At 43.7% G+C, this 144,179-nt stretch overlaps 1 protein-coding gene across 1 annotated transcript; it reads right to left on the bottom strand.

The window, feature by feature from the left end:
* Window positions 1-35,561: 35,561 nt before the first annotated feature.
* Window positions 35,562-136,800, bottom strand: LPCAT2 (lysophosphatidylcholine acyltransferase 2). Its single transcript, XM_075836916.1, has 15 exons — window positions 136,724-136,800; window positions 125,422-125,538; window positions 123,413-123,552; window positions 121,851-122,068; window positions 119,262-119,374; window positions 101,014-101,074; window positions 97,195-97,253; window positions 89,533-89,567; window positions 80,444-80,498; window positions 76,736-76,818; window positions 72,878-73,003; window positions 69,727-69,880; window positions 64,404-64,502; window positions 37,602-37,743; window positions 35,562-35,929 (listed from the first exon to the last, which is right to left on the bottom strand). The coding sequence occupies exons 2-15, from the start codon at window positions 125,530-125,532 to the stop codon at window positions 35,727-35,729; spliced, it is 1,599 nt and encodes a 532-aa protein (XP_075693031.1). The 5' UTR covers window positions 125,533-125,538; window positions 136,724-136,800; the 3' UTR covers window positions 35,562-35,726.
* Between the last annotated feature and the right edge of the window lie 7,379 nt (window positions 136,801-144,179).

Genomic DNA, 144,179 nt, shown 5'->3' with positions numbered 1-144,179 from the left:
ATCTCGTGTGATTTCGCAATGTATTGCAGGCGGTGATTGCAGCTCTTTCACACATGTGTGATATACGTAGTATACACACATGAACATCTGAGACCAAGAGGAATTTGCCCTTCCGGTTTTTCTAAATGACAATTTGGAACGATTTTTATTATAGTATACAACTGGGTGAGTCATTACATTATTAACACTTTTTTGATACTAGGACTGTCTTTTTCTGTTCCAGTCCCCTAATCACCATTATGTATGTTTACATTATCATTGGTATCAATGTCTGTACCTTCACATTGCATTTTTTCTTTGTGCAGCTTGTTTTATATTGTATTTTGTCTTAATCACTGTTTTATCTTGATTGGGCTTTGTGAGCCTTTATATACTTATATGACCTGATGTGTGTTTTTATCCTTGAAAAAAGTCCTGTTGGACTGAAAAGTCGCACGGGTGAATAAACTGCTGATGTTTTTGCAAGTGCTGCCTCTGTCCATTTTCTAGTATTCATATATGGACAGTGACATCCGGGGCTTCTCTTGAAGCGGAATCCCTGGCCAGAGTGTTGCCAACGCTCTGTCCACGGATTCTGCTCCTGGAGGAGCCCCTGACGTCGCTGTCCATATATGGATAGTGATCCATATATGGACAGTGACTCATATATGGACAGTGTTCCATATATGGATAGTGATTCATGTATGGACAGTGATGCAAGGGGCTCCTCTTGAAGTGAAAGCCCCGGTCAGAGCATTGCCGACGCTCTGGCCTGGGATTCTGCTCCTAGAGGAGCCACCGGCGTCACTATCCATATATGAACAGTGGTGTCAGGAGCTCTTCCTGGAGCAGAATCCCTGGCCAGAGCATTCCGATGCTCTGGCTGGGGATTCCGCTCCAGGAGAAGCTCCTGACATCACTATCCATATATGGACAGTGACATCAGGGGCTCCTCCCGGAGAGGAATCCCCGGCAAGAGCATTGGCATGCTCTGGCAGGGGATTCCACTCCTAGAGAGAGAGCCCCAATGGCGCTATGTACAGGGAGGGGTGTGTAGTGCTACGTACAGGGAGGGGATTTAGCGCAATCTGCAAGGGGGTGGTGTGTGGCACTACCGACAAGGGGGTGGTATGTGGCACTACAAGGGGGTCCTCTGTGGCACTACCTACAAGGGGGCTGTGTGGCACTACCTACAAAGAGGCTGTCTGGCACTAGCTACAACGGGGCTGGGTGGCACTACCTACAAGGGGGCTGTATGGCATTACCTACAAGGGGGCAGTGTGGCACTACCTCCAGGGGGATGTGGGGCACAACCTACAGGGGGCACCGTGGCACTATCTACAGGAGGCATCAACATCTGCGATTGCTGTCTGAATTGCCAAAAAATCAGCCAAAGCTGCAGTACACGGTTCAATAGTTGTGAGGACATGGTTGCACTGAAAGCAAGAAAAAATGGTGACTGGTAGATCATATGACCTTACTGTGGGTGATTTTAGTAGGTTGGGACCAAAACAATTGACAAAACGGACAGTAAAAAACTTACATTTTTATCAGCCGACACCCAGACCCACAAATTTATTAGGAAAAAAAAAACTTTACATACTCACCTTGATCCTGTTCCAGCACCGTCCTGTGTCAATGCAGGCCTGCTCTCTCTAGAGCAGGTCTGCTGGGGCTGAACGACACAAGTTGCACGATGACGAGCCGCTTGCGTCGTTGAAAGGCGCTCATTGGCAGGACAGAATGAGTTGCCTCGCCAATCAGCGACTTTCAACAACGGAAGCGTCATTGCGCCGCTATCGACGTTGAAAGGAGCTGATTGGCGGGGTAAGTCATTTTGATGACGCTTCTGCTGTTGAAAGACGCTGATTGATGGGGCAAGTTACTCTGCCCTGCCAATCAGCGCCTTTCAACAACGCAAGCAGCTCGATTACATCATCGCACAGTTTGTGTCGTTCAGCCCCAGCAGACCTGCTCTAAAGAGAGCAGGCCTGCATTGACACAGGACGGCACCAGAACGGGAGCAAGGTGAGTATGTAAAGTTTGGGTTTTTTCTAATAAATCTGTGAGTGTCGTTATTTACAGCAGGGGTCTATATGTGGGGATGTGAAGCACTATCTACAGGGAGAGCTATATATAGGGCACAATCTACAGGGGTGGGCTATATGTGGGACACTATATACAGGTGGAGCTATATGTGAGGCACTATCTACAGGGGTGGGCTATATGTAGTGCACTATCTTAAGGGGGAGCTATATGTAGGGCACTGTCTACAGGGGTAGGCTATATGTGGGACACTATATACAGGGGGAGCTACACGTGAGGCACTATCTGCAGATGTGGGCTATATGTGGAGCACTATCTACAGGGGCTTCTATGTAGGATACTGTCAACAGAGGCTCAATGGGGCACTATCTACAGGGAGCACTGTGTGTGTGTGTGTGTGTGTGTGTGTGTGTGTGTGTGTGTGTGTGTGTGTGTGTGTGGGGGACACAGTGAATGGTACTATTATAATCAGGGACACAGTGTAAGGCGCTATTATAATTAGACGTGCAGTGTATGGCACTATTATAACTAGAGGTGCAGTGTATGGCGCCATTATATTTAGGGGCGTTGCAAATTTTATCTTCGTTTATAGGTGCAGAAATGTTTGAAAAGTGAGAAACTGAAAACATCTGAGTGGCAAACTGCAGAAATCGGCTGTGGCCGGGAGAAGCCATCATGAGATCTGGACCAGATGGAGAAGAAAATAGAAAATTAACTAGAATCTGAGACATCACCGGTGAGTCACTTAATGTAAATGTTTATTATGCCTCTAATCAGTAATGTAGTCACTGTATGATATGCAGCTAGATGATGGGTGGTTTGATTATGATATGATTTTTTTTGTGAAACAGCATCTCTAAGCAGATCCTTACCATTGTTCGGGCCATGTTGGGAGCTGTAGTTTTACGTCGTACAAACCTATACAGCAGGGGTTTCCACTAAATTGAGCTGTATTTGTGCTTGTGCTGTATATATGTACTGAGTTTGGTTCTGTTGCTGTGTATATGTATTGAGTTTTCTACTGGTGCTGTATATATGTACTGAGCTTTGTTCTGGTGCTGTATATATATACTGAGCTTGGTTCTGGTGCTGTTTAGATGTCCACTTATTTTGGCCATATGGTGTATATTTGGTATCGCCATAATTGTAACAACACATAGAATAAAGTTCACATGTCATTTACACCACAGAGTGAGCACCGTAAAAACAAATCCTAAAAAACATTGGTAGAATTGCTGTTTTTTTCCATTCCCTACAAAACCATGAAGGGTCTACAAATGCATAAACTGAGATGAATTAATACTGGTACACCATGCAACAGTCACAGGTGTTGAAAAGTGGTACAAAGACTTAAAAAATATGTTTTTTCAATCCAAACACCATATTTTCCATTTACAATTTTGCCAGAAAAGACAAGTAAATGCGTTAATTCATCTGTTTTCTTACTCTAGCCAGGCATGATTTTAACCTCTTCCCGATATCCGCCATATGTATAAGGCAGATGCTAGGTGGGGGAATATGGAGCAGGCTCATGGGCTGAGCCAGCTCCATAGAACGAGCATGTCAGCTGTATGTAACAGCTGACACTTCAGTGTAACGTGCGGAATCCCGCTAGTTTAAACCCTTAGATATCGCAGTTGCTCCTAAGCCAATAGAAATGAGGCGGCCCCCTGTGGCGTTGCATCGCTCCCCACAACGTGATCGCGGGTGCTGGTGGTTGGCATGCCTTAATAGGAGACTGTCAGTATCATGATATACTGCAATACATTAGTATTGCAGCATATCATGCAAGTGATCCAACGATCACTGGTTCAAGTTTCCTAAGGGGACTATTAAAAAAAGTTAAACTCAGTTAAAGAGGCTCTGTCACCAGATTTTGCAACCCCTATCTCCTATTGCAGCAGATCGGCGCTGCAATGTAGATTACAGTAACGTTTTTATTTTTAAAAAACGAGCATTTTTGGCCAAGTTATGGCCATTTTTGTATTTATGCAAATGAGGCTTGCAAAAGTACAACTGGGCGTGTTGAAAAGTAAAAGTACAACTGGGCGTGTATTATGTGCGTACATCGGGGCGTGTTTACTACTTTTACTAGCTGGGTTTTCTGACGAGAAGTATCATCCACTTCTCTTCAGAACGCCCAGCTTCTGGCAGTGCAGACACAGCGTGTTCTCGAGAGATCACGCTGTGACGTCACTCACAGGTCCTGCATCGTGTCAGACGAGCGAGGACACATCGGCACCAGAGGCTACAGATGATTCTGCAGCAGCATCGGCGTTTGCAGGTAAATCGATGTAGCTACTTACCTGCAAACGCTGATGCTGCTGCAGAATCAACTGTAGCCTCTGGTGCCGACACGATGCAGGACCTGTGAGTGACGTCACAGATCTGCACTGCCAGAAGCTGGGCGTTCTGAAGAGAAGTGGATGATACTTCTCATCAGAACGGCCAGCTAGTAAAAGTAGTAAACACGCCCTGATGTACGCACATAATACACGCCCAGTTGTACTTTTACTTTTCAACACGCCCAGTTGTACTTTTGCAAGCCTCATTTGCATAAATACAAAAATGGCCATAACTTGGCCAAAAATGCTCGTTTTTTAAAAATAAAAACGTTACTGTAATCTACATTGCAGCGCCGATCTGCTGCAATAGCAGATAGGGGTTGCAAAATCTGGTGACAGAGCCTCTTTAAATAAAGGGTTTTTTAACATATATAAAAAATAAAAGTATTAAAAATAAAAAAAATAACTTTTCCCCATTTTCCCCCAAAAGCAATGTAAATAATTTTGACATAACTGAGTCAGAATTATTACAATATAACATTATATAACCCGTATGGGGAACACCACTAACAAAAAATTATTGAGGCCAGAATCACATTTTTTTTGGTCACTTCATCTCTTCCAAACTATAAAATAAAAAGTGATCCAAAAGTCTCATGTACCCCAAAATGGTTCCAATAGTTACTATAGCTATACAAACAATCCAACAATACCAGCCATACCAACAATAACAATCTTACCGCTCTATAAATAGTTTGTAAGGCTACATCTTGAATATGGGACTACAAAGGCGGATGACTACATTATTAAATGGGATGGGAGGTCTCTCCTACAATGAAAGGCTAAAATCATTGGGCTTGTTTAGCTTTGAAATAAGATGCCTTAGAGGTAATCTTATTAACATGTATAAGTATATATGGGGTCAATACAAAGAACCAGCACATGATTTATTCTTTCCCAGGATTTTACAAGCACCATTTGTCAGCATAAAAAAAGAACTACATGCTTATTTAACCCCTTACCGCTCTTGGACGTACTATTAGGTCATGGTAGCTGTATCGTTCGCGCTCCATGACCTAATAGTACATCTCGGGAGTAACGGCCGTTTCGGCCGTCCTCCCGACACATACAGGAGCTGTGACAGCTGCTGTCTCGTACAGCAGCTGTCACAGCTCCTACAGCGGGGACCGATCGCTGTGTCCCCGCTGATTAACCCCTTAAAAGCCGCGTTCTATAGAGATCGCAGCTTTTTAGGTGTTAAGCTGCCATCGCCTGCCTGCTACACGATAGCGGCCGGCGATGGTGACTATGGCAACCGGACACCAAACAATGGCGTCCGGCTATGCCATAGACGGAAGCCTAGTGGGTCCTGACAACGTCAGGACCCACTATGCTTGCTGTCAGTGAGTAGCTGACAGTTCTAATACACGGCACTACGCATGTAGTGCAGTGTATTAGAATAGCGATCAGGGCCTTCTGCCCTCAAGTCCCCTAGTGGGACAAAGTAATAAAGTTAAAAAAAAGTAAAAAAAAGATGTGTAAAAATAAGAAAATAAAAGTTTTAAAAGTATTAAAAGTAAAAATCCCCCTTTTTACCTTATCAGTCATTTATTATTAATAAAAATATATAAACAAACAAATAAACTATACATAATTGGTATCGCCGCGTCCGTAACGGCCTGAACTACAAAATTATTTTGTTATTTATCCCGGACGGTGAACGTCGTAAAAGAAAATAATAATAAACCCTACCAGAATCACAATTGTTTGGTCACTTCACCTCCCAAAAAATTGAATAAAAAGAGATCAAAAAGTGGCATGTACCGAAAAATGGTACTGATCGAAACTACAGTTCGTTACGCAAAAAATAACTTTCCTGGAATTTCAAAAGGTGATTATCAAGAACCTAATCTTTAGGGACCAAGAAGGGGGGGCACCCAGTACTTCTGGAAGCGAGGCCACACGCATCGCACCAGGGCAACACTTTCCAGGAGAAGTTCCCCAAACTGGCAAGAAGGGAAAAAGTCAAAAGAGGTGCAAAGTCTGCTATAAGAGGGCGATAAGGGATGACACAATATATCAATGTGACACGTGTCCCGAATAACCAGAGCTCTGTATGAAAGAGTGTTTTAAAATTTATCATACATCCCTTGGTTTATAATTTACCCCAATTTTACTTATAAATTCACTGAAGTGATAATGAGTAAAATGTATAACTTTTATTTCATAGCTATCTAAAAACAGGGGTACAATCACCACTATGAAAAGCCCAACCGTGTATTTTAAAAACGTATTAAACAAATACTCCAAGTCCTAATTCGTTTGCGAACCCTCTATGACTGGGTATGTAACAGAGATATCAAAAATGGAATCAGCGTTTAAACATTGGTGTAACAGTGGTTTAGACCCTAAAACACACCGGAGTCTGCAGTTTGCCACACCTAAATCTCCTGATGTTAAGGATACACAACAATGCCACTGCCCCCTACGCAAAATTCCCTCACTTAACCCGACCCTACGCGTTTCTATACTTATCATCAGGGGTCTGTAGCTTGGTCAGTCTGGCCAGGATGCCAGCGATATTTCTTCAGCAGCAGCAGATATTCTACTGCACAACACGGAAGCATGCACGCATAGATGTCAGCGGCTTACTTACCCTGATGCACTCCGCACAGCTTATCCCCCCTCGTCTTTCCCCTCTGGGCCCTGCTGTGTGCCCAGGCAGCTGATAACAGCCACATGTAGGGTACTGCCATACCCGGGAGAACCCACATTACAGTTTATGGGGTGTAGGGCTCCGGTCAAAATGCTCACTACACCTCTAGATGAATGCCTTAAGGGTGTAGTTTTTAAAACGGGGTCACTTCTTGCGGGTTTCAACTGTACTGGTACCTCAGGGGCTTCTGCATACATGACTTCGCACTAGAAAATCCCCAGTAGGCCAAATGGTGGTCCTTTCCTTCTGAGCCCTCCCATGGGCCCAAACGGCAGTTTTTCTCCACAAATGGGGTATTGCGGCACTCAGAAAAAATTGCGCAACAGAATGGGGTATTTTGTTTCTTGTGGAAATAAGAAATTTTCAGCCAAAACTACATGATATTTGAAAAAAATAATTTTGTTTTAATTCACAGCCCAATTCAAATAAGTTCTGTGAAGAAACTATGGGGTCTAAATGGTCACATTACCCATAAATGAATTCCATGTGGGGTGTAGTTTCCAAAATGGGGTCACTTCTGGTAGGTTTCCATTGCTTTGATACCTCTGGGGCTCTGCAAATGCGACACGGCACCCGAAAACCAAACCAGCAAAATCTGCACTCCAGAGAACACACAGCGCTCCTTCCCTTCTGAGGCCTCCCATGGGCCCAAACGGCAATTTATCGCCACAAATGGGGTATTGCTGCACTCAGGAGAAATTGGGCAACAAAATGGGGTATTTTTTTCCCTGTAAAAATAAGACATTTTGATAAAAAATGACATCTTATTGGAAAAAATGAAATTTTTTTCATTTCACACTTCAAATAGGTGCTGTGAAAAAACTGTGTAGTCAAAATTGTAAAAACAATGATATTTGAATTCCTTGAGGGGTGTAGTTTCCAAAATCGGGTCACTTCTGGTGGGTTTCCATTGCTTTGATACCTCTGAGGCTCTGCAAATGCAACATGGCACCCGAAAACCAATCCAGCAAAATCTGGACTCCAACAAACACATAGCGCTCCTTTTGTTCTGAGCCCTCCCATGGGCCCAAACGGCAGTTTATCACCACAAATGGGGTATTGCCACTCTAAGGACAAATTGGGCAACAAAATGTGGTATTTTGTTCCCTGTGAAAATAAGAAATTTTGATCACAAATGACATTTTATTGGAAAAAATGAAATTTTTTTCATTTCACAGCCCAATTCAAATACGTGCTGTGAAAAAACTGTGTGGTAAAAATGGTAACAACAACCATAAATTAATTCCTTGAGGGGTTTAGTGTCCAAAATGGGGTCACTATTGGGGGATTCCTACTGTTTTGGCACCTCAACACCTCTTCAAACCTGGCATGCTGCCTAAAATATATTCTAATAAAAAAGAGGACTCAAAATGCACTAGTTGCTTCTTTGCTTCTAGGGCTTGTGTTTTATTCCACGAGCGCAGTAGAGCCACATGTGGGACATTTCTAAAAACTGCAGAATCTGGACAACACATATTTAGTAGTGTTTCTCTGGTAAAACCTTCTGTGTCACAGAAGAAAAATTGAATAAAATTGAAATTCAGCAAGAAAAATGAAATTTGCAAATTTCACCTCCACTTTGCTTTAATTCCTGTGAAATGCCTGAAGGGTTTAAAAACTTTCTAAATGCTGTTTTGAATACTTTGAGGGGTCTAGTTTTTAAAATCGGGTGTTTTATCAGGGTTTCTAATACATAGGCCCCTCAAAGCCACTTCAGAACTCAAGAGGTACCTTAAAAAAAAGGCTTTTGAAATTTTCTTAAAAATATGAGAAATTGCTGTTTATGTTCTAAGCCTTGTAACGTCCAAGAAAAATAAAAGAATGTTCAAAAAACTATGCCAATCTAAAGTAGACATATGGGAAATGTGAACTAGTAACTACTTTGGGTGGTATAACCATCTGTTTTACAAGCAGATGCATTTAAATTCTGAAAAATGCTATTTTTTCAACATTTTCTCAAAATTTTGCAATTTTTCACAAATAAACACTGAATATATCGACCAAATTTTACCACGAACATGAAGTCCAATGTGTCACGAGAAAATAATCTCAGAATCGCTTGGGTAGGTTTAAGCATTCCGACGTTATTACCACATAAAGTGAAATATGTCCGATTTGAAAAATGGGCTCTGAGCCTTAAGGCCAAAACAAGGCTGCGTCCTTAAGGGTTTAATGACAAATGGCATTGAGGGTCATACCTAATTTAGCAATGAAATGACATATAATTGATCGAGAAAGGTTAAACTTGACAGACCTGTGCCTTTTTTCAAGCCATGTAACTATGTATCTTGATAACGGGGCAGACATTATACATTTTTTATTGTTAGAAATATAGTGTGATGCTATTTGAGAAACTCATTAGAATGCTGGACACTCAAAAACCATATTTCTGACATTGCTTCCATATTGTGCCAAAAATTTCAGTGTCGTTTATTTGTTGCAGATTGGATATTATTTTCCAAGCGCAGATTTAAAAATCGTAGAAATTGCCCTTTTTTTGTCTGCATTAGCTTTTAGGCATGAGGCCTAAAGTGTCACTATATTACTCACACGTTACAGTTGGTTAAAAAAGACACTTGTCTATAAAGTTTGTATACTAAGGCTACATTCACATGGCCATTTTCAGAACAATAAAGTTCTATGGCAATACCCACATGGATGGGGTTTTTTAACGGCCAGGGAACACTGGTCTTCAAAAAATAGAAAATGTTCTATTTTTGGCAGTTTTCACAGCCCAACGGCCCATAAAACTCAATGGATCAGTTTTTAACTGACATTTTTGATAAATCAATTCATGTGACAGCCATTAAAAACTGATCAGTCACAAGGGAATTCAATTATATCTGCGTCGTCAGGACGCGGATACAATTGACAGCGCTGGCGAGGCAAGGGTACCAGAAGAGACAAGGCCTGCATATCTGGAGAAGGGGATGGCACGGGAACGGGGACAGGTGAGTGGCACTATCTACAGGGTGTGTGTCGCTATCCACAGTTGGGTAACTGGCGCTATTTACAGTGTGGGAGTGGCGCTATCTACAGGAGGGGGTGTGCACTGGGATAAAACAACCCTGGCGAGTGAAATTCATCCTTTTTTTTTACCGCCTATGGTAAATGGATGGCAAATTGATGCCGAACAATTTGGAGACGCACTGATGCCATGAAAAACTGACAGTTGATACGTTTTTAATGGTCGTTTTTTTTATACTGTCATGTGAATATAGCCTAAGATGTCTCAGTGATCACAAAACTGGTAATTCATGTAGTAGAAATTAGTGAATATATTTGTTTATTTTTAAAATTATGTGTTTTATTACAATGTAACAAAAGGGTTAGACAGCCTTAGGTCCATGGGTAAAGAATACAGAATAAATGAGAACAAGTATGTGTTAGGGCCTGTTCACATCAGCGTTGGCTTTCCGTTGAGGGGTTCCGTCGGAGGTTTCCGTGAGGTGAACCCCTCAACGGAAAATCAAACTGAAAACTTAGCTTCCGTTTGCATCACCATTGATGTTAATAGTGACAGAAACATTGATAATGGTTTCCGTTTGTCACCGCTCTGGTCGGTTTCCATTTTTTCGACGGAATCAATAGCACAGTCGATTCCCATTAGCAATGTTTCCGCTAAGGTTTCCGTTTGATTTTCCGTTGAGGGGTTCACCGACGGAAACCTCAGACGGAACCCCTCAACGGAAAGCCAAAGCTGATGTGAACAGACCCTTACTGTTAAAGAAATGAACTTACTTCACTATTTTGTCTGATTCTTCTATACTCCATTTTGTATTCAATATCAAATTGATGTTTAGAGAAATATGCTTTACTGTGTTTAAGAAAATTCTGCTGAATAACACATAATGACTCGTAAACAAGGGGCCTCAAGACTTACTACGCCCTCCATACTATTCTGTAACAAGAGGATAAGGAGATGGCTACGTGCAGTGGCGGATTAAGTAGACCATAGGCCCTGGGCTATTTCACAAACTTGGGCCCCCCTTCCCCAGAACCGCTCTGCCGTGTCTATATTGAACACCACCTTTCTGTGCGAGCATTGACAAATGGGTATTACTATTCCTCTTGTCAAAGGGCTGTGTCCCTACATACTGACAGTCTCCAACCATCGCTGACAGTATCACACTGTGTAGGGACACATCCTCCTGACAATGGGAATGGTACCACGCATTTGTTTATTAGTCCTGGGTGCACAAGGGTTTCCTAAAACAGACATGTCAGGAGAGGGGAGAGATCCTCTATAGATCCAGTGACTCACAAATGACGTCTTCTCTGATGGGAGTCGTTCTCTTTTCTTCTCCATCTGACACAGGCCGTTATGGCGACTTCTCCTGATGAGACATCTTTGCCCATCACTTCTGCAGCCATTTCCAGCCCCTATACAAACACACAAATTTAGACACCAAGGCCCTGGATCATACATTAAAGGGGTTGTCCGGGCACTGATGACCTAGTGATGTGCCTGGACAACCCCATTTACTCAGACTAATAAATTTGGACCCCAGACCAGACTCTAGAATACATACAGACCTCAGACCAGACCCCTAAATACAGAGCCCAGACCTGACCCCCTACACTAATGATGACTCCAGACCTGACTCCCTTAATACAGACTGCGCCCCTAAACTAATACAGACCCCTAAATAAAGACCCCTAAATTAATACAGACACTAGACCAGGCCCCTAAATGCAGACCCCATAAACTAATACAGACCCCCCAGACCCTGACCCCTAAATACAAACCCCATACCAGACCCCCTAAATACAGACCCCAGATCTCAAACTAATACAAACCCCCTAAATACAGATCCCAGACCTGACCCCCTACACTAATAATGACCAAAGACCTGACTCCCTTAATACACCTCAGACCAGACCCCCTAATCTAATGCAGACCCCAGACCAAACCCCCTAATCTAATGCAGACCCCAGACCAGACCCCCTAATCTAATACAGACCCCTAAATACAGACCCCTAAACTAATAGACCCTAGGAGAGGCCCCCTAAATAGACCCCATAAACTAATACGGACCCCAGACCAGACACCTAAACTTATACAGATCCCAGACCAGACCCCCTAAACTAACACAGACCCTGAACCCCTTAAGCGGATACAGACCCCAGACCAGACAACCTAAATACAGACCCCAGACCCCTTAAACTAATACAGACCCCAAACCTCCTAAATACAGACCACAGACCAGACCCCCTAAATAGACCCCACACCAGACCCCAGGGGCGTAACTAGGAAAGACTGGGCCCCATTACAAACTTTTGACTGGGGCCCCCCCTCCCCTGGGTGTCACACAACCCCCCCCCCTTGTAGATAGTGCCTTTTTTACAGCCCCCCCTGTAGATAACGCCATACAGCCCCCCCTGTAGATAACGCCATACAGCCCCCTCTATAGATAACGCCATACAGTCCCCCCTGTAGATAACGCCATACAGCCCCCCCTGTAGATAATGCCATACAGCCCCCTGTAGATAACTCCATACAACCCCCCTGTAGATAACGCCATACAGCCCCCTGTAGATAACGCCATACAGCCCCCTGTAGATAACGCCATACAGCCCCCTTTGTAAATATCTACAGAGGGGGCTCTATGGTGTTATCTACAAGGGAGTCTGTATGGCGTTATCTACAGAGGGGGCTGTATGGCGTTATCTACAGGGGGGCTGTATGGCGTTATCTACAGTGGGGACTGTATGGCGTTATCTACAGGGGGGTCTGTATGGCGTTATCTACAGGGGGGGCTGTATGGCGTTATCTACAGGGGGATGTATGGCGTTATCTACAGAGGGGGCTGTATGGCGTTATCTACAGAGGAGGCTGTATGGCATTATCTACAGGGGGACTGTATGTCGTTATCTACAGGGGGGTCTGTATGGCGTTCCCTACAGGGGGGCTGTATGGCGTTCCCTACAGGGGGGCTGTATGGCGTTCCCTACAGGGGGGCTGTATGGCGTTCCCTACAGGGGGGAACGCTGTATGGAATTCCTTACAGGGGGGGCTGTATGGCGTTCCCTACAGGGGGGGCGGTATGGCGTTCTCTACAGGGGGGCTGTATGGCGTTCTCTACAGGGGGGGCTGTATGGCGTTCCCTACAGGGGGGCAGTATGGCGTTCCCTACAGGGGGGGCTGTATGGCGTTCCCTACAGGGGGGCAGTATGGCGTTCCCTACAGGGGGGCAGTATGGCGTTCCCTACAGGGGGGCAGTATGGCATACAGCCCCCCCTGTAGGTAACGCCATACAGCCCCCCCTGTAGGGAACGCCATACAGAGCCCCCCCTGTAGGGAGCGCCATACAGCACCCCCCCCTGTAGGGAACGCCATACAGCGCCCCCCCCTGTAGGGAACGGCATACAGCGCCCCCCCCCCTGTAGGGAACGCCATACAGCGCCCCCCCCCCTGTAGGGAACGCCATACAGCGTGCTTCCCCCCCCCTGTAGGGAACGCCATACAGCGTCCCCCCCTGTAGGGAATGCCATACAGCGTCCCCCCTCCCAAAAAAATGCGACCTACAGCGTGTCCGACAAAAGACATGTATCTCCTATCCACAGGATAAGGGATACATGTGTGATCGCTGGCAGCGATAGGGAGAACGGGGGACCGAAGGTCCCCTGAAGTTCTCCATGACTAACCTCTGACTTCCGGCGTCTGCGCAGCTCACTAAAAATGAAAGGAGCGCTGGTCACGCATGCGCACAAGCGTGACCGGCGCTCCATTCATTTCTACGGAGCTGCCGACACAGACCCCGGAAGTCCGAGGTTTGTGATGGAGAACATTGGGGGACTTTCAGTCCCCCGTTCTCCCTATCGCTGCCAGCGATCACACATGTATCCCCTATCCTGTGGAGAGGGGATACATGTCTTTTGTTTAATGGCAGAGCGGGGAGATACCTCCCTGCTCTGCCGTAGTGTTCAGTGGCGTCCCGCTGTAGCAGCCATAGCGGCTGCTAGCGGAGCCTCCGGCCAAGGTGGTGGCCCGTGCCGGCGGGCGACACGGGCCCCCCCATGCCGCGGGCCACTGGTTGTTACGCCACTGCCAGACCCCCTAAATACAGACCCCTTAAACAAATCCATCCCCTTATTCTTACATGGCAGCTCACCTCAGTCTTCTGTGCGGAATTTTGCTGCTGTTCAAGGACTTGCGGTCATATGACCAGCAGGTCTCTAAACAGTAGTAAGAACTTCAGAGATAAAGTCATGTGACCTTATGTCTAAAGGTCCTTTTGCAGGAGATACACAATGCAGTTTTGTCACATTTTTTCCCGCGATTCACTGGAAAAAACGCGACAAAACTACATTGTACTTTGGGCGGCCATGGGCCCCCCTGGGCCCCCCTGGAGTTTCGGGCCCCGGGTGGCCGCTCAAAATGCCCTATGATAATCCGCCATTGGCTACGTGAAATGAATGTCATTTTTGGTTTTGCAAATTTAAGAGAAAATATTGTTATGATGCCCGCGGTCGCTGACCGCCGGCATTCTCCTCTTACTTGCAGCCACGTCCGCAGGACTGTGAATCCCCACCGTTGTCTCCCTTCCCAGGGACGCTGGCATGACCTGCTCTGTCTCATCCTCCAGACTGTGCCCATAGGGTGCGCGCACGCTCTAGTTCTTAAAGGGCCATCGCACACCAGTAAAAGTGTCCCCAGCCTATCCCTGGACACCATGGACTATTTAAGGAACCCTGCCCACTAGACCAGTGCCTGAACAATGTTGTTGCTAACCCAGTGTTAGTCTGCGAAGGTTGCATAGCCTGTTCCTTAAACCTGTGTCTGTTGCAGTCTACTATCTGCATCCAGTATCTGTGTCAAGTCTAGTGTTCATGACGACTTAAGTATCCGTGTCCAGTGTCCGTGACGAGTCCGTTATCTGTGACTAGTATCCGAGACTAGTCCATGTCCAAGACCAGTTCTGCTTCCAAAGAATCCACAAACAGAACCGATAAAAACACAGGGACATATACAAAAACACCGAAAAAGGCCATACTTACAAATGGACACTGCCAGGCCAGAAATGCTGATGAAAGGGCGAGCAGGTGCTTTAAATAATAATAGCCACTCCCACTAGTCTTGAGGGGAGTGGTGTGTGGTGCATGGGATGTGTAGTAAGAAATAATAAATGAATAGTGTGTGTGCAAGTGTAATACTATAAGTGAAATATAGGGGGCAGTAATAAATGAAGTGCCTCAATAGAAATAAATGGATAATGGGGTGCAAGTGAGTGAAACATGGAGGGATAGTGTGTACGTCATGAGGCACAACGTGTATAGCCAGGTAGAAGCCTATTTGTGACGCCTTGATAATTCATAGAGCGGGCTACCCTGCTTGCTATGCCAAACAACAACACACCAAGCTCTCCCAGCATCAAAGACCCGGCTGTGTCCAAGAGAAGCGAATATACATAATAATGAAAAATACCTGGGGTATTGGTAATCATTTTGGCCAAAAGGACGCAAGCTCGCAATCCACGACAAGGATCCCCAGACTTGCGAGTCCCTAAATCCTAAACTGGAACAAAACGTTCCTGATGCACAAACAGAACCGATAAAAACACAGGGACATATACAAAAACACCGAAAAAGGCCATACTTACAAATGGACACAGCCAGGCCAGAAATGCTGATGAAAGGGCGAGCAGGTGCTTTAAATAATAATAGCCACTCCCACTAGTCTTGAGGGGAGTGGTGTGTGGTGCATGGGATGTGTAGTAAGAAATAATAAATGAATAGTGTGTGTGCAAGTGTAATACTATAAGTGAAATATAGGGGGCAGTAATAGATGAAGTGCCTCAATAGAAATAAATGGATAATGGGGTGCAAGTGAGTGAAACATGGAGGGATAGTGTGTACGTCATGAGGCACAACGTGTATAGCCAGGTAGAAGCCTATTTGTGACGCCTTGATAATTCATAGAGCGGGCTACCCTGCTTGCTATGCCAAACAACAACACACCAAGCTCTCCCAGCATCAAAGACCCGGCTGTGTCCAAGAGAAGCGAATATACATAATAATGAAAAATACCTGGGGTATTGGTAATCATTTTGGCCAAAAGGACGCAAGCTCGCAATCCACGACAAGGATCCCCAGACTTGCGAGTCCCTAAATCCTAAACTGGAACAAAACGTTCCTGATGCACAAACAGAACCGATAAAAACACAGGGACATATACAAAAACACCGAAAAAGGCCATACTTACAAATGGACACAGCCAGGCCAGAAATGCTGATGAAAGGGCGAGCAGGTGCTTTAAATAATAATAGCCACTCCCACTAGTCTTGAGGGGAGTGGTGTGTGGTGCATGGGATGTGTAGTAAGAAATAATAAATGAATAGTGTGTGTGCAAGTGTAATACTATAAGTGAAATATAGGGGGCAGTAATAAATGAAGTGCCTCAATAGAAATAAATGGATAATGGGGTGCAAGTGAGTGAAACATGGAGGGATAGTGTGTACGTCATGAGGCACAACGTTTATAGCCAGGTAGAAGCCTATTTGTGACGCCTTGATAATTCATAGAGCGGGCTACCCTGCTTGCTATGCCAAACAACAACACACCAAGCTCTCCCAGCATCAAAGACCCGGCTGTGTCCAAGAGAAGCGATGTTTGGCATAGCAAGCAGGGTAGCCCGCTCTATGAATTATCAAGGCGTCACAAATAGGCTTCTACCTGGCTATACACGTTGTGCCTCATGACGTACACACTATCCCTCCATGTTTCACTCACTTGCACCCCATTATCCATTTATTTCTATTGAGGCACTTCATTTATTACTGCACCCTATATTTCACTTATAGTATTACACTTGCACACACACTATTCATTTATTATTTCTTACTACACATCCCATGCACCACACACCACTCCCCTCAAGACTAGTGGGAGTGGCTATTATTATTTAAAGCACCTGCTCGCCCTTTCATCAGCATTTCTGGCCTGGCTGTGTCCATTTGTAAGTATGGCCTTTTTCGGTGTTTTTCCAAAGAATCCAGCACAAGCCAGCTTCCAGCTATACGGCACCAGCCTGCCATCCAGGTACCATCAACCAGTGACTGTCCTATACTTGTCTGGCCAGCAGCTATTCTATTATGGCAGAGTAGTCCAGTGGGTTCCCCTCCCCAGTGTCATTAGAATTGTGTGTTGTAACTGTTATGTAACTGTTCAGTCTAATGCTATAGAAACCCCTCCTATTCTGTGGAGAGAAGTATGCCATTTTACATGCAAGGTGACACATAACTCACCTTCCTGTAACCCGCTGCTTAAGCAATAATTATACATGAATTTCGAGCAATTGTTTCATCTTGATTTATCCACAATATTACTAAGCATTGTAATCTCGTCTGTGATGATAATGAGATGACTGCTGAGAATTGAGCTTTAGGCCAAATTCACACGAGCGTTTTCAGTCCATGATATTCGGTCCGTATGTCGGACCGAAGACACTGCAGGGAGCCGGGCTCCTAGCATCATAGTTATCTATGACGCTAGGTGTCACTGCCTCCCCGCGGAACTGCTGCGCTGTACTGTAATCATGTTTTCAGTACGTCACAGTAGTTCTGCGGAGAAGCAGAGACACCTAACGTCATAGAGAACTATGATGCTAGGAGCCCGGCACCCTGCAGTGTGTTCGGTCCGGGAAATGCGGCCAACATACGGACCGTATATAACATGGACCGAACACGCCCGTGTGAATCCAGTCTTACAGAACAGGTGGCAATTTATGTGGTACTTTAAAATGATTTTACTTATCCAAGCGATTCTGAGATTGTTTTGTCCTTACACATTGTACTTTATGTTAGTGGTAAAATTAGTTTCATACATTCAGTGTTTATTCGTTAAAAACACCAAAATTTTAACTTCCTTCACACACATTGTTCTGGCAATTTAAACTGCATCAAAAAATGCTTCTAAAAGCGCTAGCATTTTTAAAATGTAACATGCGTTTTTTTAAGGTATTTTTGGTGTCAATTTCTTTTGGTGTAATTTTGTACATATTTTTTTCTGGAGTCCTATATGGAAGTCTATGGTGAAGGTGAGATTTGAACAATTTTTATGCAGATAATCAATTTTAATACTTTTTTCTGTAACACAGCAAGTGCTAAGAGAGAAACGCAACTCAATATTTATTATTCTGATTCTGCAGTTTTTGAAATATCCCATTCGTGGCCTTAGTGTGCTCCTTGACTGAATGACAGGCCTCAGAAATGAAGGAGCACCTTGTGGATTTTGGAGCCTCCTTCTTATTAATATGTTTTCTAGGCACCACTATAGGTTTGCAAAGGCCTTGAGGTGCCAAAACATAAGAAACACCTCCCAAAAAAAATATTTGAAACTACACCCTCCAAGGAATTCATCTAGGGGTGCAGTGAGCATTTTAATCAATTTTATTAGAATAGGACCGTGAAAATAAAAAAAATCTATTTTTTTCCAATGACAAGTAGTTTTAGCTCATAATGTTTAATTTCCACAAGGAATAAAGGAGAAAAATTCTTCCAAGATTTGTAAAGAAATTTTTCTTGAGTACGGTTGTACCCCATTTGTGGTCATAAACTTCTGTTTGGACACACAGCGAGGCTCATAAGAAAGGAGTGCAATTTGGCTGTTGGAGCACAGATTTTGAGGGATTGGTTTCTAGGCGCCATGTCGCACGTGCAGAGCCCCTGAGGTACCAGGACGGTGAAAACCCCTGAGACGTGACTACATTTGGGAAACCCCGCAGGTTTGTTGCTTGATAGTATTTTTGTTTTTTGAGTTTTAAAGGTATTTCAGTTTATAATGTGGGGGCATACATATGTGAGCTGTGCAGAGAGCATCAGGACATAACAAGGTGGTATATTAATGTGTAAATAATAAAATTAATAATCCATAGATGTGTGGTAGGCTTTGAAGCAATCCTTAATGCACCGGCCAGTGTCGCACTGATAAATGCTATCCATTCTTATCACCCTTTTGGAACACACTCTGCTCCTTTTTTTGGACCTTTCCTCCTTTTGTAATTTGGGAAACTTTGCTGGGAAAGTATTGCCCTGGTAGAATATGGGCGCCCTCTCTTCCAGCAGATGTGCTTGGGTCCTCCCCTTCCTGGTTCCCAGATATTAGGGCCTTGATAAACACTTCTTTAAACTGAAGGATTTTTCCCCTTTTTGGCCTGCACATCAGGATGTTTTTACATCCCCACCTTACTAGAGCTATAACATTTTTTAATTTTCCATCGATGGAGCTGTGTGAGAGCTTGTTTTTTGCAGGCCAATCTGTCGTTTTTATTTGTACAATTTTGGGACACGTGACTTTTTGATTACTTTTTATTTATTTTTTTGAATGAAGAGGTGACCAAAAAACAGCAACTCTGGAATTGTTTTTAATTATTTTTTTCTGAGTTTACCAAGCACCATAAATTACGGATCGATACAATTACAGCGATATCAAATGTATATTTTTTTATGCTTTACAGTTTTTTGACAATAAAATTATTTGAAAAAAAATAATTTGTTTTCTGTGTTGCCATATTCCAAGAGTCATAATTTTTTAATTTTTGCATCAACAAAGCTGTGTGATGGCTTGTTTTTTGCGGGACGAGCTGCAGTTTTTAATAGTATTAATTCGTGGTTAATGCAATTCTGGCATTGTTATTCATATTAGTTTTAACAGCGTTCACAGTGCGAGATAAATAATATGAATATTTTTCGGGTCATGATGGACGTGGCAATTCAAATTATGGATAGTTTTTTTGTGTTTTTTTTCAATGAAAGACTTATGGTAAAACAGGCAAATTTTTTTTAACTTGAAACTTTTTTTTATTTTTGAAAATATTTTTTATATATATAAATATATCATTATTTTTTTGTAGTTTTTAACTTTTTTCTCTTTTTTTTTTTTTGTCCCATGTAACAGAGTACAAACCAGTGAGATGGTGCAGTCGCTATTGGCTGTTGCATCTAAAGGGTTAAATAGCCGGGATATATGGACATCCACCGCAACAAAACTGCACTGGGCTTTGCGGGGAACCCCTTGCCGACATTGCCATGTGTATATATATATATATATATATATATATATATATATATATATATTGTGAGGGTTTAGCATCAGGAAAGGCTGGTACAGCGGTTTCTTTGTAGCCAGAGACAGGGACACCGTGCATTAAAAGTCATAGCAGGGCTTTGCCTGTGTTTTTATTCTTGTCAAAGAAACAGCTTCTTGTACAACAAGGCAAAATACAAAATAAATCCTGCTCGTCTGAGCACTAACTAAACAAGATATTATCTAACTATACCGAGTGCCTTCCTACCAGGCACTGGACACAAAGTAACACAGGTCTTTACTCACATAGAATACAGGCTACTCCAGCCTTAGTAGTCTCCAGTCTGAGTCAGGGGTGAGACTCACACACACTGTGTCTGCACCTTTTTATATACAGGCTACAGGTGCAGCTAATTGAGCAGCAGCCTTGTCCTACAAACAGAGATGGACTAGGGATTGAGGAACCCGCCCTGCTCTTCTCCAATCCAACTCCAGGCCCTTTTTTCGGTTTTTCCTTAAGCCGAGATTGGAAAGCTAGAGCTTTTTATTGCAAGAACTACTCATTCCCTGGAGCCTAGGATACATATGACAGGATTCTAGGGGAAATGTACCTTCCCTCAATGACTTTACCTGTCACTGTCTCACATACCCTCTTCCTCTGTTCGAGCCTGTGGGATCGGACACATTTAGCTACAAGGCAGTGTGTCCTAGACAAAGCGTCAGCATTGCCCTGCAGTTTTCCTGCTCTGTGTTCCACAGTATATTTGAAGTTCTGCAAAGTAAGAAACCACCGTGTAACTCTTGCATTTCTCTCTTTAGCTTGACACATCCACGTAAGAGGAGAGTGGTCTGTAACCAACCTAAACCGACGACCCAATAAATAATATCTCAGGGACTCAAGTGCCCACTTAATTGCCAAGCACTCCCGTTCAACTATGCTATAGTTTTTCTCAGCCGGGGTAAGTTTTCTTCTCAAATAGGTCACAGGATGTTCCTCACCACCCACCTCTTGTGACAGAACTGCTCCGAGCCCCACATTAGAAGCATCAGTTTGGACAACAAACTCCTTTTTGAAGTCAGGAGTGACTAAGACTGGTTGGTTACACAGGGCCAGTTTCAACTCTTGAAAGGCGCTTTCAGCCTTTGTGTCCCACTTGACCATGACAGACTTACTTCCCTTGGTAAGATCTGTCAGGGGCGCTGATGTGCTGGCAAAGTTTGGAATGAACCTGCGGTAATAACCTACAATTCCTAGAAAAGCTCTGACCTGCTTTTTGGTTGAGGGCTGGGGCCAGTTTTGGATAGCCTCAACTTTGTTGACCTGTGGCTTTATCACCCCTCTCCCAATTATGTACCCCAGATACCGTGCTTCCTCCAAGCCTAAGGAACATTTCTTTGGGTTTGCTGTTAACCCCGCGGCTCTGAGGGAGTTTAGTACTGCTTGTACTTTTGGTAAGTGGATTTCCCAGTCATCACTAAAGATTATAATGTCGTCCAGATATGCCGAAGTGTAACGTCTATGGCCACGGCCCGTCGATCGGTCGTTAACCCCGACGGCCGTGGACATGGACAGCTTACCTGCCTGCAGCGTTGTCCCCCAGTCAGGCGCCGGCACTCTCTTCCGGATTCCGAGTGTCTCCGGCGGGTGCGCGCGCCCGCGCGTGCACGGCCTTAAAGGGCCAGTGCGCGCGTTTTTGCAAAAACTGCAATCTGGCCCAGGATGCCCTGGGCTATAAAAAGGGCTCTGCCCTCTTGCCCTTTGCCAGAGCGTTGTTAGTTTTCCCATTGTTCGTCTTGCTTATGGTCTCCCAGTGTCTTCCAGCCTCCCAGTGTACCCTGCTCCTGTATTCCGTATCCCGTATCCCGTTTCCGTGCTACCTAGTGCTATTGCCTTTCTGTGCTACCTACCGTGCTGTCCTACAGTCTACGCTGCCCTGCTACGCCTTACCGAACGACTTCCCACCGCCTGGTTCTGGACGTGTCCGCCTCGCTACTGCCTACGATTGCCTCAGGTACTCTCGCTGAACCATTGAACAGTGTACTTTCCGGTTTGGCCAGCTGCCATCCCCGCTACGTGGTACGGCCCAGTGGGTCCACACCCCGCATCGTGACAGTACGCTCTGGCCATGGACCCCGCTGGCCAATTCAAGGGCTTGTCACCCTCCCAAGCCATGCAGGCGGATCTGCTGGATCTCCGAGCTAGGCAGGACCAGCTCCTCGTGGCCGTGGACTCTATGGCGCAGCAGCTAGGGACGCTAGTTGCCTCCATTCCTGCTTCTATGCAAGTTCCTCAAGCCGACCCTCCTGTTGCTCCTCCTGGCAGTTCCTGTACGGACCCTCGGTTCTCGCTGCCATTGCCCTCTCGGTTCGATGGAGACGCCAGTGCTTGTCGGGGGTTCCTGAACCAATGCCACATTCATGTTACCCTGCACTCTCGGGCATTTCCGTCAGATGGAGCCAAGATCGCATATATCATCTCCCTCCTGACCGGCAAGGCCCTGGCATGGGCTAACCCTATCTGGGAACGTCAGGGACCCGAGACCCGAGACTTCCAGGAGTTCGCACGAATATTCCGAACCGTTTTTGAGGAGCCAGGGCGAGTCTCATCAGCCGCCACCGCCATCTTCAACCTTCGCCAAGAGGACAACTCCGTGGGCTAGTATACTATTCAGTTCCGGACTCTGGCAGGAGAGCTATCCTGGAACAATGAGGCATTTGTGGCATCCTATTGGCATGGCCTGTCGCCCGAGATCAAGGACGAACTGGCTGCTCGAGACCTGCCTCCCGCTTTGGACGACTTGATTCTGCTTGCCACTCGGGTTGACATAAGGCTGAGGGAGAGATCCCATGAGGTTCGTCAGGAGCGCCGGCGTCCTAGACTGGCGCCCAACTTTCAGCAACCCCTCTTGCCTGCTTCTATCGCTTTGCCCGAGGTTCCGATGCAAGTTGACCGATTAATATTATCGGTCCAGGAGAAACAGCGCAGGCGCACCTCTGGACTGTGCTTATATTGCGGCCTCGCTGGCCACGTCGTGCGTCTGTGTCCTCACAAGCCAAAAAACCCCAGCGCCTAGGCTTGGTTGGAGAGACAACCCTGGGCGTCAACACATTGAAGCAAGAACTCTCCTCCAAGCTATTTATCCCTGTAACCATCATTGCTGGCGAGAGGTCTCATCAGGTCTCCGCATATCTGGACTCCGGCTCTGCAGCCAACTTCATCTGCCAGGATCTTGTGGATCTCCTACAGTTGCCTACTACCCCGCTTGAAAGGCTGCTGATCGTTGCCTCGGTGGATGGACTGCCATTACCAGATCCAGTTGTGTCCATAACCAAGCCGTTGAAACTCCAAGTGGGAGCCCTTCATGCTGAGATCATCTCTCTGTTCGTCCTGTCCAAGGCCGTCAACCCCGTGCTGCTGGGGTTGCCTTGGCTTCGTCTGCACGCCCCCGTCCTGGATTGGAACTCTGGAGAGGTTCTCCAGTGGGGCCCGAAGTGTCTTGACCGCTGTCTGAGTCACATCCAGTCGCCACAGCCCGCTCCTCTTCAGTCGTTGGCAGGTTTGCCCCTCTGTTTCTCCATGTTCGGCGATGTCTTCAATAAAAAGGAGGCCGAGACCTTGCCGCCACACCGGGCATATGACTGCCCAATCGACCTGGTTCCGGAATCGTCTCCTCCTCGTGGTAGAGTGTACCCTCTCTCCTTGCCAGAGACCCAGTCCATGTCGGCTTACATCAAGGAGAACCTGGAGAGGGGTTTCATTCGTAAATCTTCATCCCCAGCCGGAGCAGGGTTCTTCTTTGTTAAAAAGAAAGATGGATCATTACGACCTTGCATCGACTACCGAGGCCTAAACCAGATCACGGTGAAGAACAGGTATCCTCTGCCTTTAATTTCTGAACTGTTTGATCGCATACGGGGGGCAAAATTTTTTTCTAAACTGGACCTGCGGGGGGCCTATAATCTGATCCGGATTCGTTGAGGTGACGAGTGGAAGACTGCCTTTAATACTCGTGATGGGCATTACGAATACTTAGTCATGCCCTTCGGCCTGTGTAACGCTCCCGCAGTATTCCAAGAATTTGTCAATGACATTTTTCGTGATCTCCTGTATGTTTGTGTTGTGGTGTATCTCGATGACATTCTGATTTTTTCCCCAGACCCAGTAACTCATCAAAGTCATGTCCACCAGGTGTTGCTCCGTCTAAGAGAGAATCGACTTTACGCCAAGTTGGAGAAGTGTGTGTTCGAGAAGAGGTCTCTATCCTTCCTGGGCTATATTATCTCAGATCAGGGTCTCAAAATGGATCCCCAGAAGGTAAAGACCGTCCTGGAGTGGCCACGCCCCCAAGGCTTAAGGGCCATCCAACGCTTTCTAGGATTCGCCAACTTCTACCGACTCTTCATCCCCAACTTCTCATCTTTGACAGCACCTATCTCCACCCTCACTAAGAAAGGTATGAAGGCCAAGATGTGGACCCCGGAGGCTAAAGTCGCATTTGAATCCTTAAAGAAAGCCTTCACATCTGCCTCCATTCTGCACCATCTGGACGTATCCTTACAGTTCTCGTTAGAGGTGGACGCCTCCTCGGTGGGTGCTGGTGCACTGTTGTTCCAGACAAGACCGAAATGCAAGGCCGTGGTATGCGGCTACTATTCCAAGCTGTTTTCTCCCGCAGAGCGTAACTACTCGATTGGGGACCGGGAGTTACTGGCCATCAAACTGGCTCTGCAGGAGTGGAGACACCTACTGGAAGGCGCGGTTCACCCTATCCTGATCTTCACGGACCACAAGAATTTGACCTACCTACAGACGGCCCAGCGGTTGAATCCTCGTCAAGCCAGGTGGTCGTTGTTCTTTGCTCGGTTCCGGTTCGAACTCCACTACCGTCCCGCCGACAAGTTTGTGAGGGCCGATGCCTTGTCTAGATCTTTCGAAACCGAGGACGCCATGGAATCTCCACAGAATATCATTGACCCATCCTGTATCTTCTCTGTGAATCCCCTGCAAGTCAGAGACATTCCTCCGGGTAGGACTTTTGTGCGTCTGGTTGACCGAGGAAGAATTCTTCGCTGGGGTCACAGCTCTAAGCTGGCAGGTCACGCGGGTGCCCGTAAGACCCAAGAGTTAATCACCCGTCAGTTCTGGTGGCCTATCATCCCCAGTCCAACGGGCAAGTCGAGAGAGTTAACCAGATTATGGAGAACTACCTACGTCACTTTGTGTCCAGGCGCCATGATGATTGGGCGCAGTTGCTCCCTTGGGCAGAGTTCTCCTATAACAACCACACCAGTGAGTCGACCACATCCAGTCCATTTTTCATCGTCTACGGCCAACATCCTCGTATACCTCTTCCTGTTTCTACAATGTCCCAGGTGCCTGCAGCCGACTCCACCTTCAGGGACTTTCTACAGATATGGCAACAGACCCGATCTTCTATCCTCTTGGCGGTGGACCGCATGAAGAGAAAGGCAGATACAAGAAGACGGGTTCCTCCGCAGTTCCTTCCAGGGACTAAAGTCTGGCTGTCTTCTAGGAATATCCGGCTGAAGTCCCTTTGAAGTCCTGCTACAAATTAACCCGGTATCCTACAAGCTGCGGCTCCCCCCCACTCTCAGGATTCCTAACTCCTTTCACGTCTCCCTGCTAAAACCGGTGGTCCTGAACCGCTACTCCAGGACTCCTAGTCCCACAGTGGTTCCTGGCGGCCCATCTGGGACTTTCGAGGTAAAGGAGATTCTGGCTACCAAGAAGGTGGGAGGAAGGACATTTTATTTGGTGGACTGGAGGGGGTTCGGCCCAGAAGAGAGGTCTTGGGAGCCAGAGGAGAACATCGATGCCCCTGCCCTTGTGAGGAAGTTTCTCTCTCGCTCTGGTCCCAAGAAGAGGGGGCATAAGAGGGGGGATACTGTAACGTCTATGGCCACGGCCGTCGGGGTTAACGACCGATCGACGGGCCGTGGCCATGGACAGCTTACCTGCCTGCAGCGTCGTCCCTTAGTCAGGCGCCGGCACTCTCTTCCGGATTCCGAGTGTCTCCGGCGGGTGCGCGCGCCCGCGCATGCACGGCCTTAAAGGGCCAGTGCGCGCATTTTTGCAAAAACTGCAATCTGGCCCAGGATGCCCTGGGCTATAAAAAGGGCTCTGCCCTCTTGCCCTTTGCCAGAGCATTGTTAGTTTTCCCGTTGTTCGTCTTGCTTATGGTCTCCCAGTGTCTTCCAGCCTCCCAGTGTACCCTGCTCCTGTATTCCGTATCCCGTATCCCGTTTCCGTGCTACCTAGTGCTATTGCCGTGCTGTGCTACCTACCGTGCTGTCCTACAGTCTACGCTGCCCTGCTACGCCTCACCGAATGACTTCCCACCGCCTGGTTCTGGACGTGTCCGCCTCGCTACTGCCTACGATTGCCTCAGGTACTCTCGCTGAACCATTGAACAGTGTACTTTCCGGTTTGGCCAGCTGCCATCCCCGCTACGCGGTACGGCCCAGTGGGTCCACACCCCGCATCGTGACACGAAGCATACCGACGATGGGGTTTGAGGACTATGTCCATTAACCTTTGAAAGGTCGCTGGAGCCCCATGTAGCCCAAATGGTAAACAAATATATTGAAACAGACCATCCGGGGTGATGAACGCAGTTTTCTCTTTGGCGCCCTCCGTGAGGGGTACTTGCCAATAGCCTTTGGTTAAATCAAGTGTTGAAAAATACCTTGAATGGCCCAGTCTCTCTATTAACTCGTCAACTCTTGGCATTAGGTATGCGTCAAACTTTGACATCTCATTTAACTTGCGGAAGTCGTTACAGAAACGCAATGACCCATCTGGTTTCGGAATCAATACAATGGGACTTGACCATTCACTTTTTGACTCTTCAATAATCCCAAGGTCTAGCATTTTCTTGACCTCCTCAGATATGGCTTGTCTACAAGCTTCAGGGACTCTGTAGGGTTTCAAGTGGACCCGAACCTGAGGCTCGGTCACAATGTCATGTTTTATTATACTGGTCTGTCCTGGCAGTTCTGAAAACACGTCTGTGTTTCTCTGCACAAACTCTTTTGTCTCCTGTTTCTGTGGCTTTGCGAGGGATTCTGACACATACACATCTGGGTTAGGACTATAGGGGGTCCTTACTGCCACGAGGGTCTCTCTTTCTTTCCATGGCTTAATTAAGTTTATATGGTATAACTGCACTGTCTTCCTTTTACCTGGTTGGTAAACTTTATAATTTACATCCCCCACCTTTTCAATTATCTCACACGGCCCTTGCCATCTAGCAAGAAATTAGCTTTCTACGGTTGGCACTAAGACCAACACTCGATCACCAGAGTTAAAATTTCTAACTTTAGCAGTTCGGTTATACACCCTGCTCTAAGCATCCTGAGCTTGCTCCAAGTGTTCCTTAACTATCGGCATGACCGCAGCGATTCGGTCTTGCATCAACGTGACATGCTCAATTACACTCCTATAAGGTGTGGACTCTTGCTCCCAGGTTTCCTTGGCTATGTCCAGGAGACCATGGGGTTGTCTGCCGTATACAAGTTCGAAAGGAGAAAACCCTGTGGATGATTGAGGAACTTCACGTACAGCGAACATCAAATAGGGCAGAAGACAGTCCCAATCCTTCCCATCCTTACTAACCACCCTCCTCAACATGCCTTTTAATGTCTTATTGAATCTTTCGACAAGACCATCAGTTTGAGGGTGATATATAGAGGTACGCAGGTGTTTAATTTTCAGCAGTTTACATAATTCCTTGGTGATTTTGGACATAAAGGGAGTTCCCTGATCGGTAAGGATTTCCTTAGGTAAACCAGTATGGGAAAACATGTAAAATAACTCTCTTGCAATGGCTTTTGAAGAGGAATTTCGCAAAGGGACTGCCTCAGGGTAGAGTGTGGCATAGTCCAACACCACTAGGATATATTGATGTCCTCTAGAGGATTTGACTAAAGGGGCGACCAGATCCATGGCAATTCTTTTCAAAAGGGATCCCAATGATAGGCAAAGGCACCAGCGGACTCCTAAAATGTGGCATAGGAGCCGTTATCTGACACTCCGGGCAGGACTCGCAATACCTCTGAACTTCCGTATATACCCCCGGCCAGAAGAATCGTTGTAAGATACGCTCTCTGGTCTTTTCGCAACCTAGATGTTCACCCAGCACGTTTATGAGCCAGGTCCAACACCGTTCTACGATACGGTTGGGGTATCACCAGCTGTTCAACAACCTCCCCACGTACGTTATTTATCCGATACAGCAAATCCTGGTTAACCGCCATGTGTGGAAACACCTTATCAGCCCCTGGATTTTGAGGCACTCCATTTAATACCTTAGTATTTTCCCTGGCTTTTACCAATGTGGGATCGCTAAGTTGAGCGGTCCCAAAATTGTTACGTGATACATTTAACCCTGGTATCTCAGAAATTTCCTCCTGCTCATCTGTTTCACCAGCAAAAACAGCCAGAGGAAATTTATCAGGCTCAGTGGTCACCCCTACTGCTGGCACCTCAGCATCTTCGTTAAAGGGTTCTGGGCTAATCACAGCGCACACATTAATACCACCATTAACATTTACAGTGGAGGTTACATCTTTCTTCCTCCACAAGTCCCAGAACACTGGGAAGTCTCTCCCCAGGATCACACTGTGCATCATGGACTTGACCACACCCACTTCATGGCAAGCGGTTCCACAGGAAGTCTCTAGAGTGACCAAAGCGGTGGGGTATTCTTTAGTGTCCCCATGTATGCACAGGACCCCTATACTATGTCCGCTGAATGTTCCAGGGTCTATCAGGCTGGCATGCACCAGGGTAACCAGACTCCCAGAATCCAGCAAGCCACTCACAGTACACCCTTCCACTTTTACGACACACATTTGTTGCTCAGTCTCGTAAACAGTCTCAGCAGAACAAACAGGACGTGCAAACAAGGATATTCGCCTTGCTGCATCACACTCCATTTGCTCAGTAGTCAGGGGACAATTGGCAGCAATATGCCCAGGTCCATAACACCGCCAGCACTGTATGCGGCCCCGGTCCCCAACTTGAGACCCAGGTCTGGCCTTCAGTGTCTCTCTGGGATTTCTTCCCTCCGTCTGCTCCCCTTCTGAGCCACCTCCCTTAAAGACATTTCTCACCCCTCTAGTAAATGGAACAGTCTTACCGGGTGCTCCGCACGATTTGCTGTTCCTGGGGTTAGAACATCCAGGCGGTACTTCTTGGAGTAGATCCTGAGTAGCACTGTACCTTTCAATCAGGTTCACCAGCTGTTCCGCATCTGTAGGATCTCCTTGACCGACCCAACGCTGAACCTTCAGTGGTAAGGAGCGGATGTATTTGTCAAGCACCACTCTCTCCACGATCTGCGCAGGGGTTGATTCCTCTGGCTGTAGCCATTTCCTTGCAAGATGGACAAGATCATACATTTGTGATCGCGCAGGTAGGTGTTCCACGAAAGTCCAGTTGTGCACCCGTCGAGCACGCACATTCATATTAACACCCAGACGGGCAAGGATCTCACCCTTCAGCTTGGAGTAATCCTTGGCATCCTGCTCATTGAGATCAAAGTACGCCTTTTGCGGCTCTCCGGTTAGGAAAGGTGCCACCACTGCTGCCCACTGATCTGAAGGTAACTTCTCTCGTTCTGCCACTCGCTCAAATACCATGAGATAGGCCTCAACGTTGTCGGTGGATGTCATCTTCTGCAGAGATGTCTGTACCGCTGCAAGAGTGGTTTGGCGCAAACCATGAGGCCCCGCTGACCTCTCCACTGAGGCCTGAATTTGGTCTTGCAAATAGCGATTAATTTGCTGCTGTTCTTTTAAGGCCAGTCTGTGGGCTTCACCCAGCAGAATATTGGTTTCAGCCTGTGCACGCATGGCTTCCTCATGCACCATTCGCTGAGTCACGCTGGCTTCTTGCAGAGCTGTGCTTATCTTCCCCTGGTTGATATTAGCCTGAATCAGCTGTTTAAGTATTTCATCCATTTTAACAGTCTCTTTTAGCCCTGTTGCCGCCTTCACCCAAGACATACACTTCCAAGCACTCTCGGGGAGAAAAAATTGTGTTGTTGCCCCTAGCAACGATTTTCCACTTGGAGCAGCAAAAAGTCCTTTTAAATAGGTGTATGTCTCTTTAAGACCGTGCCCGCATCGGCCACCATATGTGAGGGTTTAGCATCAGGAGAGGTTGGTACAGCGGTTTCTTTGTAGCCAGAGATAGGGACACCGTGCATTAAAAGTCATAACAGGGCTTTGCCTGTGTTTTTATTCTTGTCAAAGAAACAGCCTCTTGTACAACAAGGCAAAATACAAAATAAATCCTGCTCGTCTGAGCACTAACTAAACAAGATATTATCTAACTATACCGAGTGCCTTCCTACCAGGCACTGGACACAAAGTAACACAGGTCTTTACTCACATAGAATACAGGCTACTCCAGCCTTAGTGGTCTCCAGTCTGAGTCAGGGGTGAGACTCACACACACTGTGTCTGCACCTTTTTATACACAGGCTACAGGTGCAGCTAATTGAGCAGCAGCCTTGTCCTACAAACAGAGATGGACTAGGGATTGGGGAACCCGCCCTGCTCTTCTCCAATCCAACTCCAGGCCCTTTTTCCGGCTTTTCCTTAAGCCGAGATTGGAAAGCTAGAGCTTTCTATTGCAAGAACTACTCATTCCCAGGAGCCTAGGATACATATGACAGGATTCTAGGGGAAATGTAACTTCCCTCAATGACTTTACCTGTCACTGTCTCACAATATATATATAAAATGTGTGTGTGTGTGTGTGTGTGTGTGTATGTGTGTGTGTGTGTGTGTGTGTGTGTGTGTGTGTGTACAGTGGATGTCAGGAAGGGGTTAGTATAGATAGTGGCATTGAAAGTTACAAAAACAAAATCACCAAAATACTTAAAAAAATGTTTAACATGAAAACTTGATTAAAAAAATAGGTAATTTTCTGATGACACTCTCCCTTTAAAGGCTATGGACAACTTTGCACTGAATTTTGTGCTATTGTTCATTTGCTTCTTAAATGCAAAGTTACACTACTTTCTAAATAGTCTTCATTAAAAATGTTCTGCTATTTTGCTGCTATAGAGTCTGTGCAGTTCCTGTAGATGACTCGCTGTTCTACTGCTTCTAAATAAAATCCGTAGGTCCACTTCTCCTGGCGGAATCTTCTCTCCCTTCTCTCATGGTTAGAGATAGCAGCAGGGAGGGGGAGGAGGTTATACACACAGATTAGAGTGTGGAGAGGGGGTAAAGCTTCCAAGTGTTCAGGGAGGGAACATCACACAGGCAGTCTGTATCAGAGTGTGGATAGGGAAGAGTGTAGGTAGGATATCACACAGGCTAGTGTAGAGAGAAAGCTGTGCAATAGTGTTGACAGCAGCATTGCGGATACACAGACCTCACATGCAGCATATATTAGCAGGAGGAACATGTCTACATGAGAAAAGTCTGAAACTACGAGCAGCTTGCAAGTTGAAATTAAGGTTGCAGCATTAAACTTAGTACAACTTTTTTAACTCCAGGAAACCACTAGCATACACTATATGGACAAAAGTTTTGGGACACCTACACATTATACACCTACAGGAGCTTTTATGACAATCCATTCTAAATCCATAGGCATTAATATGGAGGATGGTCACCCCCTCCTCCCCCTTTGCAGCTAAAAAAAAGTTTCCACTCTTCTTAGAAGGCTTTCTACAAGATTTTTGAGTGTGTCTGGGAATTTTTGCTATTTCATCCAGAAAATCATTTGTGAGGTCAGACACTAATGTTTGACTCGCAATCTCTGTTCTAGTTTATTCCAACGGTGTTCAATATGGTTGAGGTCAGTGCTCCGTGCGGGCCATTCAAGTTATTACACTCCAAACTCACTCAACCATGTTTTATGGACCTTGCTTTGTGCACAGGAGCACAGTAATGCTGAAACAGAAAAAGGCATTCTCAAACTGTTCCCACAAAGTTGGATGCTTACAATTTTCCAAAATTTCTTGGTTTGCTGAAGCATTAAGATTTCCCTTCACTAAATCTAAGAGGCCTAGTCTAGCCCCTGAAAAAAAGCACCACATAGCATTATCCCTCCTCTACCAAGCTCTACAGATGGCACAATGCATTCCGGCAGGTAATGTTCTCCTGGCATTTGCAAACCCAGACTTGTCCATCAGACTTCTAGATAGAAAAGCATAATTTTCACTCCACAGAATACATTTTTACTCAGGGCCGCCATCAGGAATTTCAGGGCCCCCTACAGCTAAATTTTCTGGGCCCCCCTACCGTGGCACCGCCTGTTAACGGTTGGTATCATGTTAACGGTACTCCGTCCAGCACTATATCATGGTACCCAGGGCCGCCATCAGGGGGGGTATTAGGGGTACTGATGTGAGAGGCCCGGCCAAACCTAATTGAAAGGGGGGCCCGGCAAACTGCCGCGACTTGCCTTTGGTAGAAAAAAAACAGGTCCCTGCAATGGGGCCCGTTTTTTTCACCAAAAGAATGTCATGAGCTGCGGGCCCCCCTTTCAATTAGGTTTGGCCGGGCCTCTCACATCAGTACCCCTGATACCCCCCCCTGATGGCGGCCCTGGGTAGCATGGGGGTCGTCATGGGGGCCGGCAAACACCGCCGCCCGTGCGATTGATCGCGCGCACCCGCAAACTCCCGCGTATGCGCACCGGCGACCGCCTGGAACCGCGCACCGAATTTTGAGGCAGATTTTGACCTGCCCACACTATCTTGCCGCGTTTTTTGCCCGCGGCGATTGAGGACAGCAGACAAAAAACGCAGCGAAAAATGCATTTTCTGCCTCCCATTGATTTAGATGGGAGGTCAGAGGCAGACCAGCGGCAAGAAAGGACGTGCTGCTTTTTATTTTTTCCGCGACTGGCTCCCATTGATTTCAGATTAAATCAATGGGAGGCGGTTTTGGAAGTGTTTTTGTGCTGATTCTGACGCAGTGTCCGAGTCAATATCAAGGCCCAAAAACTCTGTGAACTGGGCCTTATTGTTAGGGCTTATTCAGACGAACGTGTAATACATCCGTGCAACGTGCGTGATTTTCACGCGCCTCGCACGGACCTATGTTACTCTATGGGGCCGTGCAGACTGTCAGTGATTTTCACGCAGCGTGAGTCCGCTGCGTAAAACTCACGACATGTCCGATATTTGTGCATTGTTCGCGCATCACGCACCCATTGAAGTCAATGGGTGTGTGAAAATCCCGCCCAGCACTTCCGCAGCAGTATAAACTATGAATGAAAACAGAAAAGCACCACGTGCTACAAACATACAAACAGAGTGTCATAATGATGGCGGCTGCGCGAAACTCACGCAGCCGCGCATCATACGCTGCTGGCACACGGAGCTGTTATGGACCTTTTGCATGCGCAAAATGCCACGTTTTTGCACATGCAAAAAGCACACGCTCGTGTAAATCCGGCCTTAGGGTAGGAACACACTAGGCATGAACACTGCGGATTTTATGCAACACATTTTATTGTGGAAAATCCGCAGCGTATTACAGTCGCAGCCGAGTGTTTTCATTCATAGTTTATACTGCTGCGGAAGTGCTGGGCGGGATTTTCACGCACCCATTGACTTCAATGGGTGCGCTATGCGCGAACAATGCACAAATATCGGACATGTCGTGAGTTTTACGCAGCGGACACACGCTGCATGAAAATCACTGACAGTCTGCACGGCCCCATAGAGTAACATAAGTCCGTGCGAGGCGCATGAAAATCACGCGCGTTGCACGGACGTATTACACGTTTGTCTGAAGAAGCCCTAACAATAAGGCCCAGTTCACAGAGTTTTTGGGCCTTGATATTGACTCGGACACTGCGTCAGAATCAGCACCAAACAACTTCCAAAACCGCCTCCCATTGATTTAATCTGAAATCAATGGGAGCCAGTCGCGGAAAAAAGAAAAAGCAGCACGTCCTTTCTTGCCGCGGTTCCGCCTCTGACCTCCCATCGAAATCAATGGGAGGCAGAAAATGCATTTTTCGCTGCATTTTTTGTCTGCTGTCCTCAATCGCCGCGGGCAAAAAACGCAGCAAAAAAACGCGGCAAGATAGTGTGGGCAGGTCAAAATCTGCCTCAAAATTCTGTAAGGAATTTTGAGGCAGATTTTTTTCTGCCTTCAAAATACTCTGTGTGAACAGGGCCATACAGAAACAGCACTTTCAGACACTTTACTCACTGTGTCAGAAGAGCTGCTGGCTCCCACTCCAGTCCTCTTCAGGCGATGTCTTCGGTCCAGACGTCCAGCCAGGCTCCAGGTAAGTTGTGTCCATGTGTGTGTCCGCGGCTGCGCGCGCTTCGTTCGCGGGTGCGCGCGCTGGCGATCGCGGGAGCGCGCTTCCGTGCTTTCGCGGGTGCACGCTCGGTCTCGAGTGCGGGCTTTCGTGGGTGCGTGCTCGCGGACGCTCGCAAGTGCGCACGCGCGGGAGTTTCCTTGTGCGCACGCGCGGGAGTTTCCTTGTGCGCGCGCGGGAGTTTCCTTGTGCGCGCGCGCGGGCGGTTCGACGGCCCCCATGACGAGAGGGGGGCCCGCAGCTCACAACATTCTGTGGTGAAAAAAACGGGCCCCATTGCAGGGGCCCGTTTTTTTCTACCAATGGCAAGTCGCGGCAGTTGCCGGGCCCCCCTTTCAATTAGGTTTGGCCGGGCCCCTTACACCAGTACCCCTAATACACCCCTGATGGCGGCCCTGTTTTTACTGCTCCAGAGTCCAGTGGCGGCATGCTTTTCACCACTGCATCAGACTCTTGGCATTGTGCGTGGTGATGTAAGGCTTGCATGCTACTGCTCGACCATGGAAAGTCAAGCAATGAAGCTACCGGGGCACAGTTTTGTGGGGCGATTAATACCAGAGGAGGTTTGGAACTCTGCAATTGTGTATCATTGAGTCAGAAGAGCGTTGACAACTTTACGCACTATGCGCCTCAGCACTCGATGACCCTGCTATGTAACATTACGTGGTCTGCCACTTTTTGGCTGAGTTGCTGTGGTTCCTAAACACTTCCACTTTGCAATAATATCACTCACAGTTGATGATGGAATATCTAGGAGGGGAGAAATTTGACAAACTGACTTGTTACAACGGTGGCGACCTATTACAGAACCACGATGGAATTCAGTGAGCTCTTTAGAACAACCCATTGTTTCACAAATGTTTGTATAGGCAGACTTCATGGCTAGGTGCCTGATTTTATACACCAGTGACTATGGCACTGAATGAAACACCTGTATTCAATGAATATGGGGTGTGTCCCAATACTTGAGTCCATATAGTATACATATAAATTATTTTCCATGTCAACGTTTTACATAGCCTGTAAGTTACTTCACACAAAACTCAATTATAATATTTTCACATGCATGTTTTGTTGCATTTTGATGCAGTTTTGCTAAAAACTACAGAAAACCACATTTTTCTTTTTGCTATAGATAAGGAAGAGTTATCATTTAAGTCTGGTGTTACAATAAAATGCGTGGTTTACATCGCAATTATATATTTCAAAAGCCCCACCATGTCGAACAAAATACATGTGTAAAGAGTCATTTACCACAACAGAAAAACATGGGGGGAATTTTCCATTGTGCTTGCACCCCAACATAAAAAAATTAAAAAAAGCAAAAAACTTTTCAATTTTCAATCATTCAGTCTTCTTTTTTGTCTGATGAACTAAGAGTTTCCTCTGAGCTGCTGCTGATGTCTTGGATTCTTTCTATAAAACATTCTAAATTCTTGTCTTCCTCCTCCTCTTGCTGCAGTACATGCAAGTAATATTTCTGGTGGTCAAGGTAAGTTGTAAACAATTTTGCATATTCTGGATGATTGAGAAAAAAGTTTCTGAACTCCTCTAAAAGAGACAAAAAAAATTTAAAAATATTTTAAAACACAAGGTTTTTGGTCTTCATTTATATAAAAGTAATTGCAGTATGCTATATAATGACACAGCAAATAAACATGGTGTATTCGAAAGAAGACTAAGGGCCTGTTCACATCAACATTCGGGTTCTGTACATCAGTTCCGTTCAAAGAAACTGATGAACGGAAAGCCGAACGGAAACTATTACTTCCGTTTGCATTACCATTAATTTCAATGGTAATGCTTCCATTTCAGTTAGTTTCAGTTTCTTTCCGTTTCGTAAAGTGTCGACAGCACTATTGTTTCCGTGAAACCAACTGAAACGGAAGTATTACCATTGAAATCAATGGTAATGCAAACTAAAGCGATAGTTTTCGTTTGGCTTTCCGTTTATCGATTCTCCTGACGGAAATGTTGAACAGAACCGATAAACGGAACCCAAATGCTGATGCGAACAGGCACTTAAATAGACACTAACCTTTCAATAAACTCTGCATAAATCAAGAGTACAGGCAAATATAAGAAATTGTAATATATTTTATTAGAGAAAAATGTCTCTCTTTCTCCACTGATTGTCCTTTTCCCCCTCCTCCACCTCCTGCCTTCTTCACAAATCATGCACTCTTAATTCACTACTAAAATCCATCTTTAGGGACTAGACGGATTATCAGTTTACTGAGGGAACAGGTTACATGCTGTCCATAGAAGTCTATGGAGAGCGGAGAGGGAGGAGGGAACACAAGAAGATTAATATTGATAGGCAGAGAGACACACAGAGACACTTCTGCAGCTTCTAATAGGTGTTATATCTCACCCAAGTGCTAGTTTCACAGCTACACTGTTCAGTACTGCTGTTTAATGCCCCCCCCCCCCCCCCATGTTGCTGTTTCTCTGGTGTGCTACTAAGGGATTGAAAAGCAAGGCGTTCTCTTTATGTGTGCTGTGTATGGGAGACATGATAGAAGTTAAGCTCCACCCACTATTTCAAGGAAAACTGAGAATTAGGGATAGAGCTTGCAGAGGGGAAAACTGCTATAATGGAGGATACAAGTCATATAATGTTCAGAAATCTTGTTATTCCTCATATACACACATATGACAGCTCATTCTGAAAAGTCACCTAAATGTTAGATACACTTTAAGACTTCTTCACACAGGTTTTCTTTTGTTGCGTTTTAAAACTCATGTAAAAAACACCTGCTTGAAGCTTCTTATTTTATGTTGTTTTTTTACAGCTGGTTTTAGTGGGTTGTTTTTTTATTTGTTTTGTTTTTCCAGGCATTTATGAAATTCAATTGAAAAGCCTTTGGAGAAAACTGCCTGATAAAATGCCATACCTAGAGCAGGTTGCGTTTTGATAAAAAACCATTGACTTCAAGGACGCTACAAACCAAAACACTGTATACAATATGTAACCTTTTTCATATTTTACTAGACTAGACTTTAAACCAACATCGAGCCACTGTGTTTTAGACAACCCCCCACAATTTTTTTTTTTTTTTTTTAAAAAGTGTGAAAAAGGCAGCTGAATGCCAAGTGTGAAATCGGCCTAGGGGGACTTCACATGAAATGGTAGTGGTGCATCTCAATTAAATTATATAAACAGTGCCATTAATGCCTTCTATACAACGATTGTACTGTATGTGTTTCCGGGCCTGCTTACCATAGGAGATCTTTTCTGATTCATCAGCATCCATATCCTGGAAGAGTTTGGAAACATCAAGATCTGGGACTCCCAGTGAAGATCTTAACAGGGAACTAAATTCATCCTTTGTGATACTGCCATCTCCATCAATATCAAATAACTGGGTACAAAACATATGACCTTACGTCAGTACATTCATGGCAAAATCAAATATATATAGTTTTTCTGTTTTACTACTTTTACAAAATTCTTCTGTTTAGGTTCCGCTCCTGGTTTTTGCTTAAACACATGCAAAATCTGCAGCAAATTTGCACTGTGAGAACCCAACCTTACTTGTACCTGTGTACAGTTCTACTTATGCATTTTACACTATTCTGTCTGCTTCAGCAGACGTGTCAGCTTGTTTATTCTGCTGCTGCTACATCATCTAGTTCAGCCTCTGCCCTTAGGGTTTTGCTGCATGTCTCGAAAAACCTGCAGCAAAAACTGCACTTTGGCAACCCAGCCTAATAGAGAGGTGAAACCTAGTGTTACCACAAAACATATCACTTTTAGCTGAGCAGAGCAGACAATATTAACAACTGCCCAAGCTATCCCCTGTTATTCCCTTGTTATTCTGTGTAAGGTCTATACACATTATATACATTATTACACCCCTGTTATTCCCTTGTTTTTCCACGGCAGGTCTATATACATTATTACACCCCTGTTATTCCCTTGTTTTTCCACGGCAGGTCTATATACATTATTACACCCCTGTTAATCCCTTGTCTTTCCATGGCAGGTCTATATAAATTATTGCACCCCTGTTAATCCCTTGTTGTTCCATGGCAGGTCTATATACATTATTGCACCCCTGTTAATCCCTTGTTGTTCCACGGCAGGTCTATATACATTATTGCACCCCTGTTATTCCCTTGTTGTTCCACGGCAGGTCTATATACATTATTGCACCCCTGTTAATCCCTTGTTGTTCCACGGCAGGTCTATATACATTATTGCACCCCTGTTATTCCCTTGTCTTTCCATGGCAGGTCTATATACATTATTGCACCCCTGTTATTCCCTTGTCTTTCCATGGCAGGTCTATATACATTATTACACCCCTGTTATTCCCTTGTTTTTCCACGGCAGGTCTATATACATTATTGCACCCCTGTTAATCCCTTGTTGTTCCATGGCAGGTCTATGTACATTATTGCACCCCTGTTGCATTATTGCACCCCTTGTTGTTCCATGGCAGGTCTATATACATTATTGCACCCCTGTTAATCCCTTGTTGTTCCACGGCAGGTCTATATACATTATTGCACCCCTGTTAATCCCTTGTTGTTCCACGGCAGGTCTATATACATTATTGCACCCCTGTTAATCCCTTGTTGTTCCATGGCAGGTCTATATACATTATTGCACCCCTGTTAATTCCCTTGTTGTTCCATGGCAGGTCTATATACATTATTGCACCCCTGTTAATCCCTTGTCTTTCCATGGCAGGTCTATATACATTATTGCACCCCTGTTAATCCCTTGTTGTTCCATGGCAGGTCTATATACATTATTGCACCCCTGTTAATCCCTTGTTGTTCCATGGCAGGTCTATATACATTATTGCACCCCTGTTATTCCCTTGTTGTTCCACGGCAGGTCTATATACATTATTGCACCCCTGTTAATCCCTTGTTGTTCCACGGCAGGTCTATATACATTATTGCACCCCTGTTAATCCCTTGTTGTTCCACGGCAGGTCTATATACATTATTGCACCCCTGTTAATCCCTTGTTGCTCCATGGCAGGTCTATGTACATTATTGCACCCCTGTTAATTCCCTTGTTGTTCCATGGCAGGTCTATATACATTATTGCACCCCTGTTAATCCCTTGTTGTTCCATGGCAGGTCTATATACATTATTGCACCCCTGTTATTCCCTTGTCTTTCCATGGCAGGTCCATATACATTATTGCACCCCTGTTATTCCCTTGTCTTTCCATGGAAGGTCTATATACATTATTACACCCCTGTTATTCCCTTGTTTTTCCACGGCAGGTCTATATACATTATTGCACCCCTGTTAATCCCTTGTTGTTCCATGGCAGGTCTATGTACATTATTGCACCCCTGTTAATTCCCTTGTTGTTCCATGGCAGGTCTATATACATTATTGCACCCCTGTTAATCCCTTGTTGTTTCATGGCAGATCTATATACATTATTGCACCCCTGTTAATCCTTTGTTGTTCCATGGCAGGTCTATGTACATTATTGCACCCCTGTTAATCCCTTGTTGTTCCGTGGTAGATCTATATACATTATTACACTGATGTTAGCTGTTGGAGAAATAGATGCAATGCTAAACAGCAGCAAAGATTCTGAAGGGTCTTCAACATAAGTGACGAACCCAACTTTTATGTGAAGGGAGTAGAAAACTCTGTATGTTTGGGCTGTTCGCTAAAATCACTATCCTAAAGTAAATCTTCATTCAGAAGTAAAAATGAATACATTGTCAGGATCTGAATAGTTATTTCAGTCTTGACATTTCATTTAGACAATAACCAGGTTAGCAGCTAATAGTTCTTAGAAAGATTACATTTGTTACTAAGGGAACAAATGATGACATAACAAGTTTACCGCTTCCCCTCACTGCACAAAGGAGTAATCGGTAGCCAGAAACCTTCCCCCTAGACTTATCTGGCTCTTCATTTAAAATGTCAGTAGAGTCTATGGCAAAGAAGCGAAAGGAGCAGAACGGAAGTCTCCAGAGACTCCATACTGGTGACTGCAGGGAGAGGACACACCAGGTGAGGAAGACCCAATAAATTGACCATGAAGAAGTAAAGTTTTTCGTTTTTTTTCAGTCCAGCAGCACACACATTTCTCTTGCAGAGACTGCTGCAAAATAAATGTTATATAACATTGTACGCATAACTGAATTGACAGACAACCATGAGTATAAGGATGTAGCCATCTTTAACTTGACTCTGATAAAAGTCAAGATAAAGACGGCTACATCTGTATGACCATGTAATACATGGTTGCGCTATGTCATACAGAGATCGAGGCTCTCTTTGCAGTAACATGCTACCCTGGCTAATAGAGCGGGGTCATGAGGGGGGGGGGGACCCTCTTCTATGATGTACTATGTTCTGATAGGGCAAATGTTCACAAGTTGTCCCATTAGGGTTTTGTAAAAAATGTTGTACTTGCAAAATGCTTGTATTTTTGATGGATGCCATTGTGGCTTGAATCATCCTGTGCTGCCTTTGCGGTGGTGTCCATTAATCCTGCTTTACTTTTAAAGGGGTCGTCCAGGCAGGGGCAGTTTTTCATAATGATGACCTATCCACAGGATAGGTCATCAGTATATGATCAGTAAGGGTCCACATGATCGGTAAGGGTCAGACCCCCACCAATCATTTATTGATGACCTATCCTGTGGATAGGTCATCAGTATGAAAAAACACCCTTTGCCTGGACAACCCGTTTAAACCTTACAGCAGAGGTCAGCAACCAATGGCATGTGTGCCACAGCTGGCATGCAGAGCATTTTTGCCTTGCAAACTGAGTCATAAGCTCAGCAAGTGCTCTCCAGCCTAAACCTAGCCCAACACCGCCCCCTTGGCTTGATCTAGTATACGCCTGATGAGACTGGTTTCATCAGGGCCAGGGGACACACGGAGCTTGCACGAGATTTCCCTAAAGAAACCAGTGACTTCTGCGCACGCTAGAGCCGTAAATCAAGCCAAGGGGGTGGAATTTAGTTGGGATTTAGGAACCAGTCTCATGTATGCAGTACAATTCTATGAGCGCCGGCTGTTACCCCTAATACATCATGTTCCCTCATCCGTCATAAGCCTTGCAAGGAACAATAGGTGAGCTTGTCTCTGGGCGACTGTAACTTTTTACATATTTGTCTGAGCAGATCTTCTCACATTCCATCAGCCCCTTACGAAGCACGCTTGCTACTGACCACTGTAAGGCCTGTGTTCTGCTGAAAGTCACCTCATATGCACCACAGATGGATCATCTATGCGAAGGAAATCAGGGACATGGGTCACGCTGAAATGTAAGTTTGATTAACTGATTGGTTTATGCAGGGGCGTAGCTAAAGGCTCATGGGCCCCGATGCAAGAATTCTTACTGGGCCCCCCCCCCCCGCAAACTTCTCATGGCCGATGGTCCGCAGCTTTCAGCTGCATCGCTGGGTCTCCTAAGTGACCCAACAATGCAGCACTAGCAGCCGGGGGCGTCACTATGGCTGGGTTCACACACCCTATTTACGGACGTAATTCGGGCGTTTTAGCATTGAATTACGTCCGAAAATGCGGCTCAAAAGCGTTGGTAAACATCTGCCCATTTATTTGAATGGGTCTTACGATGTTCTGTGCCGACGGTCATTTTTTTTTACGTAAAAAAGACGCCCGCGTCAAAGAAGTGCCTGTCACTTCTTCAGACGTAAATGGAGCCGTTTTCCATGGACTCCATAGAAAAACAGCTCCAATTACGTCCGTAATGGACGCAGCGAAAGACGCCTGCACATGCCATTACGGCTGAAATTACGGTGCTGTTTTCTCCTGAAAACAGCACCGTAATTTCAGCCGTAACAGACGCTGCCGTGTGAACATACCCTCAGGGCTTAAAATGTCAGGGAAATAGCCCCAATACATATGTGTCCGCACAAAAAAAAGTGTGTATATAAGCATAGCATATCTATAGCACTACGACCCTATAACCTATGGATAGGATTAGATACAGTGGCTCAGCAGACAGTATCACACAGGATAGGATTAGATACAGTGGCTCAGAAGGCAGTATCACACATGATAGGATTAGATACAGTGGCTCAGCAGACAGTATCACACATGATAGGATTATATATAGGGCCCAGCAGACAGTATCACACATGATAGGATTAGATACAGTGGCTCAGAAGGCAGTATCACACATGATAGGATTAGGATTAGATACAGTGGCCCAGCAGACAGTATCACACATGATAGGATTAGATACAGTGGCTGAGCAGACAGTATCACACATGATAGGATTAGATACACAGCTCAGCAGACAGTATCACGCATGATAGGATTAGATACAGTGGCTCAGCAAACAGTACCACACATGATAGGATTAGATACAGTGGCTCAGCAGACAGTATCACACATGATAGGATAAGATACACAGCTCAGCAGACAGTATCACACAAGATACAATTAGATACAGGGCCCAGCAGACAGTATCACACATGATTGGATTAGATACACAGCTCAGCAGACAGTATCACACATGATTGGATTAGATACACAGCTCAGCAGACAGTATCACACATGATTGGATTAGATACAGGGCCCAGCTCGCTGACATTGCGGCTCCAGCGCTGGACCCAGGACAGGTAAGAATAATAATTTTGCTTCTTTATGTGTTACTGATTATTTTTGTGTGTTTGTGTTTTTTTACAGGTTTGGTTGTTGGACTTCGGATACAAGGACTTCTATGACGGCGTTTTTTTTATTCTCAATAAAATGATTAATGAGGGTTGCTTTTTTATTTCAATAAAATATTTTTTCTATGTGCTTGTATCTTTTTAAACTTTATTATCACCGCCTTAGTAATGGCCGCTGGCTGATTGACAACCTCCATTACTAAGGCGAGGCTTAATGTTAGCCGGTGCAGAGGCTACACTAACCCCCATTATTACCCCGGTACCCACCGCCACCAGGAGTACTGGGAAGAGCCGGGTACGAACCAGTACACGACCATCTGTAGTGACGGGCAGGCACCGGGGTGGCCGCAGGCTGGTAGTATTAGGCTGGGGAAGGCCAAAAACAGTGGCCCTTCCCACCCTTGTAATGCTGCCTGCTGCTGCTGTGTTGCATCTGGCTGGTTATGAAAATTGGGGGGGACCCCACATCGTTCTTTCCAATTATTATTATTATTTTTTTAATGACGTGGGGTCCCCCCCATTTTTCATAACCAGCCAGATACAATAAAGCAGCAGCAGCCTAGCATCACCAGGGTAGGAAGGGCCACTGTTTTTGGCCTTTCCCCTCCTGATAATACCAGCCTGCGGCCACCCCAGTGGCCGACCATCACTACAGATGGTCAGGTACTGGATCGTACCCGGCTCTTCCCAACACCCCTGGTGGCGGTGGGTACCGGGGTAATAAAGGGGGTTAGTGTTAGCCTCTGCACCGGCTAACACTAAGCCCCGCCTTAGCAATGGATACTGTCAATCAGCCGGCGGCCATTACTAAGGCGGTAGTAATATAGTTTAAAAAAAAACACAAAGACATAGAAAAAATATTTTATTGAAATAAAAAAAAAAACACACAGCCCTCATTAACCATTTTATTGATAATAAAAAAAAGCTGGCATCGAAGTAGTCCTGGAATCCGACGTAGTTCAACGACCGAACCTGTAAGAAAACACACAAAAAATGATTAGTAACACGTGTGTTAGGCTTAGATACAGGTCCCATGTGTGATACTGTCTGTGGGACCCTGTATCTAAGCCTACCACAACGTAGGCTTAGATACAGGGTCCAGCAGACAGTAATCTTATACAGTATAAGATTACTGTGTGCTGGGGCCCTGTCTCTAAACCTACAGTGTGGTAGGCTTAGATACAGGGCCCAGCAGACAGGATCACGCATGGGCCATGTATCTAAGCCTACAGTGTGGTAGGCTTATATACAGGGCCCACCAGACAGGATCATACATGGGCCATGTATCTAAGCCTACCATGTGATTGGCTTAGATACAGGGCCCAGCAGACAGGATCACACATGGGCCATGTATCTAAGCCTACCATGTGATTGGCTTAGATGCAGGGCCCAGCAGACAGGATCACACATGGGCCATGTATCTAAGCCTACCATGTGATTGGCTTAGATACAGGGCCCAGCAGACAGGATCACACAATCTGTGATCCTGTCTCATGGGCCCCATAAGCCTGCTACATCGTAGGCTTAGGGGTTGTGCAGTCCCTAAACATTGATGGCCTATCCACAGGATAGGCCATCAATAGCTGATGTGTCGCCCGGGACCCGCAAATCAGCTGTTTTGAAGGGGCCGCAGCACTCGTACGAGAGCTGCTTCCCCTTCATTTCACTACTCGCTCACACTGTGAATCGCCGACACGGATTCACAGTGTGACCGGAATGAAGGGGAGCAGCTCTCGTACGAGTGCTGCGGCCCCTTCAAAACAGCTGATTGGCGGGTCCCGGGAGTCGGTCCCCGCCAGTCAGGGCTAACCTTACCTTCCTCTTCGGTCGCGGCGGGAGTTCTGTCGTCTCGATGCTGTGCGCGGCGCATAGCGCTGTGACGTCATGCGCTGCGCACAGCGCCTGACGTCAGGACCTCCGCTGCCATCCGGAACCAGGAAGGTAAGTAAAGTATGTTACTATAGTAACAGGGGCCCGCGGCCCGAGTTACTATAGTAACTTTTTATTGATGTGGTGCGGGGGGCCGTGGGCCCCCCTGGCTTCGGGGCCCGGTCGCAATTGCGACCGCTGCGACCCCTATAGCTACGCCAGTGGGTTTATGTCATATACATGGTAAGGGTTTGGGTTTTATATGACTTTCTTCTTGCATGGCACACTGAGTAATTCATTTTATTTAATTTTCTTTTTTTAAATCGGCACGCTACACAAAAAAGGTTGCCAACCCCTGCTCTACAGTGTCCTCTGATGACTCTGCAAAAAAAATAAATAATAATAATGACTACAAAGCTGAAAAGGACAATAGCTAGGGAAAGGCTCCAGTGATGGGGAAGCTTTTCAGGGCGATTACAGGACTTCCCCAACAGGTAAAGTGTATAAGACAAATACAGAAACCCTAGAAACAAGTTACATACAGATACTGGTAACCTTTAGTGCACATTCAGACGTGGCAGAGTTTTTCCGCTGCAAATGTTGGTGCTGATTTGGGGCAATTACACAACGAATGTGCACCAACATTTGAATAGTTGACAGGTAATTCAGACGTTGCAGAAAACACAGCGGACTTGCCATCGATTTCAGTTTTTGCATTGCAAAGGCTGAAATACGCAGTGAAATTCCGCTTCTTCTCCACAACAGACAGTGCATGCTGCGGACTGAAAATTCCGCACTGCAGCCTATGGCCCGTAGCAGAGTTTTCCGCAACGTCTGAACTAACTTTCCTAAAAATCTATAGAAACAAATATAAAAACGGCCGCTGGAGAATTCCACTGGCGGACTGTCCGCAGCGGAATTCCACAGCAATTCCGCCACGTCTGAACCTGCCCTTAACCTTTATCAGCCCTAACTTGGGCACCACCCTTCATTTTTTTATTTTTTTATTTATCAATTACTAATACTAACTAAAAAAATATATTTGAAGATTTCCACCTTAAGGGCCTTTTACACCGGCCGACAATAGGCCGGTGCAGCGAGTGCTGATCAACGAGACATCGTTGATCGGCGCTCGTTTGTTCCTGTCACATAGAGCTATGGATAGAGACGAGCGGTTGTTACTCGGATCACTCGTCTCCATACATTATTATCATGTCGGCAGCGCATGTCCCTGTTTACACAGTGGGATGTACTGCCGACAAAGATAATATTTAACTTTTTTAAAACTATACGATCAGCAGATAATCAAGCGTTTGCTCGTTCATCTGCTGATCGCTATTATCAATTATCGGCAACGAGCGTTATATGATCGCTTGTCTGCCTGATAATCGTCCAGTGTAAAACCCACTTTACAGTCAGTGATCGGTGAAACGCGGCAGCCTTGTTTTTGCACTGTGGAATTTATGCCTGTTTGATACTTACAGACAGCATCTCCTTATGGGTATGTGCACACGAGAAGTAGCTTTTACGTCTGAAAAGACAGACTGTTTTCAGGAGAAAACAGCTGCCTCGTTTCAGACGTAAAAGCTCCTCCTCGCATTATGCGAGGCGTCTTTGACGCTCGTAAATCTTGAGCGGCTCTTCATTGACTTCAATGAAGAATGGCTCAAATTACGTTGCAAAGAAGTGTCCTGCACTTCTTTGTTGAGGCAGTCAATTTACGCGTCGTCGTTTGACAGCTGTCAAACGACGACGCGTAAATGACAGGTCGTCTGCACAGTACGTCGGCAAACCCATTCAAATGAATGGGCAGATGTTTGCCGACGTATTGGAGCCCTATTTTCAGACGTAAAACGAGGCATAATACGCCTCATTTACGTCTGAAAATAGGTCGTGTGAACCCAGCCTATGTATCTACTGCCCTTACTCCACACATGCAGCTTTAATGCAGTCTTTAATACAGTTTTTGATGGCATTTTTTTTAGCCAAGAACAGGTTATCGATCCAAAAAGAAGGGAAAGTATAACGGAAAAACTGTACTAAAAACGGCATCAAAACTATATGTGTGACTCCAGCCTCAAGAAATTGAAAAACACATTACCTTAGAAAGCAAAAAAAAAAAGAATCTCCATGCATTACCCATCACACACTACAAACTAAGGTAATGTGTAGGCAGTGTCCGAATTACCTACCTGCCTGAAGGCCTGAAGCAATGTATAAAGGTTGCCCAGACAACAGATGGAAAGCCCAGATTAAAGAAACCGGTATTAACACATTAGCGCATTAGAAAGAAAGGTCACCAAAACCTTCAGGTTATCATTAGGGATATAATATGGAAAATGCAGCTGGATTCTCCGTTAATAAAAAGCTACATTGCTCTTAATAAAAAATAAACAAATAAATAAAAAAAAGTCCGATGGATGCAAGTTGACTGGGTTAAAGACTTTGCAATAGAAATAAACCCTAACAATGTGACAAATACTACACTGAATATATATAGAAACGGTGCTGCTGGATAACAGACACTTTGCAAAGGTAGATAGACTTGGATTTATTTGCTAACAGATAAAAGGATCAATGCGTTTCAGGACCGGACCGGTCCCTTTATCAGGAAGAATAAAATATTTATGTTTCATAAAAGATGTGCAGTGTTCAAAGGAAAAAAAAGAGAAAAAATAAATGCGGTGAAGGGGCTTGGGGAAGGTTAGTGAGAGAAAGTAATGAGCGAGACTTAAGAACTTTGTCTACAGATTTTCTGTTTATATAAAAGTTACAACCAGCTTATTGAAATAATAAATTAATAGACATTACTCAAACATAAGCAGTGTTAACGCATGGTGTCCTATAAGTGGCATAATTCGTCATGAAAAAAAACTCCCGATAAAAAAGCCTAATTTAAAAAAAAAAAAATAATAATGTATTTTAAAGGAAACGATTTTAACTACAATAAATATGACAATAGCTATAGTAATAATACAATTCACAATGAATAAATAAAGTGAAACTCATAAATAAAGTTGATTTCAAGTAAGGGTATGTGCACACACACTAATTACGTCCGTAATTGACGGACGTATTTCGGCCGCAAGTCCCGGACCGAACACAGTGCAGGGAGCCGGGCTCCTAGCATCATAGTTATGTACGACGCTAGGAGTCCCTGCCTCTCTGCAGGACAACTGTCCCGTACTGTAATCATGTTTTCAGTACGGGACAGTAGTTCCACAGAGAGGCAGGGACTCCTAGCATCGTACATAAGTATGATGCTAGGAGCCCGGCTCCCTGCACTGTGTTCGGTCCACTACTTGCGGCCGAAATACGTCCGTCAATTACGGACGTAATTAGTGTGTGTGCACATACCCTAACAATAAAAATAATAGAATTGATTTCAATCAGCAAAAAGAAAAACCCTATGTCCTAAATATATACTGTATAAATTCAGGTTCCTGGGGGAAAAGGTAGTCAGTTGTAGGGGGAGGGTGTAGGATGTTTTTATTATTACCTGACCCTTTTCGACCAAAGGGATTGTGTTATCTCCCTTCCCTGCAAAAGGGTCAGGTAACAATAACAACCTGTAATTAATACTATGTCCCTATGCTGCTATTTCTTGTGTTTTTTCTTATCACTAAGAACCGTCATTTTCAGAGACCTTTCCATATATTTATGGATGTGTGTCCGGGCCGTTGAAATGATCCGGAAAATATAAAACATGTCCTATTCTTGTCCGCAATTGAAGCACGGACTTGCCTATAGCTGTCGAGTACATATTTGCGGACAGTAAAAAGCCTTAGGCTGGGTTCACACACCCTATTTACGGACGTAATTCGGGCGTTTTAACCTCGAATTACGTCCGAAAATACGGCTCCAATGCGCCGGCAAACATCTGCCCATTCATTTGAATGGGCTTTACGATGTTCTGTGCCGACGGTGATTTTTTTACGCGCCGCTGTCAAAAGACGGCGCGTAAAAAAGACGCCCACGTCAAAGAAGTGCCTGTCACTTATTGGGACGTAATTGGAGCCGTTTTCCATTGACTCCATAGAAAAACAGCTCCAATTACGTCCATAATGGACGCTGCGAAAAACGCCTGCACTTGCCTTTACGTCTGAAATTCCGGAGCTGTTTTCTCCTGGAAACAGCTCCGTAATTTCAGGCGTATCGGACGTGTGAACATACCCTTAGGCTGGGTTCACACAACCTATTTTTAGGTGTAAACGGGGCGTTTTACGCCTCGAATTATGCCTAAAAACACGGCTCAAATACGTCGGCAAACATCTGCCCATTCATTTCAATGGGTTTGCCGACGTACTGTGCCGACGACCTGTAAATTGACTGCCTCGGCAAAGAAGTGCAGGACACTTCTTTGCAACGTAATTTGAGCCGTTCTTCATTGCATTCAATGAAGAGCAGCTCAAGATTACGAGCGTCAAAGACGCCTCGCATAATACGAGGAGGAGCTTTTACGTCTGAAACGACGCAGCTGTTTTCTCCTGAAAACAGCCTGTCTTTTCAGATGTAAAAGACAGTTCTCGTGTGCACATACCCTTAGGGTCGTGTGCATGAGGCCTTAGGGTATGTTCACACGCAGAGTCAAAAACGGCTGAAAATTACAGAGCTGTTTTCAGAGAAAACAGCCTATGATTTTCAGGCGTTTTTGAAGCTGAAAATGAAGCTTCTTTTAATTTGGAGCTTCTTTTGAGGCGTTTTTCATAGTGTTCAATGTAAATTCAGCTCCAAAAAACGCTTCAAGAAGTGACATGCACTTCTTTTTACGGAGCGTCTTTTTACGCTCTGTTTTTGTAAAACAGCTGCATAAAAAGACACCCCATATGAACTAAATGCTGTTTTTCCCATTGATTTCAATGGGCAGATGTTTGTAGGCATTCAACTTTCGTTTTTTCCGACGTTTCTTGAGGCGTGAAATACACCCTGAAATATGCCTAAAAACACTGCGTGTGAACATACCCTAAGGCCGGATTCACACGAGCAAAAGGCACTTAACAGCTCCGTGTGTCATGATCATATGGTGCACGGCTGCGTGCTTTTCGCGCAGCCGCCATCATTATGACACTCTGTTTGGATGTTTGTAAACAGAAAAGCACGTGGTGCTTTTCTGTTTGCATTCATACTTTTCACTGCTGTTGCGCGAATCACGCGCGTCCCACGGAAGTGCTTCCGTGTGGTGTGCGTGATTTTCACGCACCCATTGACTTCAATGGGTGCGTGATGCACGAAAAACGCACAAAGAACGGACATGTCGTGAGTTTTACGCAGCGGACCCACACTGCGCAAAAATCACTGACTGTCTGCACGGCCCTATAGACTAACATAGGTCCCTGCCTTGCTGCCGGACAACTGTCCCGTACTGTAATCATGTTTTCAGTACGGGACAGTTGTCCGGCAGCGAGGCAGGGACTCCTAGCATCGTACATAACTATGATGCTAGGAGCCCGACTCCCTGCACTGTGTTCGGTTCAGGACTTGTGGCCGAAATACGTCCGTCAATTACAGACGTAATGACCTCGTCTGAATCCAGCCTTAGGGCTCTTTGGATCATTGTAATCAATCTCAGACACCTGTGATAATTAGTTTTCCAGGTGTGCCCAATCAAAGGAAAACTACTTAAGACGGATGGCAATATGGGAAAGAAAAAGGATCTCTCTGCTGCTGAAAACAGTGAAATAGTGCAATACCTTGGACAAGGTATGAAAACATTGGATATTTCAAGAAAACTTAGGCGTGATCATCGTACTGTGAAAAGATTTGTGGCTGATTGAGAGCACAGACGGGTTAGTTCAGATAAAGGCATAATGAGGAAGGTTTCTGCCAAACAAATTAATAGGATTAGGAGAGCAGCTGCTAAAATGCCATTGCAAAGCAGCAAACAGGTATTTGAAGCCGCTGGTGCCTCTGGAGTCCCGCGAACCTCAAGGTGTAGGATCCTCCAGAGGTTTGCAAGTGTGCATAAAGCTATTATTCGGCCACTCCTAAACAATGCTCACAAGCAGAAACGGTTGCAGTGGGCTCAGAAATACATGAAGACTAATTTTCAAACCGTGTTGTTTACTGATGAGTGCCGTGCAACCCTAGATGGTCCAGATGGATGGAGTAGTGGATGGTTGCTGAATGGCCACCATGTTCCAACAAGGCTGCGACGTCAGCAAGGAGGTGGTGGAGTCATGTTTTGGGCTGGAATCATGGGGAGAGAGCTGGTAGGCCCCTTTAGGGTCTCTGACGGTGTGAAAATGACCTCTGCAAAGTAAGTAAAGTTTATGACTGACCACTTTCTTCCGTGGTACAAAAAGAAGAACCGTGCCTTCCGTAGCAAAATTATCTTCATGCATGACAATGCACCATCTCATGCTGCAAAGAATACCTCTGTGTCATTGGCTGGTATGGGCATAAAAGGAGAGAAACTCATGGTGTGGCCCCCATGTTCCCCTGACCTCAACCCTATTGAGGACCTTGGGAGCATCCTCAAGAAAAATATCTATGAGGGTGGGAGGCAGTTCACATCAAAACAGAAGCTCTGGGAGGCTATTCTGACATCCTGCAAAGATATTCAAGCAGAAACTGTCCAAATACTCACAAATTCAATGGATGCAAGAATTGTGAAGGTGATTTCAAAGAAGGGGTCCTATGTTAGGCCCCATGCAAACGACCGTAAAAAACCTCCGTTTTTGCGGACCGCAATTGCGGTCCGCAAAAACGGAGCCATTCACTTTCATTGAACACTGACACCTTTCCGTAGCACTACGGAAGGGTGTCAGTGCCGTGGAAATGTTCCGGGAATTATGGAACATGTCCGTTCTTTCGCATTTTGCGGGCCGTGCTCCCATACTTTGTATGGGAGCACGGCCCGAAAATGCGGCTGTCAGTCAGCGGCCGCCCGTGCCCGCAATCGCGGGCCGTGATTGCGGGCACGGTCGTGTGCATGGGGCCTTAACATGTAACTTGGCCTGCTAAGTTTTTTTTGATTGAAAGAGATTTTGATTTCTGAAGCTGCAAATTCAACAAATTACCCTTTTAGTTCTCTTTACGACCTTTAAAATGTTTTGATCTCTGTTGTGCATAATAATTTGAAACAGTGCATTTTGAATTTTTTACTTCTAAAAAAAAATAAGTTATCATTTATAGATTTGTTCAATAAAATGTACATTATACTCCAACGGTTGATGGCTTGAAGATTATACTGACTGTCATTTGCATCGACAATTTAGGAAAATCAGCGAAAAATAACATTTGCATAATAATTTGGAACGCGGTGTATAGTAACTGGGGCCTATGTAATAAAATACACGAGCCCCTGTTACTATAGTAACGACACATACTTACCTATCTTCCTACTCTTCTCGCGTCATGACGCAGTGCGCCGCGGATGACGTCACAATGCTAGATGGTGTTGGGACATCTGCTGCACCCGGAGCCGAAGAGGAGGGTAAGTGTAACGTTACAGTCTGCTGGGGTCCTGTATCTAAGCCTGCCTTGTGTTTGGCTTAGATACAGGGTCTATAGAAACTAAAAAGAAAAGAAATGAAAAAATATTCCAGAAATATGACTAGGCACTCTTGGGTTAATAGAAATTTATGAAAAATATTTTATTTTGAACTCCGAATATTTTTGGGAATATAAATATATACACACAAGTTTAAAAATCTCCTGGCCAGGAAACGGTAACATACAATTGAAATCGATCTTCTATACATGAATTGAGTCCCTTAGAGGATAAATAACATTTATTATATATATATATATATATATATATATATATATATATATATATATATATATATATATATATATATATATATATTTCCTAAGTATGATCTCAGAGAAATGATTCTGAAAAACCGCTGGGTTGTGTTCACACTTGCGGTTTTTGACAATATATATTTTTTACCCTAAGAGTGGCCAGAGTTCCTATTCCAGATAGTTGGCAATGATTTTTCTTGGAAAGAAACTTTCTGTATAGTGTAGTTCCCGTCATAGGAAAATAGCCATTGTATATAAAGGAGACATATTTTACAGCATGTTTGTTTAACTCTCCCCTTTCAATGATTAAATCCTTGTTTTTATAGGGATCAATGGTGATTGGCAGTTTATTCATAGACCCTTAGGTCAATCTGTAGCCCTCCCGATCTCAACTCTTGGAGAGGGCCGTTTTTTAAGATTTTTATATGATAAGCCCAACCTCCATTAGTCATACAGGTTTTACCTCTGATCTTCCAGTGAGCATCGGGGAGCCGTGTGGAGGAACAGTCAGCTCGACGGGCGGCACGGAAGGCCTTCACCAGGTAAGTTCCAATATGTATGGTCATATGTTTCTTAAGGTCTCCAAACCTCCACCGTCACATCAAGTGATTCTTTCTTTTCCAGTGCATTGGATCACTCCACGTCATGCACCAAGGAGCACAAGATCCGAAAAGGTGAGGGCACACGCCGGCAAAAGAGTAAGTTCCAAAACCGTATGGTATCCTTTTCCATGTGATGTCTCCAGCATAGTCAGGGATTTGCAAGGCAGGGTTTAGACGTCACTACCCGACCAGTTTGATTAAATCAGCTGACGCGTTTCATCCCTGAATGGGATTTCCTCAGAGCCGTTTGGCAGATACAGCCAGGTACGCTGTATTTACAGTGTCCCGACAATCATTTATTGGTTCCATAGTTTCGAACATAGTATTCCATAGAAAGAACCTAAACTGTTGCAAAGTATGTATACCTATCTTCACAAAATATGTTCATTATAATTTCTCTTTCAACAACAGATAATATACTTTATAAGAAACCAACAGTTAGATCATTTTATAATTAATCCATATTTCCAAGGCATTGTATTAAATATCTATATAAATAATAGATCATCAGTGATGTGTCTTCATTTGAATTTATTTAATTCTTTGAAAAGTGGTAATAACAACATTTTACTATATGGTTTAGATGATTGATTTGTATTCTTAATTATATATAGATGGGATTAGCAGAGTATTAACATTTAAATGTAACAGAATGTCTTTTAGTGGAAAGACAGACTGGTTCCCTCATAAATATAGTCTCACCACATAGTTACGTTTTCACTTTTTGTACAAGATTATATATAAATGAAATTCATGAGATGTTCCAGGGGAGGCAGGGAAAGAGGTCCCATGCCTGATAAGGCAATGGAACCCGGGTCCCCACCGACCATGGAAGTTATCCCCAGAATTTCATCAATTAATCAAATGTGATGATAACAATATGGGGAGAAAACAATTCTTCCGACAATGCAAGCTTACTATATACTATAAATTATCCATTTTTATTCATAATTATATGTAGCTTAAATTAGCCACACATTACACTTTGAATATAATAAGTGTCTTTTAGTGGGGAGAAATACCAATTTCCCCATGAATATAATTTTACCATATAGTTTAACTATCACTTTTTTGTACAAGGTTTATGTATGGGTAGAATTCATGAGGTATTCCAGGGGAGGCAGGGAGAGAAGTCCCATGCCTAAAAAGGCAATAGAACCCGGGTCCCCACCAACCCTGGGAGTTATCATGACAAATTCTCCCAACACAGAGGACTTTCGAGAATAAACATAAAGCTGCTTGTTCACCTAATGGATTGGGTATTCCATATGGTAAAATTATATTCATGGGGAAATTGGTATTTCTCCCCACTAAAAGACACTTATTATATTCAAAGTGTAATGTGTGGCTAATTAAAGCTACATATAATTATGAATAAAAATGGATAATTTATAGTATATAGTAAGCTTGCATTGTCGGAAGAATTGTTTTCTCCCCATATTGTTATCATCACATTTGATTAATTGATGAAATTCTGGGGATAACTTCCATGGTCGGTGGGGACCCGGGTTCCATTGCCTTATCAGGCATGGGACCTCTTTCCCTGCCTCCCCTGGAACATCTCATGAATTTCATTTATATATAATCTTGTACAAAAAGTGAAAACGTAACTATACAGAAAGTTTCTTTCCAAGAAAAATCATTACCAACTATCTGGAATAGGAACTCTGGCCACTCTTAGGATAAAAAATATATATTGTCAAAAACCGCAAGTGTGAACACAACCCAGCGGTTTTTCAGAATCATTTCGGATATTCGGAGTTCAAAATAAAATATTTTTCATAAATTTCTATTAACACAAGAGTGCCTAGTCATATTTCTGGAATATTTTTTCTTTTCTTTTCTTTTTAGTTTTCTTTTCTTTTCTTTTTAGTTTCTATATATCCTTTATCAGAAATGGCACCGTGCTATATTTATATTGCATTTTTGGGTATTTCTATCAGGTGTGGTTTAGTCATAACCACATCTTGTTCTATATTAGATACAGGGTCTAACAGACAGTATCACACATGGACCCTGTATCTAAGCCTACCACATCTTAGGCTTAGATACAGGGCCCCAGTTGACAGTAATCTTATACTTGTGTCCTGTATCTAAGCCTACCTTGTGCTAGGCTTGGATACAGGGTCTAACAGACCGTGTCACACATGGACCCTGTATCTAAGCTTACTACGTGGTATTCTTAGATACATGGCCCATGTCTGATCCTGTCTGATGGGCCCTGTATCTAAGCTTACCACAGTAGGCTTAGATACAGGGCCCCAGCAGACCGTAATCTTATACAGTATAAGATTACTGTCTGCTGGGGCCCTGTAGCTAAACCTACCTTGTGGTAGGCTTAGATACATTGTAACAGAAAGTATCACACACGGGCCCTCTATCTAAGCCTACCACGTGTTACGCATGTTTTTTTTTTGTTTTTGTTTTTTTACAGGTTCGGTCATTGCTCTACGTCGGATTCGAGGACTACTTCGATGATGGATTTTTTTATTTTCAATAAAATGTTTAATGAGGGTTGTGTGGGGGTTTTTTATTTCAATATAATATTTTATCTATGTATTTGTATTTTCTTTTAAACTTTATTACTACTGCTTCAGTAATGGCTTCTGGCTGATTGACAGCATCCATTACTAAGGCGGGGCTTAGTGTTAGCCAGTGCAGAGGCTAACACTAACCCCCATTATTACCCACTGCCACCAGGGGTACTGGGAAGAGCTAGGTACGAACCAGTATCTGACCATCTGCAGCGATGGCCGAGCACTGGGGCGGCCGCAGGCTGCTTCTATCAGGCTTGGAAAGGCCAAAAACAGTGGCTGCTGTGTTGTTTCTGGCTGGTTATGAAAAATGGGGGGGAACCGACGTAATTTTTACAATTATTTATTTAAAACCACAAAAAATTACGTGGGGTCCCCCGCATTATCTATAACCAGCCAGATGCAACACTGTTTTTGGCCTTTCCCAGCCTACTCATACCGGCCTGCAGCCGCCCCAGTACCCGACCATCAGTACAGATGGTCGGGTACTGGATCGTACCCGGCTCTTTCCGGTACCCCTGGTGGCGCTGGGTACCGGAGTAATAATGTGGGTTAGTGTTAGCCTCTGCATCGGCTAACAATAAGCCCCGCCTTAGTAACGGACGCTGTCAACCAGCCAGCAGCTATTAATAAGGCAGTAGTAATAAAGTTTAAAAAACATACAAGGACATAAAAAAAATATTTTATTGAAATGAAAAAAAAAATACAGAACCCTCATTAACCATTTTATTGAGAATAAAAAAAGCCATCATTGAAGTAGTCTTCCAATCCGACGTAGTCCAACAACCGAACCTTTAAAATACCACAAACATACACAAAAAATTAGTAACATAAAAAAGCAAAGCAATTCTTATACTTACCTTCCCTGGGTCCAGCGCTGGAGCCGCAATCTCAGCAAGCTGGGCCCTATATCTAAGCCTATCATGTGTGATACTGTCTGTTGAGCCAATGTATCTAATCCTATCCATAGCTATAGGGACATAGTGCTACAGATATGCTGTCTCATATATATATATATATATATATATATATATATATATATATATATATATATATATAGAAAGAAGCATAGAACACAGTAACGGCACCAGGACTTCAGAGTAGATGAAAGCAAATGTGGATTTAATCACCTCAATACAGCAACGTTTCAGTTCAACAGGAACCTTTCTCAAGCCATAATCTATTGGATTTTGGGGAATTGATTCACCCCCAGGTAACGAGCACATGGCCTGATTTTCTGGAACCATTGGAGTGCTGTGTTCATCTATCTCTGGACTGTACAGGGTGGGCCATTTATATGGATACACCTAAATAAAATGGGAATGGTTGGTGATATTAACTTTCTGTTTGTGGCACATTAGTATATGGGAGTTGGGAAACTTTTCAAGCTGGGTGTTGACCATGGCGGCCATTTTGAAGTCGGCCATTTTGTATCCAACTTTAGTTTTTTCAATGGGAAGAGGGTCATGTGACACATCAAACTTATCGAGAATTTCACAAGAAAAACAATGGTGTGCTTGGTTTTAACGTTACTTTATTCTTTCATGAGTTATTTACAAGTTTCTGCCACTTATAAAATGTGTTCAAAGTGCTGCCCATTGTGCTGGATTGTCAATGCAACCCTCTTCTCCCACTCTTCACACACTGATAGCAACACCGCAGAAGAAATGCTAGCACAGGCTTCCAGTATCTGTAGTTTCAGTTGCTCAACATCTCGTTTCTTCACAGCATAGACAATTGCCTTCAGATGACCCCAAAGATAAAAGTCTAAGGGGGTCAGATCGGGAGGCATTTCTTCTGCGGTGTTGCTATCAGTGTGTGAAGAGTGGGAGAAGAGGGTTGCATTGACAATCCAACACAATGGGCAGCACTTTGAACACATTTTATAAGTGGTCAGAAACTTTTAAATAACTCAAGAAAGAATAAAGTAACGTTAAAACCAAGCACACCATTGTTTTTCTTGTGAAATTCTCGATAAGTTTGATGTGTCACATGACCCTCTTCCCATTGAAAAAACTAAAGTTGGATACAAAATGGCCGACTTCAAAATGGCCGCCATAGTCAACACCCTGCTTGAAAAGTTTCCCCCCTCCCATATACTAATGTGCCACAAACAGGAAGTTAGTATCACCAACCATTCCCATTTTATTTAGGTGTATCCATATAAATGGCCCACCCTGTATATATATATATATATATATATATATATATATATATATATATATATATACATACACACACATGTCTTGGGGCTTGTGCCCCTGATCTTTTAACACCCTAGCAATGCCCCTGGCCTGCACGCTGTTTGCTGTGTTTTTCGCTGCGTTTTTCGGCCGCGGCCATTTAGTGTTGCGCGCAATAAATGCAGCGAAAACCGCTTTCTCTGCCTCCCATTGATGTCAATGGGAGGTCAGAAACAGAAATGCCCGAAGAAATCATAAATCAATGGGAGGCGTTTGACGTTTTTTGGCACGGTTTCTGCGTTAAAAAACATGCCCAAAAACTCTGTGTGAACTCCCCCTTAGACATCGTCATAACTACCGCCCATGACTTTCTCCCACCCCACCAAACAACCCGCACCCTCTGCGGGTTGTTGTTTTTTGTGGGGTTTTTTTCCCTGCACGCGTCTTTTTATTTCTCCTGATGAAATGCGTCGAACACTGTATCTGTTACCAAATAAATCCAAGTACGTATTTGCAAAGTGTTTGTTATTCAGGAGCAGCGCTGTCTCCTGAGACCACTGCTGTGTTGTCGATACACTTTCCTAATGGCCCCGCACAGGGGAATGCCGGCGGGGTTACAAGGCTGATGCTGCTGCATAATCACTACATGCTACTAGAGGTGTAGTGCCCTGTGTACAACCAAACCAGGTGAGTGGAAACCCTTAGGGGACATGTCCGGACAAAGGCTGCTCTCCTGTTCTTACATTTGTATCCAAACTTCACCCGTACATCTGCCCTTTAAACGTTGTCTTCATTTTTCCTTTTCTAAAGGCTTAGAATTACTTTTCTGAATATGTCCTATTGAACATAGAAACATAAATTAGAGATGCCAGAAAAGGCCACAAATCATTGTTTTATCTCTTTTCTATAGCTTAAGTGTTTTGGGTTCTTTCTCATGGCTGTCCCAGGTGAGCTTGTATTCATTCACTGTCATTTATGTTAACACTTTTTCTCGGCAGGAAGATTGTTCCAAGGTGCTCTTGTTTAAGATTGTGCCCCCTCATTCTTGAGTTTTCCCTCTTTTAAAAAGTGTCAAACTGAGTATCAGTCTTTCTCTACTTTCCTCAAGGCCTTACATATTTAGTTCCTAAAATCTGAGAAGACTGATGTTTCAAAGGGCAAATTCCAGTAATTAATTTTTCTTATTTTTTTTCTTAATTATTCACAGCCCAAAACTATTATAAATATTTTAAGAAACAGGTTTTGGCTCATAGAGAGTATCTCGAGCAGGGATCCTTCCTCTTTGACATTTGTATGCCCTAATAGAGCAGATAGACTAGTTTTGTCTTAGTGAGACAACTAGAGATGAGCAAATTTCTGAAAATTCACCGTAAATTGAATGTGCCCCGATTGTACTGAAAACTCGTGTCTTGCTCTCTGATTTCTTCTAGGACTGTATCCAAACCCTTTTAAGCTCTTAACGACAATTCAGTATAAGGGTATGTTCACACGCAAACCTAAAATATGTCTGAAATTACGGAGCTGTTTTCAGGCGAAAACAGCTCCTAAATTTCAGACGTTTTTGCAAGTGCACGCGTTTTTCACGGCGTCCATTACGGACGTAATTGGAGCTGGTTTTCAATGGAGTCAATGAAAAACGGCTCCAATTACGTCCCAAGAAGTGGCATGCACTTCTTTGAGGCGGCCGTCTTTTTACGCGCCGTCTTTTGACAGCGGCACGTAAAAAAAAAAGCCTGTCTGCATATATATATATATATATATTATTTTTGCAATACTAAAAGCTTTATTAAACTTTCTTTTACACATTTTATTAGTCCGCCTAAGGGTCTTTAACTAGTTGTAAAAAGTATTCGGCACACTGAGTCGTAAGTGATGAATTCTTGAAATTTTTATTATTTTTGATGCCAAGGGTTAGGTGCAACGTTTTGGTCAAAGGACCTTCGTCGGGCACTCGTTACCCTGGTTTCTGGTGTATCCAGAAGATCGGCGCTGTAAATAAGAATGGCGGATTTCCGCTCCTTTTTGGTGCCAAAAAGGAGCGGAAATCCGCCATTCTTATTTACAGCGCCGATCTTCTGAATACACCAGAAACCAGGGTAACGAGTGCCCGACGAAGGTCCTTTGATCGAAACGTTGCACCTAACCCTTGGCATCAAAAATAATAAAAATTTCAAGAATTCATCACTTACGACTCAGTGTGCCGAATACTTTTTACAATACGATTGGGTTGGGACCCTATTCGTGCACCTACCCGGATCTAGTGCATTCCGAACCAATTTCTACAAGGTCTTTAACTAGTGTTTGTTGGATTGCTGTATTCCACGATCAACGATCAACTGTGAGTGGTATTATTGCAAAGTGGGAGCATTTAGGAACCACAGCAACTCAGCCGCGAAGTGCAGATCACATAAAGTTACAGAACAGGGTCAACAAGTGCTGAGGTGCATAGTGTATAAATGTCGCCAATGCTCTACTGACTCAATAAGTGCAGAGTTACAAACCTCCTCTGGCATTAACATCTGCACAAGAACTACGCCGGGAGCTTCATGGCATAAGTTTCCATGGTCGAGCAGCTTCATGCAAGTCTTACATCACCAAGCTCAATGCCAAGCGTCGGATAGAATGGTAAAAGGACGCCGCCACTGGACTCTGGAGCAGTGAATGTGTTCTGTGGAGTGATGAATCTGGCATCTGGTATCTGGCAGTCTGATGGACTAGTCTGGGTTTGGTGAATGCCAGAAGAAGGTTACCTACCTGACTGCATTGTGCCAACTGTGAAGTTTGGTGGAGGGGGGATAATACTATGGGGTTGTCTTATGCCCCTTAGTTCAAGTGAAGGGAGATCTTAATACTTCAGCATACCAAGACATTTTGGACAATTGTTTTCTTCCAAATTTGTGAGAAAAGTTTGGGGAAGGCTCTTTTCTGTTCCAGCATGTCTGTGACCCGGTGCTCAAGGTCCATAAAGACATGGTTGGGTGAGTTTGCTGTGGGAGAACTTGACTGGCCCGCAGAGCCCTGACCTTAACCCCATCGAACACCTTTAGGATGAATTCGATTGGAGATTGTGAGCCAGGCCATCTCCAACATCAGTGTCTGACCTAACAAATGCTCTTCTGGATGAATGGGCAAAAATCCCCACAGACACACTTCAAAATCGTGTAGAAAGCCTTCCCAGAAGAGTGGAGGCTGTTTTAGACGCAAAGGGGGGCAAAATTCATATTAATGCCTATGAATTTCAATTGGGATGTTATAAAATTCCAAACACCATCTTTTTCAGCCTACTTGTGCCAGGAAAGTGGTATAAATACATTGATATATCTTTCTTAGTGAGCTTTAAATGCCCTTCTTCCCTTTACACTGTAAATTATAAAACAGTCACTGAATGAAGCCGCTACTAGGGGAGGTTCAGTGCACATGGAATTATATAGCTACTTTTGAACTCAATGAGAGTTAAAAAAAAATCTCTATGAAGTGATCTCCCCCTAGTGGTGGATGCATGTAAATTCTGACCCTGTGTCGGGAAGCAGAAAAAGCAGTGCAGTGTCGGGCCCCCATCTACCACGGGCCCTATAACAAGTCACGTAGCCTGCCTCTATGGAATGTACGCCTTTGTTTTTTAGTAATTCTAACGGATTCAGTGTAAGGAAAATCTCAGCAAGAATTCTTTATCAAACAATGGGAAATACATAATACATTGTAGCGTTAAAAGTTAGAAAGTGTATTTAGTCGAGTTAATTTTCCTTGTGTAAAGCGTATAAATATACAGTATTAAAGGTTTTTTCCAGGAAGATATAACATGATTAGGATAAACCATGAATGAGTGGTCAGTGGGGATACCGAGCCACAGGATGGGTCAGTTCAGACGTTGTGTAAATACTGCGGTTTTTCTGCAACAGAATTAGTTGCGGAAAATCCGCAGCAAATACGTTAGCAGCAAAGTGGAAAACGCTCTGAATTTTTCATTCCGCAGCATGTCAATTGTATTTGCGTAAACGCTGCTTTTTTGTTGCGTGTTTTCCCCATTGAATTCAATGGTGAGCTAAAACCTGCAACAAACAGCAGTTGTTGAGTATTTTGCGGTGGGTTTGCAGTGATTCCGCCGCAAAAAGCGCAACTCAGATTAAAAAAACAAACCTCATACTTACCCAGAAGTCTTTGTTCCTCCCTCCGGCGCAGCCTCCTCAGATGACGTTTCATCCCATGTGACAGCTGCAGCCAATCACAGGCTGTAGCGGCGGTTACATTGGATGAAACATAATCCCAGGAGGCCGGCCTGGATGATGTCAGAGGGTCGGCCTTCTGGGATGACACTTCATCCCATGTGACCGCTGCTGCAGCCAATCGCAGGCTGTAGCGGTCTCCTGGGAAGAAACATCATCCCAGGAGACCGTCCTGCTAGCAGGCCGGCTAAATACTGCAGTTTTCAGAACCGAACATTCCAGGTGGAAAACTGCACCACAGTTTGATGCGGTTTTTCACCCGGACTTCCCTGCAGGGCATAAGGCGGATATGCTGCGTGCTTTTACACAGCATATCTGCCCCGTGTGAACACAGCCTAAGAGGCAAAGATGCACATACGGACAAGCCACAGTGCAACATAAACAATAAGGGTATGTTCACACGCAGAGTCATAAACTTCTCAAAATACGGAGCTGTTTTCAAGGGAAAACAGCTCCTGATTTTCAGACGTTATTTGTGCCACTCGCGATTATCACTGCATTTTTTATGGCCGTTTTTGGAGCTTTTTTCGATAGTCTATGAAAAACAGCTCCAAAAAGTTCCCAAGAAGTGTCCTGCACTTTTTTTTCGCGGCCGTTTTTCTTTTACGCGGCCGTTTTTCAAAACGGCCGCGTAAAAATACGGCCCATCGGTACAGAATGCAGTTTTTCCCATTGAAATCAATGGGCAGATGTTTGGAGGCGTTTTGCTTCCGATTTTCGGACGTTTACGGCCTGAAAAATGGCCGAAAATAGGCTGTGTGAACATACCCTAAGGGGGAACCGAAGCACCCTCATTCTGCTAATCGTGGGGGCCAGAGCCTCACCGATGACACATTGATGGACTATACTAAGACATACCATCAATGTATATTCCTAGAAAACAGATTAAAGAAAGGCAGAATGATTTATGGTCACAATGGGGCAGATTTACTAATACGTCTTAAATTAGGCCTATTTCACATAGCATTTTAGCCCTACTTTTAGCGTGTACATCAGGAAAGCTCCCAACATACATGCTAAGCATTCAGGTAGCGCTCTGCCCAGGGGATTTGGGCAACGTATCCCACTGTATGCCTATACACTGGAATACATTGCATCCTTCCGTCTGAGGTATACGTTGGAGTCCTCCCGACACATACCTCCAACGGAAAGAAAAAAACAAGATGTGAACTAGGCCTTAGACTAGATGTGCCAGATTGACCACAGTGGCTCATAGTGGATGATAAATTTGAGGCATCTTTAGACACTTTTGTCTAACTTTACTCCATCTCTTGGTTGGCTTTGGTGCATCGAAAGCCACATCCTTTCTCTACTAAGCCACACCTGCTTGTTGGGTGAGTCACAAAAAGTGTAAAAAAAAAGGCTGGGTTCACACGACCTATTTTCAGGCGTAAACGAGGCGTATTATGCTTCGATCTACGCCTGAAAATACGGCTCCAATACGTCGGCAAACATCTGCCCATTCATTTGAATGGGTTTGCCGACATACTGTGCCGACGACCTATAATGTACGCGTCGTCGTTTGACAGCTGTCAAACGACGACGCGTAAAATGAGTGCCTCGTCAAAGAAGTGCAAGACACTTCTTTGGACGTTTTTGGAGCCGTTTTCTCATAGACTCCAATGAAAACAGCTCCAAAAACGGACGTAAAAAACTTCTGAAAATCAGGGGCTGTTTTCCCTTGAAAACAGCTCCGTATTTTCAGACGTTTTTGGTCACTACGTGTGCACATACCCAAAGGGTATGTTCACATGCTTAACAAAAAACGTCTGAAAATGCGGAGTTGTTTTCAAGGGAAAACAGCTCCTAATTTTCAGCCGTTTTTTAAGCATCTAGCGTTTTTCACAGCCGTTTTTGGAGGTGTTTTTCTATTGAGTCAATTATAAGCCGCTCCAAAAATTTCCCAAGAAGTGACATGTACTTCTATTTACGTGGTGTCTTTTTACACGCTGTTTTTTGAAAATAAGGACAAGAACGCCGTATTTCCCATTGAAATCAATGGCCAGATGTTTGTAGGCGTTCTGCTTCTGATTTTTCAAGACGTTTACGGCCCAAAAAACTTCTGAAAATAGCCTGTGTGAACATACCCTTAATTAGTAAATCTGCTCCAATATTACTGAATTGTCACAAATTTTTTAACTTTAGATACCCTTACTGTATGTTCACCATGAAATGTAATTATGTCATAACAATGTTCCATGTTTGTACAAAATAAAAATCCTCACCTTAAATGCCATTTGAATAGTTTCTTCAGAATTGGCAGGATTGCAAAGTATTGCTATGCCAATTACGTACTCTCTGAAATCTATGCTGCCGTCTTTGTCCTAAAACAAGAAAATAATATAAAATAAACACAATTGCATTAAAAGGCTTGTCAAAGAGTTGTCCTGCCAATCCAGTGTGAAAGCTGTGGTTGGCCCCTGCCTTTCATGTCAGCACGTGACCGCTACAGCCAATCACTGACCTCAGCGGTCAACGTGCGGTCAAATCTGTATTGTCAGGCAGAGATGAAGACGAATTATGAGCTCAATGAGGGATCTGGTTACAGTTGCTCCCCAAAGATGGGCTGCATCTGCCATGAGGCGACATGAGCATCAGGCGGCGGAATACAGGGTGTCTGAGTGGGCATCGGCGCGGACGAGCTCACCTAACAGCTGCTGCTGCCGTTGGTCCCCTCTACGCTCCAATTGTATCTGCATCTATATCACGTAAATACAATTAAATAGTGAATCCAGCACTGGTGAGAGGAAAGGAACCATCAGCTTGCTGCCGTGCTATTCAGTGTTTTTCTGTGATGCAGCCACCTGCGTCGTTCCTCAGGAGAAAGCCTAGCCAGGAGAGGCCAGGCCTGTGTCACTGGACAGTGTGGGAACGTGAGCACTGTGTGTAACACTATCTACAGGGGGCACTGTGTGTCACTATCTACTAGGAGCACTGTGTGTGGCACTATAACAGGGGGAACTGTCTGTTGTACTATCAACAGGGGAACTGTCTGGAGCACTATCTACAGAGGGCACTGTGTGTGGCACTATCTAGAGGAAACACTGTTAGGCACTATCAACAGGAGGCAATGTGTGTGGCACTATTTATAGGGGCACTGTTTGTGACACTATCTACAGGGGGCACTATCTACATGGGGCAATGTATGTGACACTCTATAGGGGGCATTGTGTGTAGCACTATCTACAGAGGGCACTGTGTGTGGCACTATCTGCTGGGAGCACTGTGTGTGGCACTATCTACAGGGGGAAGTGTATGTTGCATTATCTACAGGGGGCACAGTGTGTGGCACTAACCACAGGGGAAACTGTGTGGCACTATCTACTTGAGTCATTATATTTGGCACTGAAAGGGGCATTGTTTGTGGCACGATCTACAGGGTGAACTTTGTGGAACTATGTACAGGGGTACTGTGTGTGACAATATCTAGAGGGGCACTGTGTGTGGTACTATCTGCAGGGGGCACTGTGTGTGGTGCTTTATTTTCATGGGGCACAGAGTGTGACAATATTTGTAATAGGCACCATATTTGTGGTGCTTCATTTTAAGGGGTCACAGTGTAATACTATGGTATTCCGGGTGCAGAATGCATGTCAAAATTATATTCAGGGGCACAATGTGTGTCGGTAAATTCAGGGCACATAAAGAAATGTAGTTTTTGACATTTTCGCGTTCACATGACTCAAAATAAAAGGTATCGCCTGGACAAGAACGCTTAAAAAATATTTTTCTTTTTATTAACTCTTTAAAATGGGCTACTCAAGCCAATAATTTCTATAGATATCAGGCTAACCAGGTAGGTAAGACTAGATAAGGGTGCCAATATATTAGTTTAAATTGTAATGAAACTACTCCAAATATCTAGTAAAAACATATAAATTCTGTCCCTACCTGGACTAAATAGCAAAGTGTGTATTCACACCGAGTAAAGATCTGATACCTAGCAGCAAAGTGTGTGTGAACACTCAGTAATAAAAACGCAGCACCTGCGACACAGTGTGCATTCACACTGAAATGAGCCACAGCACCTAAATTCCCTGTGCATTAACACCATAACAAACAGTGCAGCACCTCAAGCAGTATTGTGCATTCACACTAGCAAGGGACTGTATATCTAAACAAACGTGTGCATTCACACTAGATAAATATAATATACCAAGTGTGCATTCACACCAACTAAATAGGGTATATTAAGTGTGCATTCACACTAGTCAGCAATATCTATAACACAGAGTACTATATCGCTGAAATGAGCATCAGCACATGCAGGTATTGCGCATTCACACTCCTCAATTCAGCGTAAGGGTATGTGCACACACACTAATTACGTCCGTAATTTACAGACGTATTTCGGCCGCAAGTTCCGGACCAAACTCAGTGCAGGGAGCCGGGCTCCTAGCATCATAGTTATGTACGATGCTAGGAGTCCCTGCCTCGCTGCCGGACAACTGTCCCGTACTGTAATCATGTTTTCAGTACAGGACAGTAGTTCCACGGAGAGGCAGGGACTCCTAGCATCGTACACAAGTATGATGCTTGGAGCCCGGCTCCCTGCACTGTGTTCGGTCCGGTACTTGCGGCCGAAATACGTCCGTCAATTACGGACGTAATTAGTGTGTGTGCACATACCCTCACACCTATATTGATAGTGTGCATTCACACCAGATAAATATTGTCCACCTGATAACAAGAGTGTGCATTCACACTGAACAAAGATTGAACGCCTAACGCGTTTCCACGTCCTTGCTGCGTTTTTACTACTGAGTGTTCACACACACTTTGCTGCTAGGTATCAGATCTTTACTCGGTGTGAATACACACTTTGCTATTTAGTCCAGGTAGGGACAGAATTTATATGTTTTTACTAGATATTTGAAGTAGTTTCATTTACAATTTAAACTAATATATTGGCACCCTTATCTAGTCTTACCTAGCTGGTTAGCCTGATATCTATAGTAATTATTGGCTTGAGTAGCCCATTTTAAAGAGTTAATAAAAATAAAAATATTTTTTAAGCGTTCCTGTCCAGGCGATACCTTTTAAATTCAGGGCACAGTGTATGGTGCTATTCTATTCAGAGGCGTAGTGTGTGGCACCATGACGATTTTGTGTTTGTTTATAGGTACGGATATGTTGGAAAAGACAGGAGCCGAAGACGTCTAAGCAGTAAACTCTGCAGAGACAAGTCGTGGCTGGAAAAAGTTATCATGTTGGTCTGTAGTCACTGTATGATCAGAAGCGAGATGATGGGTGATATCATTATTTTTTGGTGAAATAGCAACTTTCAGCATATCCTTACCATTGTTCAAGCCATACTGGGTGTTGTAATTTCACGCTGTGCAAATTTATTTTGGGCTAACCTAATTTTGCAAATGATCTCCCTAGTGAACTTGTGCCTGGTGCTGTCTATAGAGTTCTGTATCTGACTGCTATAAAGACAATTTAAGAAACTGAGAAGCTGAAAATTTTAGACCTAAATGGCATGTGATAAAAGGTGAAGGTTCACTTTAAAAGTCTGCCTATATTTGCTGTTGCTGTTTGGTGTCTTTAAATATATATTTTTCTGTTTATGTTTTGATAATATTAAAAATATTAATATAAAAAGAGAATGTGTAAAAAATGTATAAAATATAGGACTACGTGAATTTCTTACTGGGCCAGTAACTTGAATATCAGTACTCTCTGTGACAAAGGATTTTGCATTGTCAGGAATAATCCTTTTTTGAAATTCTTAAACCTGTAACTATCTCCAACTTGACAAATAGGAGCAAAAAAAATATTTTTCTACTACAGCGTCTGCCTTCCCCAAAAAGGGGGTGAATAAACACCAAGGAGTGTTGAGTAAAAAAACTAAATTGTGGGTGAAAATGTTGCTCTTTCTAAGGCCTCATTTACACGAGCGTAATATACGCGCGTGCGACGCGCGTGCTTTTCACGCGTGTCGTACGCACCTATATTACTCTATGGGGCAGTGCAGACGATGCGTGAATTTTGCGCAGCGCGAGTGCGTTGCATAAAACTCACGACATGTTCTAAAATTCTGAGTTTTTCGCGCATCACGCACCCATTGAAGTCAATGGGTGCGTGAAAACCACGCAGGTCGCACGGAAGCACTTCCGTGCGAACTGCGTGATTCGCGCAAGAGCTGTCAAACTGAATGTAAACAGAAAAGCACCACGTGCTTTTCTGTTTACAAACATCCGAACGGAGTGTCTTAGAGATGAGCGAACCGAACTTTACCGGGTTCGCCCGAACTCGTTTTGACTGAACGCGGCAGGAGACAGTCACTGTGCAGGGTGCTGAAAGAGTTAAACTGGTTCAGCACCCTGGACAGTGACTTCCGATCCCAATATACGTGAACGTGTAAAAAAAAAAAAAGTTTTGACTTACCGATAACTCCCGGCTTCTTCCTCCAGTCTGACCTCCCGGGATGACAATTCAGTCCAAGTGACAGCTGCAGCCAATCACAAGCCAAGCACAGGCTGCAGCGGTCACATGGACTGCCGCGTCATCCAGGGAGGTGGGCACAGATGTCAAGAGAGGCGCGTCACCAAGGGCGCGTCACCAAGGACACGTCACCAAGGCAACGGCCGGCAAGTTCTCGGTAAGTACGAACCTCTTTTTTTTTAAACAGGTTACTCGATATGGTGATCGGAATTCACTGTCGAGGGTGCTGAAAGAGTTACTGCTGATCAGTTAACTCTTTCAGCACCATGGACAGTGACTGACGTCGACTAGCCTCATCTCTATGATGGCGGCTGCGCGAAAATCACGCAGCCGCGCATCATACATAGATGACACACGGAGCTGTCAAGTGCCTTTTGCGCACGCAAAACGCTGCGTTTTTTGCGCGCGCAAAACGCACACGCTCGTGTAAATGAGGCCTAAAAGTCAGTATCACTTGTCTTAATAAAGGCAAAAAAATCAATAGAAGACTGTCTTAAGACAAAAATGTGCCAGTCCTATAGCAAACCGATCAGATCACTTGACAAGCCTGTTTTAGCAAATACTTTTATTCTCCATGAAATAACAATTCTGCAGCATCTGTGCTTAGAACTCTGGGTTGTGTGGCTCCTCTACTAGTCCTCCTCGAAATGTATGGTGTCACCATTGGATGTACCTTGTACCTACACACTTAAAACCCCTTAAAGGGGTATTCCCATCTTAGGCATTTATGGCATATCAAACGGATATGCCATAAATGTCTGATAGGTGCAGGTCCCAGCTGTGGGATCTGCACCTATATCGACTGTTTTCGTAGATCCCATAGAACAGAATGGAGAGAGTCGCACGCATGCCTCACCTCCTCTCCACTAGTCCCCACCTGAAATATGCAGCCAGCAGCCACCTCACCAGGCGAAACGGGGTCGGTGACCCTCGTTCTCGAAATAGGCGCGGGTCCCAGAGCTGAGACCCTCATTTTTTAGACATTTATGGCATGTACTGTGGATATGCCATAAATGTCTACGTTGTGAATAACCCTTTAAGTTCTAAAAATGACCACTCTTTACAAGCTGATATTTTTATTTGTATTCTGTTAGTACCTACCCTGTCAAACAGTGCAAACAGCTCTTTTAGTACATCAGATACTGGTAGCTTAAGATGACTGGCAAACTCTTCAATTCCAATTCTTCCTCCTTTTGACAAGTCAGCAATAGATGCATATATTTCTAGCTGCTTCTGAAAATTGTTCCATTTTAGACTGAAATCAAAACATGTACACAATAAGGAATAAATGTAATCCATCTTGCAAATTATTGGTCAAAATAATTAAGTGCCACATTTATAAAAACTAACAATTTCTTGACTTCGATATGTAGCGGGTCAGCATTTGCGCATGTTTCTTTTAGTCCTACAGCTCTTTAGTAATGCTAAGGCTCTGTTCAGATCATGTAAACGTCGGAGGTATACGTCGGGAGGACTCCTAACGTATACCTCTGACAGAAGACTGCAACGTATCCCACTGTATAGAAATACAAGTGGGATATGTTGCCCTTAGAACTGTAGCAACTATATATACACTACTGTAGTCTACTACTAAAGTCTCCATATGGCTGACTTCCACAGGACAGGAGAGCGCAGCAAAGAGAGAGGAGCCTGTGAACATAGCCTAAAAAACTTTGCAATAGAAAATAAAGAAGGTGAATGCAATGGATGACTTGTGAAATCCGATTTACTGGGCTGTGAGTATTTCTAAGGGTATGTTCACACGTAGTCAACAAAAACGTCTGAAAATCCAGAGCTGTTTTCAAGGGAAAACAGACCCTGCTTTTCAGACGTTTTTATTACCAACTCGCATTTTTCACGGCGTTTTCACGCCGTTTTCGCTGCGTTTTTTACGACCGTTTTTGGAGCTGTTTTCATTGGAGTCTATGAGAAAACAGCTCCAAAAACGTCCAAAGAAGTGTCCTGCACTTCTTTTGACGAGGCTGTATTTTTACGCGTCGTCGTTTGACAGCTGTCAAACGACGATGCGTAAATAACAGGTCGTCTGCACAGTACGTCGGCAAACCCATTCAAATGAATGGGCAGATGTTTGCCGACGTATTGGAGCCGTATTTTCAGACGTAAAACGAGGCATAATACGCCTCGTATACGTCTGAAATTTGGCCGTGTGAACATACCCTAACAATGACGTTTGGGAAATTGCACTTAGCAGTCTCCAGATCTGAGGAATGAAATAGCGTAATCTACTATTCCATACCATGCAGACCGAGGCAAAGATAACACTCTTTTGGCTTCTGTCCTTAAATGGAGCCCTATGGACCCATTTAGCGTGTGCACCAGGAGCTTTCCTAACAAACACACTGATCGTGGGGCCTAAACATGGTGTGAACAGACCAGTATCCATCTGTTATGTCCATTGAATTACTGACCAAAATATGATTCCATAAGTAAGTACATAAGTACTAAGCAGTCATCGATATAATTACGCGATTTGGGCAGCAATCACTAACCCCTGCAATTATTCAACTCTGCCAGTAGTGGCCCTGAATTCATTTATGGTTTGGTAGGCACTGTAGCCTACTTTTATCTATGATTGAGATAGATGGGGCAGCTGCTCACTGAGTTTCTTTTTCATTTTCTTTCCGCAGAAAGTTCTCATTCATAAATCCACAATGCCGTTGCTTCTAGAAGTGAATATCTCCATACAGTCTGACACAGCCTGTACGCCTCCAGGTTCCATACAGGGTTTGTTAATGTTGCAACATGGGTTGGAGGTTGCAATGTGGCTTTAGTTGACTCCATTCTAGTCTGAGTAGTGAGTTCAGGATCTCAGGTTCCCTAGCAATCACTTGACTTCTCTGGGTGGCTCCTATTTCAGTACACAGAACGACATGTACTGAAGTAGTTAAAGTAAGGCCTCGTTCACATCTGTGTTGTGCATTTCCAGTCTTCTGCTCCGTCAGAGGAACAGAAAAACGGAAATAAATCCACACTACTCATTGATTTCAATAGGTTTTCCTGTAGCATCAATTGTCCTCAGTTATGCTCCGTTCCGTCCGGTTTCCCTTTATTTGACTGAAGCAATAGCATAGTCTGTTGTGCTATTTTATAATCCACAATTACAGAAACTTAACGGAAAGGACCTTTCCATTTTTATTTTTTTAACATTGAAGTGAATGGATGATGGATACAAACAGATATGCCTTCTATTTGTATATGCTATTCATTACATTTAACGGATCCGTAGGTGTTTTTAAGCACATGTGCAGAATAAAAATGACACAAGAAAAAGAAAAAACACTGAAAAATCGATCCATTAAAAACAGACCCTAAGGGCGGATTTACACAAACGTGTAATACGTCCGTGCAACGCGCGTGGCTTTCACGCGCGTCGCACAGACCTATGCTAGTCTATAGGGGCAGTGCAGACTGTCAGTGATTTTTGCACAGCGTGAGTCCGCTGCGTAAAACTCATGACAGGTCCTCTATTTCTGAGTTTTTCGCGCATCACGCACCCATTGAAGTCAATGGGTGCGTGAAAATCACGCATGCCACACGGAGGCACCTCCGTGGGACATGTGTGATTCGCGCAACAGCAGGCAAACTATGATTTCAAACAGAAAAGCACCACGTGCTTTTCTGTTTACAAACATACAAACAGAACGTCATAATGATGGCAGCTGCGCGAAAAGCACGCAGCCGCGCACCATATGATCACGACACACGGAGCTGTTAAGTGCCTTTTGCGCACGCAAAACGCAGCGTTTTTTCCGCACACGCTCGTGTAAATCCGCCCTAACTGTTGACAAACTTAAAGAAATGAAAGGCAAAGTGTCTGGTATTTGACGGATCCTGCATATGGATTAGTCAAAAAAAGGAAGGTTTTACCTTCCGTTGTTTTCCCTCAGGCATCCGTTAATGGGTTAATTTTTTTCAATTTGGACGGATCCAATAAAACGTAAAGTACAACGCAGATGTGAGCAAGGTCTAAGTGCTATCTACTGCACAAGAATATTCTTCTCCATGCTACCCAGCACGTTTTAGGACACTACCACCCGAAAAAAAAAAAAAAGAAGCATAAGGCAATTGCACATGAAATAATGTTGCTTTAGGGTTAAAAACATGCAAGACAAGTAAAAAGCTGTTATTTATGCTTTAAATCATTTCCATGTTTTCCCCTCTACAAACCCCTAATTCAACTTTGAAAATAAAAAAGAAGTAATAAAAGAGTAGTAATAAAAGTAAATCTCACTTTAATTTCCTGCTGATTTTTGTGAACTCCACAAGGCCGGCCTCCATGGGTAAAGTCAGATCTCGAGCAGTTAACATTAGCCTGCAGTCTTCATAGGTATGATCAGTGACTGGCGTTCCAAGAGACCTGTAATACATGGATTGAACATAAATTTCCAAAATATTGTGTAATATTGTCTAAAATTGGGTGGATAAAAGAGAAAACAATACAAAATTTTCGTAAATAATAAAAATTATAAGAACAGCATTCAAATAGAGGTATAGCTATAGGGGTGCACAAGTAGCAGCTGTGCCCAGGCTCTTGTATCTGAAGGGGCCCAATTCTACCTAAGACATGAGTATTATAAATTGCACATGGTAGGTGGGGGCCCTGTTACAGATTTTGCATTGGGACCCAGGAGTTTCAAATTACGTCTCTGTGTCCAAGAAGCTGTTGGAGATTGACTGTAATATTATTCTACCGCCACAGAAGATATAGCTGCCTCAGCTTTCTCTCTTTTCCTTCTTGCTGTGTAAAAATAATCTTCTCTAAGGACTATGGAAATTTTACTATGGAAAAACGCTTGTGAATAGAAATACTGGTGGAGATCTGGAGACTGCTAAGTGCAATTTCCCAAACTTCATTGTAAGGGTATGTTCACACTGCAACGCCAATTACGTCTGAAATTACGGAGCTGTGTTCAGGCGAAAACAGCTCCTGAATTTCAGACGTTTTGACAAGTGCACGCGTTTTTCGCTGCGTTTTTTACGGACGTAATTGGAGCTAGTTTTCATTGGAGTCAATGAAAAATGGCTCCAACTACGTCCCAAGAAGTGACATGCACTTCTTTGAGGCGGGTGTCCTTTTACGCGCCGTCTTTTGATAGCGGCGCGTAAAAAAAAAAAAGCCTGTCTGCACAGAACACCGTAAGACCCATTGAATTCAATGGGCAGATGTTTGCAGACAGTTTGGAGCCGTTTTTTCAGCCGTAATTCGAGGCGTAAAACGCCTGAATTACGTCCGGAAATAGGGCGTGTGAACATACCCTTAGAAATACTCACAGCCCAGTAAATAGGATTTCACAAGTCATCCATTGCATTTGCCTTCTTTATTTTCTATTGCAACGTTTTTTAGGCTATGTTCACAGTGCGTTTTGCCTGTACGTTTGATTTATGCATTGGGAAAGTTCCTGGCGCATACGATGAAACGTATCCATAGGGCTTCCATTATACCAACAGAGGTCAAAAGAGTGCTCTTTTGACCTCCTTTGGGCAGTACACATCAGGGATACAGGTTTCCTGCTGTAAGAATAGCGTAGTTGACAACGTTATTTTATTTAGAGGCATCTAGAAAAAAAATTATATGTATTTTAGCTTATATGTTAGCATTTAATTTATATATTTTTTAATGCCTTTCACCTTAAATTACATAATAACTCTACTGTACGGTGTGTTACTGTTATGGAGATACCAAATAGCTACGGCTGTAGCCATCTTTATCTTGATATCACACAAGAAAAGCCATTGAAAAGTCACGTTAAAGTTGCTTGACACTATTTAATGCATTAAAAGTCAAGATAAAGATGGCTACATCTGAACATGTATTTGACTGTTTAGCAACTATTATATACAAAAGTCCCATTAGGGGACTTTTACTCAGAATTTTTTTGTTTATTAATTATAATGTAATGTCATATTTCTGCATTGTCTGTGCCCATAAGAATGCTCGGCATACCTAAAGTATTATTACTGAACAGACCTCGCCGCTGGAGAAATGTCAAAATGAGGCCTACGATTATAGTGCGGCCACAGCCGCTGTGCCCCACATGATCACAATGATGTACATGTGTACAAAGTGTAAACTTTGTCCAAATCTCAAGGGGTTGGGGGGTGCCAAAATATAATTCCGCACAGGGAGCCATATAACCTAGCGTCGGCCCTGAGTGTTAAAGAACCGAGAAGTGCTTTATTTTAATCTCCCTGTTTTTCACTTTGGGGCTATCGAGTACGTAATTGCATCCACTAGTATTACTCTATTAGGCTGGGTTCACACGACCATGTTACGTCCGTAATGGACGGAACGTATTTTGGCCGGAAGTCCCCGACCGAACACAGTGCAGGGAGCCGGGCTCCTAGCATCATAGTTATGTACGATGCTAGGAGTCCCTGCCTCGCTGCAGGACAACTGTCCCGTACTGTAATCATGTTTTCAGTACGGGACAGTAGATCCACGGAGAGGCAGGGACTCCTAGCATCGTACATAACTATGATGCTGGGATCCCGGCTCCCTGCACTGTGTTCGGTTGGGGACTGCGGCCGAAATACGTTCAGTCCATTACGGACGTAACATGGTTGTGTGAACCCAGCCTTAGGGTGTCATTCTGATGTCCTTTTTATTTAATAGTCCTGACGTAGTTACTGGTTCCCATCTAACATTCGTTTCTGAGAAGCTAATTTAATAGTGACAACGAATATGGCTGCGCTTGGTGTTGTCACATTTGCACAAAAAAAAATTAAATATCTCTGTAAATAAAAAAAATATATAGTTACAACATTTTGGCTATCCCTCTAGCGATAGATAGATAGATAGATAGATAGATAGATAGATAGATAGATAGATAGATAGATAGATAGATAGATAGATAGATAGATAGATAGATAGATAGATAGATAGATAGATAGATAGATAGATAGATAGATACTTGCAGATCCAAGATACCCTCCCTCGAGGAATAAAGTACTGGATTAATAATCTTTATTGCTGACAAAACAATGTATACAAATGAATAAAGCCTGTATTAATATTAAATAAAATGTTAATGCAAGCTATGTGGTGAGTAAAATAGACTGAGTGTAATAACATGCTATTATATTCATACACTTTCCATAATCATTAGTATATATTTTTTATGCTCTAATGGTATTTTTGCTTTCAAACACTGGTATGGAGAATAGTAACACAGGTCAATGGAAAGCAAATCGTATTTCTTTATTTATTGTTATCAGCAAAAGGGAATGCATGTACTATAATGCAATGTCATTTGGCAATACAACATTGCGCTGTCAACGGAAATGACAGGTGTCGACTGGTAAAGTGGTTCTATCCCAATTGTGATTGTTGGCATAGTACTAGGATACACCATTAATATGTGATCGTGGTGGTCCCAATCGTCAGACCTGCACCGATCATTAAAAGGGGCAGGAGCTCCGCCGGCATTTTCACTTTAACCAGAAATAGTGCCACTTCATCTGTACACGGTGTCTGTTATTGCAGCTCAGCAGGAATCTCATAATATATATTTTTAGGCTCCTTATCGCTTGTATAGCCATGAAGTTAGAGAGGTATTTCGGCTACTGACATTTATGGCATATCTGTATGATATGCCATAAATGCTTGATTGCTGAACGTCCCACCTCCGAGAATCCCGTCTATTAGGAGAACAAGGGTCCCTTAACCATTTTTTTGCCACAGAACATGACCGGTAACAGCCATAATAGCCTATGGGACTTATGGAAACAGCCGATCCAGCAATTGTCAGAATACATCCTTAAATAATACCATTTTTACAATCTGCAGTCACTACTAGGATAAACTTGGGAGCTTACTGCACAATTATGTATTATTGAGTTCAATGGGAAATTTATGAATCCGTATACAGCAAGCACCCCTAGTGGTGGCTGCAAGCAGTCAAAATTTTATCATTTTACTTAGTGGCTATACAGGGGATATGGAGCACTATTGCTTATAATGTTATGTCATAAAATTAAACAGCACAGAATTTTGAACCTCCAAACGAAATGATATTCAAAGCTGGAGTTACAGTTTAATGCATCCATACTTTTAATTTATTCAGTGGGAAATATAAATTTAGATACATACTGTGCCATGAAAGTCCGTACATTGTTTGCGTAAAGAAAATAATCCTTCTTCTCAGCTTCAGAAGGAACGTAAACAGGAAGAAACTAAGGGAAAAGTTACAGTCAAGTTAGTAAACAAGGACAATCTACATTCTACTAAACATACAGCACACTGCATAAATGAGTACACCTAATAAACCTGAAACCTAAGAATTTTTTGATGTAATTATTTGATGTAATGTTCCAGCAAATCTGGTTAATCAATTACCAATGAAGCATCCAAACAAAACAAGAAAATAAGATTTTCTTCTCAAAATTATAAAAGGACATGTTGCAAAGATTAGTACACAAAAGTTACAAAATACTACTTAAAAAATGTTTTATAGGGCTAGTTAAAGCGGTTGTCCAGGCATAAGAAATTGATGACCTATTCTCAGGATAGGACATCAATATCTTATTGGTGGAGGTCCGACTCTCGGCACCCCCGCGGATCAGTTGTTTTGAAGGGGCCGGGGTGCTTGTAAGAGAGCTGCTTCCCCTTCATTCCTTACTGTGAATCGCCGACACACTAGAAGCTGCAGTTCACAGTATTACAGCCTTCTCGCCTTTACCTCAATGGGAGAAGGCTGTAATACTGTGAACCACCACTACAAGTGGCTCGCACCGTGGCCCCTTCAAAACAGCTGATAGGTGGGGTGGTGAGAGTCGGACCCCCACTAATCAGATATTGATGGCCTATCTTGAGGATAGGCCATCCATTTTTTTATATCTAGACAACCCCCTTTAAGGCTAAATAATCAGCAGATGAGCCTGTTACGCCACCACACTCAAACCAATGTAACGCTGGGGCTAGATAAATCACTGTCCATAGGAATGCATTAAGCTATGGCAACACACAAAGTATTTATCTCACTATAAAAAAATCTATTGACTTGAGCGATCTTTAACCCTTTCATGACCAAGAGTCATTGATACCCCTGTGTCCAGGTAAAATTTTCCATTTTTGATATGCACTTCTTTAAACGATAATATCTTTGCAATCACTTTGAATATCACAACTATTTTTACTTTGGCTTTTTTCACAAGACTTATGGGGCTTTCATTTTCTAGATTAGTTTAATTAATTCCATGTTTTTAATTTTTATTATGAGAAGACAAATCATTAAAAACTTGAAAAATACACTTTTCTGTAATTTTTTATATCTATCTATCTATATATATATATATATATATATATATATATATATATATATATATATATATATATATATATATATATATATATATATGTTGCAGATCTGTAACAAATAGTCTTCTTCTCTCTCTATCGGCCTGGATTGTTGTGAGGGGACAGTAAAGAGGGCTGTAAGGCTTTATTCACACGATGTAAATAAATGGGATGTTAACCCCTTAATGACCAGCCTGTTTTGGACCTTAATGACCAAGCTATTTTTTACGTTTTTCAATCGTCGCATTCCAAGAGCTATAACCTTCTTATTTTTGCGTCGACATAGCTGTATAAGGTCTTGTTTTTTGCGGGACAAGTTGTATTTTTTAATAGCACCATTTTTAGGTACATATTATTTATTGATTAACTTTTATTAACTTTTTTTTGGGGGGGAATAGAAAAAAATCTGAAATTTCGCCACTCTTTTTTGCGTCCTAAATCTACGCCGTTTACTGTGTGGTATAAATAACACAATAACTTTATTCAGCGGGTTGTTACGATTGCAACGATACCAAATTTGTATAGTTTTTGTATGTTTTACTACTTTTACACAGTAAAAACTCTTTTTTTTCTAAATTATTTGTTTCTGTGTCTCCATATTTGAAGAGCCGTAACGTTTTTATTTTTTCGCCGATGCGGTTGTATGAGGGCTGTTTTTTTGCGGGACGACTTGTAGTTTTTAATGGTACCATTTTGGAGTAGATGCGACTTTTTGATCACTTTTTATTACATTTTTTTAAAGTCAGTATTCACAGAAAACAGCAATTTTTCCATAGTTTTTTATTATTTTTTTTACGGCGTTCACCGTGCGGGTTAAATAATGTAATAGATTTATAGTCGGGGTCGTTACGGATGCAGCGATACCAAATATGTGTAACTTTTTAACTTTATTTTGTTTTTTTAATAGTAAAGCATTTTGTAAGGGGAAAAGCTGGGTTTTTCATTTTTTTTCAATTTTTTTTTTAAATTAACTTTATTAAACTTTTTCTCACTTTTTTACTAGTCCCATTAGGGGACTATAATATGCGATTCTGCGATCGCATTTATAATACACTGCAATACTTTTGTATTGCAGTGTATTACTGCCTGTCCGTTTAACACGGACAGGCATCTGCTAGGTCATGCCTGCGGCATGATCTAGCAGGCATTCACTCCAGGCAGCCTGGGGGCCTTTATTAGACCCCCGGCTGCCATTAGAGACACAGACACTCGGCGATTGTATCGCCGGGTGTCGGTGGGAGAGAGAGGGAGCTCCCTCCCTCTCTCCAAAACCACTCAGATGCGGTGCTCGCTATTGAGCACCGCATCTGAGGGGTTAAATGTGTGAGATCGATACTAATATCGATCTCACACGGCAGAGCAGGGACGCTCCCAGCCCTCAGCTGCCTCTAACAGCTGAGAGCAGGGAGATTTGACAGCTCCCTGCTCTGTAAACTTATTCCGATGCCGCGACGTAAAAAGTCTATGGCATCGGAATAAGGCCCGTTAGTGACCGACGTAGAAACACGATGGGTCGGTCACTAACGGGTTAACAACGGATCAACTGTCAGTTTTTCATGGCTGTTTTTCTTCAGTGCGTCTCAAAATTTGAATCCATTACCCGGCCGTCTGACCGTTTTTTGCCATCCGTTTTCCCATGGACTTTAAAAAAATTGATGAATTTTATTCGTTAGGGTTTTTTGTCCCAGCCACCTGAAAATGCAACAGTGCCCATGTAGATCGTGATGAAATACTACTGTAGGTAGTGCCACATTGCCCACTGTAGATAGTGCCGGTGCCCACATAGATAGTGCCCACTTTAGATAGTGCCACAGTTCCCACTGTAGATAGCGCCCGCATAGTGCCATAGTTCCCACTGCAGATAGTGCCCACATAGTGCCACACACTGTTTCCATGTAGATAGCGCCACAGTGTCCCCTGAAGATAGTGCCCATATAGTGCCACACCCCCTGTAGATAGCACCATCCCCCTGTAGTTAGCACCATCCCCCCTGTAGATAGCACCAGACCCCCCTATAGATAGCATCAGACTCCCCCTGTAGATAGCATCAGACTCCCCCCTGTAGATAGCACCAGATCACCCTGTAGATAGCACCAGACCACCCTGTAGATAGCGCCACCTAAGCTCCCTCAAGGAGCGGTATACCCTGTCAGAGCGCTATGGCCAGGGATTCGACTCCATTAGGGAGCCCCTGATGTCTCTGTCCATATATGGACAGTGATGTCAGGGGCGCCCTCTAGGAGCGGAGTCTCCAGCCAGAGTGCTGGTAGTCATTTGGTAGGCTTAATTCTGATGACAGATTTCCTTTAATGACATACCTTTCTATGCTGTTATTAGGTATACATTAAAACCATGTAATTCGTCCATGACAGGGATCATTTTGAATTATAACTTTATGTTCAAATGGGATGTATTTATTTATGTAGTGTACTGTATCTATAATAACTTTTTGGGAACATTTGTTCATAGATACTCTGCACTACTTTTGATGGCATTACTTACCTCTACTTCTACATTGGTACAAACTTGACATACCGTCATGAGTAGAAGTTTTACTCTGAAAAGTAGAAGAAACAATGAAAAATAAATTGGATGGTGGAATGTAAATTTCATTAGCTCAAAACTTTTATCAAGAAAAATATAACACATGGTGATAGGCAACAAGTGTTAAATAAAAAAAGAAAGTGTGAAATTTTGTCAAATGAGCTACTAAAATATAAAATATTCTCAAGTCAGTAAATATTAGCTTAATAATTATACAACTGCAAACAAGAACAAATTTGCCGATCATACAGAAAAGTGTCTTATGAAGATTTAGAGGGTTTTAACCGGATCACCATCTTTTGTGGTAGATAAACAACCAGTAGTTTGCATGCAAGGAATTTGATGAGGAACAGTTGTTCAAGTCAAAGTGGCCTCTGTCTGCTTTACCAACACAAGCATAGTGTCAAGTAAACTGATTAATATTAATTTATTTAATTTCCTATTGCTTATTTTGCGCCAACATATTCTACAATCTCAGTTCCCTATCTGACACACACTAGAGCCAATTTTATAGGTAATTAACCTAGCAGTATGTATTTGGAGCGTGGAAGGAAACTGTAAACCCCAGAGAAACTCCAGGCAAGCACGGGGAGAACATACAAACTCCATGCAGAAGTTGTCCTTTCTTGGATTCAAACCTAGGATCTCAGTACTCCAGGCAACAATTCGTACTGCTGAGTCACCATACTGTCCACAGGGCAGCGTTCCAGTGATAAATATGACAAAGTTCCAGTTACACAATTTTTAGTATTAAAGGGGTTTTCCCATGGGAGACATTTATGGCATATCCACAGGATATGTCATAAATGTCAGATAGAAGCGGGTCCCAACTCTGGGACCCGCACCTATCTCTAGAACGGGGCCCCCTAAAGCCCATTCTAGCTCTGTCTGATCTCGTTGACTCCCGGCCACTTCCTGGTTATATGGCCGGGAGTTACGAAAAAAGCGTAGCTCGTTGAGCTAAGCTGTTTCCGTAACTCCCATAGTGGTGAATGGAAGTTACAGAAGCAGCGTAGCATGCGAGCTACACTGTTTCCGTAACTACCATTCAGTTCTATGGGCTAACGGAAACAGAATAGCTCAGCAAGCTACGCTGTTTTCGTAACTCACGACCAAATAACCTTTTTCACCTCATTCAGCCGCAACACAAAGCGGGACTTGCATCTATCTGACATTTATGACATATCCTGTGGATATGTCATAAATGTCTCTCATCGGAAAACCCCTTTAATAGTAAGTAAGAGAATGAATATGAGTAAATTTTTATGCTTAGTAAGTGTTGTTGTTTTCGGTCCTAGAATCCCCACAACATCCTGGTAGAGGTAAATATTCAATTTCAACTGCATCACCGATAGATGTATTTCTAGGGATAAGAGACACCCTTCCTCTGCAGAGTCAAACGCCAATGTATTCTACACCTTGGTGGGATACACCTGAGAATGGTTTGGATAGTCCCACAATCTGAGTATTAATGAATTCAGTTGCAGCATGAGGCCACTTTCACGCCACATTTATAGCCACACAGCTGCTGAATGCAAATACATATGCAACTGCATATTATACAATTGAATACATCTAACGTTAACTTTTAGTGTGTATCCTTTTTTTTTCTCCGGTAATGGAAAGCATAAAAGTCTGTAATTCTATACTGCAAAAACAAAACAAAAAATCACATCACATTATACATGAAGATATTTATTTTTGCCTAGCACCTGTCATCTCATTGTCTTTCCTGGGATGCTACTTCATTGACATATATACTTTTGTTCAAACGGTTTTATTAGTTTCGCAAAGAAAAACAGAGGAAATAAAGCCAGCATCACTGTAAATACAAATGTAGTAACAGAGAGGCAACGCCAGGTTAGGCAGGTGTAATGTAAACAGACATAACAAAACACATGCAAAGAAAGGAAACTAGAAGTCATGAAAAACATCTATTCGAGGCCCCTATAATAAAACACGAGGCCCTAAAAGGTAACATAAATAGTAGAGCGTGAATTTGTAATCTCGGATCGTGACTAGAACGATCAAAGGGGTCAGGCGAAGTAAGACAAAGGTGTCTTGCAAGAGAGGTGAGAAAGAGAAGGTCTGTTTGCTAATATTTGTGTAGGTAACGCACACCAAGCTCACCCTCACGTTTTAGGCTATGTAGGGTAAATTGAGAAACTCGAGATCTCTTGTTCAGCCAGATAAACAAAGAGATTTTATGTTGGAATTGCATAGGATATACAGGCAGATTGTTACTGGGAAAACTCTAAATAGATATAACATTTTGGGCAGGAAATCAATATGATGGTGTTTATGTGGCCAAACCAGGAGAGTGGCAAAGTGCGCCATTTGTCTAGAAGCGCTGTGAAGGACCAGAAATGGGGGAAGGGAATTTGCAGCGAAAAGTGATGCTTAAGTAGGAGTAATTTTAACAATGGTACTCAATGTGCGTGGTGGGACCAATGGAATGGAAAGTGTGGGTGTAGAAGGGAAACAGTCTAATTGGGAAGTGAAATATTAAGGGCAAGGGATTTGGATTGATTAATGGTCAGGCCAGAAATAGTGGCAAATTCGTCCAAGATTTTTAACAGGTTGTGAAGAGTGGTGAGGGGCTTATAGTGAGCAGAATATCATCTGCAAATAAGCAGAGTTTATGGTCTATACCTGCTACCTCAATTCTCTTAATGTTAACATTGGAACAAATCAACATAGCAAGGGGCTCTATGCTTGTAACCTGCATAACGAGCAGAGGCGTTTGGGGATGGATAAAAGGCTGAAACCTAAGAGAGGAAGTTCGATTGGAAACCTCATTTGCGGAGCATGAAGGACCTGTATTCCCAGAAGACAGACTCTATTTCTACATGACCATAGTTGTGCGCACGGCCCATGATTTCGGCATGGATGGCTGCGGAGTGCCATCCGTGGGCTGCCCGCAAAACAGGGACACAATGATTTCAATGAGCCTGGACCGCAATTGCGGCCCGTAATAAGACATGTCCTATCTTTTTCTGGTCCAGGCTCCCGGCCAGTGCACGGAACATGGAAACCACGGTTGTGTGAATGGGCCAATTGCAATAAATGGGTCCGCAATTCACCCGCAGATTTTCAGGTGAATTGCGGACGCAAAAACACGTTTGTGTGCATGAGGCCAAAGGCTTTATATATGTTTAGAGAAAGAAACATACTTCCAATGTTCCTGGAGAGAGCAATATGCACGAAGCGCACAACCCTGTGGATAATATTGCCCGTCTGTCTACCAGGAATAAAGCCTGTTTGGTCTCTGTGTATAAGTGTACCCAGGAAGCGATTTATATGAGATGCTAATATGTTCACCAGGAGCTTGTTGTCAATGTTCAAACGTAAAATTGGTTACTAATTAGTAACCTGCAGGTTTTGGGATCATAGCAATCTTGGCCTGGAGGGAGGAAGGATGGAGAAATATACCCTGTGTCAGTGGGTTGGGTAGTGTGGTGAGGTAGGCACTTAGAATGTCTGAAAATGTATTATAATACAAAGGTTAAATCCATCAGGACCTGGTGATTAGGAGGGTTTCAAGGTTTTAATATCCAGGCTGAATTCAAGCGGTGAAATGTCATGTTCCAAGGTTGCGAGGTGTGCATCAGTTAGGTCTGGGAAAGACAGTTGGTGAAAGAGGGGATTTGCCTCTACATTGTCATATGGCTATATATTGTACATTGGCTTTAGCGGTAGAGGAGAGGAAGACTTTGAAGGTTTCTCAGCGATTTCGAGTTGAGTTGTCAGGTCCCTTATTTACTGAGTGCATTCCTTCTTTTTAAAGGAAGCCAATGACATAATGTATCCTTGTAAGGTGGCATTGTTTTCTTCCGATATTGAAATGGGGGATGAGACCGACTGTGAATTAAGTTGGAAGTATTCCTCCACCGCCTACGTGACTTTTGCAAATGTATCTTTGACCGTGAGAAGAGAGTCGTCTAAACACCAGATATGGGTAGTGCCAGAGGTAACTAAGGAAAACAGGGAGATGGAGAGTGGGCTGTGGTCAGTTCATGAGACACTAAGTATGGCAGCAGAGGAGACCTTAAGGCCTCATTCACACGGCAGGGTTTCCCGGCCGGGTGCTGGCCGTTCATAAATCGGCCGGCACCCGGCTGCATTAGGAATAATAGACCCCTAATGGGGCTATTCACACGACCGATTTTTTGACGGCCGGGAAAACCGCCCGTCAAAAAATAGGACATGCTTTATTTTCGCCCGGGTACCCGGCCGCCCGGCTCCCATAGAAGTCTATGGGGCCGGGTAATACCCGGCCATCACCGGGATGTGTCCCGAGTGACGGCCGGGTTTTCCGGCTCTTGCGCTCTATCTCCTCCTCCTCACAGCGCAGAGTGCATGTGAGGAGGAGGAGTTGATGCCATTCTGACGAATGCCATCGCTGTACACGGTGTGGCAGGGCCGGGGTGTACAGCAGGTGGAAGGGAGCGCTGCGCTGGCTCCCTTCTCCTGCTTGTTTTAAAAGCGCCCTGGCCCGGCGACACCTTTGATGGCGTCACTAGTAGCAGCAGCTGCTGCTGCTGCTGCTGCTACTACTGTAGCGACGCCACTATAGCAGAGCGGGGAGGTATCTCCCCGCTCTGCTATGTGCTAGCCGCACTTTAGCTCCTTGAATGAGCGGAATCCCCGTGTTTTCGGGGATTCCGCTCCTGGACAGAGCGCTTGATGTCTCTGTCCATATCTGGGCAGTGACATCAGGGAAAACTCCTGAAGCGGAATCCCCGAACACATGGGGATTCCCCTTCAGGAGTTGCCGCTGATGTCACTGTCCGGATCTGCCCGGCACGGATGCATAACTTTATGCAAACCGGCCGGGCAGAATGGCCGATTTTACCGGCCGGCACTCGGGCTCGGACGCGACCCGGTCGTGTGAATCCCGCCTAAGGAGCGTTGATTGATTGCTGAAAAAGTAATCTATTTGGTAAAAGTAGGAGCGAGGGTTGGAATAAAATTTATAATCCTTAACTGTAGCTGGAAAGGGAATGTGAGGGGGAAGGAGAAAAGTGTAGGGAGGAGAAGAGCGGAGTCACTGCAGAGGTGCCATTAGTGTTGTCAAAGACAGACCCATCTGTAGTAAGAGTGCAGGTCGCCAGCACCCAGACAAATAAGTGCTAAGTTGTTAGGGTCTGATGCGTGAGATCAGACAAGGGAATGGAAGGGAAGCGGGGCCGACATATTATATATCATAATGCAACAATACAGTATGGTTACATCATTTTATAAAGACATTTAAAAAAGAAAAATAATAGTAGCACATATAACGGTTAAGGGTCAGGGAGGGAGTACATACAGGGCACGACCCAGCTAATGGAGCTCAATATTAGTGGGTGGCTTTACAAAGTAGCCATCTGAGTGCTTTGAAGCAAGACATAAGGCCTAAAGTTGGGATATAGGGGCTACAGTCAGCGTAAAACTGTAAGGCTAACGAAAATTGGACATCAGGGTTGGGGCACAATGGAAGTAAAACAAAGTATGTCAATTTAACTACACGGTAAGCAAACTATTGAGCTCTAAGGCTGCAAAAACAGTAAACTCACTTTAGGAGTTGCGAGGGAAATAGTCTACATATGGATAGAGTCTTTCAAGTAGTCGAATTATATTTGTCTCACATCACAAGAGGGAGAGCGACCAAAAGATGCTTATCTGTCCAGGGCATCAGTCTGGTGGTTGGCTGAAAGTTGAGGTCGCCTTTTGTTGGCGCATGAACGCCCGTCTGGAGACTTTAGTCCGCTCTTGTTGTAGAGTAATCTTGCTCCGTTGCAGTGGATGGGCTGGTGAGCAATGTTAAGATGAGGGCTGCAGCAAACGGATGGAGAATAGTGCAGATCGGAGTACATCAGGTGTAGAAATAGCATAGGTTTTGCGATCAGGGGAGAAGTGCAGCTTGAAGAGGTATCCCATCTATATTTAATGCAGTGGGACTGCAGAACCTCCAGATACTGTTTCATGGCTCTCCACTTTTGGATGGTGATAGGGGAGAGGTCTGCAATAAATCTGATAGGCATATCCCTGGAAGGAAAGAGGCGCCTGGGTACTTGCCATCTGCATAAGCAATTCTTTAGTCGCAAAGTAAGTCATTTTGAGGACAATGTCTCTCGGATTGCAATCGGGACGTTTGGGACCTAATGACCTGTGGACTTTTCAAGGCGGTCAATAGGTGTGGAGGGGGCCAATTTCTGGGACAGCACAGTTACACAGGATTTCAGGTTCTTTACAGATTCAGGGAGACGCCTAATGCGAAAGTTACCCCTTCGGGCCCTATTTTCAAGGTCTTCGATATGGGAAAGGCCATCATCTAAATCTGACTGAAGATGGTCAATCTCATGGTCATGAGAGGTCAGGACCTCGACTGCGCTATCCATCTTTTCTTCCAGCTAATTTGTGCGGTTGCCGTGGTCCCTAAATTCCCTAATCAGGTCCTCTGCCAGAAGCGTGGCGGTCATGTTCAGCTCCTGCTACAGGAGCATTTTGATTTTTTGCAGGAGAGTGGCGTCACTCATGTTCACAGTGTCTACAGCCTGCTAGGAGGGCTGTGAGGCATCACCACCACCGAACTCCTCAAGTAGCTCGGGGGAACTGAATAGGCTGTCACCTTCGATCAGAGACTGTGCGAGCCACGCCGGCTCAAGCTCATCTAGGCCCAAGGGTGCCTTACATCATGAATCACGCTTCTGATAGAGCTGCCTCTTCACCATATTGGCCCAGAGTGGCACGGAATATCTTCAGGATGAGAACAGGGTGGTAACACTTGACAGAAATCACCTATGAATGCTGATGTGCCCAGTGGTGTGGAGTCGATTCAATGTGCGTCCATCTCCTTCGGCTGCTCATGAAAGCCACCCCCCAGCATATATATTTTTAAATCATCCCATGCAAACAATGGTAATCTATAAATCAATTATTACTTGCATACTATACAGTGGAGGAAATAAGTATTTGATCCCTTGCTGATTTTGTAAGTTTGCCCACTGTCAAAGTCATGAACAGTCTAGAATTTTTAGGCTAGGTTAATTTTACCAGTGAGAGATAGATTATATAAAAAAAAATAAAGAAAATCACATTGTTAAAATGATATATATTTATTTGCATTGTACACAGAGAAATAAGTATTTGATCCCCTACCAACCATTAAGAGTTCAGCCTCCTCCGGACCAGTTACACGCTCCAAATCAACTTGGTGCCTGCATTAAAGACAGCTGTCTTAAATGGTCACCTGTATAAAAGACTCCTGACCACAGACTCAATTAATCAGTCTGACTCTAACCACTACAACATGGGCAAGACCAAAGAGCTTTCTAAGGATTTCAGGGACAAGATCATAGACCTGCACAAGGCTGGAATGGGCTTCAAAACCATAAGTAAGACGCTGGGTGAGAAGGAGACAACTGTTGGTGCAATAGTAAGAAAATGGAAGACATACAAAATGACTGTCAATCGACATCGATCTGGGGCTCCATGGAAAATCTCACCTCGTGGGGTATCCTTGATCCTGAGGAAGGTGAGAGCTCAGCCAAAAACTACTCGGGGAGAACTTGTTAATGATCTCAAGGCAGCTGAGACCACAGTCACCAAGAAAACCATTGGTAACACATTACGCCGTAATGGATTAAAATCCTTCAGTGCCCGCAAGGTCCCCCTGCTCAAGAAGGCACATGTACAGGCCCGTCTGAAGTTTGCAAATGAACATTTGGATGATTCTGAGAGTGATTGGGAGTAGGTGCTGAGGTCAGATGAGACTAAAATTGAGCTCTTTGGCATTAACTCAACTCGCCGTGTTTGGAGGAAGAGAAATGCTGCCTATGACCCAAAGAACACCGTCCCCACTGTCAAGCATGGAGGTGGAAACATTATGTTTTGGGGGTGTTTCTCTGCTAAGGGCACAGGACTACTTCACAGCATCAATGGGAGAATGGATGGAGCCATGTACCGTCAAATCCTGAGTGACAACCTTCTTCCCTCCACCAGGACATTAAAAATGGCTCGTGGCTGGGTCTTCCAGCACGACAATGACCCGAAACATACAGCCAAGGCAACAAAGGAGAGGCTCAAAAAGAAGCACATTAAGGTCATGGAGTGGCCTAGCCAGTCTCCAGACCTTAATCCCATCGAAAACTTATGGAGGGAGCTGAAGATCCGAGTTGCCAAGCGACAGCCTCGAAATCTTAATGATTTACAGATGATCTGCAAAGAGGAGTGGGCCAAAATTCCATCTAACATGTGTGCAAACCTCATCATTAACTACAAAAAATGTCTGACTGCTGTGCTTGCCAACAAGGGTTTTGCCACCAAGTATTAAGTCTTGTTTGCCAAAGGGATCAAATACTTATTTCTCTGTGCACAATGCAAATAAATATATATCATTTTGACAATGTGATTTTCTTTTTTTTTTTTTATATAATCTATCTCTCAATGGTAAAATTAACCTAGCCTAAAAATTCTAGACTGTTCATGTCTTTGACAGTGGGCAAACTTACAAAATCAGCAAGGGATCAAATACTTATTTCCTTCACTGTATATATTGGCTGGAGAAATGGCAAATTGGTTTAATGTAAATAATGTAGCAGAAAAAAAATACATTTTGCAATTATGCATTAGATCGTAAACAACAGGGTAAAATTGCCACTGAAAAGAGGATATTGGTGGAAAGTTATTTAAACTTTAGTATTCTGTGCCAGGCAGTTGCGGCCAAGGCAAATAAAATCATGGGATGCATCAAAAGAGGCAAGGATGCACATGACATGAGACATTTCCACTATACAGAAAGCACACATGGATTATTGTGTGTGATTCAAGGACATAACTGTAGAAGAGGGCGACCAAGATAATTAGGGGAAAATGTGAATTGAGGTACTAAGGCAATTGGCAACTTCCTCGTAATGGTTTTTTCCCCTATATTTGGATTAAAACTGTAGGATTATAGGTTGGACTTGGATGAACCTGTGTCTTTTTTCAACCTTCAACTGTGTAACTATGTAAAAATATTAATGTAGAAAACAATGTATATGCTTCTACAAAGTTAAACTTACACAGTGTATCCCTGCCATGTCCAGGTGACTGTATCCTATGGAAACAAAACATACATTTATTAAAATAACTGAAAACGCAATAATTTTTAAGAATTATAGACAGATACAGTATGTAGCGTCCACGGCTGTGGACAGTCGGGATTACTCACACACACACCCCCCCCCCCCCCCCCCCCCCGGCGGCCACAGCCATGGATCTCCCCAAGAGATGCCAGCGCTCACTTCCGCACCATTCTGCTGTGTCCCGTAGGGTGCGTGCGCACGCCCGTGCCCGGCCTTAAAGGGACAGCGTGCGCATAAGAAAATAATCATCAATTAACCCATGATCACCCTGGACTATAAAAAGGGCTCCCTTTCACTCTTTGCCTGAGAGTTGTTGTGTTTACCCATGTTAGTCTTGCAAATGGTCCCTTAGTGTTATCTTGTTCCCAATGTTCCCATACCTGCTACCTGTATCCTGTATCCCGTGCTACACAACATTTTGGGCTAAACTTCTGCAGTCAGGAACGCACCCATGTAGGGACAACAAAATGGAGATAATAAACGTGTGCTCCAAAATAAACTTTCCACATTCCTCTGCCACCTAAATACTGCTTAGCTTATTAGTTGAGGGTGGCTTAACGGATTTAGCAGGCCTTAGATGTCTATGGAGAGTGGAGGACGGAGCTGCTGCACATAAGTAGAGATAAACACATACAGACACTGTTGTTGCTTCTAGTAAGGCCATGTTCACACAGGAAATCCGTTATGGATTTTTTAGATAATCTGCAGGAAATATACACAGCTGAAACTCAGATTTGTGCTGTGCATTGGCCCCATTTTAATTAAATGCAAGCAATCCATGGATTTTCATTGCAGACTTTGTGGCAATAATGAACATGCTGTGGATGTTAAAATCTGCAACGCGTTCATTATTGCACATGGATATTTTCCTAAATGTGTGAAAGGGGAATAAAATATCTCTTTCTGATGCACTGTCTGCTGAATGTTAGCGGACTCTGTCAAGATTTATGCAGGAAATCCATGCCTAAGTCCTAACAGTATCTGCAGAGTCTGAACATGGCCTAAGCGTTCTGGATTCACAGCAACACTGCTCTTTACTTCTGTGTAATGTTCATCATACTGCTGCTTCTGTGTGTGAGAGAGGGAGAGTTTGTGTCAGGATTCAATTGTCCCTTAGGGCGCACCCTGAACATGTGCCTGTCCACTTTTAATTGCATTTGTTCTTATTATTGCACGCACAGGTCTAATGGGTGATTTGTGAATCAACCCAAAAGAATAGAATAGAATAGTACTTTATTGTCAAATATGAAAATTCCATAAACAGAAATATTCACATTGAAAAATGTAAAACACTATGGGATTAGCGCACATTTAACAGATTTTACAAACAAATAACATACAGTAAATAAATATAAAAACATTTTTAAAACATATTTAAAAGACACACTGCAGTCGGATAAAAACTTTCCCTAAAACTACATGTACATGTCGTAATCACCCTATATCCCTGATAAGATGGTTACAATTCAAACAGACCGTGCGGGGGTGCGACTGGTCCTTCAGAATTCTGTTCGCCGTACCTATACATCTTTCCTCAAAAATATCTGACAACTCACAAACAACAAAACCAATTATAGACCAGGCTGTTTTAGCCACTCTACACAACAAACATCTTTCCTTTATTGTTCCTATACTAAAGCAAACAGTGATCCCATAAGTTAAAAGACACAATTGTTGCCTGATAAAAACTCTTTAAAACGTCAGCACTTAACCACTCTTTTTGAGATGCAAAAAATAAATCCGGTGTTGGGCCTTCTTCACTGAAGTACATATTGTATTAGAACATGTCAAGTCATGAAAACTAGTGATCCCTAAGAGCCTAAACTGCTATACTAAATACACCAGATTCGCACCCATGTTAATCTTAGAATGTACCTGTTGATTCTTCCAGAAATCAATAATCATCGAAATTTTTCTACATTCAAGATTAAATTATTCTCCCTAGACCACATCTCCAGATGCTGAAGGTCTATTCTCACCTGTAATCAGGCCAATTGGCATCTGCATATTTTAATAGAATGGTGCCTTTATGACATGTTACACAATCCGAGGTGTAAAGGGTAAATAAAGTCGGGCTCAAACATCACCCCTGTGGGACCCCCCAAAGATGATCTTCTTGCTGTTGATAAAGAAGAATTACCGATCCTAAGTACCTGATTCCTATTAGTGAAAAAATTTGACAACCGGTTGCATAATTCTCATAAATGCCTGCGTTTTTCCTAGCTTAGCCACCAATCGTGATGGCATTACCTTATTGAACTATGAGCTAAAGTCTACGAAGTCTACAAACAGAACACTCACATTACAACTGGCATCAACATGGCAATATAGAATACATGGCCAAGCCGACAGTATTATCAGTAGATCTATTCTGCCTATAAGCAAATTCAAGATGGTCATCTTTACCCTCTAGTACATCATTATTGTGTGATAAAACTATTTTCGTTAAAGCTATGGGCCGATACTTATTAATGGGGTTTTACCATAATCAATATTTGTCACTTATCCACAGGATAAGTTATTAATATCTGATCGGTGGGGGTCCCAGCAGTTGGACCCCCACCGATCCCGAGAATGGACTTACCTTGCCATTCTTGTGAGCCCCATATAAATGTAGCGATACTGCACATGCTCAGCTGAATGGAGCAATGGTCGATCAGGCGCAGTACCACTCCACTCATATGGTCGGAACCCCACTGATCAGATTTGTATCACCTATACTCAATGGCAAATCACTATATGTTCATTTAGGGCGGCCGCCTGGGGCCCCGGGCTCCCGGAGGGGCTCTATGGCCGCCCATAGAATAAAACCACATTACAGTTTTGTGTATGGGGCAGAAAGCGCCCTGTGGCAAGGGTCCTTTGGACGCAGATACAATTGACAGCGCTAACATGCTGCTCATTTTTGTAATGCAGACGGCGTGATGACATCATTGCGCCACCAGTGTAGATCCGCTGGATGAGGCCTGGTCAGAAGAGACCAGGCCTGCATCGCTGGAGAAGAGGATGGCGCAGGAAAGAGGACAGGTGAGTGTGGCTCTATATACAGGGGGGAAGGTGTGGCACTATCTACAGGGGTGGCAGTTGGTGCTATCTACAGGAGGTGTGTGGCACTATCCACAGGGGATGTGTGTGGCACTATCTACAGGGGATATGTGTGTGGCATTATATACAGGGGGCTGTGTGGTACAATCTACAGGGGGCATGGGACTATCTACAGGGGGCTGTGTGGCACTATCTACAGGGGATGTGTAGCACTATCTACAGGGGGTGTGAGTGGCACTAACTACAGGGGGAGTGTGTGGCACTATCTACAGGGGGAGTGTGTGGCACTATCTACAGGGGGTGTGTGTGTAGCAATATCTAGAGGCGATGTGACTCTATCTATAGGGGGTGTGGCACTATCTACAAGGGGGGTGGCACTATCTTCAGGGGCTCTATGGGGGCACTATCTACAGGAAGCTCAATGGGAGCACTATCTACAGGGGGCTCTATGGGGGCATTATCTTCATGGGGCTCTCAGGGGCATTATCTACAGGGGCTCTGAGGGGCACTATCAACCGGGGGCTACGTGGGGTGCTACCGACAGGGGGCCCTTTATGGGGCACTATCTACAGCGGGCACTGTGAATGGCAATATCTACAGGTGACACGGTGAGTGGTACTTTCTACAGGGGACATTGTTATCCCCTTAATGACCAGCCTATTTTAGACCTTAATGACCTAGCCATTTTTTACGTTTACGTTTCCATCGTCTCATTCAAAGAGCTATAACCTTTATATTTTTGCGTCGCTGTATACGGTCTTGTTTTCTGCGGTACAAGTTGTAATTTTTAATAGCACCATTTTGGGGTACATAGAATTTTTTTGCGTCCTAAATTTACGCCGTTCGTCGTGTGGTATGAATAACACAATAATTTTATTCAGTGGGTTGTTGTAATTGCAACGATAGCAAATTTGTATAGATTTTGTATGTTTTACTACTTTTACTCCATATTTGAAGAGCCGTAACGTTTTTATTTTTTCGCTGATGCAATTGTAGGAGAGCTTTTTTTTTGCGGGACGACTTGTAGTTTTCATCGGTACCATTTTGGAGTAGATGCGACTTTTTGATCACTTTTTATCACATTTTTTTAAAGGCTGGATTCAAAGAAAACAGCAAGTTTTGAATGGTTTTTTATTTTATTTTTTACGACGTTCACCGTGTGGGTTAAATGATATAATAAGTTTATAGTTGGGGTCGTTACGGGCGCGGCGATACCAAATATGTGTAACTTTTTTTCTTTATTTTGTTTGTTAATAATAAAGCAGTTTTTAAGGGGGAAAAGTGGGTTTTTCATTTTTTTTTCAGTTTTTTTTTCACTTTTTATTAAACTTTTTTTTAAACTTTTTTACTAGTCCCACTAGGGGACTTCACTATGCAATTATCCGATCGCATTTATAATACACTGCAATACTTCTGTATTGCAGTGTATTATGCCTGTCCTTGTAAAACGGAAAGGCATCTGCTAGGTCATGCCAGAGGCATGATCTAGCAGTCATTCACTACAGGAAGACCTGGGGGCCTTTATTAGGCCCCCGGCTGCCATCGGAGACACAGACACTCCGTGATCTTATCACCGGGTGTCGGTGGGATGAGAGGGAGCGCCCTCCCTCTCTCCAAAACCACTCAGATGCGGCGCCGCATCTGAGGGGTTAAACGGGTGAGATCGATACTAATATCGATCTCACCCGTTCGAGCAGGGATGCCCCCAGCTCTCAGCTACATCTGGCAGCTGAGAGCAGGGAGATTTGACAGCTCCCTGCTCTGTTTATTTATTCCGATGCAGTGACGTAAAAAGTCTATTGCATCGGAATAAAGCCCATTAGTGACCGACGTAAAAACACTATGGGGCGGTCACTAACGGGTTAATGGTACTTTTGACAGGGGGCACTGTGTGTTTGGTGCTTTACTTTACAGTGTTTGACACAAATGTATTCAGGGGCATAGTGTATGGTACACCTGTTTTCAATGCTAGCACACAGAGCGGCAGGGCAGCGGTAGTAGTGAAGGGAGCCCCAAATTTGGGGAACAGCCCAGGCCCTATGGTCTAGTTAATCCACCACTGCCTATACTGTGGATAGGTGATAAATAATGATTATGGTAAGACCCCTTCAAGTGAAACTGCAGTTGGCTTTTTTTGTACTGTATGACTCAATGACATATTTAAAATCCCGCAAAAAAAACAAACATTGCCAGATGGAATGCACATAACCGTAGAAGTCTGTGTGGCAGATTATCTGGCCCCACAGCCTTCGTGACACCCACCATTTCAAGAGCGTTATAAACCACTTCAGGAGACTACAAGGCTACTACTGAGGACTATACTTGATTGATGTCACAAACAACTGACGTCTCAAATCTCATCTAGAATTCATTCAGTTGTTCCACCAGCTCTACGTAAGGTGACATAAGGGATTTCACATTCCCTCTCTGAACTACTGGTATTTCAGTCCCTTGCCTAGAATTGCTGCTAAGAATACACTGTAATTTTACAGCATAATCCCTTTTTGCCTTAACAATTGACTTCCTTAAATCACGTTTAGTCTTCCTCAGGAGATTAATGTCTCCAGGGCCAAAGGCTAAAGCTAAGGCTTCTTATTTCGGATAAACCTTTACAACTTGAACCGGAATACATACATCTATATAAAATTGCAGATAACTTAAAACATGATCAGAATATTCATGCATGTTATTGGTGGATTCCTCAAAAACAGTTCAGTTAGTGCAAGACACACAGTCAATAAGAGTAGCCTCTGCTGCCTTAGTCCATAATTGCACTGTCTTAACCACTGGCAGTGCCTGCTTCAATTTCTGTCTGCATAAGCAATGCACAGTGATCTGATTTCCCAAGCCCCGGCCTCCTGAAATTGCAAGAGGCATTCTTTATAGTGGCATAACAGTGATCCAAGATGCTCGCTCCCCGTGTTGGTTCAGCAATATGCTGATAAAACTTACAATACAGATTTCAATTTAAAATGTTTAAAATCACCTAAAATTACATGCAGAACCTCAGTGTGTATGTTCTACATGGGTTATGTGGTCATACAAGGCCCCCAAAGCATTTTCCTAAGAAAAACGGTCGTAATAATGTCGTCCATGGCAGGTAAAACGGACGACACTTTATAGTTAGATATTCCACATCTGACTTACATACGTTGGCCAATATTTCATATCACCACACCATCTACTAATCACAAACATGCACACCCCTCCACTCTTGCATTTCTCTGCAGACTCTCCAACAGTGTCGTTTCTACACATATTATATCCTTCAAACTGTATAGTCCGGAATATACTCATGCAACCATGTCTAAGTAAAACAGAGTAGACTGCAGTTCTTAACATCTCTCTCAGTCTCCTTGTGAACCTGCAGATCATCCATCTTATTCAGCAATGATGCACATTTGCCAAAAACAGAATCAGTAATAGTGGACGATATACTCTGACTTTCAATCTCACCAGTACTCCAGAACGCTTGCTTCTTCTCCTCCTCATAGTTGTGCAACCACATGTAGGCTTCCTCCAATGACCTCCATCACCAGCCCATCCATGCTGCCCTCTATTCCTCCAATCTGACCCATTATCATCTTAATTCCTCCCAGGAACTTTTTCCTCACATGTTCATAAACACAGGGGTAGAAATCCAGACGAGGCATTTTACAGCCTTCACCCTGGTTCTGTGTTACCCAGGGACCCTCCACCAGCAATACTCCAGAATTCTGGTCCCTGATTATAGGCCAGTCGAACCCTGGAGAGATTTAGAGGACAAGGATATCCTCTTCTATTTATGTGCTGTGTATAAGAGACAACTAGTCTCCTTCCCTCTGAATCTCAACTCAGGGAAAACTAACAGTATTATAAAAAATGCAGAATACAAGTCATATAAGGTCAGAAATAGGGTTATTACTCAAGTACACACACATGACAGCTTATTCTGAAAATTCACATGAAATAACAGTGAATTATCAGCTTTTAACACTATATTGTCCATGCTACTGTGCTGAATGATTATTCATTATTTGTTTATAGTGGTCGCAGCTTTGTTTGTCAGGAACAGAGGTCCAAATCCCCTGCATAACTTTACAGTGTGAAACATTACTTTTCCCACATCTCCCTGCATTCTCCTGTCAATGACAGATGGGGCACCGCAGCACACTGTCTTATACAGTGGCTGACATGTGTAATGTTAGTGTAGTGACACTAAGGACCCTTGTCGTATGTGGTGTCAACGTGGGTGCTGGGCAGCCCGTTTGATCTAATAGTTTGGGCATGCTAGCTAACATGGTGTATACATGTAACTGTGAGGCTGGTACCTTATAGAAGCCTTAAATGTGTGCAATTCTAATACTAAGCAGACACACTCCTCTAGAATGATAGGTTTGTGAATGAATGTGTACCAGTATATGCGACATATTGGCTTGTCTGCGTCCTATTGGGAAGTGATATTACAGTATAACCTTCCCTTGTATCAATATGTATGGCCTTTCTGTGATCTGGAGTTTGATTATTTAATCTTATATCAACATGTCTTTTCAATCAACATCTTTTACTTCTTACCAGAGTGTTGGGATATCGAAGAATAACAGGCTGAACAGGCACCAGAGGAAGAAACGCACCTAAAATTAAAAATATACATGAAGAAATTAAAACAAATAAGACTAGAACTACGGATCTTAAACATTATATCATTCAGGATTAATTCTGACCACAATAAAACCATACTCCTTTTTCTCTGCTTATTATTCATGATAAATGGTACATTCTGGTGAAAACAGTGAGGGACATGTGTGAAAAAAGATCCAATTATAAATAATGCTTTACTTAAAGGAGTATACTTTCTGCACCAATTCCTCACACTTTCCAAGATCTCTGCTTGTAGGATTCAATATGAACTGTCATTATTTACTTCCAGTGAATAAAAATTTATCCTGGTCATGTGACAGACACACATGTGCACAGTAACCCTGATAACAGTACTGTATTTGTAACAAGCCATGCACCTCTGTGTCCATAACAACATTACCAGTGTCTCACGATCACAGGGTATGTGGACCCACTAGGCCGCTCCGCCGTAGCGGAGAGGCAGCTGGCCCAGTCACAGTCTATACAAAAGTCTATAGCAGTTCGTAACACACGGGTACCTGAACTAGTCCAGACAGTGGCTGTGGCTTCAGCACGGATGGAGGTAGGTGCAGCAGGTTGCGCCAGATGTGGCGGACAGTACTAAACGTGGCAGACGACACTGGACGTGGCAGAAGACACTGCACGGGCAGAAGACACTGGACGTGGCTAACACCACTGGATGTGGCAAATCTACACTGGACGTGGCAAACGACAGCAGGTGCAGTGGGACACGACTCCAAAACTAAGAGGCTCAGAAACGAGAACACAGTACGGGATACAGAATACGGGTAAAAGGGCACGGGTAACAACTGGAACGGGAAAACACTAAGGAACCATTTGCGAAACAGACTTGGGATACACTAACAACGCTCTGGCAAGGATCAGAAGGGCAGGGCCTTCTTATAGTCTAGGAATCATGTGTAGTTGTTGATGATGATGATGATGATGATGATTGTTCACATGTGCGCGCGCTGGCCCTTTAAGACCGGGCACAAGCGTGCGCGCGTACCCTACGGGACACAGCGGACCTGAGTGGAAGTGAGCGCTGGCGTCTCCTACGAAGGAGATGAGAGTCAGCGCTCACTGATCCATGGCTGGGGGCATCGCGATGGCCCGCGGCCATGGACGCTACAACCAGGACAGATTCATACAATTTACTTCTAGTGGAAAAAACTGTTCATTTTACAAAAAATACACGTTATTTGCTGAAACTGGAATACCCTTTCTAAGACAGTAGAGCCGAGACAAATTAATGTGGGTGGTTAAGGACACCTTACAAAAAATGGCTGCAGACATTTTAAAGGGTGTTAGAAAGACTATTATAAATTTAAAGACGTGTTTGGAGATGGCCACACATGTTATTGTCTGTAATGCTCATGGCAGTGGGCCGCCAGGTTTACTTACCGCCTGACGGCCGCAGTCATGAATCAGTGAGCGCTGGTCCTCCTCAGGAGACGACCAGCGCTCACTTTCGCTTTACTCTGCTGTGTCTCATGGGCTAATTTGGTCTTTAATTCAGGTGCCTGAATTAAAGACCAAATTAGCCCATGAGCACCCTGGACTATAAGAGGGGCCCAGCCCCTTCCTGCATTGCCTGAGAATTGTTGTCATTTACCTATGTTTATCTCTGCAAATGGTCGCTTAGTGTTTCCTAGTTCCCAGTGTTCCCATTCCTGCTACCTGTATCCTGTGTCCCAAGCTATCCAGAACCAAGTGCCGTATAGAGTTGGAGTCGAGCTACGCTAAATACTATGCCTGTCCTGTTACACCACGCCTGGTCTGTCTGCCTGGTGCCAAAGTCTTATCTGAGCCTGTCTTGCTGCTGTCCGAAGTTGCCACATGTACACCTATTTGAACTCTAGACTTTGACCTCTGTCCTGTTGGCCAGCTGCCATACCGTTAAGGCGGTACGGCTCAGTGGGTCCGCGCACCCAACGTGACATTGTCTCATCCTACTACCTCCTCCCTCTGGGACCAGTCACCTATAAGAGGCTTTTCGATAGACTGCTACCTGACAATCTCACATGGCAAAATCTATAACTATATTTGGGGGTTAATGGGGAAAGTCTGTGCCCTTGTCTAGCCATAGCCAATACTTTAAAGACCTTGAGAGATTTCTGTTCTTCTGTCTGGTCTCTGCCGATGGCCTTCGTCAGTTTCACTTAAGTGTTGTCTCCAAGAACTTGGTCTTGCCTTACTGACACTTACCTGCTACTTTGACGACATGTGACTCTAAGGCTTCGTTCACATATCCGTTAGGGCTCTATTCTGACGTTCCGTCAGAGGGTTTCACCCGAATAGAGCCCTAACTGACACAAACGGAAACCATAGGTTTCCGCTTCCGTCATGATTGATATCAATTGTGACGGATCCAGTCCAGATGGTTTCTGTTTGCCTCAGTTGTGCAAGGGTTCCGTAGTTTTGACGGAATGAATAGCGTAGTCGACTATTGTACAACTGGCTTGAGGGAGGGGGCTGCATGAATATATGAATATCATTGGCCTCAAGCACTACATTGCATCCGGTGCATCGCAAATACGGTATAAAGTGTACGTTCTCCTAAACTATGGTAATTGACCTAATAAGTCGGTCTCTTTTAGTTAGGGCATGACCACACGTGGCGGATTTCCTCCGCAACTGTCCGCATCAATGCCGCACAGAATCTGCGTTGCAGATTCTGCTGCGGATCTGCACAAAATGTGCAGTAAATTGATGCGGACTAGCTGCTGCGGACTGCGGGAAAAGTGCTTCCCTTCTCCCTATCAGTGCAGGATAGAGAGAAGGGACAGCACTTTCCCTAGTGAAAGTAAACAAATTTAATACTTACCGGCCGTTGTCTTGGTGACGCGTCCCTCTTTCGGCATCCAGCCCGACCTCCCTGGATGACGCGCCAGTCCATGTGACCGCTGCAGCCTGTGCTTGGCCTGTGATTGGCTGCAGCCGTCACTTAGACTGAAACGTCATCCTGGGAGGCCGGACTGGAGACAGAAGCAGGGAGTTCTCGGTAAGTATGAACTTATATTTTTTTACAGGTTGCTGTATATTGTGATCGGTAGTCACTATCCAGGGTGCAGAAACAGTTACTGCCGATCGCTTAACTCTTTCAGCACCCTGGACAGTGACTATTTACAGACGTCTCCTAGCAATGCTCCCGTCATTACGGGAGCCCCATTGACTTCCTCAGTCTGGCTGTAGACCTAGAAATACATAGGTCCAGCCAGAATGAAGAAATGTCATGGCAAAAAAGCAAGACGCATCCGCAGCACACATAACATGTGCATGACAGCTGCGGACTTCATTGCGGAACTTAGAATCTCCATTGAAGTCAATGGAGAAATTCCGCCATGAGTCCGCCACTGCTCCGCAACAGACAGAGCATGCTGCGGACACCAAATTCCGCTCCGCAGCCTATGCTCCGCAGCGGAATTTTACGCCTCGTCTAAACGAACACTGCTAAATTAAAGTGTAAGTCAATGGACAAACGGCTCCGCTGCGGATTAACGCTGCGGAGTGTCCGCAGCGGAATTTAAGTGAAATTCCGCCACGTGTGAACCCAGCCTTACTGCACATGTGATGAATCTGAACTATTCTAATGGGGGAGGGGCATGATGTACTTAGATTACAAGAACTTAATTAAAAAAACACAGATAAGCAGGTGCATGATGTAGAAGGATAGCTCTGGTGTATCATGTTCAAGTTTAACTATAAAAATAAGGGAAAAAAGTATCTATTAGTAGAATTACAGAAACCTACCTGGTTTGAAGGAAATCAAACAAGAACGATTTGTACAAGTGCCTTCAGGAAAAATTAAAACCTACCAAGTAAAAAGAGATTTTAGCAAATATACAGAGATATAAGAATACATTAAAATGTAAATAGAGCAAATTGCATTAACACAAATTATGTTCACAAAAAGTAGTAGCAGCAAAGTAAATAAGATTTGAACAAATCTTATCCACCTCAGGTGTGGATTTCTAAATCTGCAGCATGTCAATTACTGCTGCGGAAAGTGCATGGATTTGTTGTGAATATTTCCCATTGAATATAATGGGGAAGAAAAAACCCTACTGTTGCAGATTTTGCTGCAAATTACCAGATATGTTTATAATTTTAAAAAAGCAAAAACAAAAAACACTATAATGCAAGTTAAGAATGAAAAAATACTATGCTCACATATCCTGGCGCTCTCGTGGCAATTATGAAAGAAACCGAAGGGTTAAGTAGTTTACCCTGTATAATTCGGTCTGTTTGAATGAGATAAAGAGTTAATGATTGGTTATGTGTATGTGGTCTGTAAAACCCCCAGGAAAGTTTAAAGTTCAGTTTAACTTTATTTTTTCCAAACGTGGGGGCTCAGGGCGTGTCCTACAGACTTTGTCTTTGTTTAACAAGTATGTAGGTACCATAAGTGATCTTAAACCTAATTGGTTAAGCTACCGCTCCAAAGAAGCTATATTTGTAACCGTCTGTGTCTTCTATTGGGTTTTGTATGTTATCTCTCTTTGGCATCTTGTCCTCTATATATAAACCGAACGAGGCATGATTCTACAGAGAATGCCATAGTGTGATACTGATGAACTTCCGTGTCTGTGTCTTCTCTCTGATGCATCTTTACCCTGATTTGAACTCCGAGGCTGGATTCTTAGAGTACCTCTAGTTCTCCCAAACCCAGGCTACTCTGACATTTCATTGGTGCCGAAATCCGGGACCCACAACGTGCCAGTTTAACTGGATGCTCGCTGCTAATCGAAGGATCAGTAAAACTACAAAACCGCAGTAAGAACCTTTGATTCCTAAAAACTGTTTCACCCATCCCTCGTGCCTGTGGCATTAGCCGGTGGACTGTCCCAAGCTATGTCCCATAGACTCCAGCCTGCGGAACGGTATGAATGTCACAAACTGTGATCAGAGTTTGTCTCTTCTAACCCTTGACTGTGTGTGTCTGCATTTGTCATGTTTGGAGGTTGTTTCTTTCTGTTTGTACTCTGTTTGATTATAAAGATCACTAGAGACCAGAGAAAAGGATATTCTGTTGTAAGACTATAAAAAGGACTGGCTAGAAAGTGACATTAATTCCAGGTTCTAGGGAACTGGAGTAGAAGAACTCCAAAAGGGTAGTTCTTCAAGTAAACACCATCCGGGGTATGGTGGTCATCAAGCGGTTGATATAGTGGCCAGTAGAGATATCCAACCGTCTTTATTTTTTCTAGAGACTGAAAAGACTATAAAAAAGTACTGACTAGACTAGAATACCAAGTTCCGGGAACTGGTATTAAGAAGAACTCCAAATGCGTAGTTCTTCAAGGTAACTAGCAGTTAATATAGTTGCCAGTAGAGAAGGAAAGGTAGAGGTAGACGGTTGTGACAGAATGTTAAAACATGCAGGAAAGTCAAAGGGAGGTTGTTTACATAGTTCAGGATGGAAAACTTTCATAGAACAAGAATGTAAAGCAGAGCTATGGAAGAGTGTGTCAATGAATGTTAAACAAGGTTGTTACAAGAAAGTTGATATGAATAGTATGTGTATACAGGCATAGATTTTGACAAGAAGAGTGACTGTACTAGTGATGATGAAGACTAATACAGTTAGGCACATGTATACATTGGGTGTGTTGAAGACGAGTCTGACAAGCAGACTGGTGCAAATGAGAATGGACTGCCAAATGAGGGAAATCTCTTCCCAATGTTAGGAGAGAAATCAAAAGAAAAAGATAGCAAAGCTTACCATTGAGCAGGTATTGCATGGGAGACCAAATGGCCACAGTACAAGATTGATTTTTAGATCTATACTGTATGCTCTCCCACTCCTAAACCAACTGTACTGTATGAGGTTAGATGTTTCGATGCAGATGGAGAACATTTTGTGTATCTACCGAAATAAATGAACTGTTAGTTATTTTAAAGTGTAAAAAAAAAGTCCTAGAACACTGAACTTATAAGGGATTTCTTATGAGGGACATTTATGACATATCCACAGGATATATCATAAATGTCAGATAGATGCGGGTCCCACCTCTGGGACCCACACCTTTCTCTAGAACGCGGTCCCCTAAACCTTGTTCTAGCTTTTTGTGCTCACGCTGACTCCTGGCCAATTCCTGATTACATGATCGGGACATGGTTGAGAGTTACGGAAACAGCGTAACTCAATGAGCTACGCTGTTTCCGTAACTTCCATAGTAGTGAGAGGCAGTTACAGAAGCAGCGTAGCATGCGAGCTACCCTGTTTACATAAAGTGGCCTGGAGGCAGCGTGAGCACAAAAAGCTAGAACAGGGTTTAGGGGACCCCGTTCTAGAAATAACTGTGGGTCCCAGAGGTGGGACCGCATCTATCTGACATTTATGACATATCCTGTGAATATCCTCAAAATAAAGATGGTAAGACAGCAGCACACGTCTCCAGGACTTAAGTAAAAAAAAATCATTTTATTGGTCAAACATCCAGCAAAAATTGCAACGTTTTGACCCATAACAAGTGGAGGGTCTTTCTCAAGCCTGTATTTTTGTGCTCACGCTGACTCCCGGCCACTTCCTGATTACATGGTTGGGAGTTACGGAAACAGCGTCACTTGCTGAGCTAGCTGTTTCTGTAACTCCCAAGGTAGTGAATGGCAGTTATGGAAGCTTATGGAAGTTTATGTAACTACTATTCAGTTCTATGGGAGTCAGGGAAACAGCGTAGCTCAGTGAGTTACACTGTTTCCATAACTCCCGACTATTTAATCAGTAAGTGGCTGGGAGGCAGCGTGAGCATAAAAAGCTAGAACGGGGACCCTGTTCTAAAAATAGGTGCGGGTCCCAGAGATACCTGACATTCATAAACCTCCCTCATGGGAAAACCGCTTTAAGTAGAAGGTTGTGTAAATAGGCTGGCTTTTTTTAACGTACCATATCTATAAGGTTTAAATAACTATCTTAGTTGTGTAAAGTTAGGTTTTAGAATTATAAATACAGCAGAGTCTTAGGCTTCACACATAGTTTTTTGAAAATTCTGCCTCAAAATTCAGTTTGGAATTGATCTGCCTGCACGCCGTTTGCCGCGTTTTTCACTGCTTATTTTGCAGTGTTTTTCACTCGTGTACATTGAGCGCCACAGGCAAAAACACCACAAAATACGCTTTCTCTGCCTCCCATTGAAGTCAATGAGAGGTCAGAGGCGTAAACACTCGAAGATAGGGCATGTCGCTTCTTCTACCCGTAAGCGTTTTTAACCGCTTGCGGGGAAAAAACGCCTCCACCTCCCATGGGAGGCATTTTCGGCCGTTTTTTGCCACGTTTTCCGACTCGGTTTTCGCGTCAAAAAAGTGTATTAAAAAAACTCTGTGTGAACAGGGCCTTAGTTTCTTTCAGCATTTTGTCTTGCTGAGACTCATAGTTCTACAAGAATGGGTCTGAGACGGGGGGGGGGGGGGCGTTGTGGGGGTGAAAGGCAAGAGGCTGCTGATTAGGATACATGGAAGTTTTAGAAAGAATGTGAATGGTAATTGAGTCTCATTTCCACAATGCTGCTCTTAGTGCTGCCCTCGAAGAAACACAATACTGAGAGGTGCTCTCTCTTGTGACTGAAGGACAAAGTTATTGATATTGTCTCAACCATTATCTCATCATGGTCCTACACGCTGATAGTGAAATACTACAACAAGCTCAGACCAAGTATTTGTCTGCATGAAAGATGGATTACAAACGTGGACTGCTGGAAATGCAGTACCAGGGATAAGGTGTCTTCATCAGTGGGGGCGTTAGACTAGACTCCCTAAGTAGGAAGTCTCCCATCTTGCATTTTCACATGTTCTAATCTAAGGTTACATTGTCTTGAACTCCGCTACATTGCTTCCACTGGGTTCAAAAGTATGGTAAGAAGAGAATTAAAATACAGATGGAAAATACAGATGAAAATGCTGAACCTCCCCATGATTGCTTAAAATTAATAATTGGTGAGATACAGGGTCTTTAAAACGTATGCACAGACCCAATTTCTAATGCATATCTTGTGTTTTGTACTAGTAGATTGATCCAGATACCGTCAGTATGGAGAATACAAAACTGGATATGCCGTAATAACCACCAATGCCTTAATGAAATGGTGTATAGGTATGGTGTACCTGAGGTGCTTTAAAGTGACAGAGTTACACATTTATTTTGTCAGGAGAAAGTCACTTTTCTAGGCCCTTGCATATCCCAGAGGGTCAAACTTTTGTTCCCAGATAGAGTGGTAGCAATATGAGACACTCATGTCCCAGCCACTCCCAGACAACTGGGATATTGTAGGGAGTGGATGCTAGGTGGGTCCCGCCTCCTACAGCCCCCGTATTACTGTCTACCCATGAGCCATTCCATTTGCTGGTTAAGGCTCTCACACGTATTCCCCAATTAGTGTTACTACTGCGAAAAGCTCCTGCTTTAGGACTGCCCAATTATGAGCATCCCTTCTACATGTTTTACCATGAGAATGAGAGCCACGCACATGGCATCCCCATGCAAAAGCATGGAGGAACACAGAGACCCATAGCTTACCTATCTGTGAGACTGGATGCGGTGATCCGAGGTGCACCCTCTTGTGTATGAGCCATAGCAGCGGCCTCGGAGTTAGTCCAGAAAGCAGCGGATTTTGTATTGGACCACACCCTAATACTCATGGTCCCTCATACCATCAATGCTATTCTACTGTGGGGCCACACCAAACATCTGTCTGCAGCCCGCCTCACGAAGTATGAGGTCACCTTGCTCACTCCACCCAACCTCACTATACAGAGATGTTCCGTTTTGAACCCTGCTACATTGCTTCCGCAAGGTCCAAAAGAGGGGAGTGTGACAAGACTGATCAGTTACATACCAACGAGACATAGCACAATTATGTTGACTTAATGAACTCAGAGCTAGGAGGTCTACAAAATGTATATAAGACACCAATAAATAACCAAGATTTTGAGTTTTTTGTAGATGGTTGCAGATTCCACCATGAAGGCACCTACATGACAGAATACGCGGTAGTCACGATGCACGAGGTAATAATCCAGAGACCACTCCCACCTTCTTGTTCTGCCCAAGAAGCGTAGCTGGAGACACTCGGCAAGGCTTGTAACCTAGCAAAAGGTAAGACGGCCAACGTTTACACTGATTCTAGGTACGCTTTTGGCATCGCCCACGATTATGGGTCCATCTGGCATAGCAGGAACTTGGTTGGATCATCGGGTAAGACAATTAAGAATGCAAGAGCAGTAGCCAAAGTGTTAGAGGCCCTGTTAGAACATAGCCAAGTAGCCATAATAAAGGTGCAAGCCCACACCAAGGAGACCACGCCTGAGGCAGTAGAAGGGCTGATGAGGCTGCCAAAGCTGCTGCAATGCTTCCCCAGGATGGTGAAGGAGGGGTTAGCACATTCACCCACCTACCGGTGACAGGAATGGACCTCCAGGTGTTGAAGGGCCTCCAGGCACAAGTAGACAAGGTGGAGAAGCACCAATGGCAAGAGAAAGGGGCTGCCCTGAAAGAGGATGGCCTCTGGGCTGTAGGGACTAAGTTATGTCTTCCCAGGTCACTATAACAAATAATGACACACCTGGCGCACTGGTGTAGGCACCTCTTCAAGAAGAGTATGTGCAGCCATGTATCAGCAAATTGGCTTGCCCCGGGATTCAATAATGCTGCCACTAGGTTTGCAGCAGCCTGCATGATATTCGCACGGCATAACATAGGTAAAACAGCAAAGGTACCTATGAAAAGTGCACCCCGACCAGATCACCAGTTCCAGCAAATGCAGAATGACTACATATAACCACCCAAGGTAGGTTGTGTATGAATATGTGCTCGTATGTGTAGACCTGTTCTCAGGGTGGCCTGAAGCCTGGCCAGTATCTTCCCAAACTGCAAAGAACACAGCCAAGAAAATTCTCAGTGAAGTGGTGTGTAGATATGGGGTCCCTGAGACCATAGAGAGTAACAGGGAAACCCATTTCACTGGAGAAATTATGAAGGAGGTCATGAGATCAGTGGGGATAGAATAGGCTTTCCACACTCCCTACCACCCCCAGAGTAGTGGTATGGTAGAAAGAATGAATGGTACCCTGAAGTTGAGGATACAAAAAGCAATGGTAGAAACAGGGAGGCCCTGGACTGAGTGTCTTACCCTTTGCTTTGTACTCAGTCCGGGTAACGCCTAACCGGAAGTTGAGCCATAGCCCAATGCATGGGAACCTTACCTAGTATGTCAGGGCTTTACAAAAACATTTACAACAAGTACATAAACGTGTATTTTCTTCCATTGCAGACCCTACTCCACAGACGGTACACACAATACAACACAGAGATTGGGTCGTCATCAAAAGACATGTGAGGAATAGAATTAAACCAAGGTTTCACAGACTCTACCGTGTCCAGCTGACCAAGGCCACTTTAGTAAAGCTAGAGGGAACACAGACATGGGCCCATGCCAGCCACTGCAAACAGGTGCAGGAGCCTGGACCGTCGTCCTCCTCTGCCTTATGACATCCCGTGCCTCAACTCTAAATGAACATTTGAAAAATTAATAGGGTAATAAGTGGACAAATGTTAATGTCCCTCTTCCAATAGTGAGGCATATGTTTTTGACCATTGGTGTGTGTCCAATATTACCAAAAGAGCCTACCCAAGGATGATGGACTATAGGCAATGGACCCCAAGAAATTTGAAAAGGGTCAATGTGACGGCACTTAAGTTAAGTGCTACTACTAGTTGTAAATTTAAAATGAGCTACTGTTTGGGCCAGGATGATTTGTACTTCAACACGTGTAGGTTTAGCAGTTAAGAATACACATAATATAGAAAAGCATGCAGAATTGTTTGGTAATGTAACGGAATGTATGTTTAATGTTTTGAATATATATTGTACAGTTAATCCTAGTAATCAGCCAGCATATAAAAGTCCTAGACTATCTCACTGCTGCACAAGGAGGAATGCGCCAGGTAATAGGTCCCATGTGTTGTCATTATATAGATCCGAAAGGCAACATGCAAATACAGGCAGAGATCCAAATAGTAGATGAAATTAGGAAAAAGTGGCAGAACTCCCGACATATGAATTTATACTGATGGGACAAAAGAGTACTGAATGTGACTCATTGTACAAATGGAATAGGTGACCAAGCAGGTTTGGTGCTCTGACGGGGGGAATGGAGTAAAGATGGTTGGTGCAGCCTCCCTGTACCAGCTAGGAATAAGACCCTGGCTGGGGCAGAAGTACCTCTGAGAGGCATCCGGTTCTGCTGTAGGCCGAATGATATAACGATAAACAAAAGAGGGGTTTATGAAAGTAACTGAAGGGTTATGCAGTTTACCCTGTATAATTCGATCTGTTAGAATGAGATAAAGAGCTAATGATTGGTTATGTGTACGTGGTCTGTAAAACTCCCAGGAAAGTTTAAAGTTCAGTTTAAATTGTTTTTTCCAAAGATGGGGGCTCAGGGCATGTCCCGACAGGCTCTGTCTTTGTTTAACATGTATGTATGTACCATAAGTGACCTTAAATCCTTAATGCTCCATGACAAATGTATTCGTAAAGGAATCAAACCGTCACCGTGTCTTAGTGACAGACAGCTGACCATCACTGCTAGCCGGCCCCGGGACCAATGAGAGCAGTCCCGGGTCGGCGATTGCTCTGATTGGTCCGTGAAAATTCACAGACCGATCAGAGCAATGTCTTATTTAAATGAAGTGGCGGGAGAACGGGGGCTGTAATCCCCGCTGTCAGAGACAGAGGAGGAGCACAGCTAGCCGGCCCTGGACCAATTAGAGAAGTCCCAGGTCGGCGATCGCTCTGATTGGTCCGTGAATTTTCACGGACCAATCAGAGAAATGTCGCTCGTGGACGTACTATTAGGTCATGATGAGCGCATTGTTCATGCTCCATGACCTAATTGTGCCTTGATGGGAGGAACGGCCATACAGGAACTGTGACAACTGCTGTCTCGTGCAGCAGTTGCTGCAGCTCCTTCAGCAGGGACTGTTCGCAGTGGTCCCAGATGCCGCGTTCAATAGCGATCGCGGCTTCTTAGGGGTTAAAACACCATCGACGTCCCGCAACATGATCGCGGGCACCGATGGTTGCTATGACAACGGAGGCCTAACAATGGCCTCCGGCTATGCCATCTACGGAAGCCTAGTGGGTCCTGACAAAGTCAGGACCCACTATGCTTGCTGTCAGTGAGTAGCTGACAGCTCTAATACCCTGCACTACACATGTAGTGCAGTGTATTAGAATTGCGATCAGGGCCTCCTGCCTTCAAGTCCCCTAGTGGGACAAAAAAAGAAGTAAAAAAAAGTTGTATAAAAATAAAAAATAAAAGTTCATAAGTTATAAAAGTAAAAATCCCCCTTTTTCCCTTATCAGTCTTTATTATTAAAAAAATAATGAATAAACTATACATAATTGGTATCGCCGCGTCCATAACGGCCTGAACTACAAAATCATTTCGTTATTTATCCTGCGCGGTGAACGCTGTAAAAGAAAATAATAATAAACTATACCAGAATCACAATTTTTTGGTCACTTCACCTCCCAAAAAAATGGAATAAAAAGAGATCAAAAAGTCGCATGTACCTAAAAATGGTACTGATCAAAACGAGAGTTCGTTACGCAAAAAAACAAGCCCTCACACGGTTTGTTGATGGAAAAATAAAACAGTTATGGCTCTTAGAATATAGCAACACAAAAAGTAAATGATTTCTTATAAAAAGTGTTTTATTGTGCAAACGCCATAAGACATAAAACAAATATAAACATATGGTATCGCCGTAATCGTATCGCCCCCCAGAATAAAGTGAATGTCATTTATAGTGCACGGTGAATGCTGTAAAAAACAAAAGGAACAAAAAACAATAGTAGAATTGCTGTTTTTTTAGTCACAACGCCTCTTAAAAAATAGAACCCCTTGTACTTAGTGCCACCCCCAACTTGTACTTAGTGCCACACTGCCCCCCTTGTACATAGTGCCATACTGACCCCCTTGTACATAGTGCCACACTGCCCCCCTTGTACATAGTGCCACATAGCCACCCCTTGTACATAGTGCCACACAGCCCCCCCCTTGAACATAGTGCCAAACAAACCCCCTTGGACATAGTGCCACACAGCACCCCATTGTACATAGTGCCACACATTCCCCCCTTGTACATAGTGCCACACAGCAGCCCCTTGTACATGGTGCCACATATCCGCCCCTTGTACATAGTGCCACACAGCCCCCCTTGTACTTAGTGCCATACAGCCCCCCTTGTACTTAGTGTCACACAACCCCCCCTTGTACTTAGTGCCACACAGCCCCCTCCCACTTGTACTTAGAGCCACACAACCCCCCTCCCCTTGTGCTTAGTGCCAGACTGCCGCCAGAGTGGAGAGCGGAAGCGGTAGCCTACCACTACCACGCTCTGCCTGATGTGACTCACCGCTAGGAGGAGCTAGGAGGTATTGCAGCGGCATTCTGAATGGGGTCGGTGCCGGCCCGAGAGTGGGCTAGTCCAATCACCTGACCTGAGTCACCTGACCTCATGTCACTGATCGCTGCTGCAGCCGTCCAGCATACAGGGAGCCTGTCGGCAGTAATCAGCTGTTTTGATATGGCTGCTCTGCGGTGCCTCCCCCCTACCCTACATCCTAACTGCTCCCGGGGCACATGCCCCGTCTGCCGCCCCTCCCTAGCTACGCCCCTGGGACTAGGTACACTATCCGGCCAAAAGAATATGGATATCTGATCATCACACCTATATGAGCTTGTTGTACATCCCATTTGAGTTCAAATTTGTGAGTTTAGAAACTGCTATTGGTTGAGAAGGTCTGCCTCGCAATTGGCGTTGCAATTCATCCCAAAGGTGTTCGATGGAGTCTCGGTCAGTCTCTGTGCAGGCCACATGAGTTCCTCCACACCAAACTCGTCAAACTATGTCTTTATGGGCCTCACTTTGTGCACTGGGGCACAGTCTTGCTGGATTTGACTTGTCACAAACGGGGTATTCTATGACAGTGCCAATGTCTCTGAGCTCTTCAGTACGATACATACGCCTTGCAATGTTTTTTCTATGTAGATTGCATGGCTGTGTGCTTGATGTTATGCATCTGTAGGCAGCAGTTGGGACTGAAACACCTGAACTAAATAATTAAGAGTTGTATCCACATGTTTGGCCATAGGTTTTTCTGCCTCTGAACGTACAGATCTAACCATCTTTATCATGAACTTTTAATACATTAAATACACAGTAGCAAGAAACTTTAACTTGACCGTTTCAATTACTTTTCAATGGCTTTGGTTGTATGATATCACGCTGCAGCAAGTTATCAGAGTCAAGATAAACTTGGCTACATCTGTAAACATGTGTTCTCATACAATGACAGCAAACAAAAATATTTAAAATATAAATTTGCATAACTTTTTATTTATACAATGATTAAGCGTTATTTACATAAAGTCGGAAAACCCCTTTAATGACCCTTTGTCCTATGGCTGTGCATGAATTTAAAAAAAAAAGCACTGCATTTCTGCACATGGGATAAGAACGAAGTTGCATACATTGATTTCTTTGGAATCAATTGCAAGCTGCATTATTCTAATTGCCTGCCTCCTCACCACTAAAGGCCCTGATACACCGGACGATTTTGGCCCGTGCAGCGATCCCCGATCAACAAGACAGCTCGTTGATCGGCACTAGTTTTCTCCTGTCAGAAGGAGCTATGCATGAGGACAAGCGGTCGTTCCTATACGTTATTATCATGTCAGCAGCGCATGTCGGCAGGGAGATGTGCTGCCGACAACGATATTATTTTACTTTTTTAGAACGATACGATCAGCAGATTAACTTTCATCTGCTGATCGCTGCCCTGTTTACACAAGGCAACTAACGGCAACGAGCATTCTATGAACTATCGTTTGCCCAGTATAAAAAAAAAACTTTAATTTCAAGTGCAAATGCATTGTTTGTAGATTAGAAAGTGTGACCATTATTTAACCCCTTCAGTACTGAGCCCTTTTTTAATTTTTCATTTTCGTTTTTCACTTCCCGCCTTCCAAGAGCCATAACTTTTTTATTTTTCCGTCAATAGAGTGGTGTGAGGGATTATTTTTTAGTTGTAGTTTCCATTGGTAGCATTTAAAGTACCATATAATGTACTGGGAAACTGAAAAAAATCTTTATATTTATATTTAATTAAAAAAAACAAAAAACTTAAAAAATATCGTTTTATTTCACCACATTCTGAGAACCCATAACATTTTTATTTTTTCGTGGATTAAGTGTGAGGGCTTATTTTTTGCGGGAGACGAGTTGTAGGTTTTGTTTTGGCACATACAGCTTCTTGATCACTTTTTATTAAAAAAAAATTTTACCGCTAATTTGACCAAAAAACATGTTATTTTTCTACAGCGTTTACCGTGCGCGTTAAATAAGGCTATATTGTAATAGCTCAAACTTTTAGAGATGCAGCGATACCAATTTTGTTAACTTTTTTTATTTTTTACATTACTTTAGAGGAAAAATGGGAAAAGTTTTTTTTTTTAACTTTTAATATTTTGTTTACTTATTTTTTACTACTAAAAACTTTATTTAACTTTTTTTTTTACACATTCTATTAGTTCCACTAGGGGACAGCATTAGATCGCTGGTAAAATACACTGCAATACTAATGTATTGCACTGTATAGTCATTTTTACAGGCTTCTGTTAAGCCACAAGCAGGGCTTAACAGAGGCAGAGTGAAGGCAGTCCTGGAGACCTTCATTAGGCCCTTGGGCTGCCATGACAAACATCGGCACCATACGATTGTGTTGTGGGGCGCCGATGAACTATCGGAGGGGGCCACCCCCTCTTTTTAACATCTCAGATGCTGCGGTCGCGATTGACCGCAGCATTTGAGGGATTAAACGCCCAGGAACAGCACCGTTAGTCCCGGGTGTCAGCTGTAAATCACAGCTGATACATGCAGCGTATGGAGCGTGCTCCATACATCACTCCCCACACCGGGACATAATGGTAAGTCGAGGTGTGCGAAGGGTTTTTAAAGAGCTCCACTAACTTGAACCTCATTTCATTTTGAAATATTCTGCACAAATTAATGTAATTTTCAGAGCTCTGTTTTTCTGACAGAGCTCCAAATATCCTGCCTCCTTTCAGACAGCCATAGAGTCAGGATAAAATCTTAATTCTGGACTATCTCCTCTTAAAATTTTGTGTTGTGCTGTTCCTCCGTTAGCCCCCTCCCCCCTAAATATCAATAAATGTACTACATATCAGGAGAGCTGACAGGTCCTCTTTAAATTATATATTTCTGGCTCCATGCAGCTGCCAATGGCAATAGAAGGAACTTTGCTGCAGACACATTTACTATTGAGTTCAATGGTAAGCTCCCCTTAGTGGTGGCTGTAGGCAGATGTACTTTTATCATTTAAATCTATGGCTGTGTGAAAAGAAGAAGTGCATTTGGAGCTATTTACACGAGCGTGTGCGTCATCAGTGTATAATGCGCGGCTGCGTGATTTTCGCGCAGCCGCTATCATAGAGATGAGGCTAGTCGACGTCAGTCACTGTCCAGGGTGCTGAAAGAGTTAACTGATCGGCAGTAACTCTTTCAGCACCCTCGACAGTGAATTCCGATCACCATATCGAGTAACCTTTTTAAAAAAAAAGAGGTTCGTACTTACCGAGAACTTCCCGGCCGTTGCCTTGGTGACGCGTCCTTGGTGACACGTCCTTGGTGACACGCCTCTCTTGACATCTGGCCCCACCTCCCTGGATGACGCGGCAGTCCATGTGACCGCTGCAGCCTGTGCTTGGCTTGTGATTGGCTGCAGCTGTCACTTGGACTGAATTGTCATCCCGGGAGGTCAGACTGGAGGAAGAAGCCGGGAGTTATCGGTAAGTCAGAACTTTTTTTTTTTTTTTACACGTTCACGTATATTGGGATCGGAAGTCACATTCTAGGGTGCTGAAACAGTTTAACTCTTTCAGCACCCTGGACAGTGACTGTCTCCTGCCGGGTTCGGTCAAAACGAGTTCGGCTGAACCCGGTGAAGTTCGGTTCGCTCATCTCTAAGACACTCCGTTCGGATGTTTGTAAACAGAAAAGCACGTGGTGCTTTTCTGTTTACATTCAGTTTGACAGCTCTTGCGCGAATCACGCAGTTCGCACGGAAGTGCTTCCGTGCGACCTACGTGGTTTTCACGCACCCATTGACTTCAATGGGTGCGTGATGCGCGAAAAACGCAGATTTTTAGAACATGTCGTGAGTTTTTTTCAGCGCACTCACGCTGAGCAAAACTCACGGACTCTCTGCATGCCCCCATAGACTTGTATAGGTCAGTGCGATCCGCGTGAAAAGCACGCGAGTCGCACGGACGTATATCACGTTCGTGTAAATGAGGCCTTAAAGTAACAGACCTCTGTCCCTAATAAAGATAAAAATCTGTTTGGCGGGAGTCCCGGGAGTTAAACCCCAACTCATCAGCTATTGATGAGCTATCATGAGGATAGGCCATCCACTTTTAGGGACTGGAAAACCCCTTTAAAGGGTTTTTCCAGTTAGAAGAAATTGATGTCCTATCCAAAGGATAGGCTATCAATATCTGACCGGTGGGTATCCAATTCTCGGCACCCCAGCGATCAGCTGTTTTGAATGGCGAGAGATGCTTCACTTCATACCTGTCACTGCTCATACTGTGAATCGCTGACACCAGGGGCGTAGCTAAAGGCTCATGGGCCCCGATGCAAAAGTTCTTATTGGGCCCCCCCCCGCAAACTCCTCATGTCCTAAGTGACCCAACAATGCAGCACTAGCAGCCGGGGCGTCACTAAGCCTGTGTTCACACACCCTATTTACGGACGTAATTCGGGCGTTTTAGAATTGAATTACGTCCGAAAATGCGGCTCAAAAGCGTCGGCAAACATCTGCCCATTCATTTGAATGGGTTTTACGATGTTCTGTGCCGACGGTCATTTTTTTACGCGCCGCTGTCAAAAGGCGGCGCGTAAAAAAGACGCCCACGTCAAAGAAGTGCCTGTCACTTCTTCAGACGTAAATGGAGCCGTTTTCCATGGAAAAACAGCTCCAATTACGTCCGTAATGAACGCAGCGAAAAACGCCTGCACATGCCATTACGTCTGAAATTCCGGAGCTGTTTTCTCCTGAAAACAGCACCGTAATTTCAGCCGTAATGGACGCTGCCGTGTGAACATACCCTCAGGGCTTAAAATGTCAGGGGAAATAGCCCCAATACATATGTGTCCGCCCAAAAAAAAATGTGTGTATAGGAGACAGCATAGCATATCTATAGCACTACGAACCTATCAACTATGGATAGGATTAGATACATTGGCTCAGCAGACAGTATCACACATGATAGGATTAGATACAGTGGCTGAGCAGACAGTATCACACATGATAGGATTAGATACAGTAGCTGAGCAGACAGTATCACACATGATAGGATTAGATGCAGTGGCCCAGCAGACAGTATCATACATGATAGGATTAGATACAATGACTCAGCAAACAGTATCACACATGATAGGATTAGATACAGTGGCTCAGCAGACAGTATCACACATGATAGGATTAGATACAGTGGCTCAGAAGGCAGTATCACACATGATAGGATTAGATACAGTGGCTCAGCAGACAGTATCACACATGATAGGATTAGATACAGTGGCTGAGCAGACAGTATCACACATGATCGGATTAGATACAGTGGCTCGGAAGGCAGTATCACACATGATAGGATTAGATACAGCGGCTCAGCAGACAGTATCACACATGATAGGATTAGAGATAGGGCCCAGCAGACAGTATCACACATGATTGGATTAGATATAGGGCCCAGCAGACAGTATCACACATGATAGGATTAGACACAGTGGCTCAGCAGACAGTATCACACATGATTGGATTAGATATAGGGCCCAGCAGACAGTATCACACATGATAGGATTAGATACAGTGGCTCAGCAGACAGTATCACACATGATAGGATTAGATATAGGGCCCAGCAGACAGTATCACACGATAGGATTAGATATAGGGCCCAGCAGACAGTATCACACATGATACGATTAGATACAGGGCCCAGCAGACAGTATCACACATGATTGGATTAGATACAGGGCTCAGCTCGCTGACATTGCGGTTCCAGCGCTGGAGCCAGGAAAGGTAAGAATAATAATTTTGCTTTATGTGTTACTGATTATTTTTGTGTGTTTGCGTTTTTCTACAGGTTCGGTTGTTGGACTTCGGATTCGAGGACTTCAATGATGGCGTTTTTTTTATTCTCAATAAAATGGTTAGTGAGGGTTGTGTTTTTTTATTTCAATAAAATATTTTTTCTATGTGCTTGTATCTTTTTAAACTTTATTATCACCGCCTTAGTAATGGCCGCTGGCTGATTGACAACCTCCATTACTAAGGCGGGGCTTAATGTTAGCAGGTGCAGAGGCCAACACTAACCCCCATTATTACCCCGGTACCCACCGCCACCAGGGGTGCTGGGAAGAGCCGGGTACGAACCAGTACCTGTCCATCTGTAGTGAGGTTCAGGCACCGGGGTGGCCGCAGGCTGGTAGTATTAGGCTGGGGAAGGCCAAAAACAGTGGCCCCCTACCACCCTGGTAATGCTGCCTGCTGCTGCCGTGTTGTATCTGGCTGGTTATGAAAATTGGGGGGGACCCGACATCGTTCTTTCCAATTATTTATTTATTTATTTATTTTTTTAAATGACGTGGGGTCCCCCCATTTTTAATAACCAGCCAGATACAATAAAGCAGCAGCAGCCTAGCATTACCAGGGTGGGAAGGGCCACTGTATCTGGCCTTTCCCCTCCTGATAATACCAGCCTGCGGCCCCCCCAGTGGCCGACCATCACTACAGATGGTCAAGTACTGGATCGTACCCGGCTCTTCCCAGCACCCCTGGTGGCGGTGGGTACCGGGGTAATAAAGGGGGTTAGTGTTAGCCTCTGCACCGGCTAACACTAAGCCCCGCCTTAGCAATGGATACTGTCAATCAGCCGGTGGCCATTACTAAGGCGGTAGTAATATAGTTTAAAAAAAAAACACAAAGACATAGAAAAAATATTTTATTGAAATAAAAAAAAAAACACACAACCCTCATTAACCATTTTATTGATAATAAAAAAAAAGCCGTCATCGAAGTAGTCCTGGAATCCGCCGTAGTCCAACGACCGAACCTGTAAGAAAACACACAAGAAAAACGATTAGTAACACATGTATTAGGCTTAGATACAGGGCCCATGTGTGATACTGTCTGTGGGACCCTGTATCTAAGCCTACCACAACGTAGGCTTAGATATAGGGTCCAGCAGACAGTAATCTTATACAGTATAAGATTACTGTGTGCTGGGGCCCTGTATCTAAACCTACAGTGTGGTAGGCTTATATACAGGGCCCATCAGACAGGGTCACACATGGGCCATGTATCTAAGCCTACCATGTGATTGGCTTAGATACAGGGCCCAGCAGACAGGATCACGCATGGGCCATGTATCTAAGCCCACCATGTGGTAGGCTTATATACAGGGCCCATCAGACAGGATCACACATGGGGCATGTATCTAAGCCTACCATGTGATTGGCTTAGATACAGGGCCCAGCAGACAGGATCACACAATCTGTGATCCTGTCCCATGGGCCCCCTAAGCCTGCTACATCGTAGGCTTAGGGTTTGTGCAGTCCCTAAACATTGATGGCCTATCCACAGGATAGGCCATCAATAGCTGATGTGTCTCCCGGGACCCGCAAATCAGCTGTTTTGAAGGGGCCGCAGCACTCGTACGAGAGCTGCTTCCCCTTAATTTCACTACTCGCTCACACTGTGAATCGCCGACACCGATTCACAGTGTGACCGGAATGAAGGGGAGCAGCTCTCGTACGAGTGCTGCGGCCCCTTCAAAACAGCTGATTGGCGGGTCCCGGAAGTCGGACCCCGCCAGTCAGGGCTAATCTTACCTTCCTCTTCAGCCGCGGCGGTAGTTCTGTCGTCTCGATGCTGTGCGCGGCGCATAGCGCTGTGACGTCATGCGTTGCGCACAGCGCTTGACGTCAGGACCTCCACTGCGATCCGGAACCAGGAAGGTAAGTACTGTCTGTTACTATAGTAACAGGGGCCCGCGGCCCGAGTTACTATAGTAACTTTTTATTGATGTGGTGCGGGGGGCTGTGGGCCCTTCCAAAAATATCCAGCCCTTAAAGGCTATACTTTTGTTTGCTACTGTATAGGCTACCTTTAAACAGGTAGCACTGTTGTCATTCTTCTCATGGTAACTAAGGGCTCATTCAGACGAGCAAATAAGTCATCTGTGTGACGGCCGTTAAAACATGGCCTTCACACGGACACGTATTTCAAAGGGGCCGTTCACACGACCGCTGTTTCAACGAAGCATGTGAAGGGTCCGCGAAAAAATAGGACATGTCCTATGTTCTTGCGTTTCACACATCCCTCCATAGACTCTAGTTTATGTGGGATACATGATAACACGTCCCGCACGGGTGCACCCCAGACGTGAAAAACTGCAGTTTTTCATGTCCGAGGTTGCCCACGCTCGTCTGAATGTAGCTTAAGGCTCTTTTTACATCGGCCAATTTTGGCAGTAACAACAAGCGCCGATCAACAAGACAGCTCGCTAATCGGCGCCTGTTTGCTCCTTTCACAAGGAGCTATGTATGGGGAGCTATATTTACACAGGGAGATGTGCTGCCGACAACGATAAAATTTTCTGCTGCATAAACTATATGAACAGCTGATCATTTACACATGGCAATGATCGGGAACGAGCATTCATATGTAAAAGGGCCAATAAGCTACTTAAAATACAGACCTAAACAACACAACAGACAGAAGTAGAGGAAATAATGAAATCTACAGGAGGCCCAGTGAAGTAACAATGCTGTGTAATCGTAGTGCAATGACTACTAAAGTGTCGTTTAACAAGGTGTGGAAGTAAATGTCTGGCTCAATTGTAAAATTGCAAACCTGGGGCCATTTGCCTCCTGATGTTGCTCGCTTTGTTATCTCGTTTATAGTGTTCCGCCGTGAATCCGGATCAATTCGTGATACCAGTACAGGCTGAAGGGCACGTAGAATACCTGCAATACAAGAATATAGAAATAAAATAAATGTAAGGTTTTAAGTTCTATATAAATTGTAAATACTTTGAATTACTTATCCTGTACTAGTCCTTGGTTATAACATGTGTTCAATAGTCTAGATCTGCATTTCTCATTAGAGAATTTACGGCAGAAAATGGTACGTAAATTGCTGCGATTTTCCCAATGTTAGGAACGCAGCAATTCTGTCCACATTCCACAGCAGGAATGGACGTGCTGTGGTCCGAAAAATACGCACCACAGGTCAATTTCTGCTCTGAATTTTTACGCAGCGCGTGGATGAGATTTGTTAAATCTCATCCGCTATGCTGCTACTGTATTCTGCTGCGTTTTTTCCATCCGAATGGGAACGGAAAAACGCGGCAATTCCGCAGCGTGTGGACGAGCCCATACAGAGCAAGAATAAAATATTTATTCATAAGGGCATGTTCACATGGCCCTCAAAACAAATTGACATGTAAACGTGTCAAATACGCTAGAGTTTCTTGTGAAGCGCTTTTTAAAATACAGGTGTTTTTGACAATGTTCCACGTGTCTTTTGACTCGTTCTGTGCGCGCATTTTGCAAATTTTTTGGCACACAATTAAGACTCCCATTGACTATGGGAACATTTGGCACGTTTTCGGTGCATTTTACACGTCAAAGAATTGACATGACGCTTCATTTTTACACTACATGTTTTTTAGCATAAAACGCACCAAAATACATGTCAAATACATGCCGTGTGAACAGGGCATAATAGTAACATATTTTCATCTCTGCTGACTAAGCTAGACAAATTACAATATGTAAATTAAATACAATGTAATGAAGATAAGAAGTTATCTGCAGCACAGTTCCACGGCTGAAGCGTGTGATTTCCGACCATGAAGAAGAGCTCGCTGAGCTACGCTGTTTCTGTAACTCCCATAGTAGTGAATGGCAGCTATGGAAGCAGCGCAGCGAGATACGCTGTTTTAATCTTCATGGTCGGAAATCACACGCTTCAGCCGCAACACAGAGCGGTAGAACAGGGTTTAGGGGGCCCCGTTCTAGAAATAGGTCTGGGTCCCAGATGGTAAAACCCCTTTAAGGTATTATTATCATCTAAATTCAATAACATTAGCTCAGAAGTGAGATTAAGGTATTATCATCTGCTATTTGTTGCGGGTTTTACCTCCCCATTGAATTCAATGGGGGAAACCCACAGTGTTTAAAAGGGGTCCTCAATTTTGACATCCACTTAGACCCTGGATTGTGCGTTCCGGGATATCTGTCACAAGCGATTTCTCCCAACAATTATAATCTGGTCATTTCAAATTCCCTATTTGATGCTAGGAACACTAATGCCTCAACGCTGCTGCAATAAGTCCTGACCGAGTCGCTAACCTTTAACCACAGCCATGACCATTTATAATCCGTTCTGCTGGCTGGCTAGGGGTATGTGATCACACTACAGCATCTGCAAGTACAATGTGTACAGGAGCCGCTATCACACTTCCCACAAAACATTGTGGAATTGGGAGAGCCCACCACACCGACAGCTGCAGATTGCTGTCAAATAACATAGTGAAGGAACATGGTACTTATAAGGCTGAGTTCAGACGTCGCGGATTTGACACAGATTTTCAGCGCAGATTTTACACTTTGCAATGCAAAAGGGTGAGATCTGTGTCAAAACCGCTACAGAATCTGCGACAAATCCGAAACGTGTGAACTAATTTTTTTCTATATATCATTCTATTCTTCTTGATACAGATAGAGGCTTTTTTGGTGCGCAGATAAAACTGCCAAGACCTGATGTCTTCAGTGATGACGTTATGCGAGAGACAAGGGCAATGGAAAATTGCTGATGTACGAGTAGAGAATACTTTGGTTGGAACACAGAAGTATGGGGGCAGCAGACAAGCAGAAATCCGTATACACAGAAACAGAGACCGGTATATGGATTTCACATAATCACTGTCATGAGGCAATTTGTTTGCTGATGGTATACTGCTTAGCAACGTAGGGAGAGTAATTTACTGCTTTCGATGCAAAAATTGGTTAATATAATATATTATATAATAATACATCTGGCAATAATGATCTCAATCACCAAAAAAGTGAAATGATAGTGACCCTTTAAAAATCTCCTGCTAACATTTTGGTGGCAGATAATACAAGACACCTTCAGAGATCTTGTGGAGTCCATGCCTCGAAGGGTCAGAGCTGTTTTGGTGACATGAGGGGGATCAACACAACACTAGACCGGTGGATTTAGTGTTATGGCTGAACGGTGTATATAATAATGTGAAATGAATAATATGCAAGGACAAATCCTTTAGAGGCCTTTGTATGTATTCTTAGTTCATGGTCAAGTTGTAGTACCCCTTAGCAGCTGTGAATACACTATAATCCGTCCAAGAAATGTTAAATGCTACTTTTTTTTTCTAAAAACAGACAATGTAAAAGAAAACAGCCAAAAGTCTCTTACTGCCAAATATGGGAACGGAAACATTTTCTTCTCTGGATACTGTGGAGGGCATCCCTGATGCAATGACGGCAATACCATCAAAGAAGGAAGAGTGTGGAGCAACGACAAAAATTGGTGCTTCAGAGAAACTTGCTGGTTTTCCAGTGACACGAACATGGAAACCCATGGCAAAGAAAAGTAGGCGTCCAAGGCTGCTAAGAAAATGTTTTGCCAAATTTCTGAAAGAGAGAATTGAAATTATTACAGGCAAGAAACAATAGGAATTAAACCAGAACTTTGGTTTGTGTAGTTCTTGATTTGTGCCTTCTTCTCTTCACGAGACAGGTGAGACATCTTTACAGAGTTTTTCTGGGACTGAAATATTAATGGCCTTTACTGAGGATAGGACATCAATGTTTGATTGGTGGGGGTCTGATCCCTGGGACCCCTATTGATCAGCACAATGATTTAAAAGGGTGCTTTCCTTTGAACGGAGCCCTGGCTGAAACAAACGGAAACCATAGGTTTCTGTTTGCATCACCATTGTTTAAGGGTACCATGTTCGACTGCGCTATTCATTCCGTCAAAACGACAGAAACCCTTAAACAACAGTGACAAACGGAAACACTTTGCACTGGATCCGTCACCATCGAGATCAACGGTTTACGTTTGTTTCAGTCAGGGTTCCATTCATGGGTACCCCTAATAGAAAGCATCAACGGAACCCATGAATGGAGTCCTGACGCAGATCTGAACGAAGCCTAACCTATTAAGGGTACTGTTAACACTGCACCTATCTAAAGGCATCGATGCTTAAGGCTGGGTTCACACGACCATGTTACGTCCGTAATGTACGGAACGTATTTCGGCCGGAAGACCCGGACCGAACGCAGTGCATGGAGCTGGGCTCCTAGCATCATAGTGATGTACGACGCTAGGAGTCCCTGCCTCTGCGTGGAACTACTGTCCCGTACTGTAATCATGATTACAGTATGGGACAGTTGTCCTGCAGCGAGGCAGGGACTCCTAGCATCGTACATCACTATGATGCTAGGAGCCCGGCTCCCTGCACTGCGTTCGGTCCGGGTCTTCCGGCCGAAATACGTTCCGTACATTACGGACGTAACATGGTCGTGTGAACCCAGCCTTATGTTTAAAATGTCCAGGACTGCTCTGCTCTCAATGATAACAGGCTACAGACTGCATATATGCTATACGATAATCTATAATATATAAGCGCTGCCAAAATGCAGACCCCTAATAAATGCACTAGCTTGCTTCAACAGGCCATTGTCACCTGCCTTCTGTTCTTAGATAGGATGTTTCTAGATATAGCAGTGCATTAGAAAATCTGTATGTATTGACTCAATTTCCATGCAGAGTGAAGTTTTACTTCTGTAAAATTTAAAAAATACAACAAACACTAAAACCAGTAATTATGCAGAAAACCAAGAATATACATAGATGGAAAAATGACATTACAAACATTGAACTTGATTAAAATATTTGCAAAGGCGATACTGCCCATCTCACTTTTACATGTTTGCTGTATAATATTCAGTAAATAAATTTCCCACCATTACCTCCTCCATCCTTTTATTGGCTCCAGGCTGTCTTTTGGAATGCAGCAAGTCACAATGATTGCGACTAACCAGGCCGTTATAAGTACAGTCAAAAAGAGGACAATTCGGAATGGTAGAATGAAAAGTCCACATATTACCATCTACAAGATAAGAAAAAAATTATAGACATGCAAAATGAGACATCACTCAGGCAGATTACCATGCAGCGATACCCGTATGCATCATTGAACTGTTTCAATCAATGCCCGCAATGCGCAGGCCTATCCAATATGTATTTGTTGTGTGCCTGAATACCTGGCAAATAATTCAACAGTGAATAAATTATAAAAAAATATAAATTCCACATGGTGCGGGTTAAATAATGTAATCGTTTTATAGTTCTTTTTTAAATTCTTTTTATTATAAAGCATTGGTTTTACTTAAGATTTTTCATTTCTTTATAAAATAATTTTTTTTTGTTCTACCATGGAACTTCAGTATGCAATCATTTGATGATACTTTTATGATACACTGCAATACTTCTGTATTGGCCGTGGCATCTAAAGGGTTAAACAGAAGTAACTCCAATCCCAGCCGTTAGAGCAGAAGCCCGGCTGTCTTTTGACAGTCTGGTACCCGCTCTACCCAGCACGGAACACCTGTGCCAGGCTTATGACACAGCAACGTTAAAAGGCAGCGCCATGGCATAAGTACTGTTAGTGTAATGACTGCCGTGAAAATGCGTATGGGCGGTCATTAAGGGGTCAATGTGCAAACATGTCAATGCTGAATTAGGGTATGTCCACACGGCCTATTTTCGGCCGTTTTTTGGGCCGTAAACGTCCGAAAAACATCTGAAAAATTGGAAGCAGAACGCCTCCAAACATCTGCCCATTGATTGCAATGGAAATTCTGTTCTGATGGGCCGTTTTTTTACGCAGCCGGTTTGAAAAAGGGGCGCGTAAAAAAACGGTTGCAAAAAAGAAGTGCAGGACACTTCTTGGGAAGTTTTCGGAGCTGTTTTTCATAGACTCTATTGAAAAAAGCTCCAAAAACGGCCGTAAAAAATCTCGAGTGGCTTCAAAAACGTCTGAAAATTAGGAGCTGTATTCCCTTGAAAACAGCTCCGTATTTTCAGACGTTTTTACTCACTGCGTGTGAACATACGCTTTCAAGGGAAAACAGCTTCTGATTTTCAGAAGTTTTTTAAGCCACTCGTGATTTTCGCTGCGTTTTTCGCTGCGTTTTTTTACGGCCCTTTTTGGAGCTGTTTTCTATAGAGTCAATGAAAAACAGCTCCAAAAACGTCCCAAGAAGTGTCCTGCACTTCTTTTTCGTGGTCGTTTTTCAAAACGGCCGCGTAAAAAAACAGCCCATCGGAACAGAACGCCGTTTTTTCTATTGAAATCAATGGCCAGATGTTTGGAGGCGCTCTGCTTTCGATTTTTCGGCCGTTTTTCGGGCGTTTACGGCCATAAAAACGTCAGAAAATAGGCCGTGTGAACATATCCTTATGCTCCAAGATTATTTCAATTTTTGGCTTATATTTTAAAATTACTAATCGATATTGAAATGAAAGTTCACCTTTGGCTTGAGAAATACTTTTCTCTTCCACCTTTAAACACCTTCTTAATATATCTTTATAGTGGTCAGAGCTTTGTTTTACTAATACAGAACTCCAAATCGATGGCCTCCACTAGGGGAGTTCACCCCATACATATTAATAATTAAAGGGGTTGTCCAGTCATAAGAAATTGATGGTCTATCCTCAGGATAAGCCATCAACATCTGATCGGTGAGAGCTGACTCTCGGCACCCCCGTCGATCAGCTATTTTGAAGGGGTCGCAGCGCTTGTACGAGCGACTGTTATAAATGTATATTAAGAAAATAATAAGCATAGAATTTCGAACCTGTTTAGAGGAACTGTGCATTGTAGAAATGTACAGTTGATTCATAGAAGGAATCATAGTTATACACCTATAAAACAGCAAATTTCACAATGAGACTGATTCGGAATATGTGTTCTTACTCGTATCTTGTCGATGACGGTTAAGTTGATTTCATGGATGAAAGGGTTCGGAATCTGTGGTGGAATGAAGGATTTTTGCCGTGGCAGTAATGGTGTCCGCTGCAACACCATTCCAACCTGATAAAAAATACATCAAGATATACTTAAGAGGCACAAATAAATTTCAGAAAAACATTTTTTTAAGTCCTAGCACAAAGGGTAAAGAAAACAGGATCACAGGTTTACAAAACGATGCCACGTTTTACAAGAACAACAAAAATCTCATGTTTGTATGATGTTAAAGGCAATGAACACCTTTGAGGGTTTTTAAAAAAAAAATAAAATAGATCAGTCAGTGTGTTTGGTGTAACTTCTTAATTTGTTTTTATTAAAAAATCGTTTTACTTTTGCGAGATACAGCTGCTCTGTATTCTCTACACAGGACAGCTGTATCGTTCGTTTTACACTGAATCCGTCAGTCCTGCCGACATGACGGGTTTCAGTGTCGGCGGGTCTTGCTTGTCTCCAGATGTAATAGATTACAGGTGGATCCTGAGTTTCAGGGACACGCAGGACCCGCTGACACTGAACCCATCATGTCCGTGGGACTGACAGATTCAGTGAATAGCGAATGATACAGCTGTTCTCTAGAGAGAATACAGAGCGTCTGTATCTCCAAAAGTAAAACACATTTTTAATAAAAACTTATACTAATCACACGGAGTGATATATTTTTTTTTTATTTAAAAGCCCTCAAAAGGTGTACATAGCTTTTAAAGCTAATCTCTAGGCTTTTTTTTTTAAATCTTTTTTTTTACTATGGCTCATTTGCCTCAGTACATGTGTGGCAATTATGTGATAATCTTCTTTTTCTCACTGTTGGTTTGGTCTGTAATGGAAATCAGATTTTTGCACCACTGACTTCTTGGTGAGCTCATGTTTTCACACAATAGCCAATCTGAAGAGGCAGAGCTTCAGTGGGGAGGGAGAGCAGTAGCCTGAACTAATGATAAACTAGGAGGTGGATTTCAGACTACCTACAAATCATTGTAGCCATGTTGCTAAGCTGTAGTGCCCTAATGGAGCGGAGCTAAAAACAGCAACACAACAAGCACTGGGGATGATAAATAGCAGGTAAGCATCATCTACAGGTACTGACTTTCATATTGTTTGTAGGTTCACAAGTGGACATTCACTTTACGTCATGAGTACAACACGCTACTCCAACAATGGGCTCCAATTCCTGCCAATAATACAGATAATGCTGAATATTTTTACTGTTAATCACGGTCAATCAGTATACAATGACTCGGGTTATCTATCATAATGTTAAGTTCTTACACTTGTCTTTACCACTTTCTGCATCATCACATACATGTACATCAGGAGAAGGGTGCCCTTCCCATTTCCCAATGTACATGTGCATAATGGTTATCACGCGGGGCTCAAAAGCTGTGCCCGCAAGATTACCCACTGGAGGATGTCTGTAATTAACAGCCTTCCTCTAGCACTAATGGTCGGGATCAGAGAAAACTCTGATCCCAGTCATTTAACCCGTCCAGCACTGTGATCAATGCGGACCTGCGTGCTGCCCAACGAAGGGGGGCCCACTTTGTCCTCTCATTGCCAGCCTCGGTATTGTGATCGCGGGCCTGATGGTTTTATACTGGCAGCTTGGGGCCTATGAAAGGTCCCTAGGGCTGCCAAGTATAAATCTCTGTTAGAGCATACCTTAGTTATGCCCCAATTTATATGCACTGGCTGTAACATAATGTCATATAGACATATGACATTACACTATAGGTTAACCCCTTAAGGATGTGGCTTAGTTTGGGCCTTAAAGGGGTATTCTCACCTGAGTCATTTATGGCACATTCATAGAATATGCCATAAATGTCCGAAAGAAGTGGGTCCCAGCCTTGGGACCTGCACCTACAGTATCACCAGGATATGTGTCTACCTCTACATTCGTTCTTTGCCTGGATGCAGTGTCTGGTATATTTCAGACATTCATGGCATATCCCATGGATATTCCATAAATTACCCTTTAAAGGGGTATTCCCATTTTAGACATTTATGGCACATCCAGAGGATATGTCATAAATATCTGATAGATGCGAGTTCCAGCTCTGGGACCCACACCTATGCCAAGAATTGGCTGCAGATTCCAGACGGAGACTAGTGGGCAGAGGGCCACACATACCCGCGGCTCCATCCATTCTACTCTGTGAGAGTGACGGAAACAGCCGAGCAGTGATTTTCCATAACTCAGATTAAACAGAATGGAGAGAGCCCTCTCTCTACAGGTCTCGGCCTGAAATCTGCAGCCAGGGTGTGAGTGCCTCCTGTAGAGAGTTCCACATACAGTGTTCCATGTAGATAGTGTCACACAGTGCCCATTGGAGGAAGTGCCTCACATAGTGCTTCCTGTAAATAGTGTCACACACGTTGTCATCTGTAGATAGTGCCCTATAGTGCCCAGTCTAGAAAGCGCCACACAGTGCCCCCTCTGAGTGCCACATACATTGTCCCCTGTAGATAGTCACACAGTGCTCAATGTAGATAGTGCTACACAGTGCCCACTGTAGATAGTGCCACACTGTGCCCACTGTGCCCCTATAGATAATATGGCACAGTGCCCCCTGTAGAGAGTGCCACACAGTGACATTTGTAGATAGTGTCACACTTTGCCCCTTGTAGATAGTGCCACACACAGTGCCTCTTGTAGATAGTGGCTCATATAGTGCCTCCTGAAGATAGTGCCACACAGTACCCTCTGCAGTGTCCCACAGCGCCCCGGTAGATTGTACCACACACAGTGCTCCCTGTAGATTATAGCCACAAACATACATGTCCCCACGCGGTTATCTAGTGATGCTGACCTTCTCTCTTCGGCCAGGCCTGCTCCAGCAGAATGATGCAGACGGTGCAATTAAAGGGAGTCTGTCACCAGAATGTCAGAGTTAAACTAGTACTAGGATATTGAAGAGGAGACTAACCTGTTTGTAACGTTTATTTTCATTTTTTGCTTACTGCCTCCTTTGTAGAGAAATATGTTTTATTAAGTTTTTTGCTAATGAGCATTTAGGTGCAATGAGGGCGTTACCATTGCACCTAAATGCTCTTACTTCTCTCCCCATTTAAACCCCTCACCTTCCCTTCTTACATTGATTGAAAGGGGCCAGGCAACGTAATCGGCGCCTTCATGCTGAGTGGGACTACATACAAGGGGGCTGAGTGGCACTACCTAGAAGGGGGCTGTGTGGCACTACCTACAAGGGGCTATGTGGCACTACCTACAAGGGGGCTGTGTGGCACTACCTACATGGGGGCTTTGTGGCACTACCTACAGGGGGCTGTGTGGCACTATCTACAAGGGCTATGTGGCACTACCTACAAGGGGGCTGAGTGGCACTACCAACAAGGGGACTGTGTGGCACTACCTACAAGGGGTTATGTGGCACTACCTACAAGGCGGCTGTGTGGCACTACCTACATGGGGGCTGTGTGGAACTACCTACAAGGGGGCTGTGTTGCACTACCTACAAGGGGGCTCTGTGGCCCTACCTACAAGGGGCTGTGCGGCACTACCTACAAGGGGCTGTGTGGCACTACCTACAAGGGGCTGTGTGGCACTATCTACTGGGGGCTGTGTGACACTGCCTACAAGGGGGCTGTGTGGCACTATCTAAAGGTGGAATCTGTGAGTAGCGGACTGATGGTCATTTTAGTGAGAATGGGGCGCTGATGGTCATTTTAGTGGGAGTGGGGGGCTGATGGTCATTCTACTGTGAGTGTGGGGCTGATGGTCATTTTACTGTGAGTGGGGGACTGATGGTCATTTTACTGTGAGTGGCGGGCTGATGGTTATTTTACTGTGAGTGGGGGGCTGATGATCATTTTACTGTGAGTGCTGGGCTGATGGTCATTTTACTGTGAGTGATGGGCTAATGGTCATTTTACTGTGAGTGGGTGGCTGATGGTCATTGTACTGTGAGTGGCGGCCTGATGGTTATTTTACTGTGAGTGGGGAGCTGATGGTTATTTTACTGTGAGTGGGGGGCTGATAGTCTTGAAGTGGTTTCCACCTCTGAGCTCCAATTGAAATTAATAGGAGGCAGAAAATACCTGGGGCGCTCATTTGGTGCTTTTTTGTGAACATACTCTACAAGTTTAGTGCTTGTTTTTAGCCATTTTCTGTCTTTCTCGAAACAATTTTGGTAGGGGTGCCCTGAGGAAATAAATTTTTTTCCAGTGTGTAGGGGTACTACAGGGGGCAATATACTGTGCGTGGCACTTAGGGGGCAAAATACTGTGTCCTTGAAGAGATTAAAATATATTATATTATTAAATATTATTATTATACTGTATGGGGGCACTAAAGGGGCATTATACTGCGTGGGGCACTATATAGGGCATTATACTGTGGGGGACATTATCCTTTTTTATGGGGTGTTTTTTTTATGATGGGGTGGGGCGCTGAAAGATAATTTCGCACAGGGCGCCATATATACTAAGGCCGGCCCTGATACTGCCCCCGCCCCGTAGACAGTGCTATACAGACCCCATGTAGACAGTGCTATACAGCCCCCCCCCCATAGACAGTGCCATACAGCCCCACCCCCTGTACACAGTGCTATACAACGCCTCCTGTGGACAGTGCTATACAGCGCCCCCTGTAGACAGTGCTATACAGCCCCCCCTGTAGACAGTGCTATACAGCCCCCCCATCGACAGTGCTATACAGCCCCCCCCCCCCCCCCCCGTAGACAGTGCTATACAGCCCCACCCCCATAGACAGTGCTATACAGCCCTCCGTGTAGACAGTGCTATACAGCCCTCCCTGTAGACAGTGCTATACAGCCCTCCCTGTAGACAGTGCTATACAGCCCCCCTGTAGATTCTTCTATACAGCCCCCCTGTAGATTCTGCTTTTCAGCCCACCCATAGACAGTGCTATGCAGCCCTTCCTGTGGAGAGCGCTATACATCCCCCCTGTAGATTCTGCTATAGAGCCCCCTGTAGACAGTGCTATACAGTCCCCCCCATAGACAGTGTTATACAGCCTTCCGTGTAGACAGTGCTATACAGCCCCCTCTGTAGACAGTGCTATACAGCCCCCCTGTATATTCTGCTATACAGCCCCCATGTATATTCTGCTATTCAGCCCACCCATAGACAGTGCTATACAGCCCTCCCTGTAGAGAGCGCTATACATCCCCCCTGTAGATTCTGCTATAGAGCCCCCCTGTAGACAGTTCTATACAGCCCCCCCTGTAGATTCTGCTATACAGCACCCCCGTAGACCATGCTATACAGCGCCCTTTTGCACAGTGCTATACAGGACCCCCTGTAGACAGTGCTATGCAGCCCCCCCTTGTAAACTGTGCTATACAGGCCTCCTTGTAGATAGTGTTATACAGACCCCCCCTCCCAGTACAGTACTATACAGCCCCCCCCCAGTGCAGTGCTATACAGCCACCCCCAGTACAGTTCTATATAGCCATCCCTAGTACATAGCGCCACCACCTCCCTTGTTTATAGTGCGCCCCCCCCCCAACCAAAAAGAATTATACCCACCTGGGCCCCATTCCCCCTACGAAAGGAGCAGCCCCTCAACGCCGACAAGATCTTTGCATGGGCCAGCGTGATCCAGTGACGTCATCTTCACGCCGGCCTGCGCAGGGATCCAGACCCTGTGCCTGATAGGCTGCAGACCGAATGTGGCCTGTAGCCTATAGCAAAGCAGGGAGATACCTCCCCGCTCTGTCATAGTGTCCTTCGGTCGCAGATACTATTGGATGAGGCGTCTGTTAGCGGAGCCTCCTGGCTATGGCTGCTTTGGCTGCTACAGCGGTAGTTACGCCACTGACTGGATGATAAATTTAGAGCACCTTTAAAAACTTCTGTCTAAATTTATACAACCTCTTGTTTGGCTTACTTTGGACCCCTTTTTGCTGCAAGGGAAGTGCCTAGGTGTGTGCCTGGAGAGTAGAGAGCCGGACCCACAGTGAGCAGCTGATAGCTGCGTGGTCTTACATTTAAAGGGAGTGTCTGATGAGACATTCCCTTTAATCAATATGCCTGCTCATGAATATTGGTATAATACTCCGTTTGTGCCCTGCCTACAATACATATAATAGCAGCTGGGTGGCTTGTCGCATGATTTCTATATTCATGGTAACATGTCAATGACCCACCTTTAAGGCCTCATGTACACGACCATGCATTTGTGGCCACAATTTAACTGCATTTTTGTGCATAAATTGCGGACCCATTTATTTCTATGGCCCAATGAACATGATCGTGGTTTTCACGGATCAGTGCTGGGGCTGTGAATCTGGACCGCAAAAAGTCAGGGCAATTTGCGATTTTGCTGCGATTTAACAAAAATCCCTGCAAAAACCGCAAATTGTTTGCGATGTGTCAACACAGCTTTCTACTACCCTCCATAAATTAAGCAAGAAAAAACATGCTGCTCTTTTTCCCCACAAGCAACAAAAACCGCCTGGGGAAAAAAAAATGCCTCTGTCTCCCAATTAAATTAATGGGGGGCGATTTTGGTCGTTTTTGAATCGGCTAAAAAAAAAACTCCATGTGAACTGACCCTTAGGCTGGATTCACACGAGCGTGTGCTTTTTGCGCACGCAAAAAACACTGCGTTTTGCCTGCGCAAAAGGCACTTAACTGCTCCGTGTGGCCTCAGCATATGATGCGCGGCTGCGTGATTTTCGCGCAGCCGCCATCATTATGACACTCCGTTTGGATGTTTGTAAACAGAAAAGCACGTGGTGTTTTCATTCATCCTTTTCACAGCTGTTGCGCGAATCACGCTGGTTGCACGGAAGTGCTTCCGTGTGGCATGCGTGGTTTTCACGCACCCATTGACTTCAATGGGTGCGTGATGCGCGAAAAACGCTCAAAGAACGGACATGTTGTGACTTTTACGCAGCGGACCAACGCTGCATAAAAATCACGCACATGTCTGCACGGACCCATAGACTAATATAGGTCTGTGCGACGCGCGTGAAAATCACGCGCGTTGCACGGACGTATATCCCGTTCGTCTGAATAAGCTCTTAGTGTACGAACACACACAGAATAAACACTGCAGATTTTTAGCAAAGGATTCATCGTGGAAAATCCGCAGCGTATTACAGTAGCAGCAGTGTAAGTGAGATTTCAGCAAAACTCGTCCCCACACTGTGGAAAAATGCAGCCGAAAAAACGCATATAAATTGACCTGCGGTGCGGTTACTTGAACCGCAGCATGTCAATAAATGCTGCGTAAACTCAGCTCTTCTGCTGCGGGTCTTCCCATTGAATTCAATGGGGTGCTTAAACCCGCAACAAAGTGGTGGGTGTTGCGACATTTGCGGCAGAATCACAGCGATTCCACCGCAAAAATCGCTACCAAGAAAAAATAAAATAAAGTTATACTTACGCAGAGTTCCCTGCTTCTTCTCCAGTCCGGCCTCCTGGGATGACGTTTCATCCCATGTGACCGCTGCAGCCAATCACAGGCTGCAGAGGTCACATGGCCTGCAACATCATCTCTTGAAGACGGACTGTGAGTAGAGAAGAGGGAAGGGGTAAGTATGAACTTTTTTTTTCGGCGCTGCTTTACGCAGCGGAAATTCCACTGGAAAAACCGACAACAATGTGGTGCGATTTTTCGGACGGCATTCCCTGCGGTGTTCAGGGCGGATACGCTGCAAAGCTTGACACAGCGTATCCGCCCTGGATACACTGTGTGTGTTCGTACCCTAAAAGTTTTAAAATGTTTCCAATATAGGGAAGTAGTACAAGAATAGATTTCTTAGTACAAAAAACTATAGTACCAGGGTTATGCAATGGACTTGCTTTACATCATATTTGAATACACAATAATGTAAAAGAACTTCCTCAGTTCACATGTCATAATGGACTAACACAATGCAAAATGCTGTTGCACAAATTTCTCTGCCTCAAATTACATTACGCCCCTGTGCTGATTTATACAGGTCGACCAGTGCTGACACGTTTGTCAATGTCGTAATATGCCAAGCAAACATTGTTCTACAGAGACAAGAAACAGAGACAAGTTAATAATACTGGAATTGTAATTGTTAGGGTATGTTCACACGGCCTATTTACGGACGTAATTCGGGCGTTTTTGCCCCGAATTACGTCTGAAAATAGCGCCTCAATAGCGCTGACAAACATCTGCCCATTGAAAGCAATGGGCAGACGTTTGTCTGTTCACACGAGGCGTATATTTACGCGCCGCTGTCAAATGACGGCGCGTAAATAGACGCCCGCGTCAAAGAAGTGACCTGTCACTTCTTTGGCCGTAATTGGAGCCGCTATTCATTGACTCCAATGAATAGCAGCGCTAATTACGGCCGTAATTGACGCGGCGTTCAAGCGCCTGCACATGCCGGTACGGCTGAAATTACGGGGATGTTTTCAGGCTGAAACATCCCCGTAATTTCAGCCGTTACGGACCCCCGCCGTGTGAACATACCCTTACAAGAAAAAAACATTGATAATGCAAAATCTAGCACTTCCTTGTATTATCTTTACAATTGTCCACATTATCAGTACAAATACATTAAAAAAAGTCATAAATCCATGGCCAGAGAAAGCGCAGGAAATGCTGCTACATTAATTTCGTCCAGTTTCCATCTAATGCCTGGTGGATTTGGTTGCGTTCACACTAGCATCACGGCTTTCGTTTATAACGGAGCCATGACAGCTATGCCGGAACCAAGTCCAAACACATACTGGCAAATCCTGACAATATTTAATGGGGCCTGTCAGGGTTTATTGGTAACTATACTTTAAAAAAAACTTTTGATATGTCATAGTGACATGTCAGAAGTTTTGATAGGTGGGGGTTCAAGCACTGAGACCCCCACCGATTGCTAAAATAAAGCGGCAGAAGAGTTCGGGTGAGCGCTGAGCCGCTTCTTTTCTGATCGGCTTTCCTCGGAAAGCCGAGCGAACGGTGTACGGACTGATAGACTTTCTATTCTCACCCAAGCCCTGCTGCTGCTTAGTTTTACCGATCGGTGCGGGTCTCAATGATCGGACCCCTACTGATAAAAGCTTCTGATATTTCACTATGACGTCAAAAGTTTTTCAAAAAGGTTAGTTACAATTTAAGTATTTTTGACTGTAAGAAAGGTGCTACAGACAGTGCTATTCCTTCTGTCAAAGATACCAGAGAGCACAAAGAGAAGGCGTTAATGCTAATGTGAACGGAGCATTATTTCCAGTGGAGGATGATGACGTTTATATTAGCCACTTGCTCTTTTTTAGTGCAGATTGAACTATTCGAGATAGTATTATACTAATTGGTCTTGCAATTGTAAATGTATTGATATCAAATATCAAACCTGCATGCTTTATACCAAAGTGAACAGCTTTGACAATTTACATTATAAAACAAAAAGGCTTTTGCGGACTATGCCAAGGCTACTTGGGGTCTTCGAGTTGCGGTAAAATTGCTTCACTGCTGCAATGGTTTCCATTGCCCAAAAAAATGTTGATGGTTGCAAATTATTTAACCATGTTTCAACCATAAGTCCGTGCAGCATGCCAGTTGTTAATGTACTAAATACTGGTTATCATAGGGAGAGGCTGCTGTCTAAATTAGTGATTGAACCTCCTTCACCAACATCATTTATAACCAGTGGTGGCACAGGGCAGAGTTTTTACTATCTATTATTTTTCCCTGTCACTACTTTTGTAAACAATTCCAGGATTTCAGGGCATAAAAAATGTCACTTGCGTAAGCCTGCATCAATTTACAGATAGATGCGCCACACTCTTGTTTATGGCCACTGTTGGATGCTATGACTCTATCGGGGGAATTTATCAACCTCTCTACGCCAGAAAAGTTGCAAACAAAACAATGCAACTTTTGGCCATTATACGTTGCCTTCACCACTTTTTTTGGTGACTTACCAAAAAGGGCGTGGTTTACCACGTGGCTTACCGTGGCCTAACAAATTTATTATAATTGAAGACAGAAAATGGGCAAATTATAGCGGAACTGTACGCCAGCTTATAGCTGGCGTAGATTTCACTCTGTGGGGTGTAACAATGCAGAGGTCCATGTTGGGCCCCATACCTTGCCCCCCTCTGATCAGATAACCCCCCCCATCAAACTACTCCCACATTGGACAATAAAGATGTATGCTCACCTCACCACTGCTACTCCCGTAGGGATCCCCTCAGGCTCCCTTAGCATGCCCCGGCTTATACAATGTACTAATGAAAGGCAGCGTCAGGACTTTGTATCTTTGTACGAGCACTCAGGTATGACCAACGGCCTCTAGTGAGAGCCTGAGGGGAACGAAGAAGCGAAGAGGAGCGGTGATATGAGCAGACATTTTTTTTATTTTATGTCCGCTAGGAGGAAGGAAATGAATGGCGCTTGGCTGCGGACATAAAGCCACAATTGTCGGGCCAGTGAAAAGATGTGACGTATTTGCTATTCTTACTTATTTATTTATTCTTACACCAGCGCAGGAGAGAGCAAAGACTTGTGTATTAAACCGCAGTCTTAGTAAATCTGCCCCTATGTGCTGACATTGTTTTTTAAAGGGGTACTGCTGTTGGGCCTGGCACTGAGATGTTTTAGCACAAAGAAAACAACTCGGTCTTTATTACATTATCTAATAAAAATGAGGGGGTTGTCAGTGCAACATAAACATGTATTATTATTTTTTTTGTATTATTACAAAAAAAAACATTTACAACATTGTGAACCTGGGCCAACAGTTCTCTGCTTTGTGCCCAGCTGGTCACACTTGCTCTGGCATGTTTCTTGCAAGGCATAGTTCTCAGCCCTGTCTAAAAAAGGCTTACAGATTTTTGAATTCTAAATATATAAGACTAATAAGTATTAACTCAGTAAAATCATTATGGGTAGGAAAATGTGAATGCAATATGCAGAATTGAACTGTGTAATGGGTCAAAGACAAATATTGTTAGGAAAACCTCTACAATTAGCGGCAGCCGATAAATACTGTACTACTCACTTGTCCTTACAAATCAGGTATAATGCATTTTATTTATTATTCTATCACTAGTCTAGGATATTTATTTGTCTAGTAGTATATAAATATATTTGTACGATTATAATAGATAGGGAGCAATGCACACAGATGTGTTTGTTACAGTCTCTAAAATTGGTAAATCACAGACACACCCATATCAGATGAAAGCAAGTTAAACTGGTAATTAATAATATCAGTGATACCACAAAGAGAAATGTCTAGTAAAGCGCATAAAAACGATATATATAATACAATTCACATTATACGGCACTTACAGATAGAGAAATATCTTTCTTGCAGACGGTATCACAGCTGAGGATTTGTTTGTAACAGTCCAAGCGTTCTCCTGGTATGACTTTTTCTCCTTCTTCCTCCTCCTCCTTCTACTTCCTCTAAGCACTTGCTCTCCTCCCATTAACCTACTCTTTACCTACTAAGCCATAGCAGAAATCTGTATCTCCGGTTATCTCTTTCCTGATGGTATGTTTAGTTATAAATCCATCTGTCTCAATGTTAGATGTCTATTATAGATCTGCATTAAAAAAATGCTGCTGTGTATTATTATTCTGTTTGTTTGTGTTTTTATTTCCTATAGTGATTTATCATCTTTAGAAACCTACATAATAATTATTTATTAATCCCTTTAAGATCGTGCTAAGAAAGGCTAATCGGAAAAGCACAATCCAAAATAAGAAGGGGAAAGATCAGTGGTAAGATTAGAAAGTATATATATATATATATATATATATATATATATATATATATATATATATATATATATATACATACATATATACATATACACACATATATACATATATACATATACACACATATATACAGTATATACATATATACAGTATGCGTATATATATATATATATATATATATATATATATGTATACATATGGGTATATGTGTATATATATATATACACACACGTATACTGTATATATATATTTATACATATATATATATATATATATATATATATATATATATATATATATAATAACTGTCTTCAATAAGGTATAAGAGGATATTTGCAATCAAACCCATAACAAATAGACCCTAGTGGCAAATGATTGGCTCCATAATCATATATATCGTATAAATTGATACGTGTATACTATTTATTGCCATAGGGAAGACAACATTTAGACAGATTAAAGGCTATGTACACGTTTGAAAACATTTTGTTGTTTTTTAAATAAAAAGGTCTATCAGTGTGGTTGGTGCAACTTTGTAATTACTTTTTTTATTTTATTATTATTACTTTTTGAGATAGAGCTGCTTTGTATCCTGTATACAGAGCAGTTGTATCGTGTGCTCAAACCTCTATCTGTCAGATCAACAGGACTGACAGGTTCAGTGACAGCGGATCCTGCGTGTCTCTGATACGCAGGGTCGAGCTGTTATCGATCACATCTAAGTTCATATTTTGATGTCTTATTATAGAGCACAGCCTTTAACTCATTAAGCATGCAACCTATTTTGGGCCTTCAAAAAGCAGCAATTTTTTGTGTTTTTTAGGGTATGTTCACACGCTAGACTAAAAAGTCTGAAAATACGGAGCTGTTTTCAAGGGAAAACAGCTCCTGATTTTCAGACGTTTTTGAAGCTACTCGCGATTTTCGCTGCGTTTTTCGCAGCGTTTTTTAAAGCCGTTTTTGGAGCTTTTTTCAATAGAGTCTATGAAAAACAGCTCCAAAAACGCCCCAAAAAGTGTCCTGCACTTCTTTTTCACAGCCGTTTTTTTAAAAAAAACGCCCGTCGGAACAGAACTCAGTTTTCCCATTGAAATCAATGGGTAGATGTTTGGATGCGTTCTGCTTCCGATTTTTCAGCCGAAAAATGGCCGAAAATAGGCCGTGTGACAATACCCTTAACGTTGCATTCCAAGAGTCATAACTTTTTCTATTTTCCTGTGGACGTAGTCATAGGAGGGCTTGTTTTTTGTAGGACAAGTTCTAGTTTTTATTGGCCCGATTTTGTGGTGCACAAATCTTATTGGTTGACTTCTTAAAATTTTTGGGTGGCTATACGAAAAGAGTATATATGAGAGGTAATGCATCAGGGAAATTGACAACAAAAGATTGTCCAGGCTCTGCAGGAGATTGTTGCCCTGCCTGCTGCCGAGAGACACTCAGGCTGCGTTCACACGACCTATTTTCAGGCGTAAACTAGGCGTTTTACGCCTCGATTTACGCCTGAAAAGACGGCTTCAATACGTCAGCAAACATCTGCCCATTGCTTTCAATGGGTTTGCCGACGTACTGTGCCGACGACCTTTAATTTTACGCATCGCTGTCAAAAGACGACGCGTAAAATGACTGCCTCGGCAAAGAAGTGCAAGACACTTCTTGGGGCGTAATTTGAGCCGTTTTTCATTGAATCCAATGAAGAACAGCTCCAAATTACGGCCGTAATTGACGCCTCGCAAAACGCGAGTACGAGCAATTACGTCTGAAATGCAGGAGCTGTTTTCTCCTGAAAACAGCTCCGTAATTTCAGACGTAATGGTTGTTATCGTGTGCACATACCCTTACAGTAGGTCCGGTGACAAGGCTGAGGCGGACAAGAAGCGTACACCTAAATCATTTATCAATTGGCCGCAAGCCTTTTGTATTTATTCTTCCATATTAGGTGAGAATCATCCTCAACTTTGTACCGGCCTTTTTCAACATCTTGACATTATATTGGAAGCGTATAAAAACTTTTGTGGTATGTCAGGGTTTAACTATGATGAATTGTTTAGACAGAAACTAGCTGTTTATCCCCAATTAAAATGGGATGTTAAGGATGTGGGGCTGTGGCTGAGCCTTATGTTGCCTCAGTGGTCCACTCCTGTTAAACAGATTACTGTCAATCAGAGTGGTATGAGGAAAGGCGTATGTTTTGCCTTTAATTAAACACAACGCAAACGGGCTTCTAATTGTAGATACAAGCATGAATGTGTCCAGATGTTATAGGAAAGCAAAATACGTCTACACAGGGTCCACCATCCACTAAGGATTTTCTTACAAAAAGTATGGACGCCAGTGAGATGGCGAAGACTGTTGCCATGGTTAGAGGTTTAGCTAAATCAACAGATGGCACAACTCATTCATAAGGGTTTTAAGAAAGTTTTTTTTCGTTCCGCCTTTCAGAGGCGAGGGAAGTTTGATGGTGGACAATTTAAAATCAGTTTGTTTGAATATTTCTGTTGTCAGAGAGAAACTATTAAAGGAAGTGTCAGAAGGTAGACCGTCAGGTCCTTTTGTTTTACCCCCTTTTAAAGATTTTAGAATTTCCCCATTGGGTTTAGTTCCTAAAAGGGAAGCAAACTCGTATCGACTTATTAATCACTTATCTTTCCTGAAAAGTTTTCCCTCACCGATGACACTAAGGGTATGTGCACACACACTAATTACGTCCGTAATTGACGGACGTATTTCGGCCGCAAGTCCCGGACCGAACACAGTGCAGGGAGCCGGGCTCCTAGCATCATAGTTATGTACGACGTTAGGAGTCCCTGCCTCGCTGCCGGACAACTGTCCCGTACTGTAATCATGTTTTCAGTACAGGACAGTAGTTCCACGGAGTAGCAGGGACTCCTAGCATCGTACATAAGTATGATGCTTGGAGCCCGGCTCCCTGCACTGTGTTCGGTCCGGTACTTGCGGCCGAAATACGTCCGTAAATTACGGACGTAATTAGTGTGTGTGCACATACCCTAATAAATCTTTGGCTTCTGTATGTGTTTCTTCTTTTGATGATGCCTTAGATTTGATCAGGATATTTGGACAGGGTGCTTTGATCGCGATAGCTGATTGTAAATCAGCTTTTCGCTTATTACCGGTTGACCCAGCAGGTTTTAATTCTTTAGCCATTTATTTTGAGAGTCAATTTTTCTTTGATAAGTCTCTCCCTATGGGTTTCACACTTTCAGGTTATTATTTTGAGGCCTTTGCACGTTTTATTCAGTGGGCAGTGCAGAGAGAGTTATCTTCTGATGGGATAATTCACTACCTAGATGATTTTTTTATTTGTTGGTCCAGTAGATTCTGATATTTGTGACAAGATTTTGGGTATGTTTCAGGAGGTTACTTCCTTTTTTGGTATTCCGCTTGCTCTTGAGAAGACCGTTATTCCCTGCCAGATATTAGAATTTTTGGGAATCACTATAGACACAATCAAAATGGAGTTCAGGCTGCCCATTGAAAAACTGATAAGAACTAGAATTTGTTAAATAACATTATTAAATGTAAAAGACTACACTTAGGGAGTTTCAGTCTTTATTGGGTCTTTTAACATCTACCTGTAGAGTTATTCCAGTAGAGAGAATTTTTTCTATGAGGCTTTATATGGAAACTAGAGGCCTTAAGTCTGCAACTGCTCACATTCGGTTGAATAAATCTCTTAAAGAGGATTTACAGTTATGGAATAATTTTTTAGTTACTTTTAATGGTTATTCGGTATGGAAGGAGGAGTTTATCATTGCAGATTCATTGGGATTGTACACGGATGCAGCAGGTAGCATAGGTTTCGGTGCATTTTGGGACGGCCACTAGTGCGTTGCATCTTGGCCAGAAGCATGGGTGTTTAACGGTGTTACCAGAAATATTGTTGTTTTAGAACTTTTTCGGTAGTAGTGGCACTGGTTATTTGGGACCAGTTTTTACGAATAAACAAGTATGTTTCCCGAAATTTGTCTATTCGTTAAAGTGGTCACAGAAGGACTTAAGAAAATTTCAAACAGAACTCAGGCAGACAACTTAATTCATTCCTAGAGATTAGCAGTTAGAGAGCTGTCCTCGTTTTTTTGGGGATTGTAATCAAACCATCAGATAAAGGTGGATATATAGTGCTTTGGCTGGTTACTATGTATGAGAGAGAAATGTTCCGCCAGTTACGTACAGCGGAATGTTACAAAAAAAACTAACATAAAATCCTGTGTCCAAATTCCAACAGGAATTGTCAATTTTGATTGGCCAAGCACATGATGAAGGCATCTTTACAAAAAAAACAGGCACATGGCTTGACGATCACTGAACCGACTGTGGCAACAGTATATCTTCTTCCTAAGATCCACAAAAATGCCTCTAACCCACCAGGACGACCTATTGTGTCGGGGTCCAACAGCATCTTAGAACCCTTATGTAAGTATGTTGCTTACTTTCTCAAACCCATTGTGGAGACATTACCCTCGTACGTCAAGGATACGACCGATATTTTGAAAAAGCTTGACGGTTTACAACTTGAACCTGATATGTATAGTGACGTGTGACGTCGAGGCATTATATACGTCAAGTAGACACAGTGATGGCCTGGAGGCAGTTCAGGTCTTTTTGACAACAGGAAACTTGGATAAACCTCTACAGGAGTTCCTACTTAAGGCGCTAAGATTTATCTTGACCCACAATTCTTTTCATTTTAAAGAGTCTTTTTACCAACAGCTCCAGGGAACAGCTATGGGGGCGGCATGTGTGCCTGCCTACACCAATCTGTTCTTGGGGCTGTGGGAGAGGGAGATCTTTCTTACCAGTCCTGTATCTATGATTGAGAAGGTATAACTTTGGGCAAGATATATCAATGATGTTCTTGTGATCTGGCATGGCTCATTGGAAGTTCTGAGAGTGTTCATTGCTGGTCTGAACTGCAATTATATTAACTCATTAGTGACCAGCCTATTTTAGGCCTTAATGACCAAGCAATTTTTTTTCGTTTTTCCAACGACGCATTTAAAAACCTAGAACTTTTTTATTGTTTCGTCTTTTCCAGAACCCTTGGCTAGAGAGAAACCATGTGGATCACAAAGTTGGGAATACTATGTCACTTTGGCTTGAACGATCATAACAGTTTTGTTCCCTTTTCATAACTTCATCATTTTCAATTGCCACTTTCTAGTTGGCGTCTGCCACTAATTTATTATATGTTCTATGTAACTTATAAGTATTTTTTCTTTTTCTTTTTGTATTAATATTGTGCCTCCACCTCCCCCTTTTTTTAACCTTGTTCCCCATTTTGGGTTGTGTAACTGATAAGATATGTATATATTTTGTTTTTACAGTATCTTTGCCTAAACGTGTGATTTAGATGATTTTCAACATTCGCTATTGATACAGTCTTTTCTCGTCTGACTGGGGGATTATCCATCTGTGTGCACATCTGACCCCCATCTTTTATGTAACGATCGATCATTTTCTTTAATTCTGTATCCAGCCCTGTGTCAAGGTCCTTGCGCTCGAGAATTCCTATTATTGTTGTGGCCTTTATATTTTATATATTTCTCTAATCGGGATTAACAAATAAGTATATATATATATACACTACCGTTCAAAAGTTTGGGGTCACCCAGACAATTTTGTGTTTTCCATGAAAACTCACACTTATATTTATCAAATGCGTTGCAAAATGACTAGAAAATATAGTCAAGACATTGACAAGGTTAGAAATAATGATTTTTGTTTGAAATAATAATTTTCTCCTTCAAACTTTGCTTTCGTCAAAGAATGCTCCATTTGCAGCAATTACAGCATTGCAGACCTTTGGCATTCTAGCTGTTAATTTGCTGAGGTAATCGGGAGAAATTTCACCCCATGCTTCCAGAAGGCCCTCCCACAAGTTGGATTGGCTTGATGGGCACTTCTTGCGTACCATACGGTCAAGCTGCTCCCACAACAGCTCTATGGGGTTGAGATCTGGTGACTGCGCTGGCCACTCCATTACAGATAGAATACCAGCTGCCTGCTTCTTCCCTAAATAGTTTTTGCATAATTTGGAGGTGTGCTTTGGGTCATTGTCCTGTTGTAGGATGAAATTGGCTCCAATCAAGCGCTGTCCACAGGGTATGGCATGGCGTTGCAAAATGGAGTGATAGTCTTCCTTATTCAAAATCCCTTTTACCTTGTACAAATCTCCCACTTTACCAGCACCAAAGCAACCCCAGGCCATCACATTACCTCCACCATGCTTGACAGATGGCGTCAGGCACTCTTCCAGCATCTTTTCAGTTGTTCTGCGTCTCACAAATGTTCTTCTGTGTGATCCAAACACCTCAAACTTCGATTCGTCTGTCCATAACACTTTTTTCCAATCTTCCTCTGTCCAATGTCTGTGTGCTTTTGCCCATATTAATCTTTTCCTTTTATTAGCCAGTCTCAGATATGGCTTTTTCTTTACCACTCTGCCCTGAAGGCCAGCATCCCGGAGTCGCCTCTTCACTGTAGACGTTGACACTGCCGTTTTGCGGGTACTATTTAATTAAGTTGCCAGTTGAGGACCTGTGAGGCGTCTATTTCTCAAACTAGAGACTCTAATGTACTTGTCTTGTTGCTCAGTTGTGCAGCGGGCCTCCCACTTCTCTTTCTACTCTGGTTAGAGCCTGTGTGTGCTGTCCTCTGAAGGGAGTAGTACACATCGTTGTATGAAATCTTCAGTTTCTTGGCAATTTCTCGCATGGAAAAGCCTTCATTTCTAAGAACAAGAATAGACTGTGGAGTTTCACATGAAAGCTCTTTTTTTCTAGCCATTTTGAGAGTTTAATCGAACCCACAAATGTAATGCTCCAGATTCTCAACTAGCTCATAGGAAGGTCAGTTTTATAGCTCCTCTAAACAGCAAAACTGTTTACAGCGGTGTTAACATAATTACACAAGGGTTTTCAAGTGTTTTCTAATCATCCATTAGCCTTCTAACACAGTTAGCAAACACAATGTACCATTAGAACACTGGAGTGATGTTTGCTGG

Source organism: Rhinoderma darwinii, chromosome 9 (genome assembly GCF_050947455.1).
Source record: "Rhinoderma darwinii isolate aRhiDar2 chromosome 9, aRhiDar2.hap1, whole genome shotgun sequence".
Lineage (NCBI taxonomy): Eukaryota > Metazoa > Chordata > Amphibia > Anura > Rhinodermatidae > Rhinoderma > Rhinoderma darwinii.
Note: the sequence above shows the minus strand (reverse complement) of the source record. Positions and strands in the feature narration are given on the sequence as shown.

Bases quoted from the DNA above. Each gene is read 5' to 3' on its own strand.
- LPCAT2 (XM_075836916.1), bottom strand. From the start codon at position 125,532: ATGGTGTTGCAGCGGACACCATTACTGCCACGGCAAAAATCCTTCATT. The intron at 119,375-121,850 runs GTAAGAGACTTT...CTTGTATTGCAG, and splicing joins TTCCGTTCCCATATTTGGCA to GTATTCTACGTGCCCTTCAG. The intron at 35,930-37,601 runs GTAAGCAGGCCC...TGTCTCTTTTAG, and splicing joins ATCAGAAAAGATCTCCTATG to AGGAGTTCAGAAACTTTTTT.